Source organism: Phocoena sinus, chromosome 4 (assembly GCF_008692025.1).
Source record: "Phocoena sinus isolate mPhoSin1 chromosome 4, mPhoSin1.pri, whole genome shotgun sequence".
Taxonomy (NCBI): domain Eukaryota; kingdom Metazoa; phylum Chordata; class Mammalia; order Artiodactyla; family Phocoenidae; genus Phocoena; species Phocoena sinus.
This window is the reverse complement of record NC_045766.1, coordinates 132747798-132891976: the sequence shown is the minus strand read 5'-3', so window position 1 is coordinate 132891976 and position 144179 is coordinate 132747798. Positions and strand designations below refer to the sequence as shown.

The window sequence follows — 144179 nt, the reverse complement described above, 5'->3', positions numbered from 1 at the left end:
TGCCTCAAATGCAAACTCACTAAAAGACTCTCACTCCACAGTGGGAAAGATACTCAATAAACCAATGGACAAGGTGCCCACTCCTGTAGCTATTGGTCAGTCTCCTCCCCAGCCACCCCAGTGGTGGTTCAATGGACTCATGGGCAAAGAGGCCATGGAGGTGGGAGTGGAACATACTGATGGACTCGAAGACACAGATTTCGCTGAGGCTAACCTCCCTCCCTCCAGCGCTGAGGTCCAACTTGCAAGTGGCATGAATCATCCTTTATCCCCTAATACTGTCTTCCCTGGATGGACCAGCCTGCCACCTGGTGGCGGATGGACTGAACTCAATCCCTTCTATCATGAGGCATCAGCATTTGTCCTCATGGATATAAACACATTCTGGATTTGGACTTGTTTTCTGCACCTGTCATTCTTTGGTCAGCATCACCATCCACCATCAAATTGCGTCTGTCTAAGGAACACACATTACAGGGAAAAAAAGGTTAAAGGGCTGCTGCATTTATAATTCACTGGTCCTACTTTGTACACTTTCACCCAGAAATAGCTTTGCAAGCAGACCAAAAAAAAAGATGTGTTGTTGGTTGCATTTGATTGACTACCAACAGGGAAACGGGGCTGCTGCTACAAATTGAAGGCAATTGGAGATGGATGGAACCCATGGATCATTGGGCTATCTCTTAATATTACTGTGCCCAATGGTAAAAAACCAATCAAGGGCTATAGAAACCCACTTCAGGCAAGACCACCAAGATTTCAGAACTCTTAGAATGAAAGTTTGTATCATCTCATCAGGTTCAGAACCCTGACCAGGTGAGATGCCGTCTGAGTTCAAAAGAAACATGGTGGTAGTGGAGGGGAGATATATTTATCAACTTAATCCTCTTGACCAAATACAGAAATGAGCTCCTTAATTTTCTTCCTCACTAAAATATATATGTTGGTATTTTAACTAACTTTCTTCTCCTTTCTCCCACTATTTTATATCAGGTGATGGTTATTACCCTTACAAATCTTCCCAGAGATTACAAAATATCAAAATGAAATCATTATGGAACAGATGAGAAATGGTCATGGCCCAGAGATCCTGAACTCCAAGGTGGACACAGAAGCAATGAGACTTTGAGTCACCTGTATTTAGGAAGTGAGAGCATATCTTCAATGGCATGAATGATGGTTGTTAGGTGGGAAGTATAAGTATAGGGATAAGAGTATATGTTATTGGGCTGCCGGAGGGGTACACGCTGAAGGACAATTAACTGCCCAGCTTCTCATTCTCCACACAGAGTCTCCAAGGAATACAAAGGCAACCACCCCTGATAGATGCTGGAAATGGCAGATGTTTTCTTCCCGAGCCTCCTTGGACACAGATTCCTTGCATCAGACACATCCACATGGACGGCAGATGAGGAATACGTGCTGATACGAAGCCAGAATGGCAGAGAATTCTGTGTATGTGTGTGTTACAGTGGCAGGAGGATTGAGGCGGAGGTACGGTAGCAGCAAAAATGGCAGAGGGATGGTGATTAGAGGCATGGAGTTCTTGGGTCAGCAATGCAAGCCAAGGCATCCAGGGCAGGCTGTGGCATCACTGTCCTCTCTGTGGTGTATTTGTAGACTTTTTTTCCCTTTGCTTTCTAGTTCCAAGCCTAGTTCTTCAGCCCTCCAGAAACTTCCAATAAATACCTATTATTCTTGTAGGAAATTCCTTTTCTACTTATATCAGCCAGTTATTTTGTCTTGCATACGACCAAGGATACTGACTGATTCTGAATATGCAAGAAGGGTAATTAAATACCCCTTCATAACCTGACCCACATCTCAGTTCTGTTATTCAGACGAGGCTACTTTGAACTAAGTTCTTCTCCCTTCGTTCTGCTTTCACATTTCAGCAACCTGTCTGTATCCTGATTCTTGCCTCTGCTATGTACCTTTGCCTAATGTTTCCAGGGGTTCATCCAACTCCAGGGCAGCAGGACCTAGTCTCTCTGTTCTGGAAAAGTAGGTTTCTGGGGGTTTTTTTTTGCATTTCTTTAAAAATTTTTATGTTATATTGGAGTGTAGTTGATTACCGATGTTGTATTAGTTTCAGGTGTACAGGAAAGTGATTCAGTTATACATATACATGTATCTATTCTTTTTCAAATTCTTTTCCCATTTAGGTTTTTACAGAATATTGAGCAGACTTCCCTGTGCTATAGAGTAGGTCCTTGTTGGTTACCTATTTTAAATATAGCAGTGTGTACATGTACAGTCCCAAACTCCCGATCTATGCCTCCCCCCAACCCTTCCCGCCTGGTAACCATAAGTTCTTTCTCTAAGTCTGTGAGTAAAACAGGACTTTTAGACTCTAACAACTTGGGAAAAACAGAGATTGTATTTGGTTTGAAGGAAGGCTCACAAGGTCTTATTACTGTGTTTCTAAGTTTCCACTAATTGTCTTCCCTTTTGGGGGGAACCACACATTCTTTCTCATTGGATGTTTTTGTATTTGTTTTTCCTTTATCTGACAGCCTGGCTTGATGGCTGCAGTTTTTGCTACTGAAAAGTGATTAGCCATCCTCTTGATACCAGAGCCCGAGTCCCAACACTTGTCCCACTGCTTCTGCAGGGCCCTCAACACTGACACTCTCCTTCCTCGGTGATTATAAATTTCCAGGGCCCCAAAAAGTAGCCTCAATCTTTCTGATTAGACTAGAGTTGATTTGAGGGACACCATCAAATACTACATCAAATGTATCGGTCACTATACCTGACCAGGAACCACAGGACAACCCAGGCAATCTCAGACCATTTTCTCCACCTTCTTGAAATACCCAGGTACCTACTGATCTCAGACAAGGTGGGCAGGCTTTGCCTCCCTGATTTGAACCAAATACCTCAAACAGGTATTCTGAGGCTCTACCATGAGTCCCAGGGATGTCTTTCTCATTTCTCCAAGGAGATTTGGAATCCTCACACAAACAGGATTTCTGCTTACTTCTGGTACCCCAGTGTCTCCAAGTGGACAGACAGGTTAGGCCTAGATCATGACCCTCACATGCAATGAGACAAGCAGTGCAGTCAGTTGTGAGGCAACCTGTTTTGGTTTGCCTTGGACGGTACCAGTTTTAGCACTGACAGTCTTATACCCCAGGAAAACCCTCAGTCCCAGAAAAACTGGGACAACTGGTCAACCTAACAATCAGCCAAAGTGGAAAAAAAAAAAGGATGCCTACAAGCAGAGATCAACTGCATGTTGGCACAGGTAGTTTATTTTTTTTCCTTTGTGTGTACACACAGTGCATTTTCTTAGATCTACCAAAATGCTAAAGTAATTATGTCCCCTCTTTATCATAGCTTGAAAATATTCGTACAAGTCTTGGAGCCGGCTTTCTTCCAGCCGGCTGACTGCTTAGTGAAGCATTCCCTGCTTAGCTGCTTCAATCTTCTCGCTATTCATCATTTTAGCTGATCTCTTCTGGAACCTCTGCCAATTTGTCTGCATCTTCTTCATACCATGGTACTCCGGATTGAACACCAGGCACGTTTGTGTAGACTTTCACCTCCCCATCTCATTAGGTGCCTCAGGCAGCAAATGCAGCAAACCCATGTAAGCATCTTGTCCAATTATTGTAATTGCTTTTAAGACACATACACACAGACAGATACGCTTTGTTAGTCAAGAGAATTAACCACCATCCCTTTTGGTTAAAAAAGGCAGGGCAATAATCTTGGAACACTGATGAGCATAACAGTAGGAAGCGAAGCGGATGGAGTTCTGAGGAGCTTCTTAGAGATCCAGCTCTGCCCCAACAGCTGGGAAACCTTGGAGACAGCCTGGCTTTTCGTTTTCTCATGAATAAAAATGAAGGGTTTAGAGAGGTCATCACAAAAGTCCTGAAGAGCTATTTGGGAAAAGACAGACACTACTTCAGGATAACGTTTCATCCAGTGGATCTCAGTAGAGGTGGAGCTGAATCACTTTCGCTAAGTACACCGGCTTTTCCAGCACACTGCCTGCTGCCCCTCCAAGGCAAGTCAACATTTGGTGAAAGGGGAAAGAAACATTTCTGCTTTATGGAAGCTCTTCTAGTGATCATGACAGTGACCGTGGCAGGCTAAATAATGCCGCCTCTTAATCTCTGGAACCCGCGAATATGTTAGGTTACGTGGCATAAGGTATTGAGTTGCAGATAGAATTCAGATTGCTAATCAGCTGACCTTAGGTAAGTTACACTGAATTATCCAGGTGGGTCCAATGCAATCCCCAGGATCTTTAAAAGTGGAAGCAGGAGGGAGTTCCCTGGTGGCCTAGTGGTTAGGATTCCAGGCTCTCACTGCCATGGCCTGGGTTCAGTCCTGGCTGGGGAACTGAGATTCCACGAGCGGCCTGATGCAACCAAAAAAAAAAAGTGGAAGCAGGGGCAGAAGAATAGGTCAGAATACTCGATGTGAGAAGGACTCTTTCTGCCATTGCTGGCTTTGGAGATGGAAGAAGGGCCACAAACCAAGAAACATGGGCAGCCTCTGGAGCCTGGAAAAGGCAAGGAACAAATTCTCCCCTAGAGTCTCCAGAAGGAATGCAGCCCCGCTGACAACTTGATTTTAACCCGATGAGACCCATTTTGGACCCCTGACCTTCAGAAATATAAGATAATAAATCTGTGTTGTTTCAAGCCACTAAATACGTGTCATCTTGTTGCAGCAGCAACAGGAAACAAAAACAGTGACCTCTAGCGCCAACGTGCAGACACATACACTCACTCTCACACACATTCGCACACACTCATGTGGTCACACTCACATACATATTCCCACCAACCCACCCTCTCTTTCATGGACACACTCACGTACACTCTCTCGCACACTCGCATACACTGACACACACTCACGTGCACTATTCACTCACATACCCATGCACACGCACTCACTCCTCACACATGCTCCCTCGCATACACACACTCATTCACACACATACTCACACACTTGTCCTTAAAAATGAATCCATGCAATTGCCCTGGACTTTATGGAATAATACGTATAGACTTTTCAGTGTCCCCAGGAGGAAACTTTAAATCTCTTCTAACCATACCAAGAAATAATTGGCAGTGAAAGAAGCTATGGAATGCGATGGGCGTTCTGGCAAACTCAGCTTCTGCCAGGCTCACTCTCAGTGACCTTACCCCGCCCCACCCACACTCCCCCAGGGGAGCATCTCTCCTTCCTCTCACGCCCCCCTCACCCCCTTCATCCCCTCCCCCGCCTTGCCAATCTCCTTCCCTTGGCCTGAAAGAAGCTCCTTACTTTCTGTGCTACTCAACACAGCAAACTCTTAGACCAAAAGGATAACCAGCCATAAAACTGCTCTCCTAAAAAAAAAAAAAAAACTGCTCTCCTTGCTCCTTTCCTCCCTGATGCTTCCCTCCTCCAAGATGCATTTGAAATGCTCTTCCTGATACCAGGATCTGATTTTTTTTCATTTGCTTAAAACTTCTGAGGCATTTAGGGCACAACTTACCACTGCAGTTCGTGGCGCTCGTTGGGGTCCGTGGACGGCTAATCTGATGGGAAAAGTACTGGGCGTGGAGTCAAGAGGCCACAGGCTAGTCCTGGCTTATCACGTTATTTTGTGGTCCCTTAATTACAAAATATGTCACTCTCCACAAAATAAATTAGGCTGCTGGTCTCTAAACCCCACATGAAATGTTTCATTATGAGTGTGTTTATGTTCAGTGGGAATGTTCTGTGTCCCTCAGAAATTAAAAGCTCCTTCAGGGCATGAGTTGAGCTTCTATTTATTTTTAATCCAGCCCCACACCTAGTAAAATGTGCCACATCCTGTGGTGTCCGGTAGATGTGGGTTGATTGACTGCTGGCCTCAAAGGAAGAAAGCATGACTCAATTCAAATAGTACAGATCATGAATCCACTTAGGAAGGAAAACTGCTTGGCGGGCATGAATTTGGATCTTCTTCATATCACCAGTGACACTTTGGAGCTCTATGTCTAAATGTGTAACATAACTTTTAGCCTGCTATAAAATAATTATTAGCTTCATGCTGTAATTATGCTTTTACAGCGGAAAGTGTTTCATGTGAAAACTAGACTTCCTTACTTTATTTAGAAGGCAACTGTTATGAGCTAAATTTTGTTCCCCCAAATTCATACGTTGAAGGCCTGACCCCAGTACCTCAGAATGTGACTACACTTTGAGATAAGGTCTTTAAAGAGGCAATTCAGTTCAAATCAGGTCATTAGAGTGGCCCGAATTCAATATGACTGGTGTCTTTGTAGGAAAAGGAGATTAGGACACAGACACATACAGAGACAGGACTGTGTAAAGACTCAGGGAGAAGATGGCCATCTACAAGCCAAGGAGAAGGGACTCAGAAGAAATCTTACTGATGCTTTGATCTCAGACTTCTAGCCTGTAGGACTGTGAGAAAATTAATTTCTATTGTTTAAGCTACCAGTCTGTGGTACATTTTTTTTTTTTTTTTTTTTTTTGCGGTACGCGGGCATCTCACTGTTGTGACTTCTCCCATTGCAGAGCACAGGCTCTGGACGCACAGGCTCAGCAGCCATGACTCACAGGCCCAGCCACTCCGTGACATGTGGGATCTTCCTGGACCGGGGCACGAATCCATGTCCCCTGCATCGGCAGGCGGACTCTCAACCACTGCGCCACCAGGGAAGCCCTGTGGTACATTTTTATGACAGCGCTAGTAATCAAATATAGCAAGTATATAGGCAAATTTTGTTTATTTCAGATGTTTGTGGAAAGCATATTCATTTTGAAATTACATACTTAATACCCGATCATTGCAAAACATTTTTGTAAAGAGAAAAGAGAACAGAAATTTGATGAAATTTATATTTCCCCTTCCCTCACCACTGGTGCAAATCCTTCCAAAACTTTTAAAAAACAAAAATATATGCATATAAATATAAAAACTTTTTGAAGTGGATAATACACATACAGTCTATAATCAACTTTTTACTAAATATATGTCCATTTTGTTCTTCCCTTTTAATAAATATAAATTTAATGGCTGTCTAGTTCTCCATTATATAAGTGTATAACTCAATCAGTCCTCTTGTTTAACAGGTAAGCTTTTTCCTGGTTTTTACTTTCATCTGATAAACAATGCACACTTTGCATTTGCCTGGTAGCTTCCTTCGGATAAATAGGAGATCGCTGTATCAAAAAGAATGCAGTTTCCAGACTTCTGATACTTTTTTTTTTTTTTTTTTTTTTTTTTTGCTGCGTGGCTTGAGGGGTCTCAGTTCCCTGACCAGGGACTGAACACAGGCCACAGCAGTGAAAGCCCGGAATCCTAACCACTAGGCCACCACCTTTTTTAAGAGACTCATTTTGTTCTCCACCTTGTCCTCCGTACCTCAAACGAGGCCCAGCACAAAATAGAGGCCAGTCAACATCTGTTGAATTCATCAGTTTTGCCAGATGAGGTAGAGTTACTCATATCATGTCATTTCTAAATCTATTTTAAGATGCTATAAAATTAAAAGTTATTTTATGTGCACAGCCATGTGTAAAACAGATAGCTAGTGGGAACCTAGCTATACTGCAGGGAGCTCAGTTCGGTGCTCTGTGGTGACCTAGATGGATGGGATGGCAGGTGGGAGGGAGGTCCAAGAGGGAGCGGATATATGTATACATATAACTGATTCACTTCATTGTACAGCCGAAACTAACACAACATTGTAAAGCAAATATACCCCAATAAAAAGAAGAAAGTTATTTGAAGACCCAGAATTCACGGTTAGTCAGAGATTGGCAGCAATGAGGGCCCATTGGCGCCTTCAATCTCATGTACATCAGAGAATCTTACCTATAGCATTTGAATCAGAGTGACACCTCTCCCAGGCGACGTTGCTCTCAAAAATCTGCACTTTTGGCAATGTATGGACTTGGAAAGAGTGGAAGTGGTTAGCCTAAATCATTTGCCACTATTAGAAAAACGAAACAAAAAACTAAACCCACACATTCACACATACACACCTCACCCAAGCTCAGCTTACTAGAAGGCCGGCATGTAATGCCTCTGTCTTAGCCCATTCAGGCTGCTATAACAAAATACCATAGACTGAGTGGCTTATAAATGACAGAAATTGATTTCTCACAGTTCTAGAGGGTGGGAAGTTCAAAATCGAAGTGCCAACTGATGCAGTGTCTGGTGAGAACCTGCTTCCTAGGCGGCCATCTTTCCACTCTAAACTCACATGGCCTAAAGGGTGAGAGAGCTCTGTGGGGTCCCTTTTATAAGAGCACTAATCCCATCATGGGGGCTCCACCTTCATGACCTAATCACCTCCCAAAGGACCCACCTCCTAATGCCATCATAGGAGGGTTAAGTTTCAACATAGGCATTTTGGGGTGGCACATTGAGTTCATTGCAAACCCCTCTTCAACAGAGATAAGAAAAGCAACACTCTGTCTATAGCAGTGGACTGTCTTTATATTAAATATTCGATTCATCTATTTTACAGTCCTGAAATGAAATCCACTGATGGAATGGCCAACCCACAACTATGTAAATGCTCATGCTTGACTACAATAGAAGACATCAGTGGGTAGTCAGATGCTTGCCTTTCACGGAAAACTCCAGGAACAGGACAGTTAATACTGCAGACAAAAATGGGTGTGCTGCATTGGCAACTCAAACCCCATGAGAGTGTTGCCATCGGTGATGGGATTTTCAGAAACGGTGAGCAACTCTTGGTAACGTTCTCACAAAAGAGAATGCAGTGTCGCTTCAATTTACATGGTTACCCAAATGGGATTCGTTGCATATTAAAAGTGTGTGAAAAATAACTTGTGTTGCATATAAAGTGGAATTCAGGTCTAGGATTAGATCACTACCAACAAATTTTTCACCTACATGAATGACCAACAAGATATTAAAAAATAATGCAGTCTGGGGGACAATTCTTCATTGTGAGGGAAAACCTCACTCATTGCAGGGGTATTAGCAATACAGGCACCTACCTACTAAGTGCCAAGTATGTCCTTAGTCATTGTGACTACAAAAAGATCCCACACGCCTGGAGGGGTGGGATGGGGGTGGGGGGTGGGAGGGAGGGAGACGCAAGAGGGAAGAGATATGGGAACATATGTATATGTATAACTGATTCACTTTGTTATAGAGCAGAAACTAACACACCATTGTAAAGCAATTATACTCCAATAAAGACGTAAAAAAAAAAAAAAAAGGTCCCACAAAGATGTGGAGAAATTGGAGCACTTGTGCATTGCTGGTGAGAAGGTAGAACACTGCAGCTGCTATGGAAAGCACCATGGCAGTTCCTTAAAAAAAAATTAAACATAGAATTACCATATGATCCAGCAATTATGCTTCTGAATATATATCCAAAATAATTGAAAGTAGAGTCTCAAACAGATACTGGTACAGCCACTTTCATAGCAGCGTCATTCACAGCATCAAAAAGTAGAAACAATCCAAGTGTCCACCAACGGATGAACAGATACACAAAACGTGGTATATACCTGCAATGGTTATGTATCTATTCAGCTTTTAAAAGGGAATAAAATTCTGCTGCATGCTGCAGCATGGGTGAACCTTGAAGAAATTATGGTACGGGAAATAAGCCATTCACAAAATGACAAACACTGTATGATGGCACTCACACGAGACGTCTAAAGCAGGCAAATTCGCAGAAAGCAGGATGGTGGTTATAAGGGACTGTGGGAGTAAACTGAGGGACTAATGTTTAATGGAAATGGATAGTGGTGATGGTTGCTACTGAACTGTGCACTAGAAATGTTTAAGATGGTAGATTTTGTGTAATGTATATTTCATCACACGCACACCCCCCCCCCCACACACACACACAAACTGGAGATACTGATAACACAGAAAAAAAAAATGTTTAAGATGGTAGATTTTGTGTAATGTATATTTCATCACACGCACACACACCCCCACACACACAAACTGGAGATACTGATAACACAGAAAAAAAAAAAAATAGGGCTTCCCTGGTGGCGCAGTGGTTGAGAGTCCGCCTGCCGATGCAGGGGACACGGGTTCGTGCCCCGGTCTGGGAAGATCCCACATGCCGCAGAGTGGCTGGGCCCATGAGCCATGGCCGCTGAGCCTGCGCGTCTGGAGCCTGCGCGTCCGGGGCCTGTGCTCCGCAACGGGAGAGGCCACAACAGTGAGAGGCCCGCGTACCGCAAAAAAAATAAAAATAAAAAAAAAAATAAATAAACAGCAAAAAAAGTCCTGCAGATTTCCAAAATTCTCCGAGAGTGGAACTGCACAATTAAGCATCAAATATGCTTTTTAAAATAGAGGCCCAGGGAATTCCCTGGCGGTCCAGTGGTTAGGACCCGGCGCTTTCACTGCCAGGTTGGGTTCAATCCCTGGTTGGGGAACTAAGATCCCACAAGCCTCGCAGCGAGGCCAAAAAAAAAAAAAAAAAAAAAAAAATTGAGGCCCAGACACTATACTTTAAACGGGGAGTGATGCAAGTGTGAAGGAAAATATCTCAGGGATGCCAAATTGGTTTTCTCTCAAGTTCCACTGATTGCTGGAAGTTGACCGAAGTGCTATGGTGAGAAGGCATCTAACCTGCCTTTGAACTCAGCAAGGAAGATCACCTAAATCTATCAACAGTGCCTTCCGAGGGCAAAAGAATGAGGCAAGGGTGGCCATGTGTCACATGTGTGCGGACTCAGAAATGTAAACCCTCTTACTCTGGACATCTTCTGCCCGTGAATGAAGCCTAAACTCAAAACAACTTTTTGGGGCTTCCCTGGTGGTGCAGTGGTTGAGAGTCCGCCAGCCGATGCAGGGGACACGGGTTCGTGCCCCGGTCCGGGAAGATCCCACATGCCGCGGAGCAGCTGGGCCCGTGAGCCATGACCGCTGAGTGTGCACGGCCGGAGCCTGGGCTCCACAATGGGAGAGGCCACAACAGTGAGAGGCCCGCGTACTGCAAATAAAAAACAAAAAACCCCCAGCTTTTTGGCAGGAAAAAAATGCAATTGACATATTAAGCTCCATCTTCCCACATTTTGCAAAACATTTCAGAATTTAGAGCAAAGAAGAAACATTGGGTTCAAATATTCAAAACCATATGTATTTCACTCAACAAGAGAAATTCACTGTGACAGAGAAATAGGGGAAAAAAGTAGAACGGCTTAGTAAATCTATAAAGCCTGGTTTGGGGAGCAGTCTGGAGGTATTTACACTCAGGCAGCTCCAAAACTCAAAAACCGAGTAAAATTCTTCAATGTATTAACTTGGATCACATTTTCCTTCCAGAGTCTGCCCTCTGGTGACATTACTATGAAGCAAACTCATCTGAGATTGAATTTACTGAGGGAGAAGGCGGGGAGGGTAAGGAGAAATGGGCCAATTCTGCCCTAAGACCTTCTAATGATGGAGGAAATATTCTGTGGCTGCTGGTGACGATGCTGGTGGTGATGCTGGTGGTGATGACGGCTGTAATATCTAATCCACATTTAACTTTTCTCCATGCCTGGCTCTACTGCAAATGCTTTACATACATTCATAAACGTAATCATCACAACAGTCTTATGGGGCAGGTACTTTTATGATACCTATTCACACACGAGGAAACCTAAGCAAGAAACCGAGAGGCCCGCCAACACCCTGCTCTAAAATATTAATTAAATAAAATTTCCTAATAGCTTGTTCCTAATTAAAGTTTCGTTAAGATTCTCTCTCAAAGGAAAAGTATAAGCTGGTTAGTGAAGGCCATCAGTCATTCACACATGTGTGTGAAGTACCTTAATCAAATATGGGAGTTTCCATCGAAGGTCAGAAGGGAGTGGTGGCACTGGAGGAGAAGCGCCTGAAGAATAGGTTTGAGGGGAGGGGCTGCTGTAGTTGGAGGGGCTTGACTCTGGCAGTCAGCAGGCACATGTCTTTGAGTCAGAAACAGGGTGTCAAGCAATCCCACTACTGGGCATATACACTGAGAAAACCATAATTCAAAAAGAGTCATGTACCACAATGTTCACTGCAGCTCTATTTGCAGTAGCCAGGACATGGAAGCAACCTAAGTGTCCATCAACAGATGAATGGTTAAAGAAGGTGTGGCACATATATACAATGGAATATTACTCACCCATAAAAAGAAATGAAATTGAGTTATTTGTAGTGAGGTGGATGGACCTAGAGACAAGTCAGAAAGAGAAAAATAAATACCGTATGCTAACACATATATATGGAATCTAAAAAAAAAATAGGTTATGAAGAACCTAGGGACAGGACAGTAATAAAGACACAGATGTAGAGAATGAACTTGAGGACACGGGGAGGGGGAAGGGTAAGCTGTGACAAAACGAGAGAGCGTCATGGACTTATATATACTACCAAATGTAAAATAGATAGCTAGTGGGATGCAGCCACATAGCACAGGGAGATCAGCTCGGTGTTTTGTGAACACCTAGAGGGGTGGGATAGGGAGGGTGGGAGGGAGGGAGATGCAAGAGGGAAGAGATATGGGGATATATGTATATGTATAGCTGATTCACTTTGTTATAAAGCAGAAACTAACACACCATTGTAAAGCAGTTATACTCCAATAAAGATGTTTAAAAAAAAAAGAAATAGGGTGTCAGAAAACGGGAGGGTTCCAAGCATGAAGCTTATTTTCCTTGTGAATTTTTCAAGAGACTGCTCTTGACATGTATGACCTTGGTTTATTTTTCTAGTACTGTCCATCCTTAAAAAACTGGTACAGGGCTTCCCAAGACCACTTATTGGTTAAACTTGTCACTGGAAATCATTACCATGATCATTTCAACTGCCTAGTAATTGTAGCAGCATACCAAATAACCAAAACATGTATTTAGGAATAGGCTTAGAAAGGTTTAATGTATTCACCTACTACGTTTTAACAAAAGGGAAAGGGGATGGGGTTGGGAGGGTAGAGAAGATGATAAAATAGCCCTGGTGGGTTGATTTGACTCTGTATCATGATTTCCTCAGGATTTGGAATAGTGTAGATGCTCAGTGAATGTTTGTTAATAATAACTAAAGGGATGAATTCATGAAATATACCAGGGATATCTCTAAAGTAAGAAGTCTGATTCGACATCAGTGACGTCACTGTCAATCTCTTTCAGTTTCCACAGATAACACATTTGTAGTCATATTTCACGTGGATTTTTACCCCTGGATTCTGAAATCATTGCGTCTCTGAGTGACAATACCGAGGGGATGTGGATGACATGTCCATTACGAAACAAGACATGACTGTTGGTCTGATATGATTCATGGATTTGTGTCAATGGATGGGATTTAACAGTAGATGCTTTATTAGGGACATGATGTGATGTGCAGGTAACATCAGTTGGTTGTAAGTATTTCATAGAGCATTCAGGTAGGGTGGAAAAGAGTGCCTGGTGAAAAGGGTGAAAAGTTGTGAGAACTTTAGATTGGGAGATGAGAAGGACTTCCCTGAGCAGATGGCACTTAAGCTGAAAATCAGACGCATCACAGGAGCCACCATGAGAAGACGGGGAGCCCGCGTGTGCAGTGTCCACGGAAAGAAGGTGTGGCATAGACTGCGAAGGAATATGTAGGGAGAAGGGTCTGCAAAAGTAGGAAGGCCGTGACCGGGTGGGACTTTCTAAGCTAGGGAAAGGATCTTGGCTTCTGTTTTAAGTGCTATGGGGAAGCCTAGGTGGATGGTGGCGACTTAAGGGAGTGGCACGATGTGATTGTAAAGAACACTGGCTGTGTTTGAGGAATTGGTTAAAAAGGACAAGTGAGGCAGCACGGGAACCAAGAGGAAGGTTCTTGGCAGAAGTCCAGGCCAGCAATCACGGCGGCTCTGCTAGGCTGGAAGACAGAGGGTGAAAAGAGAAGGGCAGAGTCGGGGTGTGTCTTAGGAGAGTGGGCAGGACCTTTTTGGGGATTAGTGGAAGAGGAAAAAGAATGGACTCAAGGATTTGATTTTGGGCCTGAGCTGCTCAGAGGATATGGGTGCCATTTATGGAAATGGGGAAGACCGTGGTTGGAGTAATTGGTTCTTCTTCTTTTGGAAGTAGAGAAGAAAGCAGATCAAGAATTTATTTTAGCCTCATTAATTTTGAAATGCCTCTTTGACACTGGGGAGGAATTCCAAGCAGGACATTGGAGACATCTTTCACATCATGGAGCACCTTCTGTGTGCCTGAGCCCAGTAAGCCCAAAGCCTCCTTGTGACGGAGTTACTACTTCTACACTTTTACTGGTTAATATTAATACTTTGCATCTGTGTCTCCTGTTAGAGTTGCCTAAACACTTCTCCAAGGGCTGTCTCTGTCACATTTCGCTCCTGTAAATCACACTGGGAATTAGAAGGCCTGGGCAATGGTGGCCATAAGGACAGGAATTATACCTGTAGAAACGTATACCTGTTGAGACACACGGATGACGTCAGAGGGTATGCACACCTGTGCTTATTCTCTTTAAAAAAAAAAAAAACAGTTTTTTTTTGTGATGGACACAAGAGCCCTCTGCTGTTCAGACTGGGCGTATCCATTAACTACAATTTTTCAGCTGAACTGTGTGCAGCTATTGAATCAGAATTCTCTTTAATTTTTGTAAAATGTTCTTGGCATAGAAATCCTACATGATGTATAGACTGATGTGTATACAATTGATGACTAATAAGAACCTGCTGCATAAAAGAATAAAGAAAGAGGGCTTCCCTGGTGGCGCAGTGGTTCAGAGTCCGCCTGCCGGTGCGGGGGGTGCAGGTTCGTGCCCCGGTCCGGGAAGATCCCACATGCCGCGGAGCGGGCTGGGCCCGTGAGCCATGGCCGCTGAGCCTGCGCATCCGGAGCCTGTGCTCCGCAACGGGAGAGGCCACAACAGTGAGAGGCCCGCGCACCGTAAAAAAAAAAAAAAAAAAAAAAAAGCATCTGGCCCCAGGCAAGGTACTTTGGGCGTCATTATCTGCCCTGGAGAATTGCTATGTGGCGTAACAACTAATTAATAGCAAAGGGCTCTTGGCACCTATAAATCCAGAGGTCAGTGTTCAGTGGTAAAAACGGATGCGCACATTATGGTAGAAGTGGTATGGAACATGATTGGCCCCAATAGTGCTTCCAGGCTACAGCTGGAATCTCACTAAATTTTAAACAAGTTAGGTTTGTGCCGACAGGACTTTTCCAAAACCATTGGTTTCCTTGGCCTCCTGCACAGCTAAATGGGACAGTCCCTGGAGAGGTAGGCGGGTTTCCTGATAGGTCACACCTCCCTGGGCAGGCCTGCTCAGCCCCCCACAGGAAAGCCATGGTCTCATCTTCATCAGCCATTGAATCTTGCTTAACCCAAGACTGACAAGACCAAAACATATCCTGCTGACTGCCTCCTGCCTTGTGACAGGGTCAGCTGCGTTGAAAGAAGGGCTGACCCCCAGCAGTAGGTAACTGAAAGAATTGTAACAATGTCCTCTTCTCATCGGGCAATAAAATGTGTTGCAAAGCAATTCTTATAAATCATTAGGGGTCGAAATACAGACCACTGAGACACATAGGTGTTCTGACACAGCCTAATTGGGGTGCTTTTGGAGCAGCAGTGAGCCTCTAACTTGTGAAGCACTGCAGAGCAAAAATGAAGACCAAGAGATGTGATTGCAGGACCCTCTTATCACATGCACAGGGAGGGCTGGACCAGGAAGCTCACTGTAGCAGTGTTTGTATGTTGAAAAACCCCCAGGAACAATCTAAACGTCAGAACATCAGTAAAGGAATAGCTAAATAAAATGTGACATGTCCATAGGATAGAATTCTAGACAACAATAGAAAGACATTATATCTCTCTCCCCCTCTCTCTCTCTCTCTCTCTGTCTCTCTCACTGGTGTGTGTGTGTGTGTGTGTGTGTGTGTGTGTGTGTGTGTGTGCGTGTTTGGCTATCAAAAATTTAGTATCGAGTGAAAGTAAGTTTCTAAATGAACATCCAGTATAGTATCATGTGTTTTATAAACATATAAAATAATGTAATATTTTTTCATGGAAAATATATTTAAAGGTATACGATATATATTTTTAATGGGCCAGAAGGATACTTGGCAAATTTATAGCACAGATTGTCTTAGAAGAAGGAGAGGTTGCAGGGACTGGGGAAGGATCAATGGGACTTCCGTTCACTTTGAAAATTTTTATTTGTTATACGTATATGTATATATAAAAGACCAAGCAAATATGTTATGGTTCATCCTGATGGTTAGAGAAGAGGGGTAGGAGAAGGAGAGACAGGAAGAAGAAGCTCACTGCTTTCATTTGGCAGACAGGGCTCTTGGCAAACAAACCACAAGGAGCCCCGTCCCTCCCTCCCTACTGCACTTTGAAGAGAGAGAGGAACCTGTTCTCTCTACCCTGCAGGCCCCCTGCATGGCACCCAGGGGGGATGCTCAACACAGCTTCCACTCCATTTCTGCACAAGCTGAAAGACTTGCTTCTCCCATCTCCCTCCTCAAGCCCACAGACGACAGCCTTGGAGCAGGGACACCTGTGATGTCAGCCCAGGGGTGACTTCCCAGGAAGGTCACAGAAGTGTCTTGTAGGCCAGTGCCACGCCCCTTCCTGGCAACAAGCCTTGATCGCAAGACCAAGGGCAAATTATAGCCTTTGCGGCACATGTGTGGCTGTGTCTAGTCACCCAGCTCAGAGGGAAATTCCCTCAGTTAGACTTGTCCTTGGTCAGGGGAGAGTGTCCCCTACCTGCTCTGCCCACCTCTTCTCACGGAAAGATCCCCAGTCTCAAGTGTTTGCCCAGCGTTTTGGGGAATGTGGGAATCTAAAGGGGTGGATCCTTCATGCTCCCCACCTCCCCTGCTCCGGTCTAGGGACTCTACCCCCTCCACACCTTGCCCTCACATCCTTCAAGATCTCGGCTTACAAGATCTTAGTTCCCTGACCAGGGACTGAACCCTGGCACTCAACGGTGAGATCGTGGAGTCCTAACCACTGGACCAGAGAATTCCCCCTCAAGACCTTAAGTCTCCAGGTCATTCTTTCATCTGCATCAGAGGTATGTATCCCTTTCTGCTCCTATGTGTCCTGGGGGCAACCTCAGCAGAGAGGAAGGAAAATACACAGAAAACCAACTGTTTTCTCTGCTCTGATGGAGACCTCTGCTCCCTGCGCATTAGCTGGGTTGATCCTTCCACACTAGCAAATGGATTTTCTATTATTCCTATTTGGCAGGTGAGGAAACTAGGGCTTTGACTCGACCCCGTACCTGTACTCACTAAGGAAGAGTTCCATTTCTCTCCTTCCTCTTCCCTCCAAGGCAAGTCTTTTGAGACAGAGAATCGGGGAGGGGAGAAAAAAAACGCAGAGGCAAGCAGGGGAGGGAGCAGGGAGCAGGGGAGTATTTTAGGTGGGGTATTTTAGGTTCTTGAGAACAGCATTTGTGTTGTACATTTGCAGTGAATGGGAGAGAGGAAAGGGGGATTTTCAGAGCTACAGTGATTATGGGTTTCCTTGAGTACAAGAAATAGATGAAACAAACCTGAGATATTTTGAAATGACTGTTGGTTATTGAGACTGTCTTATTTTGAAGGCAACAACATATTGTAGCTAATCCATGAGGGTCATACCTTTATAAGCTTTGTAGTAATTAAGTGAGGACCAGGGTCTGACCTGAGGCCTCTGGGGTCTGGCACCATGTCCTTGCCGCTGGCCCTGGCTGCCTGTCCCACTGTTCTCATGACCTTGACCTAGACCTGGGGCAGTTGGACTGTTGAAGAGCCTATCAGTTAATGCTTAGCCTCTGATATATTGAGGTCCCTGAGCACCCACTGGTGACTGGGCACAGCCAGCCTTACCCACAGCATCCTCTCTGCTGGAGAAGATCTGCCCCTGTGTCCTGCCAGCAGTGCCCCGTTTCCTCCTCAAGGCCACCACCTGACCAGTGAGGGGCCATGGAACCAGGATGGGGCAAGGAAGCTTCTCACTGGGACTGTGGGTAAGCAAAAAAATACCAGAGGAGAGAGTAGAACTTAGACATACATGGAAATAAGAGGCCAAAGATTAAGATGACCGAGAGGAATCTGAGGAACCAGAAGCAGGACCCAAAGCTTACTGTTCTGGTAAGCCTAGCATCCCTTCCCCCATCCATCTCTTCCTTCATTCATTTGCTCACTCATCCATTTACTCTACAAATGTGTCTGGCACTGAACTCTGTTCCGGGGGCACCATGGAGAACCCCACAATGCTCTAATCCTTGAGTGCTCACATACCAGTGAAGGAGGACAGAAGGTTCGTTCACTTTTTTCCGTAAGGTGGCTCTAGTAGCCCTTAGTTGTCTTTAACTTCTTTTGAAACAATTTTGTTAGATTGTACTGTGACCGCTGTCATATCAGCATGCATTTTTTTAAAAGTCATCAAAATTGGTGATAGGCCATTTTAATATTGAAGATGAAAGGAAAAAGGCAACATTTTCAGCCTATGATGCTTTATTATTTCAAGAAAGGTAAAAATACAACTGAAACGCAAAAAAAGATTTGCACAGTGTATGGAGAAGGTGTTGTGACTGATTGAATGTGTCGATAGTGGTTTGCGAACTTTCATGCTGGAGATTTCTCGCTGGACGACGCTCCAACGATCCGGTAGACCAGCTGAAGTTGATGATGATCGAATCCAGACATGAATTGAGAACCATCAACGTTATACCATGTGGGAGATAGCCGACATGCTACAAATATTCAGATCAAGTGCTGAAAATCATTTGCACCAGCTTGATTACGTTAATCGCTTTGATGTTTAGGTTCCACATAAGTTAAGCGAAGAAAACCTTCCTGATTGTATTTCCTCATGCTATTCTCCACTTAAATGTAACAAAAACATTTTTAAAACAAATTGTGACAGGTGATGAAAACTGGATTCTGTGTAACAATGTGGCAGGGAAGAGATCATGGGGCAAGCGAAATGAACCACCATCAACCACACCAAAGGCCAGTCTTCATCCAAAGAAGGTGATGTTGTGTATATGGTGGTATTGGAAGGGATCTGGAATTAGTCAACAGAAAACCCATAATCTTCCTTCAGGATAACACAAGACCGCATGTTTCTTTGATGACCAAGCAAAAACTGTTTCAGTTTGACTGGGAAGTTCTGATTCATCCACCGTATTCACCAGACATTGCACCTTTGGATTTCCATTTATTTCGGTCTTTACAAAAGTCTCTTAATGGAAAAAATTTCAATTCCCTGGAAGACTGTAAAAGGCACCTGGAACAGTTCTTTGCTCAAAAAGATAAAAAGTTTTGGGAAGATGGAAGGGTGAATACATTGTTCAATAAAGTTCTTGATGAAAATGAGAAATGTGTCTTCTATTTTTACTTAAAAACCAAAAGAACTTTTTGGACAACCCAATATAAGGTCAAGTGGTGGTAAGTGCTACAAAGAAAAATAAATTTGAGCAGGGAGACAAAGAAAGCCTAGAGTGAGGCTGGCTCCTTCAGTTTGGGTGGTCAGGGAAGGCCTCTGAGAAGGTGACATGGCCGCTTGGATAAAGGAAGAGGGTGTTCCAATAGCAAGTGCAAAGGCCCTGAGGCAGGACCCTGCTAAGGAACTCTGGGAAACCAGTATTGCTGGCCCAAGGGAGCAAGGAAAAGAGTGGCAGAAAATGTGAAGAAGAAACAGCAAAGCTTAGACCATGGAGATTTTGTCAGCCGATAAAAGGACAGATTCTTTTATTTTTAAGTAAGATGGTAACCCATTGAAGAGTTTTATGCAGGGGAGTGTTATGATCTGATTTTTTTTTTTTTTAATGTAGCCCTAACTTGGCCATACTCAAGTCAGCAGGACCCTCTTTTGAGTCCCAGAGCTAGAGATCTCTGAAACTAACCCATTTCTCAGCCCTCTTCCTAGATTCAAATCTTCTTTCCTCCTTTTCCAGCTATTTGCCTCATTTTTCTTGTGTGTTGACTCACACTTCTTGCCCCCAAAGCCTGCCGGCCCCAAGATGTACCTCTACAACAGTTCTATCACTTATCTGTCAATTTCCGGCCCAGGAGCCCCAGCAAAATTGCAAAAGGCATATTTGCATCTCACCCGCATCAGTAGAGCAAAAAGGGGGCACAGCTGTAATAAACAAATAGTTGGAGGTAGGAAGTTCTAAAGCTAAAAGAGAAGGGAAAATGATTCCAACACAACTAAATATAGATTCCACTGTGGACCATGTTGCTGAGGTGCAGGCTTTTACAGCAGACGTTCAGTTTTGCTTAAGACCCTTTGCAATCATTCTTAAGCTGTACAGCAAGGGGCCATTAGGGAAAGAGCCCCACCCATTGCCTTACAGATGGGAAGCTTGAAGTAGCTCACCGAGGGTCACAAGGCTGCTGAGTGTCAGGGCTCAGCTCCATCCCAGGCTCATGACAACAAACCAAGGCCTCTTTTGATAACCCTAGGTAAAGATTTATGAAAGGCTGGACAACAATAAAATAAGCTTATGTAACACTTCTCCCCAGTGCAAATTAAGAAACTGATTTGAGGAACAGAAACTTGGTGAAGGCTTGCCTACCTACAAAAGGCGCTGCAGAGAAAGTTGAATACTTAAAATAGAAGAATGGTCTGTCAGGGGACTGGGAACATTATTTCTGCTCTGAATAACTGAGAGGTTGCCTGTGAAAAAGCTTACACTCAAACTTGGAAATTTCAAAGTCTGATGTAAGTTTCTCCAGTAGACCAGAAAATAACCAACATTTGCAGAGTTTAGGAGTTTGCAAATCACGGTCATCATAAACATCCACTCATTTAGTCTTCACAGTAATCCCAAGAGGAACTGAAAATCGGTATCATCATTATCTCCATTCTACAGATGAGGAAACTGAGGCTCAGAGAAATTAAACGACTTCCTAAGCTCAAGCAGCTGAGCCTTGGACTGCAGCCTGTTGAATTTTTTTCACAAACTATAGAAGAGGGAAACTCCAGCGTGAAGGTAGCACGATGTGGATTTGAATCCCAGCTTTGCTGCTCACTTACTACACCGAGGCCTCAGTTGACTCATCTGTAAAATAGAAAGAATAACACCTCCGTGGTAGCCATTGTAAGAATTAAGTGAAGGAATGTATAAAAAGCACCCAGATCAGTGCCTGACACAATGCAGGTCTTTGTTATTATTACTATTTACAGCTTCTTTTCATTAATCTCAATTTACAGCCTTTCTAGCCACACTTTGCATAACACATGACTTAACAGACACAGGGGAGGCTTAAAGACACAGGGGAGGCTTCTTTTTTTCATGGTTTCACTCCCTCATTCATTGGCTTGGTTTCTTATTGAGAAAGATGTTGGCCTGGTGTAAGCAGAGAATTAAAAGAATATTAAAAGAATCAGTCGAGTCACCAGGAGGTAAATGTGAAGGAGAAGATGGTCAGCACTTCATTCATTCATCCAATAAATATTAATGAAGTTTCTATCATAAGCTGAGCTCTAGGGAGACTATGGTGAACCAGGCAGGGAAGCCCTAGGGCTCAGGGAATTTACAGAGAAAGCAAACATCAAGCAAGTCATCACCAAATGTCTTAGTCCATTCAATCTGCTATAACAAAATACCATAGACTGAGGCTTAAAAACAACAGAAATTTATTTCTCATACTTCTAGGGGCTGGAAGGTCCAAGATCAAGGTGTTGGCAGATTCCCTGTCGGGTGAGAACCCACTCCCTGGTTCATAGATGGCTGTATTCTGGCTATGCCCTCACACAGCAGAGGAGGGGAGGGATCTCTCTGGGGTCTCTTTTATAAGGACACTAATTCCATGACCTAATCACCTTCCAAAGGCCATCACCTTGAGGATTAGGATTTCAACATATACATTTTTAGGGAGACACAACCATTTAGACTGTATCAAGGACTTAGATACCTCTGGTCCCCTGGCTTTTTGGGGTTTCAGAATTAATACACAAACAGCGCTCCTTCCTCCCCATCTGCCTCCTCCACTTGTCCACAAAATCATCTCCAATTAACGAGCATCAAATCTAAGCGGAGAAAATAATTAAGTCCTCAGTGATTCCCATCACCACCACTCACATTCCATTGCTAAGAACTAATCACGTGACTGTACCTGGATGTAGCCCTTGACTGGGCAGTCACTTCCCACACTGGGGAGGGGAGACCATGAATTTTTGGTGGTCAACTGGTCACCTATGTCGCTACCAGAAAGAAGGGCAAACATATCAGTAATTATAACACCTAATGAAAATAACACAGGAAAGTCAAATATAAAGATGTGGAAAGAGATAGAAAAATGCATGCCAGGTACATACTAAAGGCATGCCAGGTAGAAAATTATCACCTACCAAATATGTCACAAAACTTTATGAACCTAAAAATCTTAGCCTCAAAATATATAAAGCAAACCCTGATAGAAATGTGAGGAGACACTGAAAAATTCTTGGAATGGGTGACTTTATTTTATTATTTTTTAAGCCTTTCTTTTTTAAAAAAATTAATTTATTTCTTTATTTAACTTTTGGCTGCATTGAGTCTTTGTTGCTGCACACGGGCTTTCACTAGTTGCGGCAAGTGGGGGGCTACTCTTCGTTTCAGTGCACAGGCTTCTCATTGCAGTGGCTTCTCTTAGTGCAGAGCATGAGCTCTAGGCACACGGGCTCAGTAGTTGTGGCGCACAGGCTTAGTTGCTCCACAGCATGTGGGATCTTCCCAGACCAGGGCTCGAACCCGTGTCCCCTGCATTGGCAGGCGGATTCTCAACCACTGCGCCACCAGGGAAGTCTTGTAATAGGTGACTTTAAACACACCTCTCAGAAACTGGCTGATTATTACAAAAATGAATAAGGCTTGAGAAGTCCCACCTAATACAATTAACAATTATCATTTAACAGATATCTGGAGAGAAATAACTTTTTACCCAACAGAGATTACACAATCGTTTCAAAATTTCGTGAGACATTCTCCAAGTGTATTAGGTCACAAAAGAAATCATAACACAAAATCCCAAAAGGAAAACTCTGACAGTACATATTCATGAACTATAATGGAATAAATTAGAAAATAATAACAGAAAGATAACCAACAAAAAAATCTATCCTCTTGGATATTTTACAACATTCAGCTAAGTCCTAGGTTTTAAAGGGAATAAAACTGGAAATTACAAGCTATTTAGACTCACAAGAGCACTTACAGAGAGAAGTAAGTCAGAGAGAAAAACAAATATTGTACATTAACGCGTATATGTGGAATCTAGAAAATGGTACAGATGAAGAGGTTTGCAAGGCAGAAATAGAGACACAGACGTAGAGAACAAACGTATGGACACCAAGGCGGGAAAGTGGGGGTGGGTGATGGTGGTGGGATGAATTGGGAGATTGGGATTGACATGCATACACTAATATGTATAAAATAGGTAACTAATAAGAACCTGCTGTATAAATAAATAAATAAATAAAAATTTTTTAAGAAAAGAATCACAGGAGCGCTACATATGTATCAAAGTTGATAAGGCAGCATTCAGAGGAGAAATATATAGCCTTAAACACATATAACACTGATAGAAAACCAGAAAGGTTGAAATAAATGAATCAACCAAGTTTTCAACTCAAGAAGCTGGGGGGAGATGGGGAGAAGAGAGATAGAAAATAAATCTGAAGAAAGTTGAAGAAAGACAATAGACTCGATTAACTGGTTCTTTGAAGGAATTAATGGAAAGACAAACCTTTGGCATACCTGTCGAAAGAAAAAAGGCAAAATATTAAGTCAAAAATTGTAAGAATGTTACCTTTGTGGCAAGCTTTTAGAAAATCTGTAGATGAAGTGAGTAACTTCCTAGGGAAATATTCATTATAAAGATTCATCCAAGGAAAGGCAGGAAACTTGAATAGAATCTCAACGATAGAACAAAGTGAAGAGCTATTCAAAGATCTACTAAAATGGCATCAATTCAGAGGGATTTTCAGGTAGATTCTACCAGATCTTTAGAGAAGAGATAAATCTATACAAACTGTTTTCAGATCCTGGAAAAGACAGGAAGCTTATCTAATCATTTTATAGATTCCATACTTGGATACACCCTTACTCTCCACATATATGTGTAGATGGTATATATATGGTGTATATATATGGTAGAAATACACACACACACACACACACACACACACACACACATATATATATACACCTCACTTAAAACAAAAATACAAAATTCCACATCCAGCAGTGTGTTAAAGGAATCATGAAAAAGGGTCATTCTAGGAATGTAAAGATGTTTCAATATTAGGAATCTATCAAAGAGGGACTTCCCTGGTGGTGCAGCGGTTAAGAATCTGCCTGCTAATGCAGGGAACACGGGTTCGATCCCTGGTCCGGGAAGATCCCACATGCCACGGAGCAACTAAACCCGTGCGCCACGACTACTGAGCCCACGTGCCACAACTACCGAAGCCCGCGCACCTAGAGCCCGTGCTCCGCAACAAGAGAAGCCACCTCAATGAGAAGCCCGCGCACCGCAACGAAGAGTAGCCCCCGCTCGCCGCAGCTAGAGAAAGCCTGCATGCAACAACAAAGACGCAACGCAGCCAAAAATAATAAATAAATAAATTTATTTAAATAAAAGGAATCTATCAAAGAGATGAAAGTGGAAAAACCATATGCATTAACAGATGTTTCAGAGGCATTTACTAAAATTCACCACCCATTTGAGATAGCAAACCAGGAGAAGAAATGTCTTACACTTGATAAAGTGTGTTGGTAACCTAAGCAAGTTCCATTTTATGCGTCAAATATCATGCATCCTTCCCATAAAAGCCAGAGATAAGACAAGATTCCTATTCAACATTGTGCCGCAGGTACTAAATACATCAAGACCAGGAAAAGCGAATACTATTCATTGACAAGTCTTTTCTTTGGGTCAACGGAACCAATCGTCTATATCTGTTTGCATTTTACAGTTTAAAAAGAGTTCCGTAAGTGCTATCTCCTGCAACCCTCACAGTGTACAGGTGAGATGAGGACAAAGATTGTCATTCCAGCTTTGAGGATGAGGAACCTGAGGGACATGGCACTTTTAGATTTCCCTAAAGACACAGGGCCAGTAAGCAGTGATGGCAGAATAGACCCCAGGTTTTCTTATTCTTAATCAAGTTCTTCCTCGATGCCAGGGAGCCTCAGTTAAAACACAATACACCTCGTTACTACCAATGACTGACACTGGCCAGGCCACTGTCCCTCTGAACAAGTTGGGGCCCCAGGAGCAAACTGGGGTGAAGACGGGGGAACACTGCATGGTGACTAAGACGGAAAGAAGAGAGAGGGTGCTGAGGACAAACGTTCTTGGTGCCACGGCGTACAACCCTAGACGCTGTTTAACAGGTGATGCTGGCCAACGCTCAAGGGTGCACCAGGCACTCTCCCAGGCACCTGTCTATGTCAATCATTTAATCTTCAGAGCTCTCATGAGGTTGGCACTATTAATATTACTCCCATTTTACAGATAACAAAGCTGAACAACGCACCGCAGCTTATGGATTTAGCAAGGGTAGTACCAAGATTTGAACCCAGGCAGCCTGGCTCCAGGGTCTTTGCTCAAAATCACTACAGTATAGTGTCTTTAAGCCAGTACCCTGGTTCTAGGGGTGAGACCAGAAACCAACCTGCCATGTGTGTGTTTTAGATATAAAAAAAAAAAATCATCAGAGCATCAATTTGCTTACTCATTTTTCTGGTATTGCTGAGGCCAGGAGGAGGGCAAAGGTTCTAACATACACACAATCTGCTTAGAAACATCTGTTTTTATTAAGTATCAGTTTTGCTGCCTCCTAAAATTAGATTAGCCAAGAGAAAGGAAACAGTGTTTCCCTCAGCTTGCTCCCTTCACACTATAGACCTGTGCACTGAATCTTACTCAATAAGAACAAAAAAACAAAATCAGAAAAAAAAATATGATTGCCCTGTTAGGACCCTAGATAGGGACTATGAAGTGTTATTTTAAAGAATTACAAAAAAAAAGAAACAAACAAACAAAGAAAAAGGGGGTGGGGATATGAGGGGAACAAAAGAAAAAAAACAGAATTACCCACATAATTATAATTCATTGCTCAAAACTTCTGCACCTTTCCCCGGGGAAAGGCAATCCCTATTGAGGAATAGCCAGCTAGGGAAGAATGCTGTTGCCTTAAAAAACAAAAACAAAAACCTTTTTTTTTAATTAAAAAACCCTTTTTTTAAATTAGAGTATAATTGATTTAAAATGTTGTGTTAGTTTCTGGTGTACAGCAAAGTGATTCAGTTACATATATATATATATATATATATATATATATATACACACACACAAATATATTCTTTTTCAGATTCTTTTCCGTTATAGGTTATTACAAGATACTGAATATAGTTCCCAATTCAAAACTTCTTTTATCTGCAGCTATAGTCATTTATTATGTCAAAGGTCCTTGATGCTTTTCCCATACCCGCAACCTGTCTCTAGACCTTGTTGCATTTCCCAGAGAGAGCCTGTTAACCCTGTGGTCTAGTCTAGTTTTTACCTTAGCACATATGTTTATAAGCATAGTTAGATAATCTCAACTCTATGTTCACATGGACCTGCTGGATAATATCCAAACAGAATTACTTTACTTTGTACAACGTGTTCCTTCATCTTGGAAGACCTTTCCCAACCCAGGGATATCCTGTGCTTCCATTAAGACCTAGTTCACCTCTTCCAGGAAGTCCTCCCTAATGACACCATCACATGGGCTCCAGTAAAACCCATACAACACACCCACAACAGTAGTTCCTTTAGCACTTCCCACGTTATATTTTTTTTTAACTTGTTGGACTTTCACCTGAAATTGCAGCCTCCATGAGGGCAGGGACACTGTTCAGATCTATGTTTATTCAGATCTGTGTCTCCACTGCCTTTGGATTAAGAAATAAATTAGTATTTCAAGTTTATCGATTTGTCCTGAAAATTGAAGATCAATGCTTTCAAATATACTAAATATATATTATAATATTTTTAATAAATAGGCTTTAAAGTTTAAAATTTTCATAAATAGTAAATTTTAGATAGAAGCAACTTAGAAACAATTTATAATGTTTCTAATAAGGACATTATAAATAATGTTTATAAGGAAGTAATGAAACAAGGGTCCCTTGGCATTAGCAATATATTTGGACACTTCCTTAGGAATTTTGTATAAAAAGCCCATAAACTATCTCAATAAATCAGAATGCAGACAAGGACTGGGACAGCTACTGTCCTTTAGGTGATAATATTTCTTTACCAAAGTAATAATTAGAGAAAAATATCCAAGGAAATAGGATAAAAATAAAAATCTTTGCATTGATACTTTGCATAGGGGGAGGGGAAAAAAGAGGGAGTTATGAATGATTTTGATAAATGGATGGAAGGGAGATCAGGTATTAAATCTTACCCAGGCTGGGATGGCAATAATGTCACTTTGCAAGAGAAGTCAATGAAAATGTCGTAGATAATAAGTACAGAATCTGTCAATCTGAATAGTAACATACATTAAAGATTTATGAAGCGATGTCCTTACATTATAGAATGATAGGAGTTATGTCTAGGGGAGACAGATTCTTAGAGTGACAGGTATTACAGGAGAATACTGGGACAATTTTAAGAACTTTAAAGACAAATTGCCAAAAATGATCCATGAAAAGCAATTCCACTGAAAGAACCAGATGTGAGGTAACTCTCACGTAGCCACTAATAGATCATTTTAAAACGTAAAACATCAGGACGTTAAAAATGCACAACGGTATAACCCCACTCCAGGCACGTAAACTGGATCTGTTTATGCAGGAAACATATGTCGTGGGCCCCAAACTATTTTCCCAAGGGAGAAATCATAATGAATTTGATCTGATCCATCCAAATTCTTCTCCTTGAATCTCTTATAAGCACAGATGTAGAAGACGAATACCTGAGATTAAGAGGGTGACAGGCAATCACGAATGAGTGGAAAGCTAGCTGTTATAACACGGGATCAAACTTGGGAACTGCTCTGTTTCAGGAAGTGTATGTGAGGTAGGGGGTGGGGACAGCACAAGACCTAGGCTCCCATTTCGCTTTGATCTGATCTCAGGGGGAGATGAATCACTCCTTTGACCTAAAGGAGAGCCTCAGATCATAAGACACGTTTGAGGAGGAAAATGAGCCTCCTCAAATACAGAAGAGCCAAATCCACAACTTCGTGGCAGGCATTGGGTAGGCAATGACAATCTGCACGTGATGTAATGATAGCAACAATAATAATAATTGCCCCTTATTTGTGATATAGGTAAGGTGGGTGACCAGTTTTATATTCGTAATCCAATAGAAACAAGAAGGAAATATTTATCTTTTTTGAATCTAAAAAGTGTGAGATTTCCTCTCTCTTAAAGACCTTAAAACCCAAGTATTTCTCTAAAAAAGATGTATCTAAAATAGAGGAGTCAGCAAACGTTTTGTGTAAAGGGTCAGATGATAAATGTTTTAAGCTTTTTGGGCCATAGGTTCTCTGCTATAACTACATGACTCTGCCACTGTAGCATGAAAGCAGCCATAGGCGATATGCAAATGAATGGGCATGGCTGTGTTCCAATAAAACTTTATTTCTAAAAACAAGCAGTGGGCCAGATTTGGCCCATAGTATGCCTACCCCAATCTAAAACACTGTTCAAAAAGTAACAAATAACGGGCTTTTACATAAAACATTCTTTCATGCATAGTAGGCAAAGACAAACCAGATCAAAATGACACTAGTATTTGAGGAGATATACTTGCAGGTGACAATTAATGGTGGTGATGATGGCAAGTAACAAGGGAAGAATAAAAGCATGTTTATGTATTATTTAACAAATGCTTACACAGTGCTTACTAAGTTCCAGGCTCTAGTCCAAATGTTTTATAAATATTAGCTCATTTAGTTCCCAAAACAACCCTATCATAAACCATCATTATTATCCCCATCTTACAGATAAGGCAGCTAAGACATAAAGAGGCTGTCACTTGCGCATCATCAAAAAGCTAGTAATGATGGGAAGACAAGAAAGTCAAATTAGGAGAGACTCTCATAGAAATATTATTAGAAGACTAAATTAAAATTCCCTTCCACAACCAACTAGACCATGTAACTAGCTGGTATGCACTCCTCTCTAAGTACCTCAGAAAGCTGTGATCATAATGCTGCCCTCCCTCTTGACTGCACAGAGTCCCTGCATCTCTCAAACGTGATTATGCATTGGAAAGGGCTTCATTACTTCTGTTCACTTCCACAATATGTTAGTTAATATTAATACTCAGTTATGAAGCACTGGGAGATAAACACCAATAGATCTGTTATTTTTTCGGATATGAAAATCAACAACCAAAATAGGAAATGTAGTATTTATACTAGAACCAAAATTCATGAATGATCAGTGTGACCATCTCAGCCTTGCAGAATTCAAACATAAAACCTGCCTCTTGGACTTCCTGGTGGTGCAGTGGTTAAGAATCCGCCTGCCAGTTCAAGAGACACGGGTTCAAGCCCTGGTCCAGGAAGATCCCACATGCCGTGGAGCAACTAAGCCCGTGTGCCACAACTACTGAGCCTGTGCTCTAGAGCACAACTAGAGCTCTAGAGCGCCACAACTACTGAAGCCCGCATGCCTAGAGCCCGTGCTGCAACGAGAGAAGACACTGCAATGAGAAGCCAGAGCACCACAGCAAAGAGTAGCAGCCCCTGTTTACCACAACTAGTGAAAGCCCGTGCACAGCAAGGAAGACCCAACGCAGCCAAAAATAAAATAAAATTTAAAAATAAATTTAAAGAAAGAAATATAAATGCTTCCATATATGAAAAATAAATTAGAATTTAGTTGACAACTTCTAATAAAAATTTTTTTAAATAAATAAAACCTGCCTCGTCAATGCCCTGGGCTCTAAAATGATTTTTCACATATATGAATTAATTTGATGCTAACAACAATTGTTTTGCATACTAGAAATCTAAGATTCAGAGAATCAAGTTCACCTTATTAAATCATATTAAAAACCAATGCCCTGGACTCTGTCCAAGGCTTCATAATAGTAAAGTAGCTCAATGTGAGCAACATGGTAAAGTGAGGCATAAGTAGGTTTATTATTTTACTTGCATAAGTATTTTCTAAATGCTTAGTAGTGCCCATTTATTTGTATTACTTGGAATTGAGTTGTCAACATAAAATTTTTGGTAATTAAAGTGTATTTCTTTCATTATAAAACTATACATTTCAATCTTTCTTTTTTAAATAAATTTATTTATGTATTTATTTATGTATTTATGTATTTTTGGCTGCGTTGGGTCTTCGTTGCATAGCGCAGGCTTTCTCTAGTTGTGGCGAGTGGGTGGTACGCGGGTTTCTCATTGTGGTGGCTTCTGTTTGTCGCGGAGCACGGGCTCTAGGTGTGCGGGCTTCAGTAGTTGTGGCACGCAGGCTCAGTAGTTGTGTCCCACGGGCCTAGCTGCTCCCCGGCATGTGGGATCTTCCTGGGCCAGGGATCGAACCTGTGTCCCCTGCATTGGCAGGCAAATTCTTAACCTCTGTGCCACCAGGGAAGTCCCTCAATCATTCTTTAATCTATTTATTTCCTTTCATGTCAATATTCACACGTGTTATATTGCCATCTTAGTCCAGATTCTAGCCACTCCCATCTTGCCAGACAGTAGTGATTATTATAAAGGAATACCAGTTCTGGAGGATGCCATTAGGAGCTATAAATGCAGAAGATTTTATATTGAATCAATTAAGATATTCTCAATTATGAATAACAGAATACCCAGCATAAACTGGCTTCAACAATAAGGAAATGTATTGGCTTTCATAATTCTAAGTCCAGGAGTAGAGCAGGCTTCAGGGTTGGTTTAATCCAGCAGATCCAGCAGATCCAGATTCATAGTTGTTAGACAGCAAAGGGATGAAATGGATCGGAGGGACATTTGTCATTGTTTTTGGCTGAGTAGCCTCCGAACCTCCTTATGTTTGGGATAAATATCTGGATTTATTTTCCCAGATTATAAATTCTGGTGGAAAGCAAACTCTAATTACCTATGATTGAAACTGAAAAACAGATTTGTCAGTCCCCAGGCACTTTTGTAGCTAGGGTGTGGGCAAATGACCTAGACTTGGTCAACTGGACACCTCTCCTTCCCTCAGCCATCCCCAGAGATGAATCAGTAACAAGTGGAAGCAGGGTCAGAATAGAATCTGAATGGTCTGCCTGGAAGGGATCTTTCACCATGGTTAATTGACCATGGAATTTCTAGGACAAAAATCATAAGGAGCTCATAAACAGAGGCATGGTCTAAGACACTTCAGTAGAGATTCCCAAATGCTAGACCTGAATTAGTTTACAGACCCAGAGCCTCTTGAATGAAGGAAAGGTCAGGAACTCTTGATGAGGAACACTACAATATGATCACAAATATATATTGAAAATCTTCATTTTGATCTTCCTCCAAAACAGTTACCATCATTAATCAGAATAAATGTGTACTAGAGAAGTGAAAATACCTAGATCTTCAGAGCATTTTTAGAAACTGGGTCCGTTACTAATGCTAATTCCTATGGAAGCAGAATACCACTGTTGTCTACCAGTCAGAGAGAAGATTTATGGGGAGTAAGGTAATAAATTGAGTTTTGACTTAAGTTTGTCTTCATTAGGCTCAAAGAGCCCCCAAATCTGTATTTATTTCCTCAGCTTACAAAGGTATAACTGGAACCGATACACACAACAGAGTAATTCTCCACTTTGGCTCTCTAAAATCCATGAAATAAGGGTCATTATGATAGGAATGGCCAAGTGCAAACTGATGGAGCTCTCCCTACATAAAATAGCACATCATAAGTAATATCACATCCCTGGGAGAATTACAGAGATTAAAAGACCTGAAAGATCCAGAGGTGATGATTAATACCACATTCCCATTTAACTTTCTAGTTCGGCCAGTGAAGAAAACCAGATTGGTCTTGGGGAGTAACAATAGATTATTATAATCTTAATCAGTTACACCTGCTGTTCCAGCAGGCTTCATTTGACAAAAGCAAACATACAGAGACCCTGGCATTTGGTATGCATCTATGAATTTGCCAAAAGCGTGTTTTCTCTATCCCAACACCCAAAGAACACCAGAAGCAGGTGTTTGTTTGTGTGTTTTACCTGGCAAGGACGATAGTACACCTTTACTATCTTACTTCAGTATTATGTTACTTCTCTGATACTGTGCCACAGTTTGGTCTACAGGAATCTCAGTTGTCCAAAGGACACCAAGTTGACAGAATCCAGGGAGCTGAAGTAGCAGACACCCAGGATGACTGGGTTAGACAATTCACACCAAAGCGTGGAAGCTGGACTTCCCTGGTGGAGCAGTGCTTGAGAAACTGCCTGCCAATGCAGGGGACACAGCTTCGAGCCCTGGTCTGGGAAGATCCCATGTGACACGGAGCAACTAGACACGTGAACCACAACTACTGTGCCTGCGTGTCTGGAGCCTGTGCTCCGCAGCAAGAGAGGCCGCGATAGTGAGAGGCCCATACACCGCGATGAAGAGTGGCCCCCGCTAGCTGCAACGAGAGAAAGCCCTTGCACAGAAACGAAGACCCAACACAGCCAAAAATAAATTAATTTTTAAAAAGCGTGGAAGCTAAGTCTCATAAAACTACATCAGATTTGGGGTAGTGGATTTGAGGAAGAGGTGGGGGAAGGGGTCCAATAATGGAGGACATGTAGGGTTCTCTCTCCAAGAGTACACTGTTGTACCTTGCAAGCCCTATCACTGGGAGTCGGTGTCATGTTTGTGGACTTTAGACTTGTATAATACATTGGGTGTGCCATCTGACTCCATGGGTGACTCAACTCTCAGTTTGGAGAGGAAGCAAGTCCAGAGCTGGTCCAGGCTGTAGTATCAGCAACTCTGCCATTTAGCACTTGTGATCCAGCTAATCCAATGAGGCCTGACATGTCTCTAGCCATTTGGGATACAATAGAGTCTGTGGCAGGCTCTGATAGGAGAACCAAACTGATGACCCCCTGGTTCTAGCAAATAACAAACAAACCTCTCAGCAAATAACAAACCTTTAGAGAACCAGCTCTTGGGTTGCTATGCTACCAGGCAGCATGACATAGTGATTGGGAGCTCGGGCTGGCTTTAGGCTGCCTGAGGTTGAATCTCATCTCTGCCACTTACTAATTGTGAGACTGTGGACCACAGCTTATCTTTCCTTTGTCTTGGTTCCCTACCCATAAAGCTGGCTTAACAGTAGAGACTTGATGGGAGGATTCAATGTGCTCACACATGAGAAGTGCCTGGCATGGCATCTGGCACGTGTGAGTTCTCATAACTATTAGTTATCATATCCCATATGTTGAACAAGCATGAATCGCGCCACAAACACAACCTTAGTTGTGTTTCCCCTCACCCCTTCAACCTCTTCTCATGAGCCTAGATGAAACTCTAGGAGGTAGAGCTTTTCTACTCATTTCTAGTAATAAATGAGTCACCTTAAGTCACAGATTCAATTTACTACTTAGAATGGCAGAAAACTCAACTTGACAGTGTTAAATCCTCACCCTTCCTTGACTTTTTGTCTGGAAGCTTCTGCTCCTCCTCTGCCCCTGCTCATGTCCTCCCCAACTTGCCAGTTGTTAGTGTGGTGCCACCAGGGTGAAGCAGGAGTGGGGAAGGAGGAGAGAAGGTGTCTAGACCAGCTCTCGTTTGGCTGGTGGCTTCATGCTGAGTCTCAGGGCTGACAGATGGTTAGTGCCGGATCTCTCTCATGGCTGTTTTGGTGGGTTCTTTAGAGGTTTTCTTCTGGATCCTTTTCTTCCCTTCTTCCTTTGACCACGAAGGATGTACCGATTCTGTGTGGTCTCTTGCAATTCCTTCTTTAATCTCTGGGCATGCAATACCTGGTCAGCTCTAGCCTCTTTCTGTCAAGGTCTCCAGGTGGCCTACCCAATAAGACCGCAAATGAACCACATCACTGCTTTCCGTCTCCCACTCAATCCTGAGCGGTCCTCAGGAAACACTCAGAGTCACTTCCCCTGCCCACCCTGGATCCAGGCGTCACGACCCTGGTTCTGCCACCAGGAAAGATCTTACCCTCTAGACTCCTTAGGAATCAGACCCCCAGCCCATGGGCTACGTTAGTTGCCTTAGACGTGGTTTATACCTGTCTCCCACCCTCCACACAACACATTTCAAAACTCTCCCAGTGACCCCTGAAGTCTTCCTCATGAAGCATGAGATTAGAAGTCAGCAAACTTTGCTTGAAGAGAGCTGGGTAGTATATTTTAGGCTTTGTGGGCTCCAGGTCTGTGTCATAACTACTCAGTTCTGTGTTGTGGCTTGAAACACAATATATGGACAATATAGACAATACGTAACCCAATCAGCATGATTGTGTCTCAGTAAAACTTTACTTATTTATTTATTTATTGTAGCATATTCTTGTTTAAAAAAACTCCAAGTGTTTTTATTTTTTAAATTATTTATCTATTTTTTGGCAGCGTTGGGTCTTCATTGCTGCACGCAGGCTTTCTCTAGCTGTGGAGAACGGGGGGCTACTCTTCACTGCCCTGCACGGGCTTCTCAGAGCTCAGGGCGCAGGCTCAGTAGTTGTGGCGCACGGGCTTAGTTGCTCCTCAGCATGTGGGATCTTCCCGGACCACGGCTCAGAACCCACGTCCCCTGCATTGGCAGGCGGATTCTCAACCACTGCGCCGCCAGGGAAGTCCCCAGACTTCACTTATGAAAAGGTGATGACCAAACCAAAAGTTTGCCAAACGGGAGGGTCGTATTCCTCTACCCCTCATCTCACTTCCCAATTATGTGGGTTGGAAGCAGCCACTTTCTCATTACCAACCTCCTTACACCAATTCCTCTCTCTTGGTAATCTGACCACTTTTATCATCTCAAAGTGGGGAAGGATGTTTAAGAGTTTAAGAAACACTTTCTCAGACATTTCCCTTGAAAATGTTCACACATGGACTTGCCTCACCAACACTTTTGTAACTGAAAACAAATTGTCCACTCATGTGGCACCTTAATTGAAAATGAGGCAGGAAATGTTTTAAATGCGTTAGCCTGGAGAGGGCTGCAGACTCCAGCTGGTGCATCCAATAGAGAATTGAAGGCTGTGCCTTGAAAGTCACAGAGTGAACTGAGCTCCTTTCTCAAAAAAGGCATAGCTATCGTCCTCCATTCTATCATAGGTTGTCTTGCTTTCTTAAAGAATGTGGCACACACCCTCAGTTTCCTTGTTAACTGGGGTGTGACATTACAGCAGCCTTGTTGTGACTTGCTGTAAAACGGATGTCACTGGGGGTTACGGAGGTGCCTAGAACCAGTTTCCTTTAAAAAGAATGGCCCTGACAACTTTGCCTTGATGAGTTCTTGTGTCTGCTTTCTACAGATTTTTCTGTCTCCTTCCTCACTGTCAGCCCGTCAGCAGCCACTTCACATTGCTGTCAGTTTGCCTATCCCTAGCAGCCTCCTTCCCTATTTTGCTACCTTTAATGTGCTTGGACTTAAAAATCAAAGACTCAAGGTGTTAGAATTGTTGGATAATTGTAGTAGGAGTGAGGGCAGAGTGACTGTCCAGTTGGTAGCATATATGATCTTAATATGTGGACAATAAGACATTTATTGTGGCTGCTTACAGATATTATTCATCCACTCACCCTTCATTTATTTATCTTTTGCTTGAATGCAAGGGTTCAGTCGTGCGGCTAATATTTTGCCCCCAGAAATGACCTTTGTTTTGGATGGGGTTAGCATCGCTTTTTTAATCTTCTGATTGATTTATGTACTCACAAATGTATAGAATTTTATATAAATGCATACATGTGATCTATGTATTTTTTGGACACTTTTTTTTTTTGCATTCATCCTCTCCTGCCTTCATCTACATATCCACATTAGGGCTCCTTTCCCAGCTGTGATATAGCATGTGCCAACAACTGGGTTTATATCCCTCCACATTTTCTGCATATGCGTATACAGTCACACAACACACACTCACACATGGAGTGTCTTTTGTTTAGATGGCAGTCAATCTTTTTTTTTTTTTTTTTTTCAGTACGCGGGCCTCTCACTGTTGTGGCCTCCCCCGTTGCAGAGCACAGGCTCCGGACGCGCAGGCTCAGCGGCCATGACTCACGGGCCCAACCGCCCCGCGGCATGAGGGACCCTCCCGGACCGGGGCATGAACTCCCGTCCCCTGCATCGGCAGGCAGACTCTCAACCACTGCGCCACCAAGGATGCCCAGGCAGTCTAATCTTTGTTGTCCACTCAACAGCCATACTTTAGGGCCCTTCCTCCCACTTGTTCTTTGTTAACAGAATTTATTTGTTCCGATACTATGCAAAGATCTCTTGGTATGAAGAAAGTCACCCATATTCTAGCTCTAAAAAATGAATCTGGATTGGTTTTAAATAGGGAATTTCATTCTTCTTTTCATTTGTTTAGAGATGATCGTATAGCTCAGTTCTGGTAAATAAGAGGTAAGGAGAACTGTGTAAAAAAGTTCCTTTTTTTTTATATAAGGAAATGTACTATGCCTGCTGGATTTCACAATGGGGCCACTTGAGATTCATGACCATCACTATTACCTGAGAATCAGATATCTCAATCAAAATACCAATAGAATTTGTTTTTTCTCCAAAATTGACAAGCTTTAGCTAAAATATATAAGGAACTGCAAAGGAACTAGCATATCCAGGATAATCTTGAAGAACAACAAAATTGGAGGACTTACTGATTTCAAAACTTTAACCATAAACTATAGTAATCAATACAGTGTGTCATTAGTGACCAAAGGAATAGAATAATAAATTAGTTCATAAATACACCCATACATATGCAGCCATTTTTTCACAAAAATGCCAATGCAATTCATTGAGAGTGGGGAAGAAGGCTTTTCAATAAATGGGGATGGAACAACTTCTTAAAAAATGAAACTTGAATCCTATCTCACACGTACACAAAAATTAATTTGAGGTGAACCATAGACCTAATACGAGCTTTAAAACTATAAAGCTTCTAGAAGAAAACAAGGCAGATATCTTCATGACCTCAGGACAGGCAAAGATTTCTTAGCCAGAATACAAAAAGGATTTAAATATAAAAGAAAAAGTTACTACATTTTACTACATAATAATCAAAAGCTTCTGGAGACTTCAGTTTCTAGTGATGAGGTAGTAACAAGGTTCAGATTTACCCTTCTGCTGTAAAAGAATATTTGAAAACTGGAAAATTTATAGGAAACAACAATTTTCAGAAAATGGACAAAAGGCAAATTACTGACAGGGGAACAAATATAAGAATTATCAAAGACTTCTCAGGAGAAACTATGCAAACAAGAAAACACACATACAGTGTGTGTTTGTATGTGTGAGATAACACATATAACAATGCTGGGGGGAAAATCCTGTAAATGTAGTATTCTATACCCACTGAAAATATCAAAAATAAAAGTGAAATATAGGCTTTTTCAGGTAAACAAAAGCAGAGAGATTTTCAGTGATAGTAGACATGCGCTAAAAGAAATATTAAAGGAACTTTTTCAGGAAGAAAGAAATCAATACCAGATGGAAACTTGGATCTATATAAATGAATGAAGAGCACTGGAAATGTTAAATATGTGGGAAAATATAAAAGGATTATCTTGTTTTTTAAATGTCTTTAAAAGAAAAAAGACTGGGAATTCCCTTGTGGTCCAGTGGTTAGGACTCAGCACTTTCACAGCCATGGCCCGGGTTTGATCCCTGGTCAGGGAACTAAGGTCCCACAGACCACGAAGCATGGCCAAGAAAAAAAAAAAAGAAAAAAAAGGAAAAGAAAAGATAAATGACTGTCTAAAGCAAAAACAATACTAATGTGTTTTGGACATATGTAGGGGTAAAATATAGGACAACTGAGCACAAGGGTTGGACAGAACACAGATAGGTTAAAAGTAAAAGCGTGAAAAATATATATCATGAAAATACTGATCGTAAGAAAGCTAGGGATTCCCTGGTGGCACAGTGGTTAAGAATCTGCCTACCAATGCAGGAGACACAGGTTAGAGCCCTGGTCCAGGAAGATCCCACATACTGTGGAGCAACTAAGCCTGGGCACCACAACTACTGAGCCTGCGCTCTAGAGCCCATGCACCACAACTACTGAGCCCGTGCGTCACAACTACTGAAGCCTGTGTGCCACAACTACTGAGCCCATGCGCCACAACTATTGAGCCCGCACTCCACAACTACTGAAGCCCGCACACCTAGAATCCATGCTCTGTAACAAGAGAAGCCACTGCAATGAGAAGCCCGCACACTGCAATGAAGAGCAGCCCCTGCTCGCCACAACTAGAGAAAGCCCGCACACAGCAATGAAGACCCAACGCAGCCAAAAATAAATAAAATAAAATAAATAAATTTTTTTCAAAAAGAAATTGCATGGTATTAAAAAAAATTTTTTTAAGAAAGCTAGAGTGGCTATATCAATATCAGACAAAATAGATTTCAGTCTCAATAAATTTAAAAGGACTGAAGTCACACAAAGTATGACCTCTGACCACAGTGAAATTAAATTATAAACCAACACCAGAAAGATATTTGAAAAAGTCCCAAATATTTTGTATTGTATTCCCAAATGTATTGTATGTAAATAATACATTTCTAAATAACTCATGGATAAAAGAAGAAACCACAAGGGAAATTACAAATACTTTGAACTAAACAGAAATGGAAACACAACATATCAAAAAAAATTTCTTTTTCAACACATCAAAATTTTGAGAGGGAAATTTCCTTTTTTTTTTCTGGCCACGCTGCGCGGCATGGAGGATCTTAGTTCCGGGACCAGGGATCAAACCCATGCCCCCTTCAGTGGAAGCACAGTCTTAGCCCCTGGACCACCAGGGAATTCCCTAGAGGGAAACTGAAAGTTTTAAATGCTTATACTACAAAAAAATATGTCTCAAATCAGTGATCTAAGCTCCCACTTCAAGAAGCTAGAAGATGGGGCTTCCCTGGTGGCGCAGTGGTTGAGAGTCTGCCTGCCGATGCAGGGGACACGGGTTCGAGCCCTGGTCCGGGAGGATCCCACATGCTGTGGAGTGGCTGGGCCCGTGAGCCACAACTACTGAGCCTGCACGTCTGGAGCCTGTGCTCCGCAACGAGAGGCCGCGATAGTGAGAGGCCCGCACACCGCGATGAAGAGTGGCCCCCGCTCGCCACAACTGGAGAAAGCCCTCACACAGAAATGAAGACACAACACAGCCAAAAATAAATAAATAAGAAGCTAGAAGAGCAAATTAAATACAAAGCTAGCAGAATAAAGAAAATAATAAAGAGTGAAAATCAATGAACCAGAAAGTACACAAACAGTAGAGCTAATCAATAAAACCAAAACTCTTTCTTCAAAAATATCAACAAGATAAGTAAACCTCTAACAACACTGAAAAAGAAAATTCTAATAAGAACATTCAAGTGACCAACATCAGGGTTGAAAGAGGCAATATCACCACAGACATAAAAAGGATAATAAGAGAATATTATGAAAAACTTTATGCCAATAGATCATCAACCTTTAAATAGACAAATTTCTCAAAAAATACAAATTATCAAAACTGGCTCAAAATAATAGTGCACCCAAAGAGCCCTATATCAATTTTAAAATTGAATTATTAATATAAAACCTTCCCGTAAAGAAGACTTTAGGCCCACATGGTTTCACTGGTGAATTCTAACAAAATCTTAAGGAAGAAACAATAGCAATTCTATGCAAACTCTTTCAGAAAACAGAGAAGGGAGGAACTACTTCTCAACACATTTGATGAGGACAGACTATTCGGACACCAAAACCATTACAAGAAAAAGAAACTACAAACCAGTATCACTCATAAACATAGAAGTTAATATTCTTGACAGAATATTTGCAGACTGAGTCCAGCAATGTATAAAAAGGGTAATACCCCGTGACCAGTGGTATGTGTTCAGGAATGCCAGGTTGGTTTAACATTCAAAAACCAATCAATGTAATTCACCATTAAAACAGAATAAAATAGAAAAACCATATGGGCCTCTCAATAGACATGGAAACAGCATCTGACAAAATATAACACCCACTCATGATTTAAAAGAGTTTTTTAAAAACTCTCAAGAAACTAATAGAAAGGAACTTCCTCAACCTGTTATAGGGCATCTATGAAAAACCTACAGCTAACAATGTAATGGTGAAAGAATGTTTACCCCTGAGATAAGACACAGGATAACGATGTCCACCTTTCCCTCCTTTTATTTAAAATTGCCTAGAGGGGTGGGATAGGGAGGGTGGGAGGAAGGTTCAAGAGGGAGGGGATATGGGGTATATGTATACATATAGCTGTTTCACTTTTTTGTACAGCAGAAGCTAACACAACATTGTAAAGCAATTATACTCCAATAAAGGTGAAAAATAAAATAAAATAAAATTGTAATGGAGGACTAAGTGCAAACAAGAAAAATAAATAAAAGACATACAGAGTGGCTAGAAAAACATAAAACTGTCTTCCCACAAGACATGATCATGTATAAATGGCCAATATGCATATGAAAAAATGCTCAACATCAGGGCCAGGTATTAGACTCTGGGGAAGTAGTCCATGAGGAAGGAATCTATCTGTTTGTGGACAGGCTTTCTCTAGTTACGGCGAGCGGGGGCTACGCTTCGTTGCGGCGTGCAGGTTTCTCTTTGTGGTGACTTACCCTGTTGCAGAACACAGGCTCTAGGCGCACAGGCTTCAGTAGTTGTGGCACACAGGCTCAGTAGTTGCGGCACGTAGGCTCTAGAGAGCAGGCTCAGTAGTTATGGTGCACAGGCTTAGTTGCTCCGCGGCATGTGGGATCCTCCCAGACCAGGGATTGAACCCGTGTCCCCTGCATTGGCAGGCGGATTCTTAACCACTGCGCCACCAGAGTAGTCCTGGAATGTATCTGTTTTTGCTTACTGCAATATCCTAAATACCCAGTGCAGTGCCTGTCCATAGTAGGTGTTTGCCTTTATTTTGTGAATGAATGAATAAAAGGGCAAATGTTAGATTGGGGTAGTTCGGTCCTGAGAGGTCACATTTCACTTCAGTCAAGCCAATTTTAATATTTCAATTTTGGAAAAAGAATCTTAGATCCCTATTCTTAAGTAAGACAGAATATGGCTAAGAGAAACTGTTTTCCTTTAGCAGTTACTTTTGATGGTTAATTTTCTGTGCCATCTGGCCTGGGCCACCAGATACCGAGATAAGTTATTTCTGGGTGTGTCTGTGACGGTGTTTTGGATGAGATTAGCGTCTGAACTGATGGAACCACAAAAATAGAATGCCCTCTCCAATGCAGGTGGGCATCAGCCAATTCACTGAGGGTCTGAATAGAACAGAGGTGGAAAATGGAGGAATTAGCTCTTTTTTTTCCTGCCTTACTGCAAGAGCTGGGACATCTCACCTTCTCCTGCCCTTGCACTGGTTTTCAGGCCATGGCCTAGGACTGCCCACCAGTTTTCTTTCCTTTTTTTTTTTTAAATAATATTTTGTGTTTTTAAGGGCCTTGAGTTTTGTGGGGGTGTTTTTTACAAACTTATTTATTTTGGGCTGTGTTGTGTCTTCATTGCGGTGCATGGGCTTCTCATTGTGGTGGTTTCTCTTTTTGCGGAGCACGGGCTCTAGTCGTGCAGGCTTCAGTAGTTGTGGCTCGTAGGCTCTAGAGTGCAGGCTCAGTAGCTGTGGCACACGGGCTTAGTTGCTCCACGGCATGGGGGATCTTCCTGGACCAGGGTTCGAACCTGTGTCCCCTGCATCGGCAGGCGGATTCTTAACCACTGCACAACCAGGGAAGTTCCCCACCAGCTTTCTTGGTACTCTAGTTTGCAGATGGCAGATTTTATGTATATATGTATCTCCATATACAGTCATCCCTTGGTGTCTGAGGGGGATTAGTTCCAGGACCTGTTGTGGATACCAATACTGAGGGATGCTCAAGTCCCATAGTCTGCCCTCTGTATTCACCGGTTCTGCATCCATGGATTCTACCAACTATGGATGATGTATTAAGTTTGCTATCCACATTTGGTTGAATTTGTGGATGCAGAACCTGAGGATATGTAGGGACAACTATATATTTACTGAAAAAAATCTGCATATAAGGGGACCCACATAGTTCAAACCTGTATTTTTCAAGGATCAACTCTATATAAAATATATATGGAGAAAAAAATATAGATATATTAATGGTATATATATGAGAATATATAGAGAGAATATATATTTTAATATACACATATATATATATTTATTCTAATGGTCTGTTTCTCTGGAGAACCCTAACTGATACATTACTCATATGCTCATATGTTTACTATCAAAAATAAGATTGTCTGTCCAAAACACTTTAGGGTTGCTACACACTTATCTGTATGATTTCTTTTTGTAAGGAGCTTACTCTTTATGATTACAAAGGTAATACATGCCTTCTGTATGGAGTCTAGAAAGTGCTGAAAAATTAAGTAGAAAGTGAAAATTCCCTAAAATCCCGTCACCTCAACGGACATTGAGCTCTTCCTTCTTCCACTTCCTGTTTTCCTCATAGTTTTTTCCACTATTTTGGCACTAACAACATAAAGGGCATGGAGATAGAGATTGGCACGAAAAGGAATCAGGTGGGTCCCTTGGGGACAGAGGAGGATGGACGTCCATGTGGAATTTTCTAGTGGGTAGTTGGAAATGTAAACCAGGAGAGATTTCAGATCTCTAAGTGGGGAGGGAGAGGGGTCACAGAGGTGTCAGGTGAAATCTCAGGAAGGGGAGGAAGCTGGCCAGAGAAGGAAAGCAGACCAAGAAGAAAGGAAGAATCTTGTACAGTATCATTAGTTTATACTTGCTCCAGAAAGTATATGGGGTAACGCATTAGAAAGAATCTGTTTTCTCTTGAATTCTTATCTATGAATGTTCTTCTGGGCTATTCAGGAGTGAGATGCTTTCTTTCTGTATTCTCCACACCTGCAGACTGTAGCCAGCATTCTTTTCAAGAGAGTGAGTTGACATGTGAAGGGCACAGAATTAACCAGAATACTACTTTCTGAATGCCATCTTTTCTTTCCTCTGAATATTGATTTCATCTACTCTTTTCAAAAACAAGTTTGTTTGGAACGGCTTTTCAGAACTGTCTATTTCCACACACACATTATGAATACAAGAATCTGTTAAATCTATGTTCTTTGAGAGAAGGCAAGTTTGCAAGTGGATAAAATGTCTTGCTGATTCTTGTCGCATGCATTTATGATCCTCCAGCCATCTTTTTTTTTTTTTTTTTTTTTTTTTGCGGTACGCAAGCATGTGGGATCTTCCTGGACCAGGGCACGAACCCGTGTCCCCTGCATCGGCAGGCGGACGCTCAGTCACTGCGCCACCAGGGAAGCCCCAGCCATCTTTTTAATAGGCCGCATTCCTACTGCTTCAAGGTGTGCTCACAAAGGACAGATCTCATGAGTTTTTGTTATTAGCCCCTAATTTCCTATTGCACGATTTGACTTGTGTGCCTGGAGAGACAGAGACAGAAGTCCAGCAGTAGTTCTGCAAGTGGTTGCCAGACGTCCCAAAGCAGATAGAGGTGCTGCCTCTATCTTCTGAAAAGAAAAATGGTAGAAAATGCTGCCAAGGCACCCAAAGCCTAGTCAACAACACATATTCCCCAAACAACTTGTTTAAAAGACCTCCCAAACACTGTAACATATAAACCAAACAACTCTATATAGAAAAGAACCCCCTAAATCTAAATTATCTACCTCAAACACAAGGATATTAGATGTCAAATCTTGTTCCTTGTACGTTCATATCTCAGTAGAATGGTGCACAGGAAATGTTCTCCTCCTGGCCATCATTCCCTCAGTTCAGCAGCCATTACAGAGCTCAAGAGCTATCATGCATTGAGTCCCAAATGCAAAATGTCTGAAGCTGAACTCACCACCTTCCCCCCAGCTCAAGACTTCAAACTTCCTTAGGCAAATCCATTTCCCTGACTCACAGGAGGAAAGAAGATTGCAGATATGAGCTGGGGGAGAAGGAATTCCATTAGGCTTTGTGGGCCCATTTTTAAGATCTGCCACGGTTCACAGAAAGAGGGAGGGGAAGGGCAAGGGCACAGCAGACTTTTCCAGATAATAACAAGACAAGGTAAGATGTGCTATAGCCGGGTCATGGAAGCATATGGTGGGAGATGTTGAGTCTGGCTAGGAGGAGAGTGGGGAAGCTTTTCAGCACAGTGCCTGACACAAAGTAGGTGCCTGATAAGTGATTAATGATTGAAAGGAGGTAATGTCTGAATATCAACCTGATGCTAAATGGGCCTGCCTACATGGAGAAGCCGGGAGAGATTTTACATGAGAGCAAAAAAGGCAAGCTGTGTCAATTCCCAGACGTGTCCAGGAAATGACAAAACTTGGGTTGTGCCCTGGCAGTAGGCTGGCAACATGGTATGGGGGTCTTGGACAGGATTTGGTAGACAACGGAGATCCAGAAAAGCCAAAGGGTAGATCCACTAAGAACTGTATTTTCTTTTTTATTGGCCACACCGCATAGCACTCGGGATCAAACCCGTGCCCCCTACAGTGGAAGCGTGGAGTCTTAACCACTGGACCGCCAGGGAAGTCCCCAAGAACTATACTTTCTAATGCAATGTTGGTGGTCCTATGTATGACTACTCTGAGAGAAGCAAAATGGGCTTAAAAAAATATAACCGTAGTTCAGCTGAGAGATAAAAAGGGAGTGAAACGAAGTAGATGTTAGATGGGCCCCCAAAGAATACTTTTTTTTTTCCTTCAACAAATAATTAAGAGTACACATCATCTCACATCCTAAAAGAAACAAGTATACTCCTCCTTCATCCTGCAGCTTTTCCCTGGGGCCCTCACAAACTTGCCTTCACAGTCAAAGCTGTAAAATATCTCCTGCTGCCTTCCCTTCTTTTTTTTTTTTTTTTTATATATTTATTTACTTATTTGGTTGCACCGGGTCTTTTTTTTAATTTATTTATTTTTGGCTGCGTTGGTTCTTTGTTGCTGTGCGTGGGCTTTCTCTAGTTGCAGAGAGCAGGGGCTACTCTTTGTTGCAGTGGGTGGCTCCTCTTGTTGCAGAGCACGGGCTCTAGGCGTGCAGGCTTCAGTAGTTGTGGCGCACAGGCTCAGTGGCATGTGGAATCTTCCCAGACCAGGGATCAAACCCGTGTCCCCTGCATTGGCAGGCGGGTTCTTAACCACTGCACCACCAGGGAAGTCCCTACACCGGGTCTTAATTGTGGCAACGGGGGGTCCTCAGTTGCGGCTCCACGGCTCCTTAGTTGTGGCATGAGAACTCTTAGTTGTGGCATGCATGTGGGATCTAGTTCCCAGACCAGGGATCGAATCTGGGCTCCCTGCATTGGGAGTGCGGAGTCTTATCCACTGTGCCACCAAGGAAGTCCCTGCATTCCCTTCTTGAGGGCACATCAGTTTGGCTTCGGCCCTCTCCACTCCTGCCAACGTTCCTCCTGAGATCCCAGTTGCTAGCAGGTACTTTCTAACCTTTACCTTGCTGACTTCTACCCTCAGCACCGGACCAGGCTGACCGCTTCTCCCATGCTCTTTCTTGGCCTGTTCTCACTCTAGCTTCTTACCCCTCACATAGCTGAGTTTCCAGTTTCGTGTCCCTTTGTCAGTTTCAGCTCCTCCCAGCATGCTTTGCACTACTGACTCCCAGACCTCCACCTCCTCTCAGCCATCTCTCCTGACTCCACACGCGTTTACCCAACTGCCTCTTAGACACCTTCACTTATTTGCGCCAGGGGCAGCTCAAACTCCACAGGCACCAGAAGGAGATCATCTGGCCTTGGGCATGTTAGCTAACTGAATTGGGTCTCACTTCCTCAACTATAAAACAGGGGCATTACCAATAGCCACGTCACACAGAAGCCCGTTAAATTAAACGAAATAACACAGAATGGCATGTCAGATAGACCCTGGCACATGGTAAACGATCTACAAGTGTTAAACCATTACTGTGCCTTTACTCAAACCCATTCCTTCCTACCCATATATTCCCTAACTTATAAACCCACCACCCATGTCCTTCATCAAGCAAATACCTAGAGCATCCTCCTTGATACCTCCCTCTTCCTTAACCTCATAGTTGTTCTGTCCCAACCCATCCATTTCCCTTCTTAACTACCTGACCTTGTCTCTCCTCTACTCCATTGCCTTAAGCTCTCAGCATCCCCTGGGCTGAGGGCTAGGGCTATTCTTTCCCTGACCCCACTCTTGCTACTCTACACATTAGTCGTGAAAGAGCATATTGCATGACACCACTCTCCTCTTAAAAGCTTTCAATGGCTTCCCACTGCCTTGGGGACAAAATCCAAACTCCTTGGAAGGACACAGAGGCTCTTCAAGACCTGGTCTCAGTCCTCCTCCTTACTCCATAAGCTCCAGCTCGTCCTCCTTGGGTAATGCCACAGTACTCGTCAAGCTCAGTTAGGCCACAGTGCCTTCTCCAACCACTCTTGCTGCTTCTTCCAGATGTAGCTCAGGTGCCACTTCCTCTAAAAAGCTTTCCTGGACTTCCAGTCAGATGAATATCTTTGTCCTTTGTTCCAGAGTCTCTGCCCTAACACTTAACATGCTTTAGTTATTACCCGCTCATTTGCCTATCCTCTCCTACTAAATCGAGCTGCCTGCGGGAAAGAAAAGTATCTTTTAATTTCCATATTCCCAGAACCCAGCACAGTGCCCGGCAGGCAGTAGGTTGCACGGGAAGTTAATCAGAACAGCCTTTCCACCTAAAAGGAAACAACGTGGTTTGGGGAATCGATATTAGTGTTCAGCGAATCCACTCCTCTCGCGGCACAAGGCTGCACAGGGGCTCCTTTAAGCCTGCGTGGATATCCAGTGCCTGCATGTCCTTCTCGGGGCTCCAGCTCAGGCAGATTTAACCCTCACGATTAGGGCAGACACAGGACTGCATCGGCAGAGCCTGCACGGGAGCCTGCAAATGCACGCTCAGCGGGCTGAGGTCAAATCCTGAGCCCTTTGTTCCAGGCAGCGGAGGGCAAGTGGCTCCGAGCCCGCCAGCCCTGACGGGTGCAGGGCCTGCCTGGGCAGAATGGCACACAAAAAGGCACCGGGGAGCGCCGTGTCGGGCAGGGGCGCGCGTGTGCACTGGCCCTCTCCGTGCCAGACTCCTGGCCCTGGGACCCCGCGCTCGCCGGCGCCCCTCTCGGGGACCCAGTCTCTGGGCTAAGCACACTTCTCGGCCCGCGGCCGCAGCGGGCGGGAAAGCGCTCCGTTGCCCGGCGTCACGCGCTAGCGGCTGGGCGGGCGGCGCGCGCGCACGCGCGGGGCGGGACGGGGCGGGGCGGGGCCAGCGGGGGCGGGGCGGGGCGGGGCGGGGCTGGAGCCGGGCACAGGAAGAGCTGGGAGGCCCGAGCCGTCCCAGCGTGCCCCGCGCGGCGTGGACTCGGGCAGCTGCCGCCATCCCGCTGGCGAGGTGGAGAGAGAGGCCCGCCCGCTTGCCGGTCGGGCCAGTGTGGGCTAGTGCGTGAGGGCGCGGGGGGCCGTGTCAGCGAGACGCAGAGCGCAGCCGCCACCACCAAACGGACATGTTGGAGCCCAGGGCCGCCGCCGCCTCTTTTTCCTTATCCTCCGAACGGGACTGAGAGGGGGCCCGCCACCCCGCCGCCTCTGCCTCGGCCGCCCGCCCCGCCGCCTCGGCCGCAGCCTCTTCCTGCCCGGCCTCCAGCTCCGCAGCTCATCGCCTCCGCCGGCCCCTCAGGCCCGGCCGGTTCCCCGGCCCCGCTTCGCCGCGGCGCGAGGTCTATGTGACCGGCGGGCCCGGAGCAGCCGCCGCCGCAGCGCGAACATGGACGCCGTCAACGCCTTCAACCAAGAGGTAAGGGGTGCTTGGAACAGGAGGGTGCCGGGCCTGCCGTGGAGTCGGGGCGTCGTTTCTCCTGCCGCCGGAGGTTTAAAGCTTAGGTCGGGGTGGGGACGCTTCCTGCTCCGGTTCCGGGGCGGTGGGGCCTGCGCGGAGCGGCCTGTGGCCCGGGGAGGTCGCGGCGGCCGCGGGAGCCGACCCCACACCCCTCCCCCACCTCCCACTCCCGGGCGGCGACCTCGGGCTGCCCCTCTCGCCCCCTTCCGGCCTCCTCCAGCCCGCGTCGGCGCCTCTAACTTCGCCCCCTTTCAGGTCCGGGTACTCTCGCTCTCTGCTTCCAGCCCCGTATTGGCTTCGCGGTACCGGGAGCCCGCAAGGGGCTAAGAAAGAAGCGCGGGCGGGCGTAGGGGGCGGGGGGAGCCGGAGCATCTGCTGGTCGCAGGGCTGGCGGAGCGGCGGCCTCGGCTCTCCTGTTGCTCGGGCCGCGGCGCGACAGCGGCTGGACTCTGATCCCGGGTCGGGGAGGAGTTGGAGAGGGTGTTCATCTCTCTCCCCCGGGATTCCTACACTTGGGAAGTGGGCTTAATAAACGGGGCTCCTTATCTTACCGAGTCGTGAACCCAACCCTCTTATGGGCTCTGTGGCCCCAACGTGACACCTAAAAAGTTGAATGGGAGGGAAGAGTATTCGCTCCGCCTTAGACCGCTAGAATGCCGGCTTTGGCCTCCAGTCCCCCACCCTCGCACCCTTCTCGCGGTAGTTAATCCTCGGCTCCCTTCTTTGGGAGCATTTACATGTGAAAACCTCCCAAAACCGGGAACAAAGCTGCCTGCCGCCCTAAAGCTCTCTGGTTGTATCTCCAAACATTCCAGGTGCTGTTTTTGAAGTTTAGAGTCCACACATTTCTATTTTTCAGAATCGATTTGAGGGGAGAGGTCTTGACCATTGATGATTTAAAATGTAGTTACAGAATGGAAAGAATTGTCATGTGTTGAGTTGGATTATCTTCCTTTTCCAAATACTAAAGATAAACCCAGCACTGAAGAAGTCAGATGTAGTAGTGTAGTGCTAGATGTCTTGGGACAGCGTTAAAAACTTGGCGCATCTCACAGTGAGGTTTTTTTAGTTTCACTTGTGACAGAATTAGGGTGCAGTAACTTTCACTTTGCAGTGCTATAATAACGTACCCTCCACTAACACTGCAGTTAGCACCGTTTATTGCTTTATCAATTATCCTATAAATGATTTGTCTTCAACTGATGGATACATAACATGTCTTAACTGCAGAAGTTGGGCAGTGTCTTGTAAAGTTCAGTATTGATTATTTTCAAAATGATGAAATAGTATTTCCTCATTTTTGATGGCTAGAAAATTTGTGATAATGCTCCAAAGATTTCAGGGTTGGAAGTTGACTTTGTTTCCTTAAGGCAAAATACACTGGAATGTTGGCTTCATGAGGGCAGGGAGTTTCTGTTCTTTGCTTCCCCCCCCCCCCCCCCCCCCCCCCCCCCCCCCCCCCCCCCCCCCCCCGGCATAGCACATGGTTGGCAAATACTTGTTGAATGAATGAGACTTTATAGAAATGGTACAATTTTTTAGAAGATAAGTACATTTCTTTCTCAAGATAAAAACTTTTTGAATGGTTTTAACGAACAGAGAGGAGGGTTTTTAGTGTATTCTTAAGATCAGAAGTATTTAATTCTGATTGAGACATTATGGAAGTTCACATTAAGCACATTATTAAGCAAAGTGTCTTATGTTAATTCGGGAAAAATGTCATCAGTAGTTTTTACTTTGAAAACCAAAATTAGGAATGATACTGACCCCTTGAAAGAGGAAAATGGTATCTTAACCTTTTTAAATGTACAAAATGAGAATTTTCTTATCATTGATCATTTTCCTCTTTAAATAATTTCTATTTCCATTCCTAGTCTTTATCACTGCAAATTGCATTATGTTAGGTGTATGTTACCAATTCCAACTCTCTTCTGCCAGACTTTCTTCCCAAAACACTTTTTTCTGGAGAAAATAGTCTGACTTTAAAATCCATCTCCTTGTGCCTGCCTGATTGTAGTGCTTCTCAGTTAATTCCCCCCATTCATGAAATGTTATTGATTAGTTCAAATCTGTAACTTCAAATCTCCCAAATCTTCATTTTGCAAACCTGCTTAGCTGTAAAGCTGTGTCCTTAATACGATGGCACTACTGCTGAGGACCTCTGTCCCATAGGAGCCTAAACTATTAGAGGACACAAAACTTAGGCAAGTAGCTTTAATATGGGATAGAATGGCTTCCTTTGGGGCCCTTGTAGAGTACTGTGGGATGGCCGTGGGGGATTAGACTTGGGCGGAGAAGAAAGTGTCAGTCTCAGGATTTCCGAAGGTGTTGGAAAAGTAATTCAAAGGCTACAGTGGTGAGAAATAAGGAACAGTAGTTTGACTCCTGAGACTACTGGAAAGTAAGAATCATTAAGGTATCAATAATTTTGGGTCTAACAAGTTTTACATCTCTGATGTGTTTGAATTCCATTTTTTTTTCCAGGTCGTGGATAAATTGAAGCTTTTAAATAGTGGAGTGATAATCAAAATACTGCTTGATTTGTAGTATATATTGGAGAAGGCAGAGGTTTGGAGAAATTTGGCGGGTTGGGGACTGAGGTAGGAGAAGCAAGTAGAATCTGAACTTGGCATGTCTGTAGAGGGAGTGGAGAGGAGGGGAAGGATGTGGACCAGAAGAATCCATGGACTTGACATCTGGTAGGTTTAGAAGCACCTTTTGCCCCCACATTCTGAGTACTGGGAGAGGGGGGATGCTGTTAACATGACAAGCAGTCACCAAAAGTATATTTAGTGGATGGGAAAATATGCTCGATTTTGAACAGCTTGAGTTTGAGTGGAACAGTCGTGTAGGAATTTTTGGCAAGCAGTTGGTCATGTAGGACTCAAACTTGGAAGCAAGAATTAGAGGGAGACATCAGGGAGTCACTCTCAGATGTGCCCTAGAGAAAATTGAGAGGGGGAGACAAAGGAATTAGTATTTAATAAGCATCTATATAGCATGCCAGTCACTTTATATATACATATCTAAGTTAATACTCCTACAACCTTGCGTAGTCGTCCATTTATAGGTGAGAAAACTGATTTTCAAAGAAGTTGAATAATAATTCTCTCAAGGGCATACTACTAGTTAACGGCAGAGCTGAGATTTGAATACACATGGTCCCCTCTTAATTGCTGCCTGAAGATAATATTTTATATAATACCAGGGGAGTGGTCACAGGTTAAGACTTAAGTAAGAAAAAGGCCACAAAATTCTTTGAGGGTAATGGAATCTGTAGTTTAAAGTTGAATGGTGATAGGAGAGATAAGGAAATAAGAGGTAGCAAATGTAAAGTAGTTGGGGTTTTTTGTTTGTTTTTGTTGTTTTAGAAGTTTGGTTGTGAGGTATTCCCAGGGAAAAGTTGCTTCAAGGATGAAGGGAAGGAAGAATAATTAACACTGTAGTAGGCACTGGTGCTAGCCCTTTGGTATGTTTCTATAGTGTGTATATATAAAGTCTTAACCTAAGTAAGTGGTGTTCAAGCCCTGGTCTCTATTAGATGGGCATAGAAGTTAAAGCATGTTGAGGGACAGAATGTGCAAAAAAAAAAAAAAAGCATAGTTTAAAGCAGCTAGAGGGATTGGTTTACTTAGAGCAAAATTGTGGGTGAGAGGAAGGGGACAGATCTGAGGCACAGGTAGAAGAGGTCAGTATATCTCTGATAAGAGAGGAAGGAAGATAAAAAAAGCCAAGGTTATTAAAGGCATTTTGACAGGACTTTTATGGCAAGACACTGTGTTAAGTGTTGTAAAAGATGGAAAGATGAGTAAAAAATCAGTGATACTTAATTGTGTTCTACTATGTTTATATACACTCCTTAATAAGAAGGGTTTGGTAGTTCATAAGTTTGTTGAATGGATAAAGGTTATAGATAGGATTTTTTAAATCTGTAGATTGAATTTTTAGCCTTTAATCAGTCTTCGCTAAATCCAAAAGAAGAGCTCTTCCCTCTCTCTCACTTTTTTTTTGGGGGGGGCAACATCTATGATTTTAAGATGTTTAAAGTACAAAAAACGTGCAGAGAATATAACAGGAATCGACAGTTGTTATTTATGTGTTTTTAATTTTAAAATAAAGTATTATAAAGTCCTTCTTTCCTCCCATCCCCTCTATCCCTGTCCCCCCCCCAGTCAGAAGCAATCAAGTACTGAATTTAGTATAATATCAATCTCTGGTTCTTAAACAATATTCTGTATTTTGATATACATGAGTAGTATGTTGTACATATTCCACAATGCTTTTTTGCTTAAACATTATTAATACTGTATATTAAGATTTAGTTCTTTCTAACTGCTGTGTAGTATGCTATTACTTGAATAGACCGTATTTTATTTATCTGGTTCCCCAGTTGATGAACATTTGTTTCTCATTTGTTACTGACCAACACTGCAATGAACTTTCTCAATCATGTCTCTTTGTGGAAGAGTTTCTCTAGGACAGCTGTTCTCAAACTTTGGAGTTTGGCTCCTTTAAACTCTTAAAAGTTAAGGACCACAGAGAGCTTTTGTATCTATGGGTTATATCTTGATATTTACCATATCAGAAATTTAAGCTGAGAAACACATTTATTAAAAATAATGTACCTATTGCATGTTAACATAAATAACATTTCTAATGAAAAATAACATTTCCAAAACAAAAAAAATTAGAAGAGTGACATGGTTTTATATTTTTGCAAATCTCATTTAAACTTAGGTTTAATAAAACTTGAATTCTTGTATATACTTTTTCATTCAGTCTCTTGCATCAGGTAGCCTCTGGAAAACTGCTGTATACTTGTGAGAAAATGAATGAAAAGGGCAAGAAATGTCTTAGTATTGATATGAAAACAGTTTTTACCTCACAGACCACTGAAAGGAACTCAGACACCCCCTTCCCCACACCGCTCCCCACAACCCCCAGGATCCTGGAGTTACTTTGTGAGAACTACTGTATTGAGGTGTGGTATGCATATAATGCTACTTTGAAGTGCAGGAAGAAAATATGAGTGCTTTTATATTTGTGTTTATCTTTAAAATCAGACAAATTAAGCTTTATGAGTAATTTTAATACATGAATTGACTTTGCAGCTCTTATTCACTTGGGCTGTCAGTCTTGAACCATGTTTCTCTGAAGGAAGAATTGAGCTCCACACCTCATTGGGGAGCCTGCCACTCTTCCTATTCCCACTGGAAATTGTTCTGTATGAGCTATTGTATATTTTACCTATTGATTACTAGGCATGATTGTCCTCTAGAATTTAGGTCATATGATGAGTATTGTATGTTAAGCTTTTTTTTTTTAACCTGTAATGTCAGTCTGGTTGCTTTTTGATCATTCCTTTCTTCTTTGAGAGGTCTATCTAAAGAAGTGGACAAAGATTTGAAACACGGTTCTTACTGTGTGGAAGAGATGTAGAGGACCAGGGCAACAGAAGTAAAATTGGAGGTTTCTCTTGACTCATTTGACAATGTCACGCTGTTAATCACAGGAGTTGGGATACTAAAAGTTATAGTTTTGTTCCTCTGCTCTTTCTTGACTCAGAGAATTGCTTATCTCTGACAACAGTAGAGGTCTGGCTTTACGGTGAGTGGAATAAAGCTGGCTCTTCAGAGCTTTCTGTAGCAGGATTTATCACTGATGTTCTTGTTGAAAATATTCCTCTCCCTAGTCTCTCATTTTGTTTAGTATTTTGTTTCAGAAAAATGTGTGGACATATGATAAGGAACTGATTCAGAGAAAAATTGGAGTAATGGAAAAGTTGGCTTGTAAATCTTGTGAAACAGAATTCAGGAGATAAAAGTACCTAATAAAAAGTTGACAAAATGGTAGTTGGTTTTTGTATGTGTATGTTTTGTTTGTTTTGTGGGAGTTTTGTTTTGTTTTGTTTTTGGCTGCGTTGGGTCTTTGTTGCTGTGCACGGGCTTCTGTTGTGGAGCACGGGCTCTAGGCACCCGGGCTTCAGTAGTTGTGGCACACGGGCTTAGGTGCTCTGTGGCATGTGGGATCTTCCTGCACCAGGCCTCGAACCTGTGTCCCCTGCATTAGCAGGCAGAATCTTCACCGCTGCGCCACCAGGGAAGTCCCTGTATGTGTATATTTTTGTGGGAGTGTTTTTTGTTTACCAGGTACAAATTGTAGGTTGCTGTCCTCTGACATGGAGCCCAAGTGAATATAATTCACTTAATCATTACAGGAAACTTTTTTTGAGGCATAGTTGATTAACAATATTGTGTTAGTTTCAGGTGTGTAGCATAGATTCCGGGTTTTTTTGCAGATTATATTCCATTATATGTTATTATATTATTACAAAATATTGGGTATCTCTGTGCTATACAGTAAATCCTTGTTGCTTATCTATTTTATATATAGTAATTTGTATCTGTTAATCCCATACGCCCCCCCCCCCCCCTTTTTGGTAACCATAAGCTTGTTTTCTGTGTCTGGGAGTCTTTCTGTTTTGTACATAGATTCATTGTATTATTTTTTAGATACCATATGTAAGTGATATCATACAGTACTTGTCTTTCTCTGACTTATTTCACTAAACTTTCTCTAGTTTCATCCACGTTGCTGCAAATGGTAATATTTCAATTTTTATGGCTGAGTAATATTCAGTTGTGTATATATACCACATTTTCTTTATCCGTGCACCTGTTGATGGGCACTTGAGTTGCTTCCGCGTCTTGGCTATTGTAAATAGTGCTGGTATCGAACGCTGGGGATGCATGTATCTTTTCGAATTAGAATTTTTGTTTTTTCTGGATATATACCCAGGAATAGAATTGCTGAATCATGTGGTAGTTCTAATTTAGTTTTTTAGGGAAGTTCCATACTGTTTTCCATAGTGGCTGCACCAATTTACATTCCCACGAACAGTGTAGGAGAGTTCCCTCCCCCCCCCCCACCCTCTCCAGCATTTATTTGTAGACTTTGATGATGGCCGTTCTAACCCACGTGAGGTGATACCTCATTGTCATTTTGATTTGCATTTCTCTAGTAATTAGTGATGTTGAGCATCTTTTCATGTGCCTGTTAGCCATCTGTGTGTCTTTGAAAAAATGTCTATTTAAGTCTTCTGCCCATTTTTGGTTTGGGTTTGGTTTTTTTTTATATTGAGTTGTATGACAGGTTACTTTTCTATAGATGTCTCATTTCAGATACACCTTGATAACATGATAGGAAAAATGTTGTTAACATAAATGATGAACTTTTAGTGTTATTGATAACATTTGTTGAGATAATATGTGGAATCTTTTTTTTTTAGCATGCTTAAGAGCAACAGCACGCAGATTTAATAATAAGCCTAAAACAAGCTACGCTATGTTATCAGGTAGTATATTGGATAAACAGCTTAGCTATTAACAGTTGAAGTTTTGGTAGAGTTGGTAATAGTTAAATTTGTATTAGGCCTTACTAAGATCTGTTGAGAGCTTAGTCTTGAAGAGACATGTCTACATTTCTGTGTTAATAGTAAGTGTAATTAAAATGTACTGTCATGATTTTTTTTTGAGAACTAGAAGATTGCTCAAACAGTATTGTAATTTATTATGCTCCAGTCACCTTGATTCTTTTCAATATTTGCCTGGTTTGTCAATTACTTTTTATTGTGTTATAGTTAGAGCTCTTTATTGGTGCTTGTGAATTCATGGATAAATACATAGAAACTTTGATAATACTGATGAAGCACTGTACAGGTTAGTAGTGAATTCAACAAGAAATCCAGTGAAACTCTGGAGTTAAGAATTAGAAGCCAAGCCACTATGGAGAACAGTATGGAGGTTCCTTAAAAAACTACAAATAGAACTACTGTATGACCCAGCAGTCCCACTACTGGGCGTATACCCTGAGAAAACCATAATTCAAAAAGAGTCATGTGGGCTTCCCCGGTGGCTCAGTGGTTGAGAGTCCGCCTGCCGATGCAGGCGACACGGGTTCGTGCCCCGGTCCGGGAAGATGCCACATGCCGCGGAGCGGCTGGTCCCGTGAGCCATGGCCGCTGAGCCTGTGCATCCGCAGCTTGTGCTCCACAACGGGAGAGGCCACAACAGTGAGAGGTCTGCATACGGCAAAAAAAAAAAAAAAAAAAGTCATGTACCACAATGTTCATTGCAGCTCTATTTACAGTAGCCAGGACATGGAAGAAACCTAAGTGTCCGTCGACAGATGAGTGGGTAAAGATGTGGCACATATATACAATGGAATATTTCTCAGCCATAAAAAGAAATAAAATTGAGTTATTTGTAGTGAGGTGGATGGACCTAGAGTCTGTCATACAGAATGAAGTAAGTCAGAAAGAGAAAAACAAATACCGTATGCTAACACATACATATGGAATTAAAAAAAAAAAAGGTTATGAAGAACCTAGGGGCAGGACAGGAATAAAGATGCGGATGTAGAGAATGGACTTGACGGGGGGAGGGGGAAGGGTAAGCTGGGACGAAGTGAGAGAGTAGCAAGGACATACATACACTACCAAATGTAAAATAGATAGCTAGTGGGAATCAGCCGCATAGCATAGGGAGATCAGCTCAGAGCTTTGTGACCACCTAGAGGGGTGGGATAGGGAGGGTGGGAGGGGGGAGATGCAAAAAGGTGGAGATATGGGGATATATGTATAGTTGATTCACTTTGTTATAAAGCAGAAACTAACACCATTGTAAGCAGTTATACTCCAATAAAGATGTTTTTTAAAAAAAAAAGAATTAGAAGCCAAGGTTTAGATTGGGGGGGCGGTTGGGAGATAGCAGGGCTCAGTGAAAAGTAGAGGGTCATCCAAGTACCCCTTAAAAGTTATAATTGGTGTTTGGATAATTTGTGACTTTTGGTGTAAATCCATGTGGGTCACTTGGAAGAGATCGTAGAGCAGTAGTGTACCTAGCATATTTGACATCCAGAGCAGAACTTCCTTCTTTTTCTTCTTTTTTTTCTTTTAACATATTCATCTTCTACAACAAAACTGTTCTCAGAAATAATCATGAAATTGGCCAGGAAAGAAATTTGAACTTCATGCCAGTTACAAATAAATATTACAACAGAGAGAAGTAATTGATTAATATTTTTAAATTTCATTAATACTTTTTTGATAAAAGTAGAAAATTTTATCTACATCCTGCTCTGTCACAGTAATGAATAATAATCCAGTTTCCTTTTAAGCCTTAACTTCTGCATATTTGTCAATGATTGTCAGTTGATTTTCACAATATTTGAGTTCAGTAGACAGTTATAGTCAGATTTAGCAATTTTACCTTCACCTGTAAGTGACTGAAAAAACACTTCTCATTAATTCTAATTACTAAAGGTTGTATGTGAAGCAGCACATATACAGTAGTTGGGATGACTTAAACATAAGGTTTCCTTTAGCAGAAATTTAGAAAAAGCTCACTTCACAGTAAATTCTAGAAATCACAATATTGTCCATGTCTTTTTTTGGCATCGATTCTAGTGACTTCCAAATATACTCTCAGTCAAAAAATTTTCACTAAAATATTTTCACCCAGAGTTTCAGTGTAGGTCTCTATTATGATTGGTGAACATCTTTGAAATTATGTGTAATGGCATTCTCCATAATTTTTGTTCATGGATCATCAAGCTTTGTGTTTCTTTGTTAAAGACTAATTCTGGCTGTTTTTAAGTATTTACACCAGAAAAAAAAGGTATATCAGGAAAGAAGACTTGCAAACAGCTATCATACTTTAAACGTACCATTTAAACATACGAATATATATACATAGGAACTACAGAATTGCAGATGTAAACTGACCCTGAGGCGAGTGCAGGCCGTCCTGAACCTCTTTGTAGTCATTCTCCAAATGAACAGGTGTAACGAATCTGCATGTTCTATGCACTGATCATATAACTGGAAGGTTTCCTAATGAAATTCCACTTAGAGTAGATCGCTTATTAAAGGATACATAATAAAAATGTACAGATTTGATGCTTATGTATTAAAAACTTATCAGTTACCACAGCAGTAGTTTAAAACAAGAATCTCAGTCAACAAAATGTTTTAGGGGAAGGAATATTTTATCCCTGATATTATTTAGAATTGCTAGTATTTGGTGATAAATAAAACAATTCTCAAACAGTTCTATTGTTTTATTTAGAGTCTTTATAGACAGTTCACCCACTTTCTGCCTTCCCCTGGGTGGACTTTTCCCACTGTCCCTCTACAGGTGTGTTATTACTCTGGAGAGCGATAGTTGACTAACCCTGTAGTCTGTAAATCTTTTTCTGCAATATCCCCTAAATATCTTTATGCACTTTACCATGAGTATTCCACTTTATTCCTCCTTTTGTCAGAGGTTAGTTTTAGCTGATGTAGAATTATAATACCCTGCTTAAAGGAAACCTATAATAAGGAAATTTAGGGTGATATCGCTTTTAAGCTTTTAGGAAACATAAAATACTCTTTTAAACTTTAATGGTCATATATTATCTAGTTTACTGTAATTAAGAGTTGCTGGATGATAAATCACTTTAGAAAGGATAGCCACATTTGGGATTCAGAGATACATTCAAATCTTTATAAAGGCCTTAACCATTTCTGAGTAAATATAAGAGCATATTTTATGAAGTTAGGGGTTTTTTAAATATATGAAATAATCCAAAATGGGCAAATCCATAGAGATAGAAAGTAGCTTATTGGTGGTGGTATGAGGGAGGAATGGGAAGTGACTGCTAATGGGTATGGAATTTCTTTGGGGTGTAATGAAATACTCTGAAATTAAATAGTGTTGATGGTTGTATAACTCTGAATATAGCAAAAACTACAGAGCTGTACATTTTAAAGGGGTGAGTTTTATGGTATATTAATATCTCAAAGCTGTTTAAAGAAAAACACAAAAAAGTCAGGTTTTAACACCATTTTCATTGTTTTGTTGCTTGATCTTATTTTCTATCAGGTTGAAAACAATATCTTAGCTACTGAGTGGCTCTGGAAGTTATTTTGTTGATCCTGAATCCTAAGTTTGTTCAAAGGATATCTTTAGTTTTACATGCTATTTTAAGAAGTAATCCAGTGGAGCCAGTTCAAGGGAAGGACAGGAAATGAATCCTGCATTTGCTCATTAAATACCAACCAGATGCCAGCATACCAGTTAGGTGTTTTATATATGCCTTTACCTTCCTTCCATTTTAGAGGTAAGGAAACGGGAGGGGTGGTGTGATTTGACAGAGTACTGTAAGAGGCTGCCTGAGCCCAGTCTACAGCCCCACATGGCTACTCTGAAGTTTTTCGAGCAGCTGATCTTCGTCTATTGTTTATGAAGGGAGAGGGCTCCCTAAACAACTTTTGTATACTTGAAGCAAGGTAGCAAGGCACTGTAATGTATATTTGTGGAAGGATTCGCCGAAGTTTAAGAATGATGCAGTTTGGGAGTTTTTAAGTCATCCACAATAATGCAATAGATGCAATCAATGTTTAAAACTTAAGATATGCTTTTAGGTGTTTATGTTTCATTTATTAATTTATATTCACAATTAAAATTTTAAATTAATTAGGGATTTTATAAATGTTAACATTTTCAGTTTTAATCCCATTCTTTTGTATAGATCTAGTCATTACAACTTTGTGGGAGAAAAATAGGTATAGATAAAATATATACGAGATAATTTTTTTCTTCTAATCAGATGATTTTATATCCTGGAACAAATTTTTATTTCTTCGATTGAAGTCTGGAAGGAACTATTTAATTCATAAAAATGTTTTATGGCCAACTTTGGGTGGGCACAAAGTTTACTTAGTGAGGCACAGTAAAAGTGATTTTGAAACCTGGCATCTATGCTAGTAAAGTAGAGTAATGGCATGGATAAAATATTTGGCATTTCCTAAAATCACATCCTGACCTATTTCTCTAACAAGTGAAAAGGAAGTTGAGGATTGATCGCAGTTCAGTGAATCAAAATGGAGGTAAGGAATAAAAAATGACCTGTTGTAGTAAGTGGAGCTGAAGGAGTTAAAAGCCCTGATTCGGGGGAGGCAGCCTTAGTTCTAAAGTAAAAAGTTTGAGTGAAGGGTAGACCCTTGGAAATTGTAAGGGAGTTAGTCTTAGTTGAAGAATAAATTAGGGCATACTTTGAAGCAAGGTAGCAAGTGAGTTGTCAGAAATTAACTACTTAGAAAATTAGTCCTGCCAGCAGCAAATGGTAACAGAATTAGGAGTTGGTGATATAATTAAAAAGTGATGAAGTTTAAACTCCTGTTTGCTATATTACTATATTCTATTTTCATAAAGCACATAGAAACTTAAGTAGTTAACTTGAAAGTGGTTTCATATTTAATATTAACAGTATATATTTGAACTTACATGTGTGTATTTTGTAAAGCACTTCTCTAAATTCTGGAACCAGGAGAAAAGTTTATGTGTTTGTGGGAAAGTGTAGTAAGGTAAAGAAGTGTAGATCTAAGTATGAAAAATTTTAGAACTCTTTAAACTTGAGAATATTATTTGTAGGTTTGTTGTTTGTAAAAATATATGGCTTGGAAGCTTTAGAAGTCTGAAAAGTGACTTTTATGGAGAAATAAATAGAACTATTTTGTAGTGTTTAAGTCAAAGTAAAGACCCTGCTCTGTAGGAGCAGGAGAACAGTACAGTTTCTTTTTCTCATCTCTGTTTTAAAGAGCCATGTAATTTTGCTCTATTGTTAGGTATATTTTGTATTAATGCCAGACCTGTCTTGTCTCCAGACAGTCCTCTAAACAAGTGGAAAATTAGTTAATTATTTGCGTTTCAAAGGATTTGACTCTCTGGAAAGTAAATAGAGTTTACATGGGAGTAAATCATATATCAGTAATTAAAAGGGATGCTTTCTTTAATGCACAGATGTCAAAAATATATTTAAGAAATTTTTCAGATTTGGGTTTTATGTGCACAGAGGCTTCAGTTATAAAGATTTAAAATGGCAAATTTTATTTTTAAAATGTTGTTTCAGCAATTTTGAAAAGTTGTGTTAAAGGTTTACAAGGCATTGATTTAAACATAACTGTTAACTTCAAAGACACGATTTACTCCACGGACAGGTTGTACCTGATAATGATGATTCTGTATATTTATTTACAGTCAAGTTGGAGAAATGCATTTTTGTGTCTCAAGACACAAAGTTTTTCATTGTTAATCCATGAATTTTAAGTTTTTCATTTTAAAATTAATGCAAATTATGGGACTTCCCTGGTGGTCCAGTGGTAAAGAATTCACCTTCCAATGCAGGGGACGTGGGTTTGATCCCCAGTTGGGGAACTAATATCCCACATGCTGTGGGGCAACTCAGCCTGCGCGCCACAACTACTGAGCTCGCGCACCACAACGAAGATCCCGAGTGCTGCAACTAAGACCTGAAGCAGCCCAAAAAAATAAAGAAAATAAGTAAATTAAATAAATACTTTTTTAAAAAGAATGAGAAATCACAACAAAATTAAAAAATGTTTAAAAATAACGTTTATAAAAACAAAAAAATAAAATTAATGCAAATTAGGTAAATTTAAGCTAGAAAATAAGAAAGTATTCTACCAAATACCATTAACATTTTAGAGTATTTCAGTCTTTTTTTCCCTTCCACTTGTGTATGGAAACTTTATATATGGTTACCAGATCTTTTCAATAACATGAATTATCTTCTAATTTTAAAAGTCATCTTGGGAAATTTGGGAACATCTGATTATTTTAGATAAATTTCTAAAAGTAGAATTGTTGGTTTAAAAGATATGGACTTTTTTAGTTCTTTGCTTCATGCTAATCTACATTCATGACAGTTAGATAATTGAACTGTATCTCATTGTCTTAATTTATACCTTTTTGACTATTGATAAGACTGAACATTTTTTTTTCTATATTAATTAGTTTGGGGTTCTCTTTGTTAATTGAGTTACTCTCCTATGTACAGTTTTCAGTTTTATTTTCTCTCTTACTGTTTGTATGTGCTATTGATTAACTCATATGCAATATTCTGCTTTCAGGTAGAGTGGCATAATGATACTTGTCTAGCATGTGCTTGCAGCTCCCCTTTCCCTGTGTGCCCCACCTCTCCCTCCCTCCCTCCTCCCTCCCCCCTCCCTCCCTCCCTCCCTCCCTCCCTCCTTCCCTCTCTCTCTCTCTCTCTCTCTCTCTCTCTCACACACACACACACACACACACACACCTGTTCCCCCCATCACATTAAATGCCCAGTATTAAGAAAGTGTTACCTTTGGTAAAGGCATAAACTGAAATGCCAGGTAAGAAGGGACTGTAATTGTTCTAGCAGTAAGTATTTTACGGAGCTATATTCAGGCTGTAATTAGATGGACAAAAAAGCATCTTTGTGGAGATGATGATTTTAAAAGATTTTTCTACTATTTTTTGTTTTTTTAAATTTAATGGTTAATTTTTTTTTTTTTTTTTTTTTTTTTTTTTTTGCGGTACACGGGCCTCTCACTGTTGTGGCCTCTCCCATTGCGGAGCACAAGCTCCGGACGCGCAGGCCCAGCGGCCATGGCTTACGGGCCCAGCCGCTCCGCGGCACATGGTATCCTCCCGGACCCGGGCACGAACCTGCGTCCCCTGCATCGGCAGGTGGACTCTCAACCACTGCGCCACCAGGGAAGCCCTAATGTGTACTTTTATAAAATATATTTTCCAAGCAAACATTTAAGTTACGTTGCCTTTAACTCTTGATTTGGTTGAAGCCAGTGTATCAGATTTGATGAGTCAAATGAACGAAAGAGGAGGGAAGACTGTAGACTTGAACACTTTGATATCTTCATCTGTCAGAAGGGAGATTTGAGTACCAGCCTGTTACTGTGAGTGTATGTATTTCTTTTTGGAAGCATTCAAATTTTTTCCTTAAATTGAACTTTGTAATTAATTATTAATAACAGGAGCTTAAGCCAGAATTTATCATCTTGGAGGTCATAATAGCAAAGGAAGGAGTACTAGATATAATCAGTATAATTCATTATAAAATAAGGAAAGCAAATACTTAAAAGTTTAAGTGGGGGGAAGGTAGGGGTAAGTATCCCATTGAAAGAGATTCTGTCTAGAGAGATCTAGTCACTAGGAGCCAGAACAGATTCTCACAGGCCAAATTAAACATTTTTCTTTTGTAAAGTTTGTTTGTCTAGTGATGACTCTAAACCAAATATTTTAGAAAGATATTTGTCATGATTTCATCATGAATAAATTTTAAAAATACATAGATAGGATGAGAGTATTGTTAAGTGAATTTTAGCTGACTGGCAGGGCCCAAGGAATATCACATAAGGTCATCCTACAAGTAGGTCCTGTTTTTAATATTTAAAAAACCATGGGGTTGGAGGAAGCCATATAAAGTAGTTCGTGAAATTTGCAAACTGATTGGAATAGCTGCTACACTGAAAACAAAATCATTTCCAGACTACCTAAGTAGATTGAAAGGACTGTCAGAAACCAACATAAAATCAACATGAAGATCTAGTTTTGATAAAGATTCCAGTGAAAACAGTCTGAAGGTTTCAGTTGATTATAAATGTGAGTTAATAATTAAGCACTTTTTAAAAAATAATAAATGATCTCCCCTACCCTAGGATGTCCATGTTCTGAATCCTAGAACTTGTGAATATGTTTCCTTACCTGGCAAAAGAGACTTTGCAGATATGATTAAGGGTTTGAGTTAATTATCCTGCATTATCTGGATGAACCCAGTGTAACCCCAAGGGTCCTTCCTTGAGAGAGGCAGGAAAGTCAGAGAAAGTGCTCTGACAGTGGAAGCAGAGGTTAGGGAAGAGAGAAGATGCTATGCTGCCAGCTTTGAAGATGGAAGAAGCAGCTATGAGCCAAAGGAATTTAGGCACACTTTGGCTAGAAAAGGCAAGAAATAGATTTTGACCTAGAGCGCCCAGAACGAAGGCAGCCCTGCCAACACCTTGTTTTCAGACTAGTGAGATTCTTTTTTTTAAAACAAGGTACAGTTTTATTTATTTTTAAATTTATTTATTTTTGGCTGTGTTGGGTCTTTGTTGGTCCGTGCAGGCTTCCTCTAGTTACAGTGAGCGGGGGCTACTCTTCCTTGTGGTGCACGGGCTTCTCATTGCGGTGGCTTCTCGTTGGGGAGCATGGGCTCTAGGCGTGCAAGCTTCAGTAGTTTTGGCACGCAGGCTTAGTTGCTCTGCGGCATGTGGGATCGTCCCGGACCAAGGCTCGAACCCATGTCCCCTGCATTGGCAGGCAGATGCTTAAACACTGCGCCACCAGGGAAGTCTGGAGATTCTGACTTCCAAAAGTGTTGTTTTAAGCTAATGTGTTACTGCAGGAATAGGAAACTAATACAAAAGACAATCCACTAGATTCTACAGGAACATATCCGGGCTCTGTTTATTTTGGTTTATTATACTTAAAAGGAATTAGCCAGGATAGTCGGATCTAGGAATCATATCATTTGGCTAGTAGTTGAAGAAGATAAGAGAAAGGGAAACATGCTTAGTTATATTTATTTTATCACATGAGAAAGATCACTGTTGTTCTGTGCTCCAGAGGCAAAACTAGAACAGGAGAGGGAGGGAAGGTTATCAGAAGGGAGATTTGGGGTCAGTACAAAGAAGACTGCTGTAACCGTTGGGTAAGGTTAGTTATGAGTTATTAAGCCTGTGGACTAATATGGGACCTGCCGGGTGTATTGTGAAAGCAGTGCTGAATTTGGTATGAGTACTGGATTACATACTAAGGTGCTATACAGCTTTAAAACTCTTTGATACTACTGTATTTTCAGTATAGAGAAAATTTCTCTAAATTTCAGTCAGCACTTGAATAGTAGATGTAATACAAAAAAGGTATTATGGTAAGCCATAACAAAATTAAACTCGAGGTGTGTGTCAAGATTCCCAGGGCATTATATACCTCTATTTACTGAGCCATTTATATGTCAGGTACTAGGCTAAGAGATTTATATACATTATCTCATTTAATCTTAACAGTCTTACGAGGTGAAGTGAGTGCTATTAATCCTTTTTTTCAGATTTCAGAAATCCTTGATATTTAGAAAAGGTTAACTAAACTTGTCAATGTTCATACTGTTAATAAATAGCAGAGTATCATGTTACTTTGACTAACCCCCAAACACTATGAATTCTACAGGTGTCATGGGCCAAATATGCTCCTTCCTTATCTTCTTTTGAAACTGTTCTTTATTGATATAAGGGATCATTGTGAGTGATTCTTCATAATTTTTAGAATACTTTGTAAATCAGGCACCCAGCAGAGCAGTGTTCATATTTAGTATTTTCGAATAGTTATTTAGCTGGTGACAGCAAAAAGACAAACTCATATCTGTTGCTGACAAGTATTTTTTTCTTACTAAGGCTTTCTAAGGAGGTTTTGTACCTTTTGGGTCCTACTGCTGCTATTATTTTATATAAGAGAATTGCATGGTTTTCTCTGGCTGCTTTGACACATTTGTTTTCTTTGACAGATTACATTAATTCTGAATGCAGATCTGTAATAACAGGGAGAACACTGCACCTACTGATGTTTATTGAGCACTTGCCCTGTTGCAGATGATATACTAGTCGTTCATACACAAAAGCTAATTTATAGCATTTGACCTTGCCAAATACCTTTACTTTCTGTTATTTTCCTGGTGTTCCTTTGTGCAGCTCCCTTCTCTGTACCACATTGAAATATTTGGTATACCCTAGTTAATTATATCATCTTTGTTCTCGTCTTACTCATCCTCATGGCTTTGATTCTGTGACCTTTCAGTTTCTAGCAGAACCTCTTCTTTGTTCAGGATGCATTTTCCAGTCTGCTGAAATCTCTACCTGAATATTCAGTAGGCATCCCAAATTAAATTCATTATGTCTTATCATTATCCCTGAATCAATACAGTATACATATAGACAGGCACAGATGCCTACTTGATATTTTGTCTGTGTTCCCCATTATAGTTAATGGTCTCTGCATGTATTTAGTCAATAAGCAGCAATTGTATAAGGAGAAGACTATGCTATTAAGGATTGTAAGCTTTAAAATCAACAAATTCTAGTCCAGACCCGTTCCCTGGGCATCATCCGAAAACAGATGCAATCCCTTTGGGTATCATCTCAAAATAGGTGTAACAATCTATGTTAACTGTTAATATGATTAAATAAGATAATGTACCACCAAAGGTAATTCTTCCTTATACATAAGCACTCAGTGTTGGTTCCCTCCTCTTTTCCTGAGTTGTGCCTTCTTTAGTGGAATAAACACCCTTCGTCTGTCTCTTAGATGGTAGCACTTGAATGCTCTCTTGCTGTTCTATTGCCTGTAGTCTGTATTTTAATTTTTTTAAATAAATTATGATTTAAGTATAGACTGTGGAGCGTTTCATCAGAAGATACCACTGGTCTGTCTTCTGTGCTCAGTTGTCTTGTTTTGTTTTAATATGAGGAGTTCCCTACTGCAGAAATAATCAAGAAGTGCTATTTGGGACATTAAATGAATATTAGCTCTGGCTTAGGCTTCATTGAAATATGAGTCTCTAAGCTTTTTTTTTTTTTTTAAACTTTTTTTTTTTTTTTTTTTTTTTCGGTACGCGGGCCTCTCACTGCTGTGGCCTCCCCCACTGCGGAGCACAGGCTCCGGATGCGCAGGCTCAGCGGCCATGGCTCACGGGCCCAGCGCTCCACGGCATGTGGGATCCTCCCGGACCGGGGCACGAACCCGCGTCCCCTGCATCAGCAGGTGGACTCTCAACCACTGCGCCACCAGGGAAGCCCGAGTCTCTAAGCTTTTAATGGCCAGGGAAGTAGTTCTCACTGTCGCTTATTCTTTTTTTTTTTTTTTGTGGCTGTGTTGGGTATTTGTTGTTGCGCGTGGGCTTTTTCTAGTTGCGGCGAGCGGGGGCTACTCTTCGTTGTGGTGCTCGGGCTTCTCACTGCGGTGGTTTCTCTTGTTGTGGAGCACGGGCTCTAGGCGCGTGGGCTTCAGTAGTTGTGGCACGTGGGCTCAGTAGTTGTGGCTCGCAGGCTCAGTAGTTGTGGTGCACGGGCTTATTAGCTGCTCCGCGGCATGTGGGATCTTCCCAGACCAGGGATTGAACCCATGTCCCCTGCACTGGCAGGCGGATTCTTAACCACTGTGCCACCAGGGAAGTCCCACTGTTGCTTATTCTTAAGATCCATGTGTAAACTTTTTGTCTCCCCTTTCTCTGCTTTAAGGTCCAGAGAAGGAAATAGAACCACGGTAATAAACAACTGTCTTAATAACTTTTATAACTTAGAAATGGGCAGAACATGCCCTTTTATAAAATGTGTGCTGTATATTTCATGCAGTGTTGATATTTTTCAGTTTGTGTTGAAGTTGAAATATTTTAAATCATTTCGTATTTTCTCATTGGTTTTTATAGTTTCAAAGATTACTGTCTCCTTTCTAATTGTTTTTCAATTAGTGAGCTTTTATTCTCAAGGAGAATTTTAATTATGTTGGTAAATAAAATGATAAAGAATGACCTTATTTACTTAATCCCTTTTTAAAAAATGAATTTCTGTGTTAATATCTTTATGTTTTTCCCATTTTCTGTATCTTAGTATTATTTATGGAAAAATTCTACTTTTCTCTGCTTAGGCAGGGTATGTATCTGGTTCTTATATTGATTATATCTTTCATTGCATACTTTTTCTAAAAATTACTGTTACCGTTGTCTGTAGTCCATTGTGTCTGTAGTTTTGAAAAGCTGTGAAAATTCTGTTGCCAGGGAATTTAAGGTATGTTGCTAGGTAGGGCTATTTATTCTGGGAAAGGAGACTTTTGTTCTTTAGGGTAGCCTCTTAGTAGTGGTCTAGTAAAGATGGTCTATGTCTTAGGAGTTCCATATTTGAAATACCAACATTAATTAGAAAGAAATGGAAACATGGTTCATATAAGGTTGATAATGCTCAGGAAGCCCTGAAACTTATTTCAAGATGTATTTTTAGAAGAGTATGTGTGTGTCTATGATTAAAACAAAACAAAAACAAGAACTTAAGAAACTAGATATAAGCTTAATGTCTTTTATCTTTGTAACCCTCTATGGGCTATCATTATATCTTGGTTGGATTTAAACTTTAGGGGGAAGGAGTATGCATGTGTGGTTAAGTCTCCTGTGAGCACCTGATTGTTGCATTTACTGTAGTGAGATTTGTTCAATATGGTGTCATTTTTATTCCTGACTAAATCAAGAAATTGTGAATTCAGGCTTTATAATGGCATGTTAAATTTCTTGCCTGATGTAATACATGTGTTTCTCCAAATGAACGTTAGAATTATTTGAAGTTCTCCAAAATCTCAATGAGGTTTGTAATGAAATATTAAATATTGAGTCACAGTATTGCCATTTTCAGTACAGGAACACGGTGTGTTTGTTTCCATTCAAATCATTTTTGAGTTCTCCAACAAAGTTTTGTAATTTTTTCTGTTACAGATTTTGTAAATGTTTTACCTTTTTCCCCCTCTTTTGCTACTTTTAATATGATTTTTTCCCATTGTATTTTCGAAGTGGTGATGCCAGTATGTAGGAAAGCTCTTGTTTTTCTTTACTAGACGAATTATTAAACTTAGTTCCAAAAATTTATTATTCTTTTTTTTTTTTTTTGCGGTACACGGGCCTCTCACTGTTGTGGCCTCTCCCGTTGTGGAGCACAGGCTCCGGATGCGCAGGCTCAGCGGCCATGGCTCAGGGGCCCAGCCGCTCCGTGGCATGTGGGATCTTCCCGGACCGGGGCACGAACCCGTGTCCCCTGCATCGGCAGACGGACTCTCAACCACTGCACCACCAGGGAAGCCCCCAAAATTTAGTATTCTTTTAGTTAATATATTACAAATATATTTGTAGAACTGAAGGATTAACCTCTAATTTTACTTGTAATTAAAACATTTTTTTCCTCTTTTTCTGTTTTTTAAGCTCTTTTCACTTATGGATATGAAGCCTCCCATCTCTCGAGCCAAGATGATTCTCATCACGAAAGCTGCTATTAAAGCTATTAAGGTAAGCGTAAAAGAAATGTATTTAATTTGGAAAATGTTTTTGAAATTTTGAAAATGTTATTGTTAAATGTGAAAATTCATCTTGTGAATTAGTTCAGGCCTGAATCGAAGAACACTCACCAGGTTTTGCTGAAAGTACATAATAATACAGTATGGTGCATCTACATTGTAACATATTATTTCAAAACCTGTTTTGTTGTTAATATTTTCCCTTTATATTTTTTAGCTTTACTGAGGTATAATTGACAAATTCAGTAATATAATGTAATAGAACACGATTTGATACACATGTACATTGTGAAATGATTACCTCAGTTAAGCCAATTGTTACATCCATCACCTCACATAATTGCCTTTTTTGTGTGTGGTGCTAAAAAAAGTTGAACTCGTTGAAGTAAAGAGTAGAATGGCAGAGGGTTTTTTGTTTGTTTTGTTTTGTTTTCATTTAATTCTTATTGTAAATCAGTGGAGTATTAGCTTCATTTTTATTTAAAAAACTTGGACTTCATGAAATTAAATGTCTTACCCAGTCACACCTTGAATAAGTGAGTCTCTTTAAAAACTGCATTATTTAGTTCCAGTTCCATTGTTCTTATCCCTCTCATAAAGTTCCTTGATAAACTACTTTACGAAGATTTACTGATTAAAAATCTAAGAAAAGGACCTTGTGTTTGGGGGAATTTTTGTAGTTTTCTGTTTTAGTTTGTACTTTCATTATGATGTGTTAAGATTTTTTCAGTTGTTGACTATGGGTTGACTATGGATTATTTCCCTTTTTTTTTCAGTACCATCTTGGGAATTAATTCAAATTGTGCAAATTTCAAGATTTTTAAGTATTTTCTAATTACAGGGAATGTAGAAGTATGTAAACTGGATAATGATTTTCTTTTCATTCTTTTCAGCTTTATAAGCATGTAGTTCAAATAGTGGAAAAGTTCATCAAAAAGGTAACTATCCATTTATTTATTACCTCATTTTAGTTGTGATCAGTATTTGTAATTTAATTTGTAAATAGTAATTTGGATAATTGCTTCTAAAGCCACTCTACAGAAAAGTTGTCACTAGAAGTTCTTTTCAATCACTAGAGGTTTTTTTTTTTCCCTAACAAAACAAAAATTTATAGCAGTACTGTTTGAGCACTTACTATGAGGTGGGATTCAACAACAGTTTCTTCTCTACTGAACAGGACTCTTCCTTGAGCCTGATGTGCTTTCTCTCCCCTTTGCCCTGTCTACTCTGTTGGCATTTAACTCATCTTGGAGTACTTCAAATGAAATCACTTCTTAAAGTTTTTCTAACTTTCCCCTGCTCCCATCATAATTAAACAGTTTTTCACTTCTTCGATTATATGGTGTGATTAGCACACGTCTTTCTCAGTAAAGGACTGAGAACGGAGGCTTACTTAGATATCCTTGTCTTCTCCCCCAACCTGGAGCTATGCCATGTAGTACACCCTAATAAATGTGTGTGGGAGTGTCTCTGGTCCATGGCCATTTAATACTGGCTGCGAGATAGGAGTTAGAGCTCCAACAGACCAAAAAGTATAGTCAATAGAGGTTTTTATAGTAGCAAATCAAAGTACCAGTAAATAAAACAGAAAAACAATTAAAATTACCTATATGCCACCACCCCAGTTATGATGAATGTTTACTCATGTTTTAGTATGTACATGTACATTTATGAAAGGAAAATGAAGACATAGGCTGATGGATAACGTGCTTTTCCTACAGAATTTATTATAAACATCTGCAAAGTATTCTAACATATGATTGTTGTTCACGATTTACTAAGCCAGTTCCCTATTACTGGCCATTTCACTTCAGTGGCTAGCCTTGTGGAAAAAATTCAGAGGCATCTTAATTGTTTTCCTTAGGATAAATTTCTAGAAATAGACTTGATGGATCAAATAAGGCTTTACTTTTATTGCTAAATCTTTCATAAAGGTTGTACCACCAGAAATGTGTGCAGGTGTCTGTCTATTCATTTTACCTTGTCAATTTGAAAGGCCAAAAATGACCTCTCCTTTCAGTTTTTGTTTCTCTGGTACTGTACTTTAATAGAATTGAAATCGATATGTTGTTAAAGTGATCTCCTTGATAATTTTAAAAGGTAAAAATTATTTTTTTGAGCAGGATGAATTACAGCAGAGATTTATCCATAATAAGTGGATTTGTATGGAGGTGGCTTAGGGATTGGTAAAGTCATGTTGATTCTGGGAAGTTGTGCGTGGGGAGACAAGAGGGATCAGAGAAAAGTGAATATTGGGGGTCTGAAGTATCAAGAGAATGGCAATTCTGTACAGACCTGTGGGAAATTTGACAAGCTAGCCAGTGAGAACTAAACATTCAAGTAGTTTCTAAATAGAAGTAATTCTTGGATATATAGTTTCATGAAAGTGAGATTAATGGGTGTCAAATTGTGATTTGCTTTTCCTGTATTGAACTTACATCTTTAATCTTTGTAGTGTAAACCAGAGTACAAGGTTCCGGGATTATATGTAATCGACTCAATTGTGAGACAGTCTCGTCATCAGTTTGGAACTGATAAAGATGTTTTTGGGCCAAGATTCTCTAAAAACATAACTGCCACATTCCAATATTTGTATCTTTGTCCATCTGAAGATAAGGTAGAGTTTATAATTTTTAAATTAAGCTTGTATTCTTGTTTTGGTTTTGCATCTACTTAAATCTATTTAAATGTACATTAGATATTTAAAGCCTACTGTATTACTAGAAAGATAATCATGAACTTGAAACAAAACCCAGCTTTTTCTATAGTAGTCATATCTGTTTTCTTGGGAAGTCCTTCAGGAATGTTGTACTGTTGAAATATAAAAGGAGCACAGTCTTGCTTTAAGAAGACATTGTTGGAAAGATTTCTTGTGGTTGAATGGTAAAGAAATTCTGCAAGTAGAGGAGAGCAGTGCTTATCTCAGATTGTTGCTTATTCCAAAAGGAAGGGACCAATAATTGATGGCTTTCCCCAGCATATGGAGCTGCTAGAACGTAAATGGTATTCATTAGCAATCAGACTACAGTATTTAATTCCTCACATTTGTAGCTGGTTTTACTATGTACTATAAAAAGATAGAAAAACATTATAGACAGAAAACTAGACTCCAATAAGTGGGAGAAATGCACTGGTAGACTCAGAATAATGAAGACTGGAGACTACAATAAACGGCATATAAATTTGAGTGTTATGGATTCTGTATATTCTTGAAGGAATGCTCTTGTGAGGAAAATATACAAGAGAAAAGATCATTCCATGAGTAGGAAATAAGAGTTACAACCATGAATAACACGTTTTCTCTGGATCTCCTTCGTATTTACTAGTCCACAAAACAATTTACCTAACAATTACAGGCCAATAATCGTCTTAAATATTTTAACTGTTATAGTCATCCCGGAAAATTCTTCACTTCTGTAAGATAAATGGTTGTTTCTTTGTACTCATAAGTAAAATATAATGGAAACTTCGGATGCATTTTTAAGTATTATAATGCATTTCTTTTGATTCTCTAGGTTATATTTCTTTTCTCTTTCTTTCCCCCCTTCTGTTTCTTACTCTAGATTGCACTACTGAAGAAAGGTCAGTTAGTGTAGTTTAACCAGGTTGTAATTCTGATGATAGATTTTTTTCTGTTTATGAAACAGATATAGCATGGAAATATTAGCCTGGGGTGGTTTTTTTTTTTCTCCTCTTTTTGTAAGAGGTATAATAAATTATTTATGCAAACATTTATTGTATATTTATGTTTTCTCACACATAACAGAGTAAAATAGTTCGTGTGCTGAACCTTTGGCAGAAAAATGGAGTATTCAAAATTGAAATCATTCAACCTCTTTTGGACATGGCAGCAGGAACCAGTAATGCCGCCCCAGTAACAGAAAATGTTACTAATAATGAAGGTATGGCAGATGTATCTGTGAGCTTAGAAGATGATATAATTTTTTTGTGCATGAAGTGTTTGGAGTCTGTTCATAGTGATGGAAGTTTTCTATAAGAAGGAAACTTGAGTTTACATCTTAGAAGGTATAGTTTTCTTCCCATAATTCTTATTTCTAATAAAAGTATTCAGTGCTTGTTACCATATAGGCTGTATTACCATAATCTGTATTTTTTACTCTGTGTTAAACTGAATGCAGTATTATTTTAGTAAAGAAGCTTAATGGAGATTAAAAGGAATATTTATGAGTTAAAGTTTACCGAGTGCTTAATGATCTTCTCTTTTTTAGGTTCACCTCCACCTCCAGTTAAAGTTTCTTCTGAACCCTCACAAGCCACTACAAACTCCATACCAACTGTACCACAGTTGCCCAGCTCTGATGCTTTTGCTGCTGTGGCCCAACTGTTTCAGACAACTCAAGGTCAACAGGTAAACTGCCTATCCAAAGATTAAATTGTTTGCAGTTAGGTACTGTTGTCAGTTCTTATTTTTCATTCCTAGTTAATGAGCACATTGTGGGGAGGAAATATTTCTACTTTTCAACTAGAAAGGCCTTTACTGGGAAGGGAAGGGATACTACATAGGGATAATAGGGGAAATGTGGGAAACAAGGGAACAGCACACTGAGAAATAGCAGTACCCCTTTGGAGAGAACTGCAGAACCGCTGAGTTGGTGGTATTGTTGCTCACAATTCTTGCATTTCCAGATTTCAGAATTATTTGGATTGGTGGAGATACTTTTTTTTTACACTTTTTTAGGAAACATATTTACCTTGTTCACAATTCAGTGTATTTTCTCTTTTCTCTGACCATCATTTTCTACTGTTGGGGTATCAGCATACATTTTTAACCTTAAGTGACACATCTTATATCCCTGATACATTCATTCACAATAAACGTAACCATTATTAAAAGGTTGGTTCCTTTTTCCAGTTTACTCTGTGCCTGTGCTATTTTGAGTCACCATTAAGGGTTTTTTTTAGTAAATTAACTTTTGATACTGTGATTATACTTTATTATGTGGTTTATCAGTCTTCCCATTCTTTAAGCTTCAGCAGATCCTTCAGACTTTTCAACAGCCTCCAAAACCACAGTCTCCCGCCATTGACAATGCTGTGATGGCTCAGGTTCAGGCTATCACAGCTCAGTTAAAGACAGCTCCTACACAACCACCTGAACAAAAAGCTGCTTTCCCCCAACCTGAACAAAAAACTGCATTTGACAAGGTATGCTTCTCTCACATAACCCACCCCATTGTTTACATCACTCAACTTGGAATGTGGAAATTACCCCTTCTCTAGCTTCTCTGGCTTGTTCATTTTGTTGTTTGGTAATTTGAGGGATTTTCCCCCTCGACATCAAAACATTGATTATTATTCCTGGTTAAAAATCTAATATATACTCATTGCACAATTTTCAATATAAAGGAAAAGTAAACAGTGTAAAGGAAAGTAAACAGGGGAACATTCACCATTAACCCCCATATGTGAAGGTAACTACTGTAACATTTTGCTGTGTATCTTTTCAGAATTAATTTCCTGGATATATGCTTTTCTTTTTTGGTCATTATATATGTGTGTGCATATATAAAAATGTGTGTTTTTAGTATATATATATATATACACATATATATACATACACTGTTTTTAACTTGCTTGTTTTGATATTAATCCTCTTGTCTCTTTGTTGTTGTTAAGGTTAATAGATGTAAATCTACACATCTACTGAGTGCTTATTAGGAATATTCCATTACATAGAGACACCACAATTTAGCCATTCCCCTATTGATAGACATTTAAGTTGCTTTCTGTTTTCTGCTGTTAAAAACATTAGTTACCATATCTATAATTTGAGGGTTTGGGTTGGTTGAGTATCTTCCAACTTCTCTGTTGGGCCTTCGTTATGTTTAAGGAGCTGCCACTAAGGATATAGATGTGCTGAATATGCCTAGCTTAGAGCTTCCTGTTGAAATGTTAGCCCAGACAACTCCACTCTTGTCTGTTTATGTCATGTCTATTTACTGGGCTTATGACTATATACAGTTTCATCTCATTTTACAGGTTGCAGTGCAAAAACCACAAAAGTTTGAAAATCCTAGAATGAAGTATCTTTTAATCATCTCTAAAATTTTTGATTCTTTCTGACATTCTAAGATACAATAACTATTGCTGGTAGTCCAAATTAAGAATCCATATGATAATTACTGCTTGTTATTCTAGTACAAAAGGAATACATGCTTTTAGGGAAAAAATTGCAAATAATACAGAAAGTTCTAAAGTAGAAAGGGAAATCAGTTCCACTCTGCTTTGAACAGAGTTGTGTATGTTCCCATCCATATGGGAACATAAATTGTTATGTATTGTGGGTTTGTTTTTTAGTCTTCTGTGTTGTGTTGTGATTAGGAAAACTCTCTGAACTTGTATTAAAAATTCTCTTTCTTCTAGTAGTTTTATATGTTTGTTTTTCATGTTTGTCTCAGATCTATCGAGAACCTATTTTAGAATATGGTTCAAGATAGTTAAATCTTTATGTTTTGGAAATAGCCAGTTCTCACAATTTTTGTCATACATTTAATTCCCATTTGTTTCTGTGTCTGTCTTTGGACACTGTTCTGTCCCACTAATATCTTTATTTCTGCAACATAACAGTTTAAACACTTGCAACTTGTATTTCATTTCTAGATGTGTTCTCTGCCCTTACTCTTTTTCAGGCATTCTTTGGCTATTCCTGGGCATATGTGTTAGGGTTCTCCAGAGAAGCAGAACCAGCTATACACACAGACACACAAAGGGGAGAAAGGGAGGGATTTTCTTTAAGGAATTGGCTCACACAGTTGTTGAGGCTGGCAAATTTGAAATTTGTAGGTCAGAGTGGCAGGCTGGGAATTCAGGTAAGAGTTAATGCTGCAGTCTTGAGTCTGAATTCTGCAAGGCAAGGTTTTCATGTTGCTGTCTTGAGAATGCCTTTTTTGGGAAACCTAAACCTAAGTCCTTGCTCTTAAGGCCTTTGATTGGTTGAGGCACACCCACATTATAGAGTGTATTTCTTTATTCATAGTCTACTAATTTAAATGTTAATCACTTTTTTTTCCCTTGCTGCACCATGCAGCTTATGGGACCTTAGAACCCAACTAGGGATTGAACCCAGGCTCTGAGAACACAGAGTCCTAGCCACTGGACCACCAGGGAATTCCCAATGTTTTCTTTGTTTTGTTTTGTTTGTTTGTTTTTGGCCATGCACATGTGGTTTGTGGGGATCCCCGACCACGGATTGAACCTGGGCCCATGGCAGTGAAAGGGCAGGGTCCCAACCATTGGACCACCAGGGAATAATTCCCTGTTAATCACATTTTTAAAATACCTTCACAGCAACATCTATATTAATTCTCCCATTGCAGAGCACAGGCTCCGGACACGCAGGCTCAGTGGCCATGGCTCACGGGCCCAGCCGCTCCGCGGCACGTGGGATCTTCCCGGTCCGGGGCACGAACCCGTGTCCCCTGCACCAGCAGGCGGACTCTCAACCACTGCGCCACCAGGGAAGCCCTATATTAATCTTTGACCAAACAACTAGGCACCATGACCTGGCCAAGTTGACACATATAATTGATCATCACAGCATACTTTACCAGATGAACTTTAGCATAAATTTTTATGAATTTATAGGTTAATTGAACAAGTACTGATAATTTCTTACACAGAATCTCAATTTATTAGATTTTTAATATGTCATACATTTCTTGTGTCATTTATTCTTAGATGTTTACTCATTTTTCGTGTTTCATAACACTTTTGATTAGTTAATAATGCCATACAGGAAAACTATTGATTTTTATTTTATGTTGTAAATTATCATGGTATTAGAAGCTTAGTTTTCTAGTTGTTCGCTTAGATTTTCTAGGCTACTAAATTTGACTTTTCCCATTCAACATCTAGGCCTGTTTCTTTTTCTTTTCTTACTGTTCTGGTGGCTAGGACTTCCAAAAAAGAAATGTTGAGTAATAGCAGTGCTACTGACATGCTTGTTTTGTTGTTAATTTGAATTACAACTAATTCCTCTAGTGTTTTATCTTAAGTGGGTTGGCCAATGTTTGTTAGTTATATTAAGTTTAGAAAAAGGAATTCTGTGCTTTTCCTTTGACTGTAAAGGTCTATTTTAAGCTAGTCAAACAGCTGACTGGGAACAGTTTTTCTATTTTTGCTGCTTCATAGATCTTCAGTTTCCTAAAAAGCAACAGAAATGTCTTTAGATAGTAGAGATCTCAGTTTAATATTTTTAATTGCTTCAAATCTTCTCCCAAGCGATAGGTATAAATCGTAAAACTTTAAGGAACATGTCTATATGCGATAAACTGCAAAAATCATAGGCTTTGTGGTTTTTTTGTAGACAGTTTAGACCCAGATTTTAATTTTGGCTCCTGTCATTGACTCTATCTTGATGTTGAGTTACAGTATTCACTGTGTACCACTGTAAAAGAGCTTGGTGGTACCTATATTTTTTTATTGCCATGAGGGTTAAGTAAGCTAACGTGCGTAAAGCAGCAAGGTGCCTGAGCCATGTTAGATCGCTCGGTTATAATAAGAACTTTGAGTCACGTGGCCTAGAATTATGAAGAAAGAAACAGAAGTGTTGTCTAAGAAGGGGACTTCCTTTCCTAATTAAAAAATCTGTTGTCCAGTAAAGTAGAACCAGAATTTCCAGGCAAAACTATAACAGAACAATACAAATTTAGGAATTTGAGGTTGGAAATCCATGAGCAGGAAGGGCACAGCCTGAGAGAAATGATGGCCTTGTTGGATGCCAGAGACTGAGGGCTTTGAGGTAGAAAAGACCATTGTCCACATCCTAATTGTACATGTATTAACTGTACAGTCTTGGTCACGTTTCTTAATTACCCGAGCCTTAGTCTCCTTGTCTGTAAGAAGAAGAAGCTATATCTACATTGCATGTTTCTTTTGATGATGAAATATTGTATATAATCTATCAAAACACAGTAGTGGTTGTATTACTTTCATTCCTTCTTTTCTGAGTAAATGTAACCATATTTTAAACGGCTCTTCTTCTAGACACGTGATCCTGTGAAGTGCACTGATTGGTTTTTTTGATTTTTTGTGTTTTTTTAATGAAAGTTTCTGGTAATCTAAGGTGGATTGTGAAGTTTTAAGAAAGAAGCAAGTGCACAGGTAGACTTTGCAGCCCTGTCTGTGCCATTCTCTTTTTTCTTCTTCATATTCTCGATCAAGCAGCATATGGACATTTTTCTGTAGGCATTTATAATGATTGGATAAGATGGTCTTTCTTTTTGTACATTTTACAAAGCCGACTGAAAATGTGTACCCATTTTCATATGTGCAAAGTTCCAAAAGTTTTTAGTCTAGGAAAATGAATGGGTAAAATCTTTCTATCACTAAATTAGTTATAAAATCATATAGAAAATAGTCAAAAAGAAAACACTGTACTTAGAGTTGGGGAAGAAAACAGAATTTTTTAAAGTGTCTTTTCAAAATGGCATTTGTGTAAAAATTGTCTGAACTAGGGTCCTAAGAGGCATGTGGGAAGGTGAAATTGTACATGACAGCATTGCGGGATTACAGATGGTGGTAAATATCTGTTTTTATAAAGTTTTTTGTTCAGTGAATCACAGTCTGAATTTTAAAATGGGAAATTGACATACACACCTATTCCAGAAGCTACTTGATAGATTTGATTACGATGATGAGCCGGAAGCTGTGGAAGAATCGAAGAAAGAAGATGCTGCCGCTGCTGCCGCCGCCGCCACCACTGCCGCCACCGCCGCCGCCACCACAGCACCTGCTGCTGCTGTTGCGCCCCCTGCACCTGCTGCTGCTGTACCTTCTGTTGCTGCGACTGCTGCTTCTCCTCCACAGGCACCCTTGTGAGTTGCTTTCTTTTGATTCCTCAGCAGATAGAGATTTGGTAGTCATTATAAGGCATAATGCAAGTAACAATAATGAAATCATTTTTCATATAGTCTTTTCTTTTTTTAAATTGTGGTATTTGGAGTTTTCTTCTGAATGGAGAGGAGATCCAATCAGATTTACAATAAAAAATGACTTCTGGGGAAAATGCTGTGTTTAAGTTAATAAGGCAAATATATGATTCAGTAAAGTGTTGATTATTAATAACTCCTGAACAGCATTCTTTAAGTTTCTGTAGTATAAATGTGGCTAAGATTCATGTGTTTTCGAATGGGTGAAAAGAAGACTACTCATCTTTTTTAGTGGATTTCCTGGAGATGGCATGCAGCAACCAGCATATACCCAGCACCAAAACATGGATCAGTTTCAACCTCGAATGATGGCAATACAGCAGGATCCAGTGCACCATCAGGTAGAGGCATTTTTCTTAGAGCTGAGTTTTAATAACTGAAGATCTATTCATTAGAGCATATGGGTTGCACTTCCCAGACCACTGTTACGTAGCTGTGTGCATGGCTAAATACTATAGCTGCAGTAAAAGCTGTTGAGTACATAACTGATTTGAGTTGCTTTTTGCTTTAATTAAAACAAGGATGCTAAACATTACATGCTGATAATTTAATAGGCATTTTTGTTTAAATAATTTAGAGAGAGACTGTGGTTCTATTTCAGGGAACTGGCCTGTTTAGTTATACAGCTATTTCCCTTGTGAGAAGCCTTTTTTCCTTCTTTTTTTTTACGGTACACGGGCCTCTCACCGTTGTGGCCTCTCCCGTTGCGGATCACAGGCTCCGGACATGCAGGCTCAGCGGCCATGGCTCACGGGCCCATCCGCTCCGCGGCATGTGGGATCCTCCCGCACCGGGGCACGAACCCATCTCCCCTGCATTGGCAGGCGGACTCTCAACCACTGCGCCACCAGGGAAGCCCAGTAAAGTATTTTTTAATTAAAGTATATATGTTGGTTTTTTTAGACATAATTCTATTGCACACTTAATAAACTACAGTATAGTGTAAACATAACTTTTATATGCTCTGGAAAACCAAAAAATTCATGTGACTTGCTTTATTGCGATATTCGCTTTATTACAGTGGCCTGGAATCGAATCTGAGATGTGCCTGTATTTGGTCATATGAAATTGATATTGTGATTTTAATGACTTGCTGAGGAATGAAGTTTGAAAAATATTTTATAAGCCTGTTTAAAATACAAAGAAAACTTATGAACTTTTTTCCAGATGTTTAACAATTGCTGAAAGTTTATTAATAATTTAGAAAGAATATTTTGTGATACTATAATGACATTACAATTATACTTTTAATTCTATTAGCGTTGGAATGTCACATAGAAAATTGTTACATTGTGGCATAATTACTCTCGTTATTACGATATTTGAAACCCTAAATATCAAACCCTAAGTATTATGTATTCAACCCTAGGCATGTTGGTTGAAACTCCCCTTGGGGTAAAATGTTTAAAATATACTTAGACGTCAATTCTTCTAGCCACTTTTCCTCCCCCCAAAGCTTAATTGCCTTTAAAGTTGAAGAGAGACAGTTTGCGATAGTACCTCTGAGTTTAAGTTCAGTCTGTCACTTTGCTTCCTCATATAAATGAAGTTATGTTTTTAAATTATAAAACCAGATCATGTATTCATAATTTTAAAATGAGTTGTAGGATTTTTACCCTGTATTCTTGGATATATAACAATTCTTTGGATAAAGATTGTACCAATTGGAATTGTCAGTCATGGTTCCTTGATCAAGGTTTTTTTTTTTAATTACTTAAAGTCTGCTTGTACAATTTTTTTAAAAAACAAAAGGTTCCACTTCCTCCTAATGGACAGATGCCAGGATTTGGCCTTCTTCCTACACCTCCATTTCCTCCCATGGCTCAGTCCGTGATTCCTCCAACTCCACCCGTGCAGCAGCCTTTCCAAACTTCCTTTCAGGCACAGAGTGAACCACTTACACAAAAGGCACATCAGGTAAAACTTCATTCTCAGATTGTTGATTATCTGTATGGTTCCCTTGATTTATAAATAGATTGCTGCCTGTTGGTTTGTTATCTTCCATTTTGAATATGAAGAAAGACTATTACTTCGGGCACAGATTTGCCCTCTCTGTGAGCGAAGTTTTTCATTTGGAAATTGGACATAATACTACAAATTTCCATACGGTTTGTGAGGATTGAGATAGAGTATAGAATGTTTAAACAGTGCCTAATTCACTGCTTTAGGTGATGGTTGGTAAACACAGTATGTAACTTTTACGAAATAATTTCCAGAAGTAGATCAGTATTTCTTCTAATCTTGTAAACCATATAAAAAAAACTTTTCCCACTCATGGCCAGTCATTATTAAACTGGTAATTTGGTCTCAAGTAACCAAAAGAGAAGTTTCAGGGCAAGAGATTTGTAATTTAGCATTTTTTAGATTTTTGTCCTGTTTTTTTCTATTTATAATTGCCACTTTCTCTTTTAATGATGGGTTTTGTGTTTTGTTTTTCTTTTTAAAGGAAATGGAAGTAGAACAACCTTGTATTCAAGAGGTTAAGCGGCACATGTCCGATAACAGAAAGTCAAGATCTAGATCAGCATCCAGGTAGTTTATAGAAAATGTTAATCCAAATCTGTATGTCTTAGGAGCCATAGAATTTAAAATCTAGTTGGATTGTTTTCAGATGCCCAGGACTAATAAAATAACACTTGGTATGTTTGTATGCATGTGTGGATTGGGGGTAGGAGAAGTATTAATTTTAAAAAACTAAGTCATCTCAACCCACATACTTTCCCTTTGAGTTGCTTTAATGCCTATTTACAGATATACATGGAATCATAAGATTTATGTATTCAGAGTTCTTTTACCAATTTATCAACCCAAAAAAGTGGAAAGAGAATAAGTAATACTGTAATCGGATTACATGTTTTAATTCCCACAGAAAAGACTTTACTGAGAAGATAGAGAATAGTAGTCAGTATATCTCAGTGATGACATTAGCTTCTTCACTATAAAGATGTCATTTAGTATAGTACCAGAAGTATCAAAGATGGGAGGTACTTTTATAAGTTAGCATCCTTATTTATCTCATTTATAATATATTTGTGCTTTCTAACTTTGAGCATATTAAAAATCTTTAAAATGAATTCCCTGCTGTCAAATTCTTACATACCCAAACATTAAATTACCTAGTTGTATTTTTTCTTTTTCAGATTAACACATGCTTACATTTTCTTTTTTACCTCCATGTGTTAATCCATTCTCCCTCGTTCTGAAAATATTAGGTCACCAAAAAGGAGACGATCTCGATCTGGTTCTAGAACTCGAAGGTCTCGTCATCGACGTTCTCGATCTCGGTCCAGAGATAGACGCCGACATTCTCCTAGATCTCGATCCCAAGAAAGAAGGGATCGGGAAAAAGAAAGAGAGCGCCGACAAAAAGGCCTTCCTCAAATCAAACCAGAAACTGCTAGTGGTACGTGAACGTTTATATTCAAATTTCCTGCATTTTTTTTTCATGTCATGAGTTTAAAATGTTTTATAACTGTTAGCAAAATACCACTTTATGAGGTCTTACTCATTTGTGCTTTGGCATATACCATTGGATTTGCCTTTGTACATTAAGCCAGCTGTAAAGCAGCAATGAGGAGCGAACCAAACTAACGATGAGGAAGTGTGTCTTGAATCGAATGTATGAAATAGAGTCATTAACTAGTTCTCCTACACGTGGTGGAAAAGTGGGGTATTTTCCCCCTAGAATAACTAGTGCCCTCTTTTATAAAGATTTATGATTTACAGAATGTACTAGCTTACATTATCTCCTGAATTTCATGATGTGTTTAGAATATGTTTAATAAGGTGTGCTAGACATATTCTTGATACAACTCTGTAGCTATTAATGAAATTTTAATTTATAGTATAACTAGGGCATGTATAAAACTTCTGACTCTGCAAGGCTTATTACCGAGGACACAACATGAAACAAAACTCATGTACACTCAACAGTTGGAAAGGAACAGCTACATGCAGTGAACAAAAGCACTGAATTGGTTGGTGATCAGGATAGTTGGGATCAAGTCTTAGCTCTTGTGTTCACTTGCCAAGGGCGATCTTGGGCAAAATACTGCTTCTCTGGCCCTAGTTTACGTAGATGAAATCTTCAGATGTGTCTTCAAAAAGATCAGTTTTTTTTACCAACTCATAGGTGTACCTTTCACTATCCTGGTTCCATTTCTGGAAGTACTACCACAATTTTCTAGAATGTTTTAAATGTATATGGGGTTTTCTACTTAAACTTATGATATCTTAATGTAACTCATGCATATCTTTAATGATTTTTCTCATGTAAAGTACAGTGCTGTTCATTATCGAATGTGTATATTTTTATGATTATAATTTTATTTTAAGTTTGTAGTACTACACTCTGGGTGGGACAGCTGGACAAAAGGACTACTCAGCAGGATGTTGCCAGTCTCTTAGAAGAGTTTGGTCCAATTGAATCAATTAATGTGAGTATTTATTAAATCACTTAATGACAGTAGATAGATGTGACTAATGTTACTCTATGAAATTAAGGACTTGAAACCTAAGTTAACATTTTCCCAGGTTTGTAGAAGATGTGGCTAGCGTTCAGGTGTTCTGAGTTCATGTTTAGCATTTAACTACATTTCTTGGGTCACCAAGTTTAATCTAAAAGCTTTTTCTAAAAAGTTTTTCTAAAAAAGTCTTTATATAACAAAGCTTGGGGAACTGTAGATTTGTTGATAACTGGAAGTTGAGACCAAACTGGAACCACCAATTTAACAAATTAATCTCCAGTTATAGAACTCTGGCTCTGGAGGGTGCAGGGGGTTTGAATTGGGCTTGTTGGAACTGATTACGTAGTATTATATCTTGTTGCTTTTCTATTTTTTTGTTACTATATTTTATAATATTAAAATCTTTTGGAGCAGATGATTCCTCCCAGAGGTTGTGCCTATATTGTTATGGTTCATAGGCAAGATGCTAACCGTGCCCTGCAGAAACTGAGCCGAGGAAACTATAAAGTGAACCAGAAATCCATAAAGGTACTGTTTTATAGTTTATAATTCATTTCTTTTAAAACTTAATATATAATATTATGTGACTTTTAAAGAAAACTGTAATTTTGGACACTGGGGCATTATCTGTGCATCTTTTTTTAAAGAGGTTATCTCCTAAGAGTTAAAGGAAAATTTTAAATGTTAGGTGCATGGTAGAATTTTGTCTTTTTTTTTAAAGGTAGGTAAGTTCATCAAGGTATTTACTTGGCGCTTTAAATATAATGTCATTTTGTAAAATATTTTGTCATTCAGAAAATTTTGTATTTTTCACATTTTAATTTTAAAGTTTGCCATCTCATCTTAGAACTATGAAAAATACTCACTGAAGATAGAGGAAAAGATATAGGTACATGGGTATTCTTACTCTGAGGGGCCAGAGTCAGTGTTTCCTTAATGTTATAATACCATGTTCTACCCTTGGATTGCACCGCAAAAGGATTTTGTCTGATGTTGAGTAATTCCGAGGTACCCAAGACTTTTAAAAGTGCTCCCCCCTTTTTTATGCTGAATTGTATAGGGAACTTCAGCCTGTCCCTGATAAACTTTTTCCTTTTCTCTTAAGTTTTATGCTGCCTGGGTTTGCGGGGTGGTGGGTGGTTGGAAGAGTGAGTAAGGAAGTGATTGCCAGTCAGATTTCCATCCTAGGAGAAACAAAGTGAGATGGTAGGGTAACCAGTTTCCTAGCACCGAATAAAGTTTTGAGTGAGATCCAGAGAAAGCCAGGCCAGATTGCTCCCTTGCTGACCAATTCTGAGTAATTAGAATCATGAGGAACAGTTAACTCTCAATTTGTGACATTCTTCTCCTTTCCTTTCTTTTTATATTTTAACAAATGGTGAAATAGATTGCCTGGGCCTTAAACAAAGGAATAAAGGCAGACTATAAGCAGTATTGGGATGTAGAACTTGGTGTTACTTATATTCCGTGGGACAAAGTCAAGCCTGAAGAACTGGAGAGTTTTTGTGAAGGAGGAATGTTGGACAGTGATACACTTAATCCAGGTAAAGCAGTATTTAATTTAAAAAAAAAAATTAATCTGTTTCCTTGGTAGTGCTATGACAAATGTTTATTCTTTGCCTTAGGATCTGATTTTTGAGATTTTTCAAATACCCACTATGTGGGTGCCAGTCTCTCCATTATAATAAACTGAGGAAACAACAGTGAATAAGACAAATGTGGTCCTTGCCCTTATGCAACTTACATTTAGTGGGAGAGTTGCAGACACAAATAAATACTGATTATGGGCTTAATTATTAATTATAGTATTAAGTGGATCTTAGGGAGAATTTTTCACTGTAAAAACCTAACAGATCAAATGAGTCTCAAACTGAACATTGTTAGTAAAATCCACTGCTTCATAGTAATTTCTTAGAAAATGTTTAAATGTCCAGAGAAGCCATCAAAAGTAAACGTGTAAGACGAGGAGGTACAGTTATTTGTAGGCTGAATATTAAAAATGCCAGGTTGATAGTGGAATTGCATTGGGAAAAATGGCAGCTTGTAGGGGCATGACCTGAAGATTGATAGATAGCAGGATGAAAGGAGCACAGGGTGGCATGGCAAAGTACAGTAAATACTTAAAGCATTAAAGAACTTCAGTCAGGAGTGATGATTTGAAAAGCCAAAAGGCAATGAAACAATGCTGGACTTTCCCCGTACACCACCTCCTCCCTCCTTGGTGCGTAATGCCTTCGCTTAAGGATCGGACTAGGTTTCTGTTCAGGCAGACAGGTATTGAGGGTCTACTATGTGCCAGGCATTCTGGGAGACTCTGGTCCAGGGTAAAAAGAATCCTGCTCCTCCCTCCCAGGGTCTTTAATCCAAACAATTAACACTGTTGTGGTTAAGAACAGAGACTTTAGAGCCAAATATGCCTGGGTTGAATCCCATCTTTGCCACTACTAGGTATGTGACTTTGGGCAAATTGTCTTTTGTTTACGCCTCTTGAGAAATGGGAATAATAATAGTAGGACCTACTTATAGATGGTACTTATAGATGGTTATGAGAATTAAATAAATATATATATAGCTTAGAACTGTGCCTGGCACGTAAGTAAGCATTATTTTTGCATGTTTGCTATTGTTAATTTAAGTAATTAATGTTTATGAGATTAGCATAGGCATTTCTTTAATAATCAGAATGCTCTCTGTTTTGGGTTTTTTTTTTTTTTTTAATTTATTTTTGGCTGCGTGGGTCTTCATTGCTGAGCGCGGGCTTTTCTCTAGTTGTGGCAAGTGGGGGCTCCTCTTTGTTGTGGTGCACGGGCTTCTCATTGTGGTGGCTTCTCTTGTTGCAGAGCACGGGCTCTAGGCACTCAGGCTTCAGTAGTTGTGGCTCACAGGCTCTAGAGCGCAGGCTCAGTAGTCGTGGTGCACAGGCTTAGTTGCTCCGTGGCACGTGGGATCTTCCCGGACCAGGGCTCAAACCCACGTCCCCTGCATTGGCAGGTGGATTCCTAACCACTGCGCCACCAGGGAAGTCCTGCTTTCTGATTTTAATATCAACATTTAAAAAATCATTTCTGGGTTTAAAGTTATAAGCTGAAATGTAAGCTTTTGTTAAATTTCTTTAACTCTCATAGATTGGAAGGGAATTCCCAAAAAGCATGAAAATGAAGTTGCTCAAAATGGAGGGGCAGAAACCTCACACACAGAACCAGTATCACCCATACCTAAGCCTTTACCTGTGCCTGTCCCTCCTATTCCTGTTCCTGCACCTATAACAGTACCACCTCCACAGGTAAGACTATTTGGAGCATTGTTTAAACTTTTAGAAAGATACCTTTCTAAGTCTTACTATAGATGTATGTCTAGATTCATAGTCAAAGACATGAGTGCATATTAATTTTTTGTGTGTTGGTATGTCAGACCTATTATTTATAAATGCTTTTAAAAACCAGAATAAATTTCATATTGCCTTACATCTGTCGAGATTATTCAGTGTCTTACCTCATAACCTTTTTGACTTGAGATGTGATTTTCCTGTTACATATTAAGAGCTAAGTAAGTAATGTTTTGGTAAAAATTATAAATACTTGACCCATACTTGTATGTATGATCCACTAGATTTTTCTTTTCCTTCAATGCCTTCTTTCCTCAATTTCTCACATTAAAACTGAATCGGATAAATCTGAGCTGTCACAAAACTGGGTTGCCTAGCTTCTTCATTTTTCGTAGTGTTAGGAGAAAATTACATGCTTTGATACATACTTAGCTGTGATATTTTATAAATGGAGTCCCCAAATTGGCACTCTTTAGCTGACCTTTTGGATATGCCTTCCAGTGCAGGTTCTAAATAAGATTCAAAGAAAGTCAAAGAAACTTGACTAATCTCTTAAGATTGATTATACTTTTTTGTAACAATAGCTAACATATGTTGGGTATTTATTAAGTGCCAGGCACTAGCACTTAATATTTATTCACTCTTTAATCCCCATAATTATGTGAGGTTGGCACTTTTCCATTTTACAGATGAGTAAACTGAGGTAGGTCTAGGGAGTGTAATGTAAGTAGCTTGCTCAAGGTCACAAAATGACCTGAAAGGGGGGCCAGGCACTTGACCCTAAGGACCTGTGATCTTAGTCACTGTGCAGGTTACCAGGTAGCTTTTTCTTTTTCTTTTCTTTTTTTTTTTTTTTGCGGTACGTGGGCCTCTCACTGTTGTGGCCCCTCTCCCGTTGAGGAGCACAGGCTCCGGACGCGCAGTCTCAGCGGCCATGGCTCACGGGCCCAGCCGCTCTGCGGCACGTGGGATCTTCCCGGACCGGGGCACGAACCCGTGTCCCCTGCATCGGCAGGCGGATTCTCAACCACTGCGCCACCAGGGAAGCCCCAGGAAGCTTTTTTAAAAGTTGTATTTCTTGGGACTTCCTTGGTGGCGCAGTGGTTGGGAGTCCGCCTGCCGATGCAGGGGACACGGGTTCGTGCCCCGGTCCGGGAAGATCCCACGTGCCGCAGAGCGGCTGGGCCCGTGAGCCATGGCTGCTGAGCCTGCGCGTCCGGAGCCTGTGCTCCGCAGCGGGAGAGGCCACAACAGTGAGGCCCGCGTACTGCAAAAAAAAAAAAAAAAAAAAAAGTATTTCTCAAACTTATTGACCTAACCATGAAACATTTTTTATCATATTAATATTCTAGCAGAACACCAATACAGGTGCTGGTGAATTACAGTGTGAGTTTGCTGTCATAAAGTAGAGAGTAAATATGTGATTTCTCGGAATTCCTTGGTGGTCCAGTGGTTAAGACTCCATGCTTCCACTGCAGGGGGCACAGGTTTGATTCCCTGGTCGGGGAACTAAGATCCTGCATGCCGCGCGGTGCGGCCAAATAGAAAAAGGGAAAAATAAGTGGTTTCTATTGTTTAGGGGTAGGTGCAGATTACCACCTGTTATCTAATAAGTGTACTTACATAATAAGCACAATTTAGAGATTCCTTTTTTCTTTTTTCAACAAGGTATTTTCTTTGTCTCTACACACTGTGGGTGGGAGGGTGGCTAAATATGTGCCTTCATTTTCCGTTTTCTTTCTAGGTCCCACCACATCAGCCGGGACCTCCTGTAGTTGGTGCTCTCCAGCCACCCACTTTCACGCCTCCTTTGGGAATTCCCCCTCCAGGCTTTGGTCCTGGTGTTCCTCCTCCTCCACCTCCTCCACCATTTCTGCGCCCAGGATTCAACCCAATGCATTTACCACCAGGTATACGAAGTTATTTGAGAAGACATTGTTTTTTTAGAGCCTGAAATAAAGTGTCACAACTTCAGTTGACATTATTTTTCTTATTCTAGGTTTTCTTCCTCCTGGACCCCCACCTCCTATAACTCCACCAGTATCCATTCCTCCTCCTCACACTCCACCAATAAACATCCCAAACTGTAAGCATGTTTTTCCTTTGTGTTCACTTGTCCTCTTGGAATTGAGAGTAGGAGGGAGAATGGACCAGTAATAGGACCTATAGTATGGCAAAAGAATGTTGACCGGGAGATAATTATTTATTCAGCTTCACATGTTGATGTAATTATATTCCTTAGCTACTATCGCTGGTATAAATGAAGACACTACAAAAGACTTATCTATTGGAAATCCCATTCCAACAGTGGTGTCTGGGGCTAGAGGAAACGCCGAGTCTGGTGACAGTGTGAAAATGTATGGTTCTGCCGTGCCACCTGCTGCACCCACGAATCTGCCCACCCCTCCTGTAACCCAGCCTGTTTCACTTCTTGGTAAGTTAAGTTTTTTATCATTAGTTTTCTTTCCCCTGCCCAAGTTAGGCTTTTTATATAAACAATGCTACTTTTGGTGAAACGTTCTCTGAGGCTATTTTTCTTTGAGGAAGATCTTTCTCTTAAATATGTGTACTTTAGTCTTTACCAAGAATGTGCTCAAGAGACAGCCTCAAAAATGAAATCATGTTTGTTTGTCTGTCTTGAATAAAAGTTTGGATTTGCACATCTTAATTTGGTATAGCAAAGTGATTAAACTAATCTCTATAAAAAGGAGTTGGTACATAGTCCATGATTAACAAAACCCCAGACATCGCAGCTTTATAAGAGAGAGCATTTCTTTAACAATGTGGGTTTTTTCCCTGTCTGGATTAATTTTTATACATTTAAAATCCCTGGACTTTGGTAGCATTCTCTGTGGGCTAGCAAAGAAATTATCTTTGATACATTGCCAAAAAATGGCTCTGTTACCTGAGTGACAGTTACACAGCCTGAGGCAATGCTTTTTCCACTGACCCCTCATTTTTCTCCTGCAAGAGTTCATCTGTTGTATTCTTTACCCGCAACTCTACTTCTGTGATCCATGGAAGTGTGGTTTAGATTGTTTACATCTTTAGGAGGCCTTACCCTTGCTTGCTTGAATTATAAGTGAATATGTCATATACTTGTTATAGTGACCATCCTATAACAATTAATAAATTGTATTTGAAGTGGTATTGCCAAATATAATTAACACTTGATTCTCCTAATGGGTAGTTAATTCATCCTTAGTGTTAGAATATTCTAGTCCTGTGAGCCCATTGTATTTTTCAGAGGTATGTGTGTGCAAATGTTCACTTTCATAATCTTAGGTTTTTTAAGGAAAGAGCATATTGGTTACTTGTGGGATGTAGGACTGTGGGACATTGGTTTGTGATGTAGGACTTTTACTTTTCACCTACAGCTTTCAGTACTGTTGGAAATTTTCACTTCGTTGCATGTACTACATTTATAATAAAAATCAATTTGTTTTTAAATGGCATGCTGTCTTCTGCCCTCTCCAAGACTGAGTTTAGGCTGATAATAAACTTGATTTTTATTTCTTTTAGTACACAGACTGGGTAATGGTAAAAGAGGATTTAGGGTTAAAATTTGTCACAAGTAATGTAGCGTAGTCATCATAATGATGGAAAATGATTTGTTTAATGGGGAAGTTGCTTAAGAGGTCTGCGCCCTAATGGAAGTCATAGTAGAAGGAACAGTGAACTAGGAGCCAGGAAACCTTAATATCTTTGGATCTCAGTTTTGTTATGATTCTCCACCCCCCCATATTTGTAATAAGGTGGTTACACAAGAATCAAAGAATCTAAGTTGGGTAGAATTTTCTGATCAGCTTCTTTTCTCCACCCCACACGCATGCCCCTGATTGTGAATTCTCTTTGAAATGAAGTTTCCTACTCTGGTATCCATGGGTATTAGGCCACCTGAGACTGTTTACAGAATTTCATGCATTTGTGGTTTTTTTCTGGTCTTAGTAAATTCACTGAATGAATGAAAAGATTTCATCATCTCCAAGACTTTAATAACTGCTACTTTCGAAAAACCTTTAAGAACAAATAACCCAGGGAGTTCCCTGGTGGCTTAGTGGTTAGGATTCTGGGCTTTCACTGCTGTGGCCCGGGTTCATTCCCTGGTCGGGAAACTGAGATCCCACAAGCCACACGGTGCAGCTCCCCTCCCCCCCCAAAAAAGAATAAATTACCTGCCTTTTATTTAACATTTAGGTCTTGGAGACTCTGCCCTTTTATTTCTTACCACTACTGAAATGTATAATTTAAACTCTCAGCCAACATGTGAAACAAAATAAAACACAAATCAAAAGTTGGTGAGCATGAAAAATAAACTTAGTAAGCTAGTCACTGCTAGAAAAATAATTAAATTTCTTAGCATTTATCATTATCTAACATACCTATTTGGATGTCCATCTCCTCCCACCCCCAAGAATGGAAGCTCCATGAGAGAGGAACATTATTATGTAAGTGGATGGATGGTTGGTTTTCAGTGTAGGACTGTTTATACTTCACCTCTGATGATGATCTTTGTAATTTATAAAACAGAATTTAGAAATTGAAAAATTGAAGGCTGTTCCAGATCTGGAAAGGTTAAAATATGACATAACATAAAAACGAAAACTTTTGTTAAAATAGGCACTTTTAACTATACTGCAGTAGTTTAGTTGAATCATGAGAAAGAGAGCCTTCCATTTTCCTTCAATTAGAAATCTTGAAAAGAATATCCCATGAATTTGACCTTTTATAGAAATGAGACTTTTTAATGCATATGCAAATAAAGGATTTAACCAAAAGACTAGTCACAATTCCATCATTTTGATAAAGGAATATTGTAATCACATGCAATATTGTAGCACTAAAGGATCAGTAAATAGGTTGAATATTGTTGATGTTAACCAAGTAACAAAATACTAGAACTAAGATGCTTTCACGTTTTCTCTTGGTGCTCTAATGTTTTCTCTTATGATAATAAAAAGCAGTGTTATACTATACAGAAAACTTTAAGCCTAGAAGGTGATACTAAACTTGTTTCTTCAACTGTGAGAAAAGGAATGAAATGTCACATCGGGGTGTTGTGATCATTCAGTTGGGCTAACATATGTAAACAACTGACATGGGGCCTGCCACAGAGTAGGCACTCAGTGAATGGTGGGTGCTTATTACAGGTAAGGAATGTCATAGACGGTATTTAGCATACCTAGAGAAGAGTACTGGAAATTCTAAAATTATATTACTTACTTGTGATTTATTTTAAACTGTTATAATTGTCAGCAGAGGAAGCAGCCTTTTTAGGAAAGTATGTATCTTGGCATGGTTGCCTCAGATATTTCATGGTATATTAGACCAGGAGATAAGTTCACATGTATTAAAGTTCCATCAGTTGGCTTACTGAGAAAATGTGTGTTAGTCATAGTGGCATTTCATTTAAATAGCACAATATGGTATCTGTATTCTTCCTATTAATGATACTCAGATTGTTTTCTTACAATGGAAGCTAAATGTATCTTTGAGACTTAACTGAGTTCTTGGATCCTAATTTCTGAAATGTGGCAATTATATTTTTAAAGTAGAGGGGCCAAAAAAAGATTTCAACAAACAGATCTTCCAAAATTCTGTTGTAGGCCCTGGTTATGAAGGACGTGGTGGGGTGCTTTAAGGATGGTTTGGTGTAAAGAATTTTCTGAATGATCAGACTTAAGTGTGGATGTTAGTTTGGGAGTGATGACTACCTGTTTCTTGAATTGGGCTGAAGTAGCCCTCGCAGCCAGATTTGTAGGTAACTACCTCCATCTTTTGGAGATTTTGATTATTTTAGTAACTGATAATCTGAAAACATAAAACTATTCAGTGCACAATAATAACTCATTATCACTTGATTTTAAAGGAATCTGTTCTTAGTACCTCACACTTCAAAATAGCTAGAGCAGTGGTCATTTCATAAAAGCTAAAGGAAACAGTTTACAGTTGTTGACCATTTAGGAGAGAAGGCATATTAAAGGTGATAGCAATTCATCAGTACATTCTCTTTACTGTATAAGTGTATGTGTTTACTTTTCCAAACTTTTGTATAACATGTATCTCTAATACAATGTACAGCATATTTTTATTTAAAATTTCATTGTAAATGTGAAATTTGGGTTACTTTGGTGTTCCAAACAATAAAAAAATACACAAAAAAATGTTTGTTTGTGTTACATATCTCTATTGTGTTACCAGCATATCCATAATACCTTTTCAAGGAAAAATTAAGCTAAATCGGATTCATTCCTATTGTGGAAAATTAAAGTCTCTTCTCTTGCCAGATGCATTTACTCATTAATTATTATTATACAGAGATTCTCTACAGTTTTGTCACACTGCTATAGATGATGGTAAAATTTATAAATAAGAATTGGGTATGTGTAAGATTGCTTCTTATTGATAATATTTGTTACCAGATATTTAAAACAAAAGTCACAGATTGGTAGCCTCCAGGCTGACTCGCTAGGCAGTAGTATGATGTATACTTCGTGCTTGATTCTCACACATCCTTGCCTGGCCTCGACAGGCATATGATGTTCCAAACTTTGGACACTTCAAGAATTATGTAGACAGAATTGGTTTGTGAATTAAACAGGCGTGTTTGCTTTTATGCAATAACTATCTGTGATCCTTAAGACTGCCTTGAAGATGAATAATTTTACTATCAAGTTCTGTAATTCCATTTGACTCTTGAACAACGCGGTGATTAGGGGCGCCAACTCCCATGCAGTAAAAACTCCACACATAACTTTATAGTTGGCCCTCCATATCCGAGGTCCCACATCTGCAGATTCAACCAACTACGGATCGTGTAGTACATAATTACTGGGAAAAAAAAAAAATCTGTGTATAAGTGGGTCCGTACAGTTCAAACCTGTGTTATTCAAGGGTCAACTGTACTTTGAAATTGATATTTGACTTGTGATTTCACTTAGCTTTAGATTTTTCTGCCTAGAATTTTGATACTTTTATAATTAGTAATTTTTAACACTATAAATTAGAACATTAGAGCACCAGTCTACTAGTGTGAATAACATTCAAAGGAAACCTGAAGAAAATTCTCAAGTTTTTTTAATGGTAACACCTAATTTTTAAACACTTGTTGCATTTTAATATTCTTCCTTATTGTAGACTTTGTTATAATATTGGTTATGTTAAATTATAACCCAGAGGGGTCTACCAGATGTTTGTTTATCCTTTAAAAGTGTTCTTTGAAAGCTTTAAAATATTTGAATTGGTACTCTAAATATTGCATTATATTACTCCACTATGTTTCTTTTCCCAAATACTCATCACAGTGCCATCAACTTTGTATATAACATTGTTCAATGAATGTTTTAATAGTGATCGATCCACAGCAGATATTTACCTTGGGTATGAATTTATGCATGAATACACACTATATTTTCTCAGAAGGCGAAGCTCTTCAAACAAAACATGGAGAAGGTCTTGCACGAAAACTTGAAAGCTGCTTATATTGTCTCCATCTCTCTCTGCACTTCCTAGGCTGCAGGACTCCAGCCTAAAGAGTCTCTTCTAAGTTTAAATCTCTCTGACGTCTCTTTGGGCCTGAGGAAGGTGGGAGGGGCAGAAACTCTGGGCTCTAGATTGATTTTGGTAGACAAAGATAATGCTGTGAAGAATTTCAGGTAAGATTTTTTCCAGCTAACATTGAAAATAAAATTTCCTATGGATGATCTCATTCAGTGATGGATTACCAGTATATCCCAAGCTTCTTGACTCTTAATAGTACAACTCTTTAACTCTTAAGTCACAGCTGTTATACTTTGCCAGTTACAATAAAATAGCAATTCATATACAAACAAATTCTTAAAAAACGACTATAAATGAGCCATAGGGAAATTGACCAAACCTTATTGTACGTTATTTTGCAAAAAATCCAAGGAGACATTTTAAAGAGATAGTAGTCTCTGGTTCTTTATTTGAAATTATGGTTTTCATGTATTAGATTGTATCAAAACATAATGTGCCCCATGCTAAAAATAGATACACATCTTAGTCTGCCTGCACTGTATGTTATTGAAAACTCAATTTTCTTTTAGCAATCTTTTGCTACCATTCTAAGAACGATTTTTTTTTTTGGTATAGTAATGTATAATGCAATCTAAAATGTGCTCGCTCTCATTCTTTGAAAACTAGCTCCGCATTTTTCCATTCTCCCCTTCTCCCATCACAGTGCCTCCTGTAAGAATCACCTGGGAGTCTTTTCAAAATAATTAGGGCCTAAATGTTAACTGGTGAATCTAGGCTAAGGAAATACATGTATGGGTTGTACTGTTATTTCAATTTTCTGAAGGTTTGTAGTTAAAAAAAAAAACACTTTTAATGATTAAACAAATATATATATATGCCTTGGGGCTCTCAGGGCATTGGTGGGAGATAAGAGTGGCTCGTAAATCTTTCCTTGTATGAACAAATTTTGAGTTAGGTCCATGCACAATGCCACAGTGACATTCATTCGTTTGGAATCAAGAAAAGGTGGAACTGCGACTAGGAGCGGAAAAGGCGGTTGTGAAAGGACATTGCAGCTTTTCTCAAAATTTCAGATATTCATAGGTTTACAATGGAAAGAGACTCACCGCCCTGGGGGAGAGACCTGGACCTTGTAGCCACTGCTTTTGCCCCCCGAGAGGTATCTTGTTGATGAGTTTAGTCATCCCGTATGCCACCACCATTTATTCATTCATACGTTCAACATGTATTTACTCGAGTACCTACTGTGTGCCAGGCACCCTTCTGGGTACTAGAGATCCCTGAATGACAAGACAGGGCCTTTCTTCCTGGAGCTTACGTTCTAGTGGGAACTTAGATAGTAAGTAAACTAATAATTTCCCATGAAGCTATTCCTGTGAAGAGAGTAAAGCAGAGAACGGGATTGGAGGAATGTCGTTTGAGATGTACTCTTTTATATAGGATGGCCAAGGAAGGCTTCTAAGGAGGTAATACAGAGAAATAATAAGAGGAAAGAGCCATAGAGACACAGGGAAAACATCTCATTTAGAGGAGAACAGAAGGGGAGCTTGGACTGAGAACAGACTTGGCTTGTTGGAGGGACTACAGCGGGCTGCGAGGGTTGAGCAGTGCAGTCATCCGGAAGAGCGGCAGGTGATGAGTTCAGAACTGGTTGTCGGGGCCAGAGTACAACAAGAAGTATAGGTCTTAAACACTTTAAACCTGGTTTCCATTTTTCAAAGGATTATGGATGGCTGTTCTATAGAAAGCAAACTACAGGCGTTGGTAAGAGTGGAAAGACGAGACTGGTTTGGATGCCGCTGGAGTAGATGAGATTAGAGTGCTAACAGCTTGCACTAGGATGGCACAGCAGAAGTAACAAGCATTTGGATTCTGAACTTATTTTGAAGATACAGCCTTCAGAATGGCCTTATTATATATATGTGAGAGAAAGGAGTCAAGAACGACCATGTTTTTGACCTGAGCAATTTAGTTGAGTGTAATTGCCATTCCTCAGATGGGCAGATCTCAAAGAGGAGTGGGTTTAGGATGAGGATGTCAAGTTAAATGTTGGATGTTTTAACTTTGACATTCAGGTGCAGATAACAACTAAACAACTGGTAAATAAAGTCTAAAGATGTAAATTCTGGTGTAGTCAGCAAATATAAACAATATTTACAGCCACCAGAGTATGTGAGATTACCTAGGGAGGGAATGTAGTGAGAGGGATGAGCCCAGGAAAACGTCAGCATTTAGCAGTCGAAGATATGATACGGAGAACTAAGACATGATGGGAACTCTTCTAAGGAGTTTGTGTATATATCAGTCATTTAAGCCTTACAGTTCTTTGAAGTCAACACAGTTATCCCCAGTTTGTAGATGGGGAATCAGAGGCATAAAGAGATGAAGTGACCTGCCCAAGGTCACAGCTCCATGTGGCAGCACCTAGAATTCAAGGTACACTTATTCCAGCACCTGTGCTTTTTAACCACTGTCCTCTTCTGTTCCATCCAGCAAAGGATACTGAGAAGGTGCAGCTAGAGGGCTAGGAAGCAAAAGTAGAGGAAGGTATTCCGGAAGCCCAGTAAAGAAAGTTCCTAGGAAGGAGGGAGAGATCAACTATCAGATGCCATTTTTGGGTCAAAGAAGAGTGCTGAGACTTGCTAACGGGATTTATCAAAATGAAGGCTTCTGGATGACCTTGAGAAATGTGGTTTTATTGGAGTGATGGGTTCAAAAGTATATATAGATAGGGTCAGGAGAGAATGAGAGATACAAGAAATGGATACAATGATTTTGGACATCTCTCTGAGGAGATGTGCTATATAGGGTAACAGTGAAGCGGCGGTGAGCTGAAGGGAGATAGAAGGTGAGGCCAGTTCTTTCGTGTTTATTTCTAAAAGACAACTCTAGCATGTTCATTATTGGAAAACCCAGTAGAGGGGAAATTTTTGTTGCAAGAAAGATATTTTCTAGGTTGATATTATGTAGGTGAGGGTATGGATTCAGAGTTTGAACGTGGGGCACAGATGTTGACAGATGGAAGGAGTAATACAGATACAGGTGCAGGTAAATCGGTAGATTTGGTGGTAGGTAGGTGGATTAAAAAAGCCTTTCTAAATGTCTTTTTTTTAAAACAAATATACCAACTAGGATAAATAAAATGTATTTCCATTTAACAATACTTGATAATGAAAAGAAATGAAGTACTCATACATGCTACAACGTGGATGGGCCTTGAAAATATACGCTAAGTGAAAGAAGCCAGTCACAAAGGGTCACGTATTGTATGATTCCACATTTATGAAATGTCCAGAATAGGCAAGTCCATAGAGACAGAAAATAAAATGTATGGTTGCCTGGGGGTTGGGATGGAGTTGGGGGGAAACAGGAAATGATGGTTAATGGATACAGGGTTTCTTTTGAGATGATGAAAATGTTCTAAAATTTATTTCGATGGTTGCCCAACTCAATATATTTAAAAAAACATTGAATTACACCCTTTATGTGGGTGAATTGTAGGCTATGTGAATTTTACCTCCCAGAAGCTATATAAAACCAGCTAAGAATAGACGGGATTAAGGAGAAACAGGAACATGTGAAATAGATATCTAGAAACATAAGAATGTGAATTGACTAGGGAAATTAGAATTGCTGGCCAGGATTAAGGGAGCATTTGTGGTTGTAGTTATAAATAAAATGAGACCAGTCAGCATGTCGGAGGTGGTGCCCAGCCATATTCAGGTGCAGGTTAGGTAGAAGAGTTGCATTTAAAACCAGTGTTGAGGTTTTTCCAGGCAACATGGTAAGGGAGAACCGTGGACTCCAAGACAGGTAAGGAGGAAAGTAAAGATGTGAAGGGCATTGGGGACTTGATCCTAGTGGGATTGAAGGTTGTTTTGGGAAAGAGGATCAGAGAGTGGGGTACTTGAAAATGAGAATTCAGAAGTGATAAAGTTACTTGTAATGAAAGGTCCAGGACTTCGTAGAGGCGTTGGCTGTGGTAGAATGGAAGACAAGATGATGGGCGGAGAAGAGGTAGAAGAGCCGCCCTTTCTACTGATTTCCCTTTTCAGATGTTCTCTCTGCCCTTCCTTTTTTTGTGTGTGAAAGATCCAACTTAAATTTACATCCTCCATGAAAGGGTTCAACTAACATTCTCCTGACGTTTCAAGGTCCACACTGGTCTCCAGTCATGATATCAGCCTTCCCCTCCTTCACCACCCCTTTAATCTTTTAACATACCTGTTCTTTATTTCCCATAATTACCAACGTCTTCGCTATAGAAAGCACTGGCACCTCCCCTTTAATCTTGATTTTTACTTTTTGTGAAAGTGGGTTTTTTTGATTCATCATAGGAAATAGCCTTGGTTATTTAAACTTCAGTGTTATTTCTTAGACTTCTTGAATTTAAATAGAGACATTTGGGGCTGTCACTTTTTTGGTCTGCCTTAAAATCTTGTTGTATTAGGAAATTTGGAGTCTTCTGTCTATAGTGTGAGTTTCCCCAGGTCTGAACTCTTCCCTTTTTTGTTTCATCCATGTTCTGGATAAGTTAACACCATGGTTCTTCTGAGCTCTGTACATTTAATCAGTCACTTCAGCACGTTTCCACCAGGTGTAGCCTAGGCCCCTCCAACTCTATTAACATGTAAAATTTGTTGTCTGTCTCCAAAAATTGTTTCTCTTTCTAAATTCCTGCATTGAGTTGATGCCTTCATCCACCCACTCATTCGAAGCAGCTATGTTCCTCCATCTCATGTTCTGCCGGTCCTGCCTACTAAAGGGCTTAAATCTGTTCTTCATCTCTTGCACGTCGTTCAGTTGTCTCTCACCTCTTTTCCCTAGATTCTTGGAATAAGAGCCTAACTACTATTCAGTGTCCTCTGCCTCCTTCCTTTCCTGTATGCTATTTGCTAGAGGGGTCTTTCAGAAATGAACATGAGGATCATCCCTGGTAAAAATTTCTCCGTGGTTTTCCCACCACTCTAGATCAGAGTCCAGGTTCCTTTTCATGGCATGTAAGACCTGGATTGCCCCGGCCTAACTGTTCAGCCTTCCAAACCTCATTTTTTTCTTTTTTAATGGATAGCAATCTGTATTCATACAGATTCTTTCTTGCTGCTTCAATAATAAACCTCATCTTTTCTCTCCTTGATTCTCATCAAAAGACATTCTGTTGCAATTCTCAGAACAACACACTTTACTGCTTCACTTTGCTAATAATATAATAGGCCTTTCCAGAAGCCGCTGTTCTCTTTAACCAGTAATGTCCTTCCTTAAATTGGCCTTGAATGTTCTTCCTTTCCTTTGGGACCCGGTTCAGACATTCCCCTGGGACTCCCGCTCAAATTCACACACACTGACTTTGTCAGTTCCACCTTTGTCACTATAATAGTGTGTGCCGTCTCCTATAGCAATTGACATTTGTCTGTTTCTACTAGGTTATGTCCTGTTTGAAGGAAAAGATTATTATTTTTTTAAATCTTTATATCCCCAGCACATTAAATATGTTAATAATGTAAAGCTTAGATGTTCAACATATGTATGAATAAATGAATTTTTTAAAGTTTTTAACTCTAGAAAACTTGTCAGGTATTTCACGTCATACTTCCAAACAAAATGAATAATTGCTTTGAATGTCCTTTAGACTTGGGTAACTCACTGTGTATTCCATTGGTATATGCATCATGACAGCTTTCCTAATAAAAATAAAAATGAAATTTAGCTCTTATGCCTACCAAGGGCTTTTGCCACCTGATATATTTTTTAATTATAAAATATTATAAAAGCAGTACTTTTTTGTTCACTGCAAAACAACAGAAGAGAAAAAAATATCTAATTCCACCACTTCTGTGCCCTGAAGGCCAACATTTGGAGCTGTGGGAATTCTGTTGGGGGAATCTGTAAGCTTTGTTGGTCCGTAAAGGGTTAAAAGGAAATCAGCTTATTTACAAAAGAGGGAAAGAATTTGAATAATATTTTAAGTAAATCCCAAATACAAATATCCACATATATGGAATAGATGAATTAGGCTATGTTTTTCTCTTTATAAAAAATGTGCTTTGTAGGAGTTTTAAATATATGGGTACTGTAAAAGTTAACCCTGTTAAAAGAACCTGTATGTACCCTCAAATGCATGTTATAAAAAACTCAGAGATATGTTGCTAGAGATCGGTTTATATTTTATAAAGAATGATTGCCCATTTGCTCTCTTCTGTGCAAGATTGAGGTTGGCCTTGCTTCCTTTGGCAGCTGTCAGATTGGTAGCTGAGGAAGCCATCATTATGGGGAAATCGGGAATAGGACCTTCCCATTGTCCTGCAAAGGTCTGTTTCCTCTTAAAGGTTCATCTGAACTTAATTCTTCTGTTACAATAAGATGCTTTGAACCCCTTCCTCATTTTTCTAGTGTTATTTAAAACTTGCCATTGGCCCCTTGAGCATATAGTTAGGTACTGGAATGTGGCACAACAAGTATTTAACAGAGTAAACATTTACCGGTTTCATCCTTGAGTAAAGCTGGTGGGAAAGTAAAGTTCAATTTGTTGAAGCGTGCTTCTCTATATGATGACTCTAATGAAGGAGGCTTGTACGTGGGTGCACATTTTAAGTTGCTTATGTTGCGGCTCTACGATTTCTTTAAAAGGTGGGAGCAAGGACATATCTTAGGTGCCTTGTTGTCCCTTGTATGGTATGTACTCAATATATGTTCACTAAATGATATGAAGAATGTTAGTTTGCCATGAATTTTATATCAGTCTGAGATAATAGTATAAGCTCTGTAATAAGTTCATTGTCTGGGATTTCCTAAGGAGAGTGTAAAGAGTCTATGGGGTCTTGGCCTTGTTCATCCAGTTCATCATTTCTGGCTTTTCACTATGGTAATTAGCATTTCTCAACTTTAGGCCTGACATATGGAAGCATAATTTTTTCCCAGTTACCAAAGTGCTTGACTCTAAACAGTGGTGGATATTGGGGGACCAGGAGAGGCCAGTAAGATCTCAATGATCAGAAAAGAAAAATGTGTTTAAGTGAGATATTTAGTGTTAGGATAATTATCATCTGTCAAAATAGATGCGTAGAATAATAATTTCAGCACTTAACTGTGTGCCAAGCTCTGAGCTCATGCTTATGTACTTTATCCCGTTTAATCTCAACAAGAGGCAGGTATTACTATCCCCATTTCTGAGGCATGTGTCCAAGGTTGCTCCTATGTGAGATCCTTTTCACTGAATGGTATTTCTCTTTAAGCATTTAAAAGAAGGTACTCTGTTTAAGTAAATACCAAGGCGGTGAGTCTTCATGTTAAGAGTTATAAACTGATGCACATAACATTTTCCAGTCTACTCTGTTTGGTGCCTAAGTCTGACAGAATAGCATTGGACCATATGTCCTGAGGAACAAAAACTGAAGTAGAAATTCTTGTCTGTCATATTAGTATTAATTGTTTATACAGAAAATCTAGGAGCAAATAGGACTTGTTAAATGTTTGCTAAAGTGAGTGGAAGTGATTGAAACTGTAAACATAAAATAATATGCTGGGGACAAAAAGATGAAGTATTGGGTTTGCTCTCTGGTGGTTTTTCTGTCAGTGTCACGCAAGCATTTTTCTCACCATTGCCAGTTGATGGTCATAACGCACAACTTGCTCAAAGGCATTTCTGCAGTACATGGGTAAATGGCACATTCTGACAATATCTGGAACGTTTTCCTTTATTAGAATAACTTGTTGGTCATAGTATTTGCCTTGTGATGTTTATATTTGCAGAGAAATAAATTGAGAGAGACCACGATACCTGTTACTTAAGTTGTGAACCACAACAGATCCTCCTTTTCCATGGCATTATAAATGATGGGTTGGATTTGATTCTTACAGCATAAGCACAGCCCTGTAAATGGGAAATAAAGGCATTGTCACTTTCAGCGGCAGCACTGACTTCATCCGTTTTGCCACCTTTGGGGAAGTGAATAGAAGGCGACTGGCTGGGCACGCAGCATTGTTCAGCAGTCATGTCGGCATGGCAGTTTACACGTTATGCTGTGCTTTGAAGAGGGACTTGTAAAAATAAACTCTACGTTTGTGCATGGATCTTTATTTTATAAACATTAAAGTAATGCTTACTGCGTAATAACTGCACAAAGCATTGTAATGACATAGAATCAAAGAAACCTCCCTCTTCACTGGATTTTCTGGGTCATTGACCCCATTTTTTCCTAGTAAAAAGTCAAATTAAGACTTAGAGTAAGAAGTTTTCTTCTAAGAGTACACCTGAAATGACCTTCAGTTGGGTCAAATAGTTCAGTTCTTTATCTCATTACTTCTTTTATCTCAGCGCACATGTGTTTCTCAAGTATTTTGAGTGGTAAACAGCTACTAGTCAAGGCTATAGAAGGAGATTCTGACATACTCTTTCCAAAATTTGGTATATTACAATTTCTTTTTGGAGCTTATTTTGACCTGTACCTATATTAGGTAGATGTGTATACATAGTGTGTGTCTCCAGGACTGCTTGCCCTGCGTTGTTACTGGGCCATCACATTTTTCTGCTAGGTAGACAGGCAAACGGTATGAAATTTGAAGGTTTGGGGTTGAATTTCATTTTGCTTCAAGCCCCACAGGAAATAATTGGAAATAGAATATGCTGTCTTCTGTGTTATTTTATTTAGACTTTAATTTTTATTGCCTTGCAGGTACTCAAGGAGTAATTGGGCTCCAGGCCCCATCCACTGGTCTTCTTGGTGCCCGACCTGGCCTGATCCCACTCCAGCGCCCGCCAGGAATGCCTCCACCTCACCTGCCACGCTTTCCTTTGATGCCACCTCGTCCCATGCCTCCGCATATGATGCATAGAGGTCCGCCACCAGGCCCCGGGGGCTTCGGGATGCCTCCGCCTCATGGAATGAAAGGTCCCTTTCCTCCCCACGGCCCCTTTGTCCGGCCCGGTGGAGTGCCAGGGCTCGGGGGCCCAGGGCCAGGCCCAGGGGGTCCCGAGGACAGAGACGGAAGGCAGCCGCCGCAGCAGCAGCCGCCGCCGGCACCGCAGGCGCAGCAACAGCCACCGACGCAGCCACCGCAGCCGCCGCCGACGCAGCCACAGCCGTTTAGAAACGATAACAGGCAGCAGTTCACTTCAGGTAGAGACCAAGAAAGGTTTGGAAGAAGATCTTTTGGAAATAGGGTGGAAAATGACCGGGAACGGTATGGGAACCGTAATGATGATAGAGAGAATAGTAATCGTGAAAGGAGAGAGTGGGGAAGAAGGAGCCCTGACCGGGACAGGCACAGAGACTTGGAAGAGAGAAATAGACGCTCTAGTGGGCATCGAGACAGAGAGAGAGATTCTAGAGATAGAGAGTCTCGTAGAGAGAAGGAGGAAAACCGAGGCAAGGAGAAGCCTGAGGTGACAGACAGGGCAGGCGGTAACAAAACCGTTGAACCTCCCATTAGCCAAGTGGGAAATGTAGACACTGTTTCAGAACTTGATAAGGGGGAGTCTGAGTCTGCAGTTGTAAAACCTTCTGAAGAGTTACCTGCTGAGGCTACCTCATCCGTTGAACCTGAAAAGGATTCTGGCTCAGCAGCCGAGGCTCCTCGTTAGAGACTGGAATTTGTCCACATGTGACAGTGACACTTCCTGGAGTGTAGAGCTTGAAGTGTACAGATGCTGTATTATACTTGCTCCTGCTATATCACAGCCCCGCAGTAGTTGGTGGGGAATTGTAAGCAATTTGATTGCTTCCCTTCTATTTAAAAATAGCCACAAAATAACAAAAAATACTGAAAATATGAATAAATATTACCCTTTTTGCTGTAACTTTTTAAAAGTTTTGACTTTAAAAAGTTTACAAATCGTAATTAGAAGTGCTCTCTATTTTTTTTTTTTAATTTAAGACAAGGTAACGGTGAAAGCTCCTCAAAAACAATAGGGATGTTTTTAATAAACTCTATTTTCGTAACAAACTTTAATGTGTGCTATTCTTCCTACACTGCATTAAGGTGGAAAAGGATTGTTCACCATCAAAGTTTGAGCTGTTAATACTGTGTTGGAGTCTAAATTAGACTTGTATATTTGATGGAAATAGACATCTTTATGTAGTTAGTCTCAAACACTTCATTTGTAATATTTTTTATTTTTAGCCTTTCAATCATAAGGCAAAGGTTAGTGGTTTTAATGTTAAGTGAAAAGCTTGTTTTGGAATTCAGTCAAGGTCTTCTTTTTTTGCCATTGACTTTGTGGTAAATGTTGCCCTAAATAATTGTAAAAAATTTTTTTCGCTGGGGGGAAAAACTGGACCCCAACATCACCCGTTGTACTATAAATTATCTGATTGCCTGGGTATTACTTATTTAGAAAGAAGGTTGGGTGTTTTTCTTAACCATCCCATTAAATTTTTCAAAAGGGTGAAAGAAATCAAGGTTAGTATTTGCATCCTAAAAGCTTATGGTCTTACCTGTTTAAGGACTTAAATGCAACCTATTGTTTCTATACAAGCCTCGCCTGTTGCCTTTCTTTACCATTTTTTAAAGTCCCCTGCTGGGCAGAGGTAAACTGAACTTTTTGCCACTTAAAAGTACTTTCTCTCTTTTCCTTAAAATTGTTGGGTTAACTAGGAAAAATAGTCGTAGGTTATCCAAGAGCTATTACATGAAGACATCCAAAGTCAAATCAGACCTATACCTGAAATAGTACAGAAAAGCAGTTACATAAAGCTGCTTACCTAGTGCCAAGGAAAAGACCGTTAACATAATCCTAGTACTTTCGGCCTTGAAGCTTTTTTCTTCTTAAATCACATTTTTAAACTGTCATTGTTTCAGTGTGCCTAAGATAACTTTTTTCTTTACCCCCATCCCCAGGCGCGAAGCTGCTTTATTACTTTGGTTTTGAGTTTTCTGCAGCAAGACCTTTGTTTTGATGGGGGGAAAGGTATTTATCTAGGGCAGTGTTCTTGAGTCCCTGCCTTTGGAAAGTAAGAGAAAATCTGGTTTCATATATGCAGATTTGAGTTATAAAATTTAGTTGGCCCACTGAGAAGTTTAAAAGTCCCAGCTGAAGCTGCTTTTGGAAACAAAAATACACCTGATTGATTAGTGTTCAGATTTCAAGGACTCGCAGCCCTGTATTTCCAATTGAAAGTATTAAGGTCACCCTATTTGCACATGGCAAAACCCCGAAAGTACCAAGTGGTAGTAATTACACTTGAGGCTTTAAAGGACACAAGCAAGTCCTGTATTTGAGTCTTATCCCATTTATGTAACAAAACTGTACATCATGAAATCTGTTTGTTAGTGTTTGTTTTTAAATTCCCTACCTGATGGTAGTTGTAACCATTATTGTGAGCATACTGTTATCACCAATTTAAAACTTTGAAAACAAACACACACTACAAATTCTTACTCTAAATTAGCTTTTCCTCTCCTAAGTGACCTTCGCTTGATAAAGTCCATCATATAATTTATGACCAACCAAAACTGTTGCTTATCTGGCTTCCCTATCAGAAGTAATATTATTATAACCCACCGTCAAACCTGAGTTAGATTAACACTTAAAAGCCTTCTCTTACAGGTACCTATTTCCATTAAGAGAAACAGACTTGAATTCACTAACTGGGTGTGTCAGTTCTTGTATTTAAACAAACAGAACCCACAATCAAACATTTCTTTGCTTCCACCTTACAGTGGCATAATGTATTTCTTTAAGGAGCTTATCTGAAAGCAGATTGTGCCAACCTCTACTTTTATTATAAACTAAACGTTCACAGTTCTACAAAAATGCAGTATGTGCTATTTGACAGGTAGGTAAGTCTTCTCAGCTACCTGAAGCTCTAACTAACTTGCCATTCACAATTTCACTGAAAGTTATCAAAGGGCTCTCTTAAACTGCAACATCTACTTTTTAAAATAAAGGTACCACTTTAATTTCCCTAAAGCTAACAAAGGATAGCCTATTTGTCTGAGATTAAAGTTCAGCTTAGTCTTAGCTAAATGTACCAGTTGCTAACATTTTAAACATTCTGATCTCATTTAAAACAAACACTTTCAAAAAAGAGCTCTATGAAAGTTAATACCCGTCAACATATTACTCAATCTGTTCCATTCAAGCTCTGTGTATCAGTATCAGAGCTAATTTAGAATTTCAATTTAGATACTTTAATAGGCTCAAAATACAGTAGTGCCACAGAGAATGTTTATTGCAGGCTTGAGAACTGAAGAAATTCAGACAAATAATATCCATATGTGACTAAGTTTGGCAAAATACAGAGACCGCTGAAACAAGACACTGAGTATGAGTCTTACAAAATTATACAAATCTTCAAGTGATCATAAATCAGTTCTTATTACAGGTACTTAAAGCAATTAAAAGTCACACAAAATACACTTTTAAGGTTACAGTGTTTAATGTTTCTCTAGTTAAATTTCTACAACTAGCAAGATAACGTGAGTTACTAGGACTCAAGACCACCTCCTAGGGAATGTTTATTGGGCGATCCCAATTACACCACAGGCCAAACGACTTCCAGCGTTTCCTGTCTTTGTACTTTCTTCATTTCCACCTCTGCCCAAGTCATCTGGTTTTTCATGGACCTTTAAAAAATTTTAAGAACACATTAACTTAGGGCTATCAAGCAATTATCATATCTTCTCAACAATACCCAAAGACTTAAGAACCATTTAATATTAGAAAATGACATGTTAAAATAATTTTACTAGGAGGAAAGTATACTAATATTTAATCTAATAGTAAAAAGTAGAAAACTACTCCTCAAAGCTTTTTCTTGACAATGCAAAGAAATAGTTACCCTCAAACACTAGGTAAGCAGCGCTATCTCTAAATGAAATACAAAAAAACCTATACAATAGGTTACACGGCTGCCACATGCTGAATCCAACACGAGAAATTCTAGTAATCTCAGTTACAGTAGTCATTCTTTTATTGTATAAATTGCTTTGAGGGGGAAAAGTAAACAAAAAAGAACATCAAAATCATGCCTAATTACGGACCCATAAACGAGGTAATCCTAAAAATATCTCGACGTATTCGAGCAGTAGTATTTTAAATTTTGCTCATCAAACACTGATATGTGATTTTTCTGCTTCACAACTACAGGTGAAGAAAATTCTAAGAATAAAAGGGTCAACTGAAAGGAGGTGTCTACTGAATGTTAACTGTCCTCTGGGGCAGGCAAAAGGGAGCCTATCCTAGGTGGTGTTCTGTATGAACCAGATGCAGCTCTACGTAACTTGGGGCAACTGCTTCCCACATATTAAACAAGTGATGATAACCTGCAGACATGAATGAGTATTAATTAGTATTGAGGTCCATCCGATTTCAGACTTAAGATGCTCTGGTTAACTACAAGGGGGAAACCCAGCAGTGGCAAGAAAGTCTGGCCAACTAGATGAAGACCACTCCTGTTTCTGTAACACAGATCTAATTAATACGATCTAATGTAATCTACTTTATTACCGCATCTTAGCAAAACAGTGTTCTTAACTGACCTAGATCATTAATTCTTCTTCACTGTCATCATCTAATAACTGCTTTTCCTAATCTGAACTAAAAGTACAATTTATATGGATCCTTAGAAACCAGGACTAATAATCATGAAATCATGAAAACATAGGTGACCATGTGTTAGAAGTAATTTTATGCATATTCTTCTTATGTGAACACTTACCACCATTGTGCGGCCAATGATGGAATGGTCTCCACAGAGTGAGATTATAGAATCTTCAATACACACTTCGGCCACACCATTTTGGTCAGCCTTCACATTGCCCAGGTCTCCAACATGCCTAACATTGAAAAAGCGTTAGAGGGATTAGGACTGGTTTCTATTTAACTTTACTTCATGAGCTAAATTAAAAATGGACTGAGTCAGATATGTAAAGGTGGGCTAAGAGGTGGATATAGTCTATATCAAATAGAACCCACTTTTCCAGACTGACAAAACGCTGAAAAACATGTAAGTTTAAAAACAAGTAACTAGATGTTCTAGACACACAGCTCTTCAAACACAGGCTTCAAGTCTATAAAGCAATGCTCTGGGAAGAGTGGTAGGATGGGGTGCACCTCTAATTTCACAGGTAAAGGACCAAAGGGTAAACTCTAAGTTACTGAGTTACGCCTGTTATTTCCTGGCATGGCAGAGCTATGCCCCTAGGCCTCTGATATAAAAATAAATTAATCCTTGTCCTTAAATTTAATATTTTCCTGAAAGGCTCTCAGAAAACAAACACAAATGGGAGTCTCACTGAATTTTCAACATCAAATTTTTATCTACAAACCTTCCAGTGTTTCACAATGGTTTATTTTGCTAGTGGTTGACAGTACTGTTATTCATGACATTTCCTGTATTAGATCCCTTTGACACTTGTATGAGCTCTATATTCAATAAATGCTACAAAACCAAATCGTTTTAAGTGTCCCTATTTAATTCCTTAGCCCAAGGAGTAAGCCATTCCAGCACTTGGGGGCAAGGGGTTACATGGGGGCAACAAACTCAAGAGCAGAGGTGCAATTATCTTAGCATGCAATCTGCAGGTCATATACCCATACTGCCCCCTCAAAGCCGTCGCTATTATTTCAAAAAGAGTTAAGATCACTCACCTCTCTTCATCCTCTGGCCCACCGTGTTTTTTGGATAGAGGGTTAAAGTGAGGACCTGCACTGGTACAGCCTGTTTACGAAAAAAAAAAAAAAGTGCTAAATTATGAATCAAAATTCCAAAGTAAGTTCTCAAAAGAAACTGGTCATTGCTAAAAACCTCAAATGGAGAAAGTACTGACCCACACTGTGACTTCTAGGCTAATAAAAACAGAAAGCAACACATTAAACAAAACGGGCAGGGAGTAAAGACATTCTAACTACTGTGTAACACTGGTGAAGTTAAATTAATACCCTTCTCTGGGCTCTGGTTTCTTCACTGCCCTGTAAAATGAGAAGGCCAAGACTTGATCTTCAGTGGTTCTTCTGTTAAAATCCCACGATTATGATCCTACTTCATTAGACAACAGCACACCTCAACTAGCAACATACTACCAGGCAGCTCTCCTGTTTATGGCCTTTACTTTGTGCGTGCAGAATATAAAACGGCACCTTAATCCAAGGGCTGCTGCCCGGCACAACTCTGGGGCATTCAGACTGTATTCTGTAAAAATGGCACTCCAGTGCACCAGGGAACAGCATTCACATAGAACACAACCACAACAATGCAGGAGGCTCTTTCATGACATGGTTCTTCATTCAACAGCTGACAGAAAGTTTCCCCTGTTTACAGCTTTTATCCATTCTCTACCCAGGGAGAAGACATGCAGGTTACAGAAAGTAGCACAGTAAGTCAAAGCCACAGAGCAATCACCTCCCAAAGCAGAAGCAGTAAAACCAAAAAAAAAAAAAAGACTTGAGGAATTGTTTTTTAATTAATAATTTATTTTGGCTGCACCGGGTCTTCCTTGCGGCATGCAGACTCTTAGTTGCAGCATGCATGCGGGATCTAGTTCCCCAACCAGGGATCCAACCCGGGCCCCCTGCATTGGGAGCGTGGAGTCTTACCCACTGGACCACCAGGGAAGTCCCAGGACTTTTTATAATTGTTGAAATGGATCAAATCTGATCATTAAATCACTATTTACAGAAACCAAATTATGGAACATTAAAAACAAGTTCTAAGAGGGGATATATGTATACATATAGCTGATTCACTTCACTGTACAGCAGAAACCAACAAAACACTGTAAAGCAATTATACTCCAATACACACACACACACACACACACACACACGTTCCAGCACAATGAATTAAGTTCTCACCATAAAAAATCTAAACACTAAGTTTACTCAAATATGGCAATTTAACCCATAAGCTTTTGTTGACTTGCTTCTAAACCCAACTTGAGAAAATGGAAGCACAATCCAAAGTGTGAAGAGTTTACACCCCCTCATCAGTTTGTACCTTGCGCCCCCCCCCCCCCCCCCGCAAGGCCCTTAGGCTAGAGGCGCAGAGCTACCTCGCAGGGTTATGCAGATAAATGCACCCCGCTTGCCACACCTGCCCTCAAGCCCCAGCTCACCAACACCTGGGAGTAAAGGGGAAGGTCAGAAAGAAGCTGCGTTTTTACTTAAAACACACCTGAGACTCTTACATAATCAACCCATAATCATGACACAAAACATCAACTCCTTCTCCTTCCATTCCACACGGAAGAGTCAAAAGCCATTTTTATCCCTGAGATCGACTTTAGTAGTCATATTAACTTTTAAAAAAACTGTCACAAGTTTTTAATGTTTGGGGGTAACTCTACTCAGTGTATCTTACTAGGTGAAATAACTGTCAGTCACTAAACCAGCACAGCACCCACCTTGTGTATTATCTCCAAATTGATGGACATGGAATCCATGATCGCCTTCAGTCAATCCTGTAATGGATCCCGATACCACGACCGTCCCATCTTCCTTTATTCAAAGAAAAGTGCAAGAAGTTTGAGACAGCAAATGCTTCTGAACAAAGAAAACAGTTGAATTATCTTTACCACTCACAGGAAAGTGAAAAGAACATGGACTCAGGAGTCGAAAACTGTGTCCAAATCCCAGGTCCGCCACTTTCTAGCAGTGAACCTCCAGCAAGCTGCTAAGCGACTCTATTCATACGTAATATGAGTAAGTTCTTGTTTATTATGTAAATACTTCGAATACGTCATACTTGCGCGTAGTGAGTGTATGTGTACAAATCAAACTTTTGAACCCAAATGTTAGCACATCATACACTTTTTAGCACCCTACTTTCTTCATGCACTCTTCTATGTTAGCAATCATACAAATCTGCCTTAAAAAGAAAAACAATATCCAACTTGCTACCCTAGAATCCCTGTTCTCCACTCTCCACCAGAGGGGTGTTTACCCGTTTCCAGCGTGGATATCTTTGATTTACAGCCAGAAAATATCCTACCTCACTGCCCCTGGGGGACTGATCCTAGTCCAAACAGAAGTACTGCTTTCTCAAGTCTTTTTAGGCATTGAAACCTAGATAACCTTTCCACTACGGAGACCAAAAAGAAAGGACAATGAAACACTAAAACAGGTGAAAAAAAACACACTGCAATTCAGGCAATGTGGATGGATAATGGTACCGCATGCTACATATAGAAATCAAAGAAGTTACTTCTACAGCTACAAAAAGATCTTAGGAAGTACAATGAAATAGACACAGCATCCACACCATATATTAACACACGACAGAGTCTTTGTTTTTTAAAAAGCCAGGGCCAACAGTTACAAGAGGTGTTAGCCTTGAAGATCGTACTTTCCACTGGCTAGATACCACTGCTCAACGGAAGTGGCCTGGCAACTGCTGCCTCTTGTGTTTCTTTTTGAGAACAGATACACTATGATTCTTCTACGTACAACCTTTAATTCTGGAGAACCCCAAATGTGAAAGTTATTCCCCCAAACACGCCATGTTATCAAGAGCACAGACAGACAAACATGGCAGGTTCTTCCAAGCCTCCACTTAATTGGTAATGCATAGAGCACAAGAAGTTCAACAGTGAGCTGCCTGGGTACAACCCTGCAGGGACCAGGCTATTGTCTCAAATGAGTACAACAGGTCAGGGAAGCAGGAGGAATGTAAGCCGGTCCAGCACAGCGCTGCCCTGGGCTAATGAAGGCTCAGTATGGGCAGATCTCCAGATTTTTCAAGAGAAGCTAAGAATTTGGACTTAATAGGTGAAAATTTACGATTTTTGAAAACTGGAAACTAATCCAAACTTTTAAACACTCAATAGGCCAAGAAATACAGTTTATCGTCAATTTAATACATCTGCATATCCAAGGGTCTTTATCAGGTACAAAGAGCACCACCAAAATGACGCTGGAACTTAAAAGAGGGGCCATAGAAGCTGCTCAGGGAAGGTGGAAAAACCAGTTTAACTTCTGAATGCAACACCACGAGCCGTTTTCTCAGTGGCCACAGGGAAAGAATCCCTCAGAGGCTTCTTAGGTTCTCTAGTGGAGAGAGGATGGACAAAACAAAGTCTTGCAAATGAAAACAGCAAAATTCAGTCAAATGTCAAAGACCCTTTTCTAGAAAATTTGGAAACCACCTAAAGGAAAAAATTAAGCTCAAATATAAGCTCTCTCTCGTTTAAATCTCACAGATGGGGGACACTTACCTAGATTACTTTGCATGTCCTCTCACATTTCCATAAACCACTTTAACGACTAAATCTCATTCATATTCCCTCATGATTAACAAGCCAACATAAACAATTTTCCACCCACTGGTAACCTCACTAAGATTTGGGGGGACAGGCTTATTACAAGCACCTTCCTCACAACACCTGTGTTTTGCAGTATCATCAATGAGTATGTCTGTACACTTTATTTTACAAGATTTGTTCAGGGGTTTATCCACCTCCATCTCAGTTAACAGGCCCACGGGTAGAGAAATTTCAAAGTCACTTTACAGGGAATTTGTTTAAACGAATGCTCCAAGCACAGAAATGACAATTCCATGCAATGGAAATACTCTAGGTGTCCTAACGTTGGACTTCCAAACCTCATCCACTACCCTCTACCAACAGGAATTCTCAATCCTCCGTGCACTGTTAAGAACCACTTTGGAAGCTTTAAAAAGAGCAACACTCAGACTGCATCCCATCAGGTTTTCATGTAATTGATCCGGAGTTGAGCCCTGGTATCTGTATTTTAAAAGCTCCCCAAATGAGTCTGCTGTGCACCCAGAGTTAAAAATCGCTCCTCTGGAAAACCCCCAACCATGGAGGCTGTTAGATCTCTGGCTTTTGGAGCTCTGACCAGGGCCATCCTCTTTGCCCTTAGAGGATGACCCTGACCTAGAGCAGGGGTCGGCAAACTTTCCTGTAAAGGATCACTGTCACCTACTCTTGTTTTCACGACCCTTTAAACACAAACATATAAAAGCATAAATATATAAAAGCCACTCAGCTCGACAGCTGTACAAACACCGCCTCGGGACAGATTAGGCCCGCGGGCCGCAGTCTGCAGACCCCCTAAACTAGAGAGTTCAAGGTGGAAAGTCCCAAACGGATACGGATGCTACGAGACCCAGACGGCCCAGCCGCATCCGCCACCCCCGGGTCTCAAGAAACGGCCAGGCCTCGGACTGCGCAACTCAGCATCCGCGGTATCTCAGGACCCAGAATCTGAGCCCGCAAGAAGGGCCACAGCGTCCTCAAGCACCTCAGGTCTCCGCCCGGGCCTACGGACGCCGAGGAGGCGCCAGGGCAACCGGCTTTCCTCCCACGCTTTCTCTCCTTCCGAAACTCGCGGTGGTCGGCACCCACCGGGCCGGCCGGGCGTTCCCTCCCTACACTCCCGCCCAGGCCTCGCCACGCACAGCCGCTGCCGGGCTCGCCCGGTGACTCAGCACTCCGCGGCCGCGCGCGGCTGTCGGCTCTGAGGGCGCCGCACGTCCGAGGACCCGGGGGGCGCCGACCCGCCGACCCACGCGCCGGGGGCGTGGCGAGGTCGGCCCGAGGCCCCGCCAGCCGCTCGCGGGCACAGGTGTGCGGGCACGGCCTCGCCGCCGGTCTCCCCCCGCCGGTTCTTGCCTTTTGTTCGAAGTGGATGGTACCCTGCACCGGGCCGTCGCCCTTCAGCACGCACACGGCCTTCGTCGCCATGACTCACGGGGACGCGCTCCGGTCCACTGCGAAGACCACAGAAGAAGCGGGAAACACTGCCGAAGATGCCGACGCAAACCGAGGACGCAGCACCGCGCCGAGCCGCGGCACCTTTATATGTCGGGCTGCCGAACCCCGCCCACCCTGGCCCGGAACCAATCGCCGCCCGCGTTCTCAGCCCGCTCCCCACGGGACGCGAGTGGCCTGGAATCACCGGGGGCGGGGTCAAAGGGCCGCTTGGGGCGCCTTGCCTTTCGCGCTGCCGGCTCCCCCCGCCCGGCGCCCGTAAAATGCCCAGAAACCTGGAACGACGAAAAACAACAGCTCTTCTCCTCCAAAAGGTGTAGTCCGTGGATTGCAGTACACAAAATAAGGAAAATGAGGTATACGCGGCACGCCTTGAAGATCTGAAGTCCCTTTGTCTGGAAATGTAGTTAGTTATAACTGACTTTGTTCATAATATTGTCGCATTTGTTTTTTTAGAAGTTGGGACTGTCAAGCTGGGTGCTTTTGATAGCTTTTACTTTTTAATTGTCTTGTGTTTTGGGTTTCGGAGGGTATGTAAAGTCGACGCATCTCAGTCCCTGGTCTCACCTTTTCTTCCCCGCAATTTTCGTAGTCCTAAACGTATAGAGCTCCTTGGTTATCAGAACTGTGTATTCTTTTCGAATATTTCCTGTTTGGCAAGGCCGCAAACGTGAAAATACCAAAGAATGTCAACTGATTGATTTCTCCATACCTCTGCGTTTTGTCTGACTCTGCTGCCCCAAATGTCAAGGAAAAGGGTAGAAGGGGTGAATAATTTATGATACCTCCGTACCTCAGAGTATTTCTTATCCTTCAAGGACAAGACTTCAAAAACATGAAATGAGCAAACAGTACAAACTACTTCTGTGGGTTTTTATTTAAAAGTATAAACATATTTACTTGTGCGCTCAGAAATCTAGAAAGATGTACAAGAGACTATGGGTGGGTACCTTTGGGGAGTGCGAATTAAACTTTTACTAATGTTCTCTCAAAAAATTTTTTTACGATAGATGTGCATTTGTCTGCCACAGTTTGGCTTAGAATGAGAATTCCCCTCCCCCCCGCCAACACACACACATACTTTTGTTGGCAGAACAGTTTGATAAACCAGGGGGCTGGGGAGGGGGGCATCAAGAGAAGGATTTTCATCTTCCCTCCCTTCGGGGCTGCCTGAATAACAAAGATGAGTGAACTGTTTTCAGAGGTGAGGTTAATTTAACCTGGAAGCATGCCTTAGACTTACCCAGAAAACTCATTAAACTGCAGGTTGCTATGTTTCTGACTCAGCGAGTCTGGGGTGGGAACCTGGAATTTACATTCCTACCTTGTGCCCAGGTAGCGCTGATGCTGGCACTTTGAGAAACTCTGACTTGCAGGTGTTTTTCACGCCCAGTGAAGTATGCAAGTTGAGGGCAAGAGCTGGACCTACTTGACTCAAAAGAGGAGATAGAGAAAGCATCCCGAAAAGAAACTTGGAGTCAAGGGGACCCAATAAGGGACACACCTAAGGGAGAAGAGCTCTGGCTACTGGGGATTTCTGTTTTTGTTTTGTGGGATTGAAATCCTTCCCATCTCCCCATGAACTCCAATGCAATCTGCATTTCCCTCTAATGCTCTGTAGGGAGGATTTAGTTGTAAGGATGATGAAACACTGACACGTAGTTCAAGGCCAGAGTGAAACAAGGCAGAAGCTGATTCAGCCACATCTTGGCTGTCCATTACTTATTTATTGAATTACACCCTTGGACTCAAAGGCATCTTCTGTCAGAGATACACAATCCACATTTTTTTATCATCCTCTTGAAAGTATACATATTGGTAATTTTGCTTGTACTTACTAGCATTTCCCAGATAGCTGACTTGTGCTAGGCAATTGCATAAATGTGCAAATTCCAGCCACAGGGTCTTTGCCCAAGGCCAGAGTTTCTCTTTGGCTTCAAAATTCCAGGAAGTTGGAATCAGATTTCAGTTCGCTGGCCAACAAAGCAGCCCATGTACAGAGTGGCCCTGGGATCCTGAGTCCCTCCTCTTTTGAGATATGTAGACAAAGCCTGGGTCAGTGCCAGGGCTTGTGTCATGCAGGATTAGAGGACCCCTGGGGTTTATTCCTATGACCACCCTCACACCTGGGCAAGGGGGTCCCACACTTTAGAGGACTCTGTTCTGTTCCTCTCAGGCCATATTTCCCCTGGGGGGTGTTTTGCCAAGAAAATGCTTCCACCCAGAATTTTACCCCTCCTTCTAGAGCAAGGTTAAGGAATATAAATATGTGATGTTGAACAGTTATTTGTTTGCTTCTAAGGCAGCCTGTGCGGATGACTAAGTTAACCGTGTGTCATTCTGGCATTCCTGGGGATGAAAATCGGTGTTTGGGGACCTCTGTGGTTAAGAGGTAAGCAAGAAGGTAGACCAGGAATTCGGTCTGGCGTTTCCTTCCTTTTCTCTTCCTCTCCTTCCTTTCTTAGGACTCACTCTTCCCCTTTCTCCTTTATCTCATCTCTCTTTCCCCAAATCATTTTTTTCTTCTGTAATCCCAAGGTGATTCCCTCCTTTACACCTTCCTCATGCTCAGGAAATAAGTAGTTTTTTAATTTCCTTCACATCACACATCACAAAGGGATTGTCACCAAGACCTTTGTTGATGAAAAATATGTTTTTATATGAATTGTAGGAAAATGTCAGAACTAGGGAAAATACAAAAGAAGCAAAGTACAAAGAGAGAAGCTTTTTAAAATAGTTATTTATTTATTATTTGTGTTTTTGGCTGCGTTGGGTCTTCGTTGCTGCGCGCCGGGCTTTCTCTAGTTGCAGTGAGCGAGGGCTACTCTTCGTTGCGGTGCGCAGGCTTCTCATTGTGGTGGCTTCTCTTGTTGTGGAGCACAGACTGTAGGCGCATGGGCTTCAGTAGCAGCATGCGGGCTCAGTAGTTGTGGCGCACGGGCTCTAGAGCACAAGCTCAGTAGTTGTGGTGCACAGGCTTAGGTGCTCCGCAGCATGTGGGATCTTCCCAGACCAGGGATCGAACCCATGTCCCCTGCATTGGCAGGCGGATTCTTAACAACTGCGGCCACCAGGGAAGTCCCAAGAGAGGCTTTTTTAAATGCTAAGAAATAAATGCACTAATAACTAGGAAGCAGGGGCTTCCCTGGTGGTCCAGTGGTTAAGATTACACGCTTACAATGCAGGGGGTGCAGGTTCAATCCCTGGTAAGGGAACTAAGATTCCACATGCTGCATGGTGCAGCCAAAAAATAAAAACAAAATAACTAAGAAGCAAATTAAAAACAGTTAAAGGAAAAAAAAAAAAAAAAAAAAAAAAAACAGTTAAAGGCAGTATTAGCTAGTCCTACCTGCATATATTTAATGTTAGTAAATTCCAAAAACTGGAAGCTATTACCAGTAAACACTGTGAGAAGATTATATCCCAGAATCACGAAGTATCTGAGGCATTTTTTGTTTTGTTTTTTGTTTTTTGCGGTACGTGGGCCTCTCACTGCTGTGGCCTCTCCCGTTGCGGAGCACAGGCTCCGGACGCGCAGGCTCAGCGGCCATGGCTCACGGGCCCAGCCGCTCCGCGGCATGTGGGATCTTCCCGGACCGGGGCACGAACCCGTGTCCCCTGCATCGGCAGGTGGACTCTCAACCACTGCACCACCAGGGAAGCCCTCTGAGGCATTTTTGAAAGTTGGAGAGGGAAAGTTCTAAAAATTAATTTATATTGTTAGTAAACAGGAGTGAACAGCCTGGGATTAGAAATTTGCAAACTATAATTGAGAGTTAGCTGTATATTTAATAATCTTGGCTATAACCTGTCATACGGTCTCTGTTTAGCAGTTACAGCCTGGGCTCAGGCCCACTCTGGCCCACTGTATCATCTTGGGTAATTCTCTCTAGAACTCAGCTGTAATCAGAGGCACCTGGGTTGGGTACAGGGCTTGTCCACAGTGGCTGCACCTCAGAACCACCTGGGAGATTTTTGAAAACAGTGTGCTTGGGCCCAATTATATTCACATCTTCAAATTGCATATATTTAAACAGTAAATGCACATTACATTGCTGTAAGATACGTAAGATACCAACAATGGTTTTCACTGGAAATAGGCTGCTTACCTTGGCACTTTCCATCCCATGAAGAAAATAAACTTATATTTGATTAAACAAGCATAACCAGGTTTCTGTTACATGAGGTCGAAACAATTTCTAACTGACGAGATAAGAAGCCACAAAAGGAGTTTTAGCAGGAAGCAGCTTGATTGTGTTCATGGGTAAGGTCAGGGTGCATCTGGGTGCCTGAGGAACCTCGAAGTGCTGAGCTAGAAATGTCCTTTTGGACACAGATGTGAACCTCAGGGTCACCCCTAAGTGTAGGCTCTATATCAAACTCAACACACATGCTATTCAGATTTGTAAGGAAAATGTAGTTACTCGTTCGCTTTAGGGGATGTAGTTGTCTTCACGATTCTCTACCACTCTGGGTAGGAAACCGGTGAGACTTAAACATCAATGACATTTTCTCAGGTTCCTCTGGTTTAAACAGTCTCTTTAGAGCAGTGATCCTCAAACGTTAATATACCTTAGAATCAGCTGGAAGGCTTGTTAAAACTCAGATTGCTGGTCCCCAACCCCAGAAGTTTTTTCTTTAAAAAAAAAAAAACACTTTATTAATATATAGTTTATATGCTATAAAAAGTTCACCCATTGTAAGTATACACTTAAGCGATATTTTTAGTACATTTATGTAATTGGCAACCATTACCAAAATGCAGTTTTAGAACATTTCCATCAGCATAGGAGATTTCGTCATCTGGTTTTTGCTTAAGCCATTCTCCCACTCCGAGCCCTAGTCAACCACTGATCTGCGTTTTTCTCTGTAAATTTGCTTTATCTGGACATTTCTTATAAATGGAATCATACAGTATGTAGTGTATGATTTTGCACCTGGCTTCTTAGCGTAATGTTTTAGAGCTTAATCTATGTTGTAGCATATTTTGGTAGTTTGCTCCTTATGTCTAAAAGAGTACTCCATTGCCGAATATACCATAAATTGTGCCCCCTCCAAAATTCATATGTTGAAGTCCTAACCACCTCGAAATGTGACCTTGTTTGGAAATAGGATTTTGGAAATGAAATTAGTTAATATGAAATCATACTGGAGTAGGGTAGACCCCTTGTGCAATATGATTAGTATCTTTATAAAAAGGAAATTTGGACACAGATAGGCAGACAAGGAGAACACCATGTGAAGATGAAGGCAGAGATCAGGGTGATGCTTCTAGAAGCCAAGGAAAGCCAAACATTGCCAGCAAACCCCAAGAAGCTGGGGGAGAGGCATGGACAAATTCTCTCTCACAGCCTCAGAAGGAACCAACCTCGCTGACACCTTGATGTCAGACTTCTAGTCTCCAGAACTGAGACAATTCAATTTCTGTTATGTAAGCCACTTTGTTACAGAAGCCCTAGCAGACTAATGCAAGATAATTTCCAGGTTTTGACTATTATGAATAATGCTGCCAAGAACATTGGTATACACATCTGTGTGGACATACAGTTTCATTTCTCTTTAGTTTGCTTTTTAACTTTTGTTCAATTTTTTTAAAACCTGCCAAACAATATTTCAGTGGTTACATTATTTTATATTCCCATCAGCAAGACAAAGGTTCCACTTTCTCCACATCCTTGCCAACACTTGCTATTGTTTATCTTTTTTTATTATATCCATTCCAGTGAGTATGTAGTGGTATTTTATTGTACTTTTATTTTGCATTTCCCTAACAATTAATGATGTTGAGCATATTTTCATGTGCTTATTAGCTATTTATATATCTTCTTTGATGAAATGTCTATGCCAGTCTATTCCCATTTTTGGCCTTATCGCACTGGCTGGAACCTCCAGTGCAATGTTGACCAGAAGTGGTGAGAGTTGAGATATTTGGGTTGCTCTCAATAGTTAGGGGAAACATTCAGTCCCCTACCATTAAGTGTGATATTTGCTGTAGGTTTTTCATAGATGCCCTTTATCCAGGTTGAGGAAATTCCCATCTATTCCTAGTTTGTTTACATGAAGGATGTTAGCTTTTGTCAAATGATGTTTCTGCATCTATTAAGATGATCATGTGGTTTTTGTCCTTTGTTCTATTTATCTAGTGTACTACATTGATAGAGTTTCAGGTGTTTAACCAACCATGCATTCCTGTAATAAATCCCATTTGAACGGAGTATATAATCCTTTGTATGTGTTGTGAATTTGATTTGTTAATATCTGTAATGTTATTTTCTTGTGATGTCTTTATTTGATATCAGGATAATACTGGTGTCATTGAATGAGTTGAGAAGCCATCCATACTCAGGCTTTTCTTTGTGGGAAGATTGTTCATCACTAATTCAGTTTCTTATTAGAATTCATTTTAGATTTTCGATTTCTCCTTGATTCGGTTTTGGTAATGTATGTCTTCTAAAGAATTTGTCCACTTCATCTAAATTGTGTAATTTGTTGATATGGAGTTGGTCATAATATTTTCTTATAAATTTTAAATTTCTATAGGGTTGGTAGTAGTGTCCCTGCCGTCATTACTGATTTTGGCTATTTCTTTGTTGCTCTTATTTTCTTGCTCAATCTTAACTAAACAGTTGTCAGTTCTGTTAACGTTTTTCAAAGAACCAACTTTTGTTTCTGTTTTTGTATTTTGGCCACACCGTACGGCTTGTGGGATCTTAGTTCCCCAACCAGGGATCAAACTCTGGTGGAGTCCTAACCACTGGACCTCCAGGGAATTCCCCTCAAAGAACCAACTTTTGGTTTCATTGATTTTCTTTATTGTTCTTCTGTTTTCTGTTTCACTGATTTCCAACCTAATCTTTATTATGTCTTTCCTTCTGCTTGCCTTGGGTTTATTTTGCTTTTCTTTTGTCTAGTTTCTTAAGGTGGAAGCATTGTTTATTGATTTGAAATCTTTCTTCTTTTCTAGTGTGGGTATTCAAAACTATAAATTTCCCTCTAAGCATTGCATTAGCTACACCCATAACATGATACGTCACATTTCCATTTTAATATAATTTGAAATATTCTCTAATTGCTCTCATGATTTCTTTTTTCACTCATGCATTAAAGTATAGTGCTTAACTTCCAAATATTAGGATTCCCCAAATTTCCTTCCGTTGTGGTTTTTTGTTGTTGTTGTTTTGGGTTTTCTTGGCCATGCCACACGGCATGTGGGATCTTAGTTCCCTGACCAGGGATCTAACCCACACCCCCTGCAGTGCAAGCACTGGAAGGGCAGAGTCTTAACCACTGGACCGCCCGGGAAGTCCCATGTTGTTGATTTCTAATTTAATTCCACGGTGAGTTAAAAGAATAGACTCTGTATGATCTCACTCCTTTTAAATATAGTGAGATTTGTTTTATGGCCTAGCACTTGATCTATTCTGGAGAATGTTCCACCTGCTCTTGAAATGAATGTGATTATGCAGTTGTTTGGTGAAATATTCTACATATATTATTAGGTTGCATAGGTTGGTAGTGTTTTTTAAGTCCTCCGTACCTTTGCTGATTTTCTGTCTGCTTTTTCTATAACTAATTGGGAGTGGGATATTGAAATCTCCAACTACTATTATTGTGTTGTCTACATTTCGTTTTTTTAATGACTGAAGTAGAGTTGACTTACAATGTTGTGTTTCTGGTGTACAGCAAAGTGATCCAGATTCTTTTCCATTATAGTTTATTACAAGATATTAAATACAGTTCTCCGTGCTATACAGTAGGACCTCGTTGTTTACCTGTTTTATATATAGTAGTTTGTATGTGCTAATTCCAAAGTCCTAACTTATCCCTGCCCCCCCCCAACCCTGGCCCTTTCCCCTGTGGCAAAACCATAAGTTTGTTTTCTATGACTGTGAATCTGTTTCCGTTTTATTAATAAGTTCATTTGTATCATTTTTTAGATTCCACATATAAGTGATTCATATGATATTTGTCTTTCTCTGTCTGATTTCACTTAGTATGATAATATCTAGGTCCATCCATGTTGCTGCAAGTGGCATTATTTCAATTTATTATGGCTGAGCAGTATTCCATTATGTATATATACATACCACATCTTCTTTACCATTCATCTGTCAGTGGGCATTTAGGTTGCTTCCATGTCTTGGCTATTGTAAATAGTACTGCTTTGTACATTGGGGTGCATGTATCTTTTTTGAATTAGAGTTTTCTCTGGATATATGCCCAGGAGTGGGATTGCTGGACCATATGGTAACTCTACTTTTAGGTTTTTAAGGAACTTCCATGCCAGTTCTCCATAGTGGCTGTATCAATTTACATTCCCACCAACAGTGTAGGAGGTTTCCCTTTTCTCCACGCCCTCTCCACATTTATTATTTGTGTCTACATTTCCATTTAATTTTCTCCATTTTCTTTCATGTTTTTGAGGTTCTGGTAGTAGATGCATATATATTTATAATTGTTATACCTTCCTGATTATATACCTGTTATACCTTCCTGACTCTTTTATCATTTTGAAACATCTCTGTCTCTAGTAATATTTCTTTGTCTTAACATCTATTTTAGCTGATATCCATATAGCTACTCCAACTCTCTTATGGTTACTGTTTTCATGGCATATCTTTTTCCAACTTTTTACTTTCAACCTAATTATGTCTCTGAATCTAAGGTGTTCTCTTGCAGACAACACATAGTAGACTCTTGCCCTTTTTGTCCAATATGAATATCCCTGCTCTTTGATTGGATTGTAGACCATTCAAATTTAATGTAATTAATAATACGTTTGGATTTACTTTTGCCGTTTTGCTGTTTGTTTCCTATACGTCTCTTCTTTGTTTCTCTGTTCCTCTTTTACTGCCTTCTTTTGTGTTAAAAAAATTTTTTTAGAATATCATTTAAATTCCTCTGTTAATTTTCTTACTACTTAAAAATTTATTTTATTAGTGGTTGTTCTATAGATTGCAACATCTTAACTTACCAAAATCCAATTGTGATTAATACTAATTTAATTCTGGTAAAATATAGAAACTTGGCTCCAGTATACGTCCATTCTCTCCCCTCACCTTTATATTATTACAGTTATATGTATTACATTTATATGTAGTGTAAACCCAACAATAAAGTGTTACGATTATTGCTTTACACAATCTTATGTCTTTTAAAGAAATCAGGAGAAGACATAAGGAAAATATATTTATAGAGTCTTTTGTATTAACCCACGTATTTACCATTTCCAGTGCTTTTCATTTCTTCCCATGTGTTCACATTGCAATCTGATGTCACTTCCTTTCAGTCTGAAGGACTTTCTGTAATACGTCTGGAAAGGCAAGGCTGTCATCACTCCCATTAACAGTGCCTCTGGATGTGAGCATCACCCACTACACCCGATCAATTGAGGCCCCTTTAATCACAGCACCATAACTGCCAGTCCACACGGCCTGGCCAACCCACTGGGCTGGAGGAGATGGAAGCAGTACTGGCAAGCATGCCTCGGATATCCACTATTCTTATCCAAAGTTCAGCAGTTTTCAGACATAAACACTTCTCAGATTGTCCTACGTCTTTGGTCAATTTCCAGGGCACTTAAATGTTGTTCTTGTCAGTTTTTTTTAGCTTTACGGTTGCTATCTGGGCAGAGGATTTGCTAACCATTTCACTTGGCCGTAGCCAGAAGTCTGCTTCCTCCCCATGTTTCTGATTCATTAGACCTGAGGTGTAGCTGGAGAATTTGAATTTTAATGAGTTCTCAGGTAGTACTAACGCTAATGCTGCTGGCCCAAGGACCACACTGAAACCCACTGCTTTAGGTTAAATCAATCTCTTTCAGATGTGAAAACAACTTTCTCAGATATGAATTCATTATGAGTACACAAAAAATTTTATTTTAAACTTGCTGCAGGGGAACAAGGCATCCAATAAAACCAGTTCAGATATTTCCTTTTGGTGGAAACTTTTGGTGGAAGTAAAGGTTACTAGATAATTTTGTTAACATCAGCTTCAAGACAGGCCAGTCGGGTGAAACACTGTCTGTTCACACCAGCCTGATGGTCAGCAATTCGGGTGATTCATAACAAGACACGCCAGTAAGTCTGGCAGCCCACGGGGGCTCTTAATCTCATCAGAGTCTACAAGAAAATTGCTCAATTATTTTATCATGAATGCTAGGCACTTTCCACAGGAGGTTGTTGATTTTACCAGGCCCCTCTGTTCTTCTCCAGACGGCCCTCCTCAGATAGTGGAAGTGGACAGTTTTCTCTCTCATGTGTAAATGCCGAGTTTCCTCCCTTTCCTGCTTTTGCACCCCAGGATGGACTCTGGGCATCTAGTTGGCAGAAGTCAGGCAGCAATAGAGGAGGGCACTGCCTATCCATGTGTTGTCATCGGGATCCCCGTTGGTTTCTGCTGCATAGCAGCTGGTCCATTCTGCTTCTGGACCGGTGACAGCTATGGCGTGACTCGTCCTACCACTATCATCTGTGGTTCCGACCACTGCCATCTTGTCACCAAATCCCCACTTCTTTTGCATTGCCCCCAGTCTTCTGCTGGTCCCCGGTCAACTCGGCCTTTTCATATCCCAACAAGGGGGCCCACAGGAACGTCAGGGGCTCTAGGTGCTAGGCACAGGCCACATTTTACTGCTTCAACTTTTCTATCCTGACAGCTCCCTCTACACCCCACTGCCCTGCCCTGGCACCATGTTGAAATGTATCCACATGGACCCTCTCTTAAAACTTTGTTCCTCCTCCACCCACCGTTGTGTGAATGCCACTGGCATTCCTAAATTTGTCAAGATCTTCTTTTCATCTGGGTGTTTCTACCTCAGCCCTCAGCACTCACAGGGAGAGAGGAAGTGAGGACCCAAGTGGCACACACCACTTGCTTGCCCTACAGCTCTCTCCTTTTCCCTCCCTTCCCATAATGTTGAAGGAAGAGTGTTTTACTTTCTCCACCTCAGAGGATCTCAAACTTTTGCTGCATCAGAACCCCTTGGAGGGCTTATTAAAGCACAGATGACTCAATCCCATCCCCAGAGTTTCTAATTCAGCAGGTCTGAGATGGGGCCTGAGAATGTGCATTTCTAACACGTTCTCAGGCGATGCTGCTGCTGCTGGTGCTAACCCCACTTTAAGAACCACTGGTCTACCTTCTACCCTGATTTCTTGCTACCCCTGATCTCAAGTAAAAGCCTATCGTCTTTTCGCAAAACTTGATACTTGGTTTGTTAATGGATGCTAAAGGGACTTAGAAAATCCTTTCTTCTCAACAAAAGATTTTCAAACTATTATCTTCTAAGGTGGGGATGACTAATTTATTGTCCAGACAGCGATACCTTTGATGCTTAAATGGGTTAATAATAATAATAATGCCAGGACCACAAGAGTAGTCCGGACTAGGCAGACCAGGATGCCTGTTCACCCCGTGCCGGCCTCAAGAAAATCATCTTTGGAACTCAAAGCAATTACTTCCTTGTTCTAGGAGTAAACAAGCTCTCCTTCCCTGGGGCAAAGAGGTTGGTGGCTTAAACTTGGAGATGGAAGGGCTTGCCTGGTGTTGCAGCGGTTGAGAATCCGCCTGCCGATGCAGGGGACACGGGTTTGTGCCCTGGTCCGGGAAGATCCCACATGCCACGGAGCAACTAAGCCCGTTGAGCCATGGCCGCTGAGCCTGTGCGTCCGGAACCAGTGCTCCACAATGGGAGAGGCCGCAACAGTGAGAGGCCCGCGTACCAGAAAAAAAAAAAAAAAAAAAAATCTTGGAGATGGAAGACTGACAGGGAGTGTGATTTAAGAGGGAAACAAAACACAGTGGTTTAGTATTTTCAAAACATTATCTCCATTACAGTAAGTCCTCTACGTACAAACCAAGTTGTGAACTTTCAAAGAGGCGAACGTGCTTTCCATCAACGTCAGGTTGATGGAAACGTCAGAATTTCAGCCCTCCGTCTCCTGTTGCTGGTGATCCTTGAGCTCTACCATCTCCCACCTCCTCTCCCTCCTCCAGTCAGTAGCTCTTCTTGCCTGTTCACTCGATGCCAGCCCCTGGCTGCCAGCTGTTGTGCTGTACTGCTGTACTTTTCAAGGTACTGTACTGTAAGGTTAACAATGTTTTCTTGTGTGTGTGTGTGTGTGTGTGTGTGTGTGTGTTTATGTATTATTTGTGTGAAAAGTATTATAAACCTATTACAGTACAGTACTATATAGCCGATTGTGTTGGGTACCTAGGCTAACTTTGTTGGACTTACGAACAAACTGGACTTAGAAACATGCTCTCGGAAGAGAACTCGTTTGTATGTAGGGGACTTCCTGTATATACATTTGGAGTTAACCGCCTTAGCACCAAAGCGCCTAACCAGCCTGTGGGCACAAAATAAAGGCAGTTTGCATTTCTTCCTGGCACAAGCCTCACCAGCTCTATTGGAAATTAGCCCTTTTCTTCATCACCCCGTGTCCTTAGTTATTTCTGGGCATGCCCAAAGTAGCAGCTCACAAGTGCCCACAAACCAGAATGTCAGCTGCAGCCCCCATATGGCCTTGTCCTTCCTCTTCTGCTCAGGCTTCCTGTTCCCATCCGTAGTCCACAGAGCCACCAAGTGTCACTCCTGCAGCTTCCCATCATGGGGACCCCGTTCTAGGCCAAGGGTGCTCCTGCAGATGGTCCCTCGTCTCTGGTACCAGAGCATGGCTGGGTTTTATGCAGAGCCTCTCCCCCAACTTCCTGCCACACTTTGTTTCCTGGGCCCCAAGTTGGATTTTTTTTTTTTTTTTTTTTTTTGTCCACGCCACGCAGCATGTGGGATCTTAGTTCCTCAATCAGGGATTGAATCTGCACCCCCTGCAGTGGAAGCACGGAGTCTTAACCACTGGACCACCAGGGAAGTCCCAAGTTGGATGTAATTTGAAGGCAACACAAATAGGATTTGCTGATGGTTAGAATATTGGGTGCAAGAGGAGAGGAGTCCAGGCTGATTCCAGGGTTTTGACTCAGTGAATGAGGTTGTTATTAATTAGGATGGTTGGGAAGATTGTAGATGGAGCAGGTTTTCTTTGGAAAAGATCAGTAGATTCATTTTGGACACAGTCTGTGATGTCTTTTCAATATCTAAGATAAGAAATGTAATAATGGACCTTCCCTTTCGACTTCTATGCCATTACCGTAGACAGAACTATAAAGATTATTTTCCAATTCCAGCAGGCACTGTTGGGTGCCTGCCCAACTGCCCTGTTCCCTTTATTCCACACTGGCAGAACCCTGATTTTGTTCCAGTGTCTAACCTCACCTGTGTGACTGGAGAAAATGCTGGTTGTCTAAACCTGCCAGGGTCACCCCATTCTGCATGTCAGTGAGGAGTAGAAGGGTAAGCCTGGCAACCACTCAATTCGGGTCAATGAGACGTCGGGGGCAGTCATTTGGAGGCTTCTGGGAAATGTTCTTTCTTTAAAAAAGATTTACAAAAAGAATTGGTCTGGCTTTTTCTCCTGGATGTCCTAGGGCAACCATCCTGCAAACATGATGTGAGTAAAAACAAGCTGAGGATGGTCATGCTGAAAGATAGCATTTTCCAGCCCATTAGTTAACTAACTGGAACCATCCTCTCTCTGGATCTCTTCTGCAAGATGACGCACCCCTTGATTGGTTAAGCCATTTTGAGAAGGGTTTCCTTCACTTGCCTGTTAAAGCATCCTAACTGGTACACAAAGTAAGGAGAGAAAGTCATCCTGAGGAGGAAACCACAGAAAGTTCAGGGCAGTAGATTAAGGTGCCCGTTTGTCACTGGCAAGGTCAGGCCAGTACCAGCAGCAGGGCAATTTCCAGTGCAAAGAACTGACTGGATTATGAACTTGAACTAGAAACTGCTTGTATTGTCACAGGTCTCTACTTTTTCTTTGCCAGAGAGGGCCGGTGTTTTACACTGTAGGGGTATCTGTGCCCAAGGCCTTATCATCTCCTGTCGACTCCGAGCTCCGCCCTCCTACACAAGACTGTCCTTGGCACCGAGTCAAGTCCATGAATTGCTCTCACACTTCCTATTCCACTTTGTGCTCACAAGCGCCTGTTAGGAGGCCAGGCATATCCCCAATTTACAAACTGAGAATTAAGACTTTGGGGAGGTGATCACAGCCTAGAAATGGCAAAACCCCGACTTGAACCAGGGTAGATTCCAGGCTGGCACTCTTTGACCCACACCATGAAATTTGTTTTAAAGTCTAAAATGACGTCATTGTTCTTACTTGGTTATTCTAATTTTACATGTTAAGCATGGTTAAAGTAACTAAAATTGTAAGACTCCCATGTGTCTTGATTCAAACAAAACACACACTAAATACCTAAGGTCTCTAGGGTATGTTTGGTTTTCTGTTACTCAAAATAACAATAATTTTCTTTCATATGCCACTTGATCAAGACTGTTTTTTGCCCTTATCAGTTTTCTTACAAACGTGCTTTGAGTTAACCTTTTAATGTCTTATATAACAGGGTTCAGAATCACATTAATTCTAGAAGTGACCTTTTTATTACTCTTGACAATTAACAGGTATTTAAATTTATAGCAATCCTGTTACATATGCAATTCGTTGTGTGTGAACCAGCGTGGTATGTTTTTCTTCTCATAAAGCTCTTCATTTGCATTGGAATAAAAACTGCATTGGTTTGAAGTGAGAAATTTAGTCCAGTTTTACCAGGAAGGGAAGTCAAACCAGTTCCGCTGGGTGGGAAAGTTGTTCAGTTTGGTTTTGTTAAGAGCCAGTTATTTCAACAGGAAAATGAGTTTACTTGGGAATAGCAGAGGAATTACAATTCAGGACGGTAAACTATGGCGAAACGTAGGCAAGTCCTAAAAAAGTGGTTCTTAATAAGTTGGTTTGAGAGTGAGTGTGGAATGTCCCTACTGTTTATTTTTGCTTTTAAGATGAGAAATGTTCCAGAAATGTTAATGTGCTGAATTTTTCAAAGAGCAAATCATTTTTTAAATGTTCCAGGAAGGTTTGATTTTGACAAAATGTGTACGAGGTGAAAGGAAGTTTATCCTCTAATTATTCGTGTACACATTTTATAGTGAAAACACCCTTATTAACCAGGACATCTGGGGTAGAGTATTGATTCTTTTCTCTGGTGTTCTTGTATCTCAGTTTCTTCTACAGAACGAGGGGTTGACAAGATGTATGAGTTTCTTGTTACTGCTGTAACACATTACCACAGACTGAGTGTTTTAAAACGACACAGATTTATTTTCTTGTGTTTCTGGAGGTCAGAAGTCAGATGCGGGTCTCACTGGGCTAAAACCATGGTATTAGCAGATCCGTGTTCCCTTCTGGAGTGTCTTGGGGTGAATCCATTTATTTGCCTTTTCCAGTATCTAGAGGCTGCCTGCATTCCTTGGCTCATGGCCATTCCCTCCATCTTCAAGGCCAGAGTCAGCAATGGCCAATTGAGTCTTTCTCACATTACATCACTCTGACGCCGACTTTTCTACCTCCTTCTCCCACTTGTAAGGATCCTTGTGGTTACATTGAGCTCACCCTTGTGATTACATTGACCCAGCTCAGCCAGAATTATCTCTTTATTTTTTTATTTTATTTTTTAAAATAAATAAATTTATTTGTTTATTTATTTTTGTCTGTGTTGGCTCTTCATTGCTGCGCGCAGTCTTTCTCTAGTTGTGGCGAGCAGGGGCTACTCTTTGTTGCGGTGCACAGGCTTCTCATTGCAATGGCTTCTCTTGTTGCAGAGCAAAGGCTCTAGGTGTGCGGTCTTCAGTAGTTCTGGCTCGCGGGCTCTAGAGCGCAGGCTCTGTAGTTGTGGCGCACGGGGTAAGTTGCTCCCCGGCATGTGGGATCTTCCTGGACCAGGGCTTGAACCCGTGTCCCCTGCATTGGCAGGCACATTCTCAACCACTGCGCCACCAGGGAAGTCCCACCTCTTTATTTTAAGGTCAGCTGATTAGCAACCTAAATTCCATCTGTGAACTTAATTCCTCTTTGCCATATAACCTAATATATTCACAGGTTCTGGAGATTAGGATGTGGACATCTTTGGGAGCCGTTATTCTGCCTACCACACTAGGGAATCTCTTAGATCTTTCCAATTCAAAATTTTATGAAAAAACTCAATATAATTGTCCTCCATTACTGTAACTTTAAAGTGCAATAAGTAAAACCCAAACAACTAGGTTATAGGGAAAGAAGTAGAATGATATTTTATTAATTGTTTAAATTTTATTTTTATAAAAGGAACTATATTCACATAGTTCAAAATCCAAAGCATAGGGCTTCCCTGGTGGCGCAGTGGTTGAGAGTCCGCCTGCAGATGCCAGGGACGTGGGTTTGTGCCCCGGTCCGGGAGGATCCCACGTGCCGCGGAGCGGCTGGGCCCGTGAGCCATGGCCGCCGAGCCTGCGCGTCCGGAGCCTGTGCTCCACAACGGGAGAGGCCACAACAGTGAGATGCCCGCGTACTGCAAAAAAAAAAAAAAAAAAAATCCAAAGCATAATAAGGAATAGATTGAGGGTCTCACACCCATCCCTAGTCATGTGTATGTATCATTATTGAGCCATCCCCTACTGTATTACTTTCCTAGGGCTGCCATAACAAATTATAACTAACTGGATAGGTTAAAATAACAGAAATGTATTCTCCCACAGTTCTGGAGGACAGATGTCCAAAATCAGGGTGTCAACAGAGTTCTGATCCCTCCAGAGGCTCTAAGGAAGAAGTCTTCCTTGCCTCCTCCAGCTTCTGGAAGCTCCAGGCATTCCTTGGCTTGTGGCTATATCACTCCAATCTCTGCCTCCATGGGCACTTGGCCTTCTTCCCTGTGTGTATGTGTGTGTGTCCTCTCCTCTTCTTACAAAGACACCAGACATTGGTTTAGGGTCCACCCTAATCCAGTATGACCTCATCTTAACTAATTATATCTAGAAAGATCCTATTTCCAAATAAGGTCACATTCACAGGTGCTAATTGTTAGGACTTGAACTTATCTTTGGATGGAAACGTGGAAGTTTTCAGTTATGTGCTATTAGAACAGAGGCTGCATGTTTTCTTATGGACTTGTATGGGTATTCTTATGGATTTGTGAAATGCCTCTGAAATACAAATTCCTAAAAGCGTAAATGCTGAGCCATAGGGTTTTTTTTTTGCCAAATTGTGCTTCAAAAAGGTTGCAGTTATTTCCATCCCCACCCTCAGTGTTTGTTTCCGTACAGCCTCATCAAGCTTCCGTAATACCGGTCTCTTTATCTGCCAGTCTGAGAGGTAAAACTAAGATCTCACTTTAAATTTCCATTTATTTGTTATTCATGCAAATGACCACACTTCCTTGTGTTTATTGACTTTCTAAGTCTGTGAATTGCTAGTTGTTTCCTATTCCCTCTTGAGCAGCTGATCTATTTTTTATTTAATCCACTTCAGGCATTTTTGGTCACCATCTTTTCTTTGTTCTTTCTCTTAAATGGAGCTTGATCTTTTACGTAAATCTAAGACAAGAGATTGTGTGAAAGTCCATACCTACAGTGAAGGGGTATTTGCTTTTCAGGGCTAACTTTCTATGATACAGCTCTGACGTGAGTAGGGAAAGTACCTAATAAGAGTATGGTATCTGTGGTGGTTGTAATTTCTGGCGAGAGAGAGGGAGAGAGGGAGGACAGTTATATCAGAAATGAGGTATGTTTGAAAGTGTGTCAGTGGGTGGGAGTTTATACAAAACTGTGAGAAGGTGAAATCCCTTTTTCTCTTTTTTTTAAATGAGAAAGCTTCAGCTGGGTTATCAAACTGGTGGTAAACATCCAACAGACTGCATGTTCATCCTGAGTTTCTCTTCCCAGCACAGAGTCATTTAGTTTGTAATTAAGAAAAGTGAGGGGCTTCCCTGGTGGCGCAGTGGTTGAGAGTCCGCCTGCCGATGCAGGGGACACGGGTTCGTGCCCCGGTCCGGGAAGATCCCACATGCCACAGAGCGGCTGGGCTCGTGAGCCATGGCCGCTGAGCCTGCGCATCCGGAGCCTGTGCTCCTCAACGGGAAAGGCCGCAACAGGAAGAGGCCCGCATACTGCAAAAAAAAAAAAAAAAGAAAAGTGAGGAGGGTAACTCCACTTCTGGGTACACATCCAAAAGAACTGAAAGCAGGACATGATCAGGTATCTGTACACCCAGGTTCATAGTAGCATAATTCACAAGAGCCAAGATGTGGGCACAACCCAAATGTCCATGGACAGATCAATAGATAAACAAAATGTGGTCTATCAAAGCAATAGAATATTATTCAGCCTAAAAAGGAAAGAAATTCTGACACAGGCTACAACAGGTGAACCTTGAGGACATTACACTATCCTTTTTTTTGCTGTACGTGGGCCTCTAACTGTTGTGGCCTCTCCCATTGCGGAGCACAGGCTCCGGACGCGCAGGCTCAGCGGCCATGGCTCACGGGCCCAGCCGCTCCGCGGCATGTGGGATCCTCCCGGACCAGGGCACGAACCCGCGTCCCCTGCATCAGCAGGCGGACTCTCAACCACTGCGCCACCAGGGAAGCCCTACGCTCTGCTTTTGAGTGAGACACAAAAGGACAAACACGGCTTGATTTCACTTATGTGAAGTATCTAGATAGTCAAACTCATAGACACAGAAAGTAGAGTAGTAGTTGCCAGGGACTGGAAGAAGGAAGTTGTTTAATGAGTACACAGTCTCAGTGTACAAAACTCAGTCTCAGTTTTGTGAGATGGCAAGAGTTCTGGAGATGGATGGTGGTGGTGGATACACAATAATGTGAATGTACCTGATGCCACTGAACTGTGCACTTGAAAGTGTCTGAGATGGTAAATTTTATGTTATGTGTATTTTACCACAGCTTAAAATTTTAAATTTAAAAATGTAAAATTTATGTTGTATATATTTTACCGCAATTAAAAATAAATGGAAGGAGGGAAGGAAGGAACAGTGAAGAGTGAAGAGTGAAGAGCGGTTGTTTTTAACGTCATTTCACAGAAGGTAATTTCCAGCACAAGAGGCAACCCCAGGACAGCGGGCCCTGTAACTGAATTCTACTCTCAGTCCTTTACAGCCAGGCCCCGTCTCCAACCCACTGGCTGCAAGAAGTCTTCTAGATATCAGAAATGGCTCCTTGTCTAGAACTGGCAGCGTACAGCACTGCTTAAAGATGAAAAATGGGTAGTTCACTGGGATTCCTGTGTTGCAAGGTCAGTTTTTGTTGAAGAAAAGTAGAGGGCTTCCCTGGTGGCGCAGTGGTTGAGAGTCCACCTGCCGATGCAGGGGACACGGGTTCATGCCCCGGTCCGGGAGGATCCCACGTGCCGCGGAGCGGCTAGGCCCATGAGCCATGGCCGCTGGGCCTGCGCATCGGGGGCCTGTGCTCCGCAACGGGAGAGGCCACAACAGTGAGAGGCCCGCGTACCGCAAAAAAAAAAAAAAAAAAAAAAAAAAAAAAAGAAAAGTAGAGTATAACATCCTTCAGGGATCCTTTGTTCAATCAATGGTGGCTACAAATCCCTCGCATTGTAGGTGACTAGGGAAGAAAGGACTTGCACTGCCCCCCTGCCGACATGAAGCTGTTTAGTATGCAGTTAAGAATAGTGGGGTGGGGGAGGGTTTTTTGCCCTGGTTCTCAAACCAGGCACTCATCTAGCCACCCCTTACCAGCTCTTCCCCTGCAAGAAGGGGATGTATCCCAACTAAATGTCTGGACCAGTGTCTGGCATCCATACGCATTTGAGAATGAGTAACTTCCATCCCTACCCCAAACAGCTGGTTGGATATGTGAACCCAAGGCCTTTCTTGGGGACTTGTCTCACCCCTGCCGCCACCCCCCCTCTGCCCAGCATGCCAGAGCCCTCGGGTCCAAGGATCTAGAATAGGCCTGAGGAGAAAGGAGAGCTGGCTAGGAGGTCCCCCTGCAGGCCCGAAGCCTAAACTTCTCCTACCAGCTCTGGGGGAAGGAGTGGTTGACTTACCTGTGATCCCTTCTGGGCCATTTGAATTTACCATGCTCTGGTACTGTGTAATCTTTTCCAAAAATATTTTATTATATATTTTTAAAATGCTTAACTATTAAAAATACTACTAAGATAAATTTTATAAGATGTAAGATTCACCTCTGGTTGAGACCGTTAAAAACAAGACAACAGGCCCCAAATGGAGTCGCTTATGTTAAGCCCCACGTCACCAAACCAAGACAACTTAATTACAGTTTCTGCTCTCCTAGAAATGGAATCTTTAACCGGTCAATCAGGAATCACCTGATTCCTAGAATCGCCTGACTCCTAGCACTAGTTAGGTAATCTGCCTGACAGACTCGAAAGGAAAGTAACCTGCTCTAACCACCTGGATTTTTTGCCTAGTATAACGTCCTTGTTTCTGCTCCCTTCTACCTATAAAAAGCTTTCATTTTGTACAGCTCCTCAGAGCTCCTTTCCATTTCCTAGATTGGATGCTGCCCGACTCAAATTAATTTTGCTCAAACTCTTAAAACATTTAATATACCTCAGTTTATTTTTTGACAAGACAGAGGTAGAGTTTTCAGTTCTCAGAGAGTTTTTCCCTTCAGAATGAAAAATAACTGAAAGCCATCTCAGAGCGGTGCCTTTCTTCAACTTTGACCTTGCCTACCCTGCTCATCATTAAGCCTCCAGTGCCAGCATAGCGCTGGGCACAGAGTAAACCCTCAATAGGTATTTGATGAATAAATCAATTGATGTCAAAACAAAATGCGGGATACTTATGATCCCCAATTCTGCATTTTCCTAAAGAAAGGATATTTGGGGCTTCCCTGGTGGCGCAGTGGTTGAGAGTCCGCCTGCCGATGCAGGGGACACGGGTTCGTGCCCCGGTCCGGGATGCCGCGGAGTGGCTGGGCCCGTGAGCCATGGCCGCTGAGCCTGCGCATCCGGAGCCTGTGCTCCGCAACGGGAGAGGCCACAACAGTGAGAGGCCCGCGTACCGCAAAAAAAAAAAAAAGAAAGGATATTTGGGTCATGGTATGGTAATGTAATTAAATACATACTTGGTCCTTGTCCATTTCTGACACAGAGCTCCTAAAATCCTTGCAATTTCCTAAGTGACTAGAAGGATGAAAGTTCTTTTTTATGTTAATGAGATGACTTTTGGATCCCCCTAAGGGTGGGAGTTGGTTGCCAGAAGAACTGACCACGTGATTAGAGGCTGAACCTTTTGGTCCCACCCCCTCACCCCCAGGGAGGGGAGAGGGGCTGGAGGTCGAGTCAGCCACCAATGGCCAATGACTTAATCAATGATGCCTATGAAATGAAGCTTCCGGAAAACCCCCAAAAGATAGGGTTTGGAGAGCTTCTGAGCTGGTGAACACTTGGAGATGGGGGGAGAATGGTATGCCTGGAGAGGGCATGGAGACTCCACGCCCCTTCCCCATACCTTGCCTTACGAATCTCTTCCATCTGGCTGTTCATATCCTTTTATAATACACCAGTAATCTAGCGAATTAAATGTTTCTCTGAGTTCTGTGAGCTGCTCTAGTAAATTAATCAAACTCAAGGAGAGGTCTTGTTGGAACCTCCAATCGGTCAGAAGCACAGGTGATCAGCTGGCCTTATGCCTGGTTTCCGAAGCTGGGGAAGGGGCTAGGCGTGTGAGACTGAGCCCTTAACCTGTGGGATATGATGCCCTCTCTGAGTAGGCAATGTCAGAATAGAGTTGAATTGTGGGACACTGAGCTGGTGTCTGGAGACTTGTTGGATAGTGTTGGGAACCACCCTCCCTACTGCCACCAACACCCTCCCCTCGCACAATGGAATGAAATTGGTGCTAGAAACATTTTACATAGAAACCAGCCGGGTATATAATATTTATTGTTCATTAATTGAGGTGATAGATGAGGACCTCTGATTTTAGGCTTGGCTGAGATTCCCAGATGCTTAAAACTGGAGGCAGAAGGAAAGTATCTAACTGGAGCTGTGGAAGCCCAAGATGCTGGGAAATCCCTTTCAGGGCGACCGGAACGGCCCACGTGATGGGGAGTCATATTGACTGAGTCACATTCACACTGAAGACACAGAGAAAGAGTCAGCCATGAAATTGATGGTTGAACAGATCAGGTGTCTGGGATGAATCCACAGACCTCCAGATTTGGAAGACTGTAACAGACCCCCGTCTGGGAGTGTCAGCTGAAGCCCCAGACCAAGCATATAATTGAGGGAGTTCCCTGATGGCCTAGTGGTTAGAATTCCGGTCTTTCACTGCCGTGGCCTGGGTTCAGTCCTTGATCAGGGAGCTGAGATCCTGTAAGCCACAAGGCGTGACCCACCCCCCCCCAAAAAAAAAAAAAAAAAAGGAAAAAAGAAAGAAAACATCTGTCTGTGGCCCTGGCATCCTATCCAAGGAAGGCTGGAGGAGCATGGAAATCCTGAGAAGGACACTGGGTGGGCTGGAGGACCTCGAGAGAAAACAAACTCTGTCCTCCTCCTTCAGGATAGCCCAGTGTGTGGAGAAAGCCTGTGAGGTGAACCAAAAAGCTTTTTCTCCTCCCTCCCAGCCCCCCTCACCACGCCACCCCCAATCCCCTGCTCCCTCAGGTCTGAATTTGTCTTCCTTTCCTCTCCCCTCCCCCATCCCTAAATAGTAAGGCTTGGCGGCCTCCTCTCAATTGACCTTTGTCTGATTTGGAGGTGGAAGATTTTTGCAAGTGTCAACAACAGTCCCACAGTGAATAAAGCTGTGAACTTACCCCTTTTGTACAAATTGCAAGGCAATCTTCATTGTAACATTACCTCAACCGGGAAATGTAATTCGATAGAAGAAAGAGGTTTGTTAATCTTTCAGATTCCCCCCCCTTTTTTTTTATTTTTAAAATTATGTGTTGCCCAAACTGAAAATTGGCACCACCTATGGGTTCTGGATGCAATCAAATCAGAAATGATACTGAGGCCAGCTGGGCCTGACGCAAGAGCCCGGTGGGGTCAAACTGACGTTTTTCTTCCATATTTGATGAGTGGAGAAAAACACTGGATGTGAATTCTCAATAACCAGTCTACTGTACTTTTCTTGCAGACTGGCTGTTGCTGTCCATTTCCCAGTCCTGCCGTTGAGCCAGGTGGGATCCTTCTTCATGCCAGTTACGTGGGCACAGAGGCTGGACTCTTCCTCCAAGGTCATGAGCAGGTACCCTCACTTGTATGAATGTGTCACAAGGAAAGGGCATTGTGTAATAAAGAATTTACCCTTGCCCAAAGAGAGATCTGCTCTTTGCCCTCAGCTCCCCAGAGGTGATCTCTAAGCCCTTAGGCTCTCCTGCCTGATAAGAGTGCCTTTGTGTTACAGAACCAAATGTAGGTCCACTTGCCCACGGGCGCCAATCTACTGACACCAGGTTGTGGTGAAGGAAAGTGCAGCGTTTATTGTAAGGCACCAGACAGAGTCCAGCGCAGCTAATGCTCAAAACACTTGCACTCAGGGAGGTGTTTTTAAAGGCAAAGTGAGGGAGGGGAGTCCCAGGGTGTGTGATCAGCTCACGCACTGTTCTCTGATTGGTTGGTGGTGAGTGCTGGTAACATTATCAGTCTTCAGGCGCCAGTAGGTCTAGGGGCTATGTGCTCATGGTCATCTTGTAGTTCACGTTTTCCATTTGGTGGTGGTTTGGGCATCTGTAAAACAATTCAGGAAATGTGCATCAGATACTGTTATCTAGGTGCTTCAGAGAGGAGCCAAAGCAGAGGACGTGGGGGGGAGGGGTCTGTCCCCCGGCAGGCCCCATAGTGTCCTGATCAGTTACATTTGTTTACCTGGAGGACGCTGAGTAGGAACCTCTCCCGACTGCGCCCTATTTGTCTCTTCTCTTGACTGGTTTTCATCTGTATCTTTTTGCTGTAATAAAGCATAACTGTGAGTATAATTGCTTTCAGCAAGTTCTGAGGGTCCTTCTAGTGAGTCACTGAACTTGGCGGTGGTTGTGGGGACCCTGAGCTGGCCTCTGGTGTCAGAAGTGAGAGTAGTCTTGGGGACAGTTCCCTAACTTTGCAGGCACTGACTAGGACTCGATGCTCATGGTCTCTGGACTGGACTCTCCTCTCACTGGCTGGGTGAGCTGCTTCGTCTCTCCGAGCCCCTTTGCCTCAGCACTCAGCAGGGAGGGTCATCTGTCCCCTCTGGGGGAGGTTGCTGTGGAGGTTGAGATAGGAGTGAGAGGGAGGGCTGTGCAAGTTGTCCAGCTGCACGGAAATGCGCCCACTTGGTGCCGGTGGACTGAGTGCCCTCTCACGTTTGGGCACGTTTGACGACGATGGTAGTGACGATCCCATTCCTACAGTCTGACAGACCTCATCTGTCTAGACAGGGAGGAGAGAGGGGCTGGGGCCAAAGAATACGCACCTGGAGCCCGAATGGAAGCCATTTCTCTAAAATAAGGTCTTAGGAGCCACTTACTGGAAGTGGTGGAAGGATGCAACCTCTCTGCACACGATGAGACACACCTAAGTGACAATGCACCTGTCATTCATCAGAAGAGCAGAAACTCAATATCTTGACAAACCACTCTGTGGCGAGGCTGGAAGTGGGCACTACAAAATGGTCCAACCTCTGCTGAGGGGAATTGAGCAATAGCTAAGAAAATTACAGAGTATTTACCCTTTGACCTAGAAATAGCACTTCCGGGTACTACCCTCAGTTACCTCTAGCAATACAAAAAAAATTGTGATGGTTATTTATTACAGCATAGTTTGTAACGCAGAATATTCAAAACAACCTAAATGTCCGTATGTAAGAAATTGTTTGAATAAATTATAGCATGTCCACACAATGAAGTAGCACATTGCTATAAAAACCAACAAGGAAGAACTCTATGAACTGATACAGAGTGATATCCAGATATATGGTTACATGCAAAAAACAATCAAACAAAAAACAAAGTTCATCAAAATGATTATAGATGTAATAATACCTCGAGTAAAAAAGAATCTGTGAATCAGAATGATATCGAAGAACAAATAAACAGGAAGAGTGAAGAAAGCTCTTCTTTCATTATAAGGGAAAGTAAAATGCCAACTGAAATGCCATAATAAATGTGGTGGGACTAATACAAGTAGAAAACCAAGTCACCATTTTTCACCCATCATAGCAAATCATCACTATAATCATTGATTCAGGCTCGAATCATAATGGATGTTAAAACTACTGGGTTACATTTTCTTGGGGAAAAGGATACTTGTAACATGCACAGAATCTTAAAGCTGTCCCCCCAGATTGCTTATCAGTTACATACTTACCAGAGGACACCACCTGAGTTAAGAGATTTCAATCAGCATCTCCAATAATAGGACAGACTGGTGACATGTCTCCTGATGGATGCACTGAAAAGACCACAACATCACAGATACTGTGTTCCTGCCAAAAATGCACAAGCTGAACCAAATCATGAGGAGACAATTATATAGACCCAAGCTGAGGACATGCTACAAAATAAGGGCCTGTACTCTCCAAAAAGGTCAATGTCATGAAAGGTAAAGAAAGGCCTGGGAAATGTTTCAGATTTTAAAAGACTAAAGACTACATCCAAATTTAAAACTTTTGTGTACCAAAGGATACTATCAACTGAGTGAAAAGGCAACCTATGGAATGGGAGAAAATATTTGCAATTTATGTATCTTATATGAGACTAATATACAGCATATATGAAGAACTCCTGCAACTCAACAACAGCATCAAAAGACAATGCACAGGGGCTTCCCTGGTGGTGCAGTGGTTGAGAGTCCACTGATCCAGGGGACACGGGTTCGTGCCCCGGTCCGGGAAGATCCCACATGCCGCGGAGCGGCTGGGCCCGTGAGCCATGGCTGCTGAGCCTGCGCATCCGGAGCCTGTGCTCCGCAACAGGAGAGGCCACAACAGGGAGAGGCCCGCGTACCGCAAAAAAAAAAAAAAAAACAAAAAACAAAACACAAGACAATGCACTTATAAAATGAGCAAAGGAATTGAAGAGACGTTTCTCCAGAGAAGTTATAAAAATGGCCAATGAGCAAATGAAAAGGTGCCCAACATCACTAATCATTAGGGAAATCTGAATCAAAACCACAGCACACAGCACAGGAGGTGAATCTCAAAACCATTATGCTGAGTGAAAGAAGCCAGACACAGAAGTTTACATCCTGAGATGACTCCATTCAGAGGAAATTCTAGAAAAGGCAAAGCCATAGGGACAGAAGGCAGATCAGTAGTACTTCGTGGTCCAGATGGGGGCGGTGATGAGGGCAGTGAGGCAGGAGGGGACTTCTAGGGGTGATGAAAGAGTTCTGAAACGAATATAGCAGTCACAGGACTGTGTATTGACAAAATTCATGGACCTCTCGACTACAAATGGGAGGTATATGTATATCAGTAAAGCTATAAAATAACAATCATGAGGAGGAAGAGAAGGTCTTGAAAAAACCACATCTCAGACTGAACTCTGCCACGTGCACTCATGAGCAGGCTGACCCAGCAACCCTTAGACGTCTCTTCTGGAAGTCCATGTAGTCCGGGCTGTAGGGCCTCAGCCTCCAAACCCTCGCTCTCTGAAAGGTTCACTCAGGGCGGATGCAGGGATTACAGTTCCGGTGTCAGGTCTCGGGACTCAGGAACAGACGCCTCCAGTGAGCACCTGCACATGTGGGTGGTTCAGAATCCTAAACCCCGGGTACCATTCAGAGAAGTTCAGACCACAGGACTGGCTGGATTCTTATCCCCTGCTCAAACCTGGGGGGCCTGCACAGTAAGCCCAGCTAATCCCCACATCTGAGCGCCATGACTACACGATGAAAACTAATTTCTACCGTGCATTATAGCTAATTAGCAGAGACTCTGGTGTTGATCAGAGATAAAAGTAGCTGAGGAGCTTCCCTGGTGGCACAGTGGTTAAGAATCCACCTGTCAATGCAGGGGACACAGGTTCAAACCCTGGCCCAGGAAGATCCCACATGCCGTGGAGCAACTAAGCCTGTGCGCCACAACTACTGAGCCTGCGCTCTGGAGCCCGCGAGCCACAACTACTGAGCCTGCGTGCCGCAACTACTGAAGCCCGTGTGCCTAGAGCCCGTGCTCCGCGACAAGAGAAGCCATTGCAATGAGAAGCTCGTGCACCGCAGTGAAGAGTAGCCCCTGCTCGCCACAACTAGAGAAAGCCCACGAGCAGCAACGAAGACCCAAAGCAGCCAAAAATAAATAATAAATAGAATAAATAAATTTTTTTTAAAGTAGCTGAAGCATTTGTAACAGCTGACTCTGGATGGTGGGCTTTTTAATTGTTTTTAACTTTGTATTTTGGGAAAAAGTCAAACCCACAAAAAAGTTGCAATAATAGGACAGTGAACTTCTTTATACCTTTTATCCAGATTCACCAGTTGTTAGATTTTTGTCTCATTTGCTCATGAACCCTCTCTCTCTTTCTCCCTCTATATATGTATATATTTATGTGTATACATGTATATAGAAATATATGTATATATTTGTGTATAGATACATATGTATATATGTGTATATATGCACCCAATATTTGTACCTATTTATCTATCTAATATATAAAGAGACATTTTTGCTGAACCATTAAGTCTAATATGTCCCCTTTGCCTCTAAATAATACAGGGTATATCTCCTAAGAACAAAGACATTCTCTTACATAATCTCAGGAAAATCGTCAAATTCAAGAAAATATTAATACAATATTATTGTGTAATATATTTTCCGTGTTTGGATTTTACCAGTTGTCCCAATAATATCCTTTATAAACCTTTGTGTTCAAGCTGGGCTCCAGTCACGGGTTAAGCAAGACATTTCATTGTCAACTTCTTTAATCTCCTATAATCTGGAACAGTTCCTCAGCGTTTCTTTGTCATGACATGGACATTTTTGAAGAGAAGAGGTACATAATTGTGTACAGGGTCCCTTGATTTGGGTTTATCTGATTATTTACTTGAGATTATTCTGTTTACACATTTTGCGTCTGGAGTGACGTGATCTCAGTGTGTCCTACTACTAATATTTTGAAACGTTGGACACTTGTGGTGGTCATTTACATTATGATGTTTGGGATAGTTCCCCACTATAAAGGTGGTTTTCCTTCTGTACAATTAATAACTCAGCTGTAGGCAGATACTGGGAGCCTAGGTGAATCTCCTTCTCCCAAACTAACTCACCCAAAAGAATCAGTTAGTAAACTTGGGCCTTTCAAAGAAAATGAGTCTCCCCTGTACTCAGCAAGATCCTAAAGATACAGCCATTCGTGCTATACCTATTTTCAGGATAAGTAAGATAGCTTCACACTTATGAGGGTTTTTTTGTTTTTGTTTTTGGCTACGGGGCATGTGGAATCTTAGTTCCCCAACCAGGGATCAAACCCACACCCCCTGCAATGCAAGCACTGGAAGAGAGGAGTCTTAGCCACTGGATTGCCAGGGAAGTCCCTCAGTTCTTAACTGGTGTCCTCAAGGTGTCCTTGGATAGAATTCAGGGGGTCTTAAACTTAGCTGGGAGAGAAATTAGGTAGTTATTTTCACCAGCCTCCGACTGGAATTGAGCATCCTCTTCAATTATGAATGAGACAACAAACCAAAGCAGTACCAATGGCTGTGTAACCCATGGAAACTCCAGACGTTTCATATCGCATTGCATCTGATGCAGAACATTATTTATACTCATCACTCCCTTGAAATCAGAGCAGTTAATTAGATTCATCACTAGAGCTTGTGATTTAACACATTAACAAAAGAGCTAGTATATTACATATCACAAATCTGAAGTACATTTTGTTAGTAGAGTTTCAACGTTTCCTTTGTAATCCTATGTATTTTATTTTATGCACCTGTCTTAGTCTGTTTGGGCTGCCATAACAAAATACCAGTAGTATCTGCTTGAATTCTGAGTAATCTTTGCTGTGCATTGATTGTCCACCTTCATAGTCCTGATCAGCGCCTAGCTGGCTTGGCCTTTTATTTTTTTAAATTTTGGCCATGGGGCTTGCGGGATCTCAATTCCCTGACCAGGGACTGAACCCGGGCCATGGCAGTGAAAGCGCCGAATCCTAACCACTAGACCACCGGGGAGCTCCCTGGCTTGACCTTTCCTGTCTGTCTTTCCTACTGAATGAGAGGTGCCATAGAATCATTCTTCATTCCAGCAGCACCTAACCCAGTGCTGGAACACTGCACATGGTTAAGAAATGTTCGTGGAGTTGAATAGATGCTCCCGTTTTGGAGTAAGAACACTCAGGCTCAAGTGAGAGGAAATAACACTTGGCAGCCCCAGGGTTAGAACCCAAGGCTTCTGGCCCCTGGTCTGATCCACTCTTGAGCACTAAGAGCCTGGTCAGTTTGCTTTCATGACCCTGAATTTCTCTCAAACAGCTGTTAGTTATGTTGTCTTCCTGGACTGAGTGAACAGTCTTTCTGAAACAGGCTTAATGCAAAGATAAGTATATCAGTAAGAATTATACCCATCAATTTCTGTTTGGATGTGAGTTTTCAAATGTTAAATGATTCCTAAAACCTCTGAATTTCTTCTTCCCAGGAGCCCCACAGACCCCTTTTCACTTTTGTATGTGAAGTTTTTCAAATATTCAGAAAAGTACAGAGAATGACTTAATGAACCCATCCCTTGGATTCAACAATGATCGTTTTGCCCCTTTTTTGCTTCCTATTTTGTTCTATATAATTTCCTGAAGCATTTAAAAGTAAATTACAAACATCATAGCGTCTCAACCCTAAATAAAGAGGACAGGGCTTCCCTAGTGGCGCAGTGGTTGAGAGTCCGCCTGCCGATGCAGGGGACACGGGCTCGTGCCCTGGTCCGGGAAGATCCCACATGCCGCGGAGCGGCTGGGCCCGTGAGCCATGGCCGCTGAGCCTGCGCCTCCGGAGCCTGTGCTCTGCAACGGAAGAGGCCACAACAGTGAGAGGCCCGCATACCGCAAAAAAAAAAAGAGAGAGAGAGGACAGCGCCTTTCAGAACCATAATTCCTTCGTCACACATCAGAAAATTAATTCCCTAATACCATTTTGCGCACAGCACATATTCAGATTTTCCCAGTTGTCCTTAAAAAACCATTTTATTACAGCTGGTTTGTTTGAGTTAATGTAGGACAATTCCCTGCTTTTCCTGCATTAAATGCCGGTGTCTTATTGAGAAAGCCAAATCAGTTTTCCTGCAAAATGTCCCACACTTTAGATTTGGTTGGTTGCTCCCTCATGCGGTCATTTAACCTGTCTCCTTTACTTCCTGTCACCTGGAATTTAGACCTAAGATCCTGCTCAGACTTAACAAAAATATTAAACAAAATATTAACAAAAATATTAAATATTGAAGTAAGAATACTTCAGTGCAGTGTCTTGTGCTTTGTA

At 41.0% G+C, this 144179-nt stretch overlaps 2 protein-coding genes across 4 annotated transcripts; one reads left to right on the top strand and one right to left on the bottom strand.

Moving 5' to 3' along the window:
* The first annotated feature begins 47430 nt into the window (after positions 1-47430).
* On the top strand, positions 47431-104122 carry SCAF4 (SR-related CTD associated factor 4). Of its 3 annotated transcripts, none has more exons than XM_032631286.1 (20): positions 47431-47916; positions 68848-68931; positions 69833-69877; positions 71395-71556; positions 72706-72841; positions 73169-73308; positions 73929-74105; positions 78567-78775; positions 79122-79230; positions 80642-80806; positions 81336-81421; positions 82102-82292; positions 83225-83325; positions 83770-83883; positions 84743-84899; positions 86481-86638; positions 88425-88590; positions 88680-88766; positions 88989-89114; positions 102853-104122. In XM_032631286.1, the coding sequence occupies exons 1-20, from the start codon at positions 47887-47889 to the stop codon at positions 103758-103760; spliced, it is 3351 nt and encodes a 1116-aa protein (XP_032487177.1). In that variant the 5' UTR covers positions 47431-47886; the 3' UTR covers positions 103761-104122. The 3 variants fall into 3 exon arrangements, with proteins under 3 accessions (XP_032487177.1, XP_032487175.1, XP_032487176.1); XM_032631284.1 differs by having other exon boundaries at positions 47454-47916; positions 88923-89114; XM_032631285.1 differs by having other exon boundaries at positions 47460-47916; positions 78570-78775; positions 88923-89114; positions 102853-104116.
* A 2202-nt stretch (positions 104123-106324) lies between these two features.
* On the bottom strand, positions 106325-113928 carry SOD1 (superoxide dismutase 1). The gene is made up of 5 exons (XM_032631287.1): positions 113750-113928; positions 110522-110615; positions 108771-108840; positions 107839-107956; positions 106325-106744 (listed from the first exon to the last, which is right to left on the bottom strand). The coding sequence occupies exons 1-5, from the start codon at positions 113819-113821 to the stop codon at positions 106637-106639; spliced, it is 462 nt and encodes a 153-aa protein (XP_032487178.1). The 5' UTR covers positions 113822-113928; the 3' UTR covers positions 106325-106636.
* Between the last annotated feature and the right edge of the window lie 30251 nt (positions 113929-144179).

Excerpts from the sequence above, each read along its gene's own strand:
- SCAF4 (XM_032631284.1), top strand. The coding sequence starts at position 47,887 with ATGGACGCCGTCAACGCCTTCAACCAAGAG. Across the intron at positions 69,878-71,394 it reads TGGAAAAGTTCATCAAAAAG|TGTAAACCAGAGTACAAGGT; the intron begins GTAACTATCCAT and ends TAATCTTTGTAG. Across the intron at positions 83,884-84,742 it reads TGAACCAGAAATCCATAAAG|ATTGCCTGGGCCTTAAACAA; the intron begins GTACTGTTTTAT and ends ATGGTGAAATAG.
- SOD1 (XM_032631287.1), bottom strand. The coding sequence starts at position 113,821 with ATGGCGACGAAGGCCGTGTGCGTGCTGAAGGGCGACGGCCCGGTGCAG. Across the intron at positions 110,616-113,749 it reads CCATCCACTTCGAACAAAAG|GAAGATGGGACGGTCGTGGT; the intron begins GCAAGAACCGGC and ends CTTTGAATAAAG. Across the intron at positions 106,745-107,838 it reads TCATTGGCCGCACAATGGTG|GTCCATGAAAAACCAGATGA; the intron begins GTAAGTGTTCAC and ends AATTTTTTAAAG.